Source organism: Trifolium pratense, linkage group LG5, assembly GCF_020283565.1.
Source record: "Trifolium pratense cultivar HEN17-A07 linkage group LG5, ARS_RC_1.1, whole genome shotgun sequence".
Lineage (NCBI taxonomy): Eukaryota > Viridiplantae > Streptophyta > Magnoliopsida > Fabales > Fabaceae > Trifolium > Trifolium pratense.
In genome coordinates this window covers 49,331,635-49,474,467 of record NC_060063.1, presented here as the reverse complement: position 1 = coordinate 49,474,467, position 142,833 = coordinate 49,331,635, and the positions used below count along the sequence as shown (strand labels likewise).

General features: G+C 32.9%; 16 protein-coding genes, 1 non-coding gene and 2 pseudogenes across 22 annotated transcripts; 10 read left to right on the top strand and 9 right to left on the bottom strand.

The window, feature by feature from the left end:
- Window positions 1–384: 384 nt before the first annotated feature.
- LOC123887288 (lysophospholipid acyltransferase 1-like) lies at window positions 385–4,172 on the top strand. Its single transcript, XM_045936574.1, has 8 exons — window positions 385–1,063; window positions 1,151–1,206; window positions 1,313–1,533; window positions 1,978–2,386; window positions 2,843–2,928; window positions 3,330–3,393; window positions 3,473–3,591; window positions 3,726–4,172. Exons 1-8 carry the CDS (start codon window positions 762–764, stop codon window positions 3,864–3,866), a joined length of 1,398 nt encoding a protein of 465 aa, XP_045792530.1. The 5' UTR covers window positions 385–761; the 3' UTR covers window positions 3,867–4,172.
- A 2,998-nt stretch (window positions 4,173–7,170) lies between these two features.
- Window positions 7,171–9,155, top strand: LOC123887287 (BAG family molecular chaperone regulator 1-like). Its single transcript, XM_045936573.1, has 4 exons — window positions 7,171–7,739; window positions 7,854–8,110; window positions 8,386–8,532; window positions 8,617–9,155. The coding sequence occupies exons 1-4, from the start codon at window positions 7,493–7,495 to the stop codon at window positions 8,803–8,805; spliced, it is 840 nt and encodes a 279-aa protein (XP_045792529.1). The 5' UTR covers window positions 7,171–7,492; the 3' UTR covers window positions 8,806–9,155.
- Window positions 9,156–13,212: 4,057 nt separating this feature from the next.
- On the top strand, window positions 13,213–14,277 carry LOC123887286 (ethylene-responsive transcription factor ERF026-like). Its single transcript, XM_045936572.1, has one exon. It carries the CDS (start codon window positions 13,349–13,351, stop codon window positions 13,847–13,849), a length of 501 nt encoding a protein of 166 aa, XP_045792528.1. The 5' UTR covers window positions 13,213–13,348; the 3' UTR covers window positions 13,850–14,277.
- A 2,631-nt stretch (window positions 14,278–16,908) lies between these two features.
- Window positions 16,909–17,764, top strand: LOC123887285 (dehydration-responsive element-binding protein 1D-like). Of its 2 annotated transcripts, XM_045936570.1 has the most exons (2): window positions 16,909–17,425; window positions 17,521–17,764. In XM_045936570.1, exons 1-2 carry the CDS (start codon window positions 16,999–17,001, stop codon window positions 17,565–17,567), a joined length of 474 nt encoding a protein of 157 aa, XP_045792526.1. In that variant the 5' UTR covers window positions 16,909–16,998; the 3' UTR covers window positions 17,568–17,764. The 2 variants fall into 2 exon arrangements, with proteins under 2 accessions (XP_045792526.1, XP_045792525.1); XM_045936569.1 differs by having other exon boundaries at window positions 16,909–17,764.
- A 1,696-nt stretch (window positions 17,765–19,460) lies between these two features.
- LOC123887284 lies at window positions 19,461–23,243 on the top strand. Its single transcript, XM_045936568.1, has 3 exons — window positions 19,461–20,200; window positions 22,216–22,324; window positions 22,514–23,243. Exons 1-3 carry the CDS (start codon window positions 19,520–19,522, stop codon window positions 23,050–23,052), a joined length of 1,329 nt encoding a protein of 442 aa, XP_045792524.1. The 5' UTR covers window positions 19,461–19,519; the 3' UTR covers window positions 23,053–23,243.
- A 23,463-nt stretch (window positions 23,244–46,706) lies between these two features.
- Window positions 46,707–48,870, top strand: LOC123887281 (molybdenum cofactor sulfurase-like). The gene has a single exon (XM_045936567.1). It carries the CDS (start codon window positions 46,879–46,881, stop codon window positions 48,757–48,759), a length of 1,881 nt encoding a protein of 626 aa, XP_045792523.1. The 5' UTR covers window positions 46,707–46,878; the 3' UTR covers window positions 48,760–48,870.
- A 450-nt stretch (window positions 48,871–49,320) lies between these two features.
- On the bottom strand, window positions 49,321–50,045 carry LOC123887283 (annotated as a pseudogene).
- Window positions 50,046–56,217: 6,172 nt separating this feature from the next.
- Window positions 56,218–60,196, bottom strand: LOC123887280 (F-box/LRR-repeat protein 2-like). The gene is made up of 2 exons (XM_045936566.1): window positions 58,282–60,196; window positions 56,218–56,713 (listed from the first exon to the last, which is right to left on the bottom strand). The coding sequence occupies exon 1, from the start codon at window positions 60,061–60,063 to the stop codon at window positions 58,285–58,287; it is 1,779 nt and encodes a 592-aa protein (XP_045792522.1). The 5' UTR covers window positions 60,064–60,196; the 3' UTR covers window positions 56,218–56,713; window positions 58,282–58,284.
- A 6,639-nt stretch (window positions 60,197–66,835) lies between these two features.
- Window positions 66,836–74,533, top strand: LOC123887279 (chloride channel protein CLC-f-like). The gene is made up of 9 exons (XM_045936565.1): window positions 66,836–67,573; window positions 68,630–69,035; window positions 69,859–70,053; window positions 71,367–71,689; window positions 71,971–72,075; window positions 72,360–72,569; window positions 72,928–73,143; window positions 73,604–73,836; window positions 74,030–74,533. Exons 1-9 carry the CDS (start codon window positions 67,181–67,183, stop codon window positions 74,097–74,099), a joined length of 2,151 nt encoding a protein of 716 aa, XP_045792521.1. The 5' UTR covers window positions 66,836–67,180; the 3' UTR covers window positions 74,100–74,533.
- A 1,849-nt stretch (window positions 74,534–76,382) lies between these two features.
- On the bottom strand, window positions 76,383–79,645 carry LOC123887278 (lamin-1-like). The gene is made up of 4 exons (XM_045936564.1): window positions 79,513–79,645; window positions 78,685–78,942; window positions 78,149–78,580; window positions 76,383–76,930 (listed from the first exon to the last, which is right to left on the bottom strand). Exons 2-4 carry the CDS (start codon window positions 78,938–78,940, stop codon window positions 76,500–76,502), a joined length of 1,119 nt encoding a protein of 372 aa, XP_045792520.1. The 5' UTR covers window positions 78,941–78,942; window positions 79,513–79,645; the 3' UTR covers window positions 76,383–76,499.
- Window positions 79,646–84,422: 4,777 nt separating this feature from the next.
- On the top strand, window positions 84,423–86,922 carry LOC123887277 (protein FAR1-RELATED SEQUENCE 5-like). Its single transcript, XM_045936563.1, has 2 exons — window positions 84,423–84,502; window positions 84,598–86,922. The coding sequence occupies exons 1-2, from the start codon at window positions 84,449–84,451 to the stop codon at window positions 86,854–86,856; spliced, it is 2,313 nt and encodes a 770-aa protein (XP_045792519.1). The 5' UTR covers window positions 84,423–84,448; the 3' UTR covers window positions 86,857–86,922.
- Window positions 86,923–95,805: 8,883 nt separating this feature from the next.
- Window positions 95,806–97,969, bottom strand: LOC123887276. Of its 4 annotated transcripts, none has more exons than XR_006801417.1 (4): window positions 97,596–97,969; window positions 96,924–97,508; window positions 96,494–96,844; window positions 95,806–96,391 (listed from the first exon to the last, which is right to left on the bottom strand). XR_006801417.1 is itself a non-coding variant. In XM_045936562.1 (4 exons), the coding sequence occupies exons 1-4, from the start codon at window positions 97,604–97,606 to the stop codon at window positions 96,152–96,154; spliced, it is 636 nt and encodes a 211-aa protein (XP_045792518.1). In that variant the 5' UTR covers window positions 97,607–97,965; the 3' UTR covers window positions 95,806–96,151. The 4 variants fall into 4 exon arrangements, 3 of the variants coding, with proteins under 3 accessions (XP_045792518.1, XP_045792517.1, XP_045792516.1); XM_045936562.1 differs by having other exon boundaries at window positions 96,924–96,957; window positions 97,596–97,965; XM_045936561.1 differs by having other exon boundaries at window positions 96,924–96,973; window positions 97,596–97,964.
- Window positions 97,970–99,146: 1,177 nt separating this feature from the next.
- Window positions 99,147–101,288, bottom strand: LOC123887275 (bifunctional dTDP-4-dehydrorhamnose 3,5-epimerase/dTDP-4-dehydrorhamnose reductase). Its single transcript, XM_045936559.1, has 2 exons — window positions 100,627–101,288; window positions 99,147–99,806 (listed from the first exon to the last, which is right to left on the bottom strand). The coding sequence occupies exons 1-2, from the start codon at window positions 101,284–101,286 to the stop codon at window positions 99,357–99,359; spliced, it is 1,110 nt and encodes a 369-aa protein (XP_045792515.1). The 5' UTR covers window positions 101,287–101,288; the 3' UTR covers window positions 99,147–99,356.
- A 4,848-nt stretch (window positions 101,289–106,136) lies between these two features.
- Window positions 106,137–112,477, top strand: LOC123887274 (agamous-like MADS-box protein AGL14). Of its 2 annotated transcripts, XR_006801416.1 has the most exons (9): window positions 106,157–106,373; window positions 106,499–106,715; window positions 110,626–110,707; window positions 111,213–111,274; window positions 111,411–111,510; window positions 111,604–111,645; window positions 111,761–111,802; window positions 112,039–112,225; window positions 112,262–112,477. XR_006801416.1 is itself a non-coding variant. In XM_045936558.1 (8 exons), exons 2-8 carry the CDS (start codon window positions 106,531–106,533, stop codon window positions 112,165–112,167), a joined length of 642 nt encoding a protein of 213 aa, XP_045792514.1. In that variant the 5' UTR covers window positions 106,137–106,373; window positions 106,499–106,530; the 3' UTR covers window positions 112,168–112,477. The 2 variants fall into 2 exon arrangements, 1 of the variants encoding a protein (XP_045792514.1); XM_045936558.1 differs by having other exon boundaries at window positions 106,137–106,373; window positions 112,039–112,477.
- Window positions 112,478–115,946: 3,469 nt separating this feature from the next.
- Window positions 115,947–122,103, bottom strand: LOC123887273 (protein FIZZY-RELATED 1-like). The gene is made up of 9 exons (XM_045936556.1): window positions 121,400–122,103; window positions 121,179–121,301; window positions 120,916–121,020; window positions 118,883–119,125; window positions 118,588–118,782; window positions 117,443–117,544; window positions 117,287–117,349; window positions 117,105–117,173; window positions 115,947–116,449 (listed from the first exon to the last, which is right to left on the bottom strand). Exons 1-9 carry the CDS (start codon window positions 121,871–121,873, stop codon window positions 116,396–116,398), a joined length of 1,428 nt encoding a protein of 475 aa, XP_045792512.1. The 5' UTR covers window positions 121,874–122,103; the 3' UTR covers window positions 115,947–116,395.
- A 3,763-nt stretch (window positions 122,104–125,866) lies between these two features.
- On the top strand, window positions 125,867–125,948 carry TRNAS-GCU. Its single transcript has one exon. It is a non-coding gene; the product is annotated as a tRNA-Ser (tRNA).
- Window positions 125,949–127,048: 1,100 nt separating this feature from the next.
- On the bottom strand, window positions 127,049–128,802 carry LOC123887272 (putative expansin-A30). The gene is made up of 3 exons (XM_045936555.1): window positions 128,613–128,802; window positions 128,062–128,377; window positions 127,049–127,494 (listed from the first exon to the last, which is right to left on the bottom strand). The coding sequence occupies exons 1-3, from the start codon at window positions 128,776–128,778 to the stop codon at window positions 127,182–127,184; spliced, it is 795 nt and encodes a 264-aa protein (XP_045792511.1). The 5' UTR covers window positions 128,779–128,802; the 3' UTR covers window positions 127,049–127,181.
- A 1,082-nt stretch (window positions 128,803–129,884) lies between these two features.
- LOC123887271 (PGR5-like protein 1A, chloroplastic) lies at window positions 129,885–134,137 on the bottom strand. Its single transcript, XM_045936554.1, has 11 exons — window positions 133,823–134,137; window positions 133,622–133,740; window positions 132,710–132,806; window positions 132,500–132,600; window positions 132,023–132,079; window positions 131,727–131,803; window positions 131,161–131,212; window positions 130,646–130,756; window positions 130,466–130,563; window positions 130,300–130,375; window positions 129,885–130,155 (listed from the first exon to the last, which is right to left on the bottom strand). The coding sequence occupies exons 1-10, from the start codon at window positions 133,995–133,997 to the stop codon at window positions 130,306–130,308; spliced, it is 957 nt and encodes a 318-aa protein (XP_045792510.1). The 5' UTR covers window positions 133,998–134,137; the 3' UTR covers window positions 129,885–130,155; window positions 130,300–130,305.
- A 4,612-nt stretch (window positions 134,138–138,749) lies between these two features.
- Window positions 138,750–140,348, bottom strand: LOC123886839 (annotated as a pseudogene).
- Window positions 140,349–142,833: the final 2,485 nt, after the last annotated feature.

The window sequence follows — 142,833 nt, the reverse complement described above, 5'->3', positions numbered from 1 at the left end:
GTGATTCTGCATTTTATGGGCACTTTTTTAAAGTCGGATTTTTTTCATATTTATTGTAATTTTGATTTCAATTCATGCGTTTTGTCATAAAAGTTGCGAGTTTTTGCATGAAATAAGGCGACTTTTAGTCTTTAAAAAAATATTTTTCCATTACAAAATATAAATAAAGCTCATAAAATGTTGAATTATGGTGAGTTTGTTAATAAAAGATTTTTTCTGCTAAAAAAAAAAGTATCTTATGGTATGATGAATTTGTTATTAAAATATTTTTATTGCTACTAAATAAATATTAAACTTTCAACAAAAAAAAGACACTTAACTAAACTACGTCATTTATTTATTTATTTATTTATTTTTGACTCGTAAACTATGAAATGGATGGATATCCTATTTTCTCATCTCATTTAATTCTCATCCCCCATTCATGAAACAAACAATCGACGGAGTTTCCGAAGAACAACGAAACAAACAAAAATCATGTTAAAAAAAACGTAGTACCCAAAGCATGTAAAGCAAGTGTCAGTAATTTAAGGGCTAGCTACCCTTAAAGAAAGGGTAGTTAGTTTTCAAACATAGAAAGAACATGTGATATCATAAGATAACACCATAAGGTCAAAAACGTAATTCCCCAAACACAATCCTTGAATCTCAACAACAACAATAAAAGAACCTTTCAACTTCGAACCTTCGCTTCCAAAACAACACATTCACAACAACGATTCATCATCATCATTCCAATTCCAATCTCATCAAACTTGGCCATGGAGCTTCAACTAGATTCCATGGCCGCTTCTATTGGTGTTTCCGTCGCCGTTCTCCGTTTCCTTCTCTGTTTCGTCGCCACCATTCCGTTCAGCTTTCTATGGCGTTTTGTTCCCGGTCGTCTCCCTAAACACTTCTACTCCGCCGCCGTCGGTGTTTTCCTTTCTTATCTTTCCTTCGGATTCTCTTCCAATCTTCACTTTCTTGTTCCCATGGTTCTCGGTTACGCTTCTATGATAATTTATCGTCAACGATGTGGTATCATCACTTTTTTCTTGGGATTCGGTTACCTCATTGGCTGGTACATAATCGATAATCAATCTGATTTTTCTCTTAATGTTTTTGTTTTTTTTAATGTTTATGTTTTTTTTTTTTGTGTTTTTTTTAGTCATGTGTATTACATGAGTGGTGATGCATGGAAAGAAGGTGGAATAGATGCAACTGGTAAATGTTGATTGATTTTGTTTTTAATTGTGTTTTTTTATAATTTTTGTGTGAATTTTTCAGTGTTACTTAATTATGGTGTGTGATTTTGAATTTGTGTTATTAGGGGCTTTAATGGTATTGGTACTGAAGGTTATATCATGTGCTATTAATTATAATGATGGAATATTGAAAGAGGAAGGTTTGCGTGATGCGCAGAAGAAGAATCGATTGATTAAATTGCCGTCGGTTATTGAGTATATTGGTTTTTGTTTATGTTGTGGGAGTCATTTTGCTGGTCCTGTTTTTGAGATGAAGGATTATCTTGATTGGACTGAAGGAAAAGGGGTATGTTTGTTACTGTTAAATTGAATTGTTTGTTAATCATGTTTATTACTTATTAATCAAGAATTAATTTTTAGTTCAATTCACTTTGGTTAACTGAATGCAAGTCCAGTTAAATTTATGCTGACAGTGATAAGTGATGAATAGTTTTTCACATGTTTTGCTATTTCAACCTGAGTTCATAATCAATGTTGTCAATTGCGGACAATAGTAAATATCTGTTGTTTAAATTCCGTTATGCAACAGTGCTATATCGCCACTGTAGTCTCTCTTTGACAAATTTTGTACTAAACAGTGTATCATAGAACAATAGAGATTTGTTTAAATCCTGACATGCTACGACATTGTTTCACCTCTATAACTGCTATTTAGCAACATTGAATTTTCTTAAGAAAAAATGACATTGATTTTTATTTTGATTATTGGTTTTGTTGTTGTTATTTGTAGATTTGGAGTTCTGGTGCAAAAGGATCGAAACCATCACCTTATGGGGCGACGATTCGAGCCCTACTCCAAGCTGGTTTTTGCATGGGATTGTACTTAAACCTTGTGCCTTATTTTCCTTTGTCTAAGTTTACCGATCCTTCATACCATGAATGGGGTTTCTTGAAAAAGTTGGGTTACCAGTATATGTCTGGTTTCACAGCACGTTGGAAATATTATTTCATTTGGTCGATTTCAGAAGCTTCTATTATTATCTCCGGCTTGGGTTTCAGTGGCTGGACTGATTCCTCTCCACCAAAGCCATGCTGGGACCGAGCTAAAAACGTAGATATATTAGGTGTTGAATTGGCAAAGAGTGCAGTTGTAATTCCAGCTGTGTGGAATATTCAAGTCAGCACCTGGCTTCGTCATTGTGAGTTTCGATTCTCTCCTTGAACCGGTTTGTTTTGCTAATATATATCTTTTAATCTTAGGCATCGAACTTAAATAGGGTCCTGACCTGACTTGATGATTTTCATGTTCTAGTAATAATATATGGCTACATTACTATTTTAAGTCATTACCTGTTTGCTTCTTTAACTATTTTTGTATGAAGGATTTATCGGATCATATTAAAATAATCTTCTTTAACTAGTTTAACTATTTAAGTCATCTGTTAACACATATTTTACTATCAGTAAATTGTAGCGTGATCAAGCCATCAACAGTGGTTTTCATTGTCTTTAATTGTTAATCTTTAGTTCCTAACCTTTAAACTAGGCTAGAGGCAAAATTGAAATTTGTTATAGATTACCTAATTACCTTTCATTCATAAGGTTTGACCATGAAATATGAAGTAACAATGTTGCTATTGTCTATGTTTTGGCAGATGTTTATGAAAGGCTTATCCAGAGTGGGAAGAAACCAGGTTTCCTTCAGTTGCTTGCCACACAAACCATTAGTGCTGTTTGGCATGTGAGTAAATTTTATCTGCATTTTAAGTTGATGTAAATGCTGTATTTGATATATGCATTATTATCGCTTATTCTTCATCACTATCTTTGCAAATAAATATGTAGTTTTTTAGGAATCGAATAACTAACAATGAGACAGATAGTCATTTACTCATTTCTATCATCACCTCTGTGATGGTTGATGTAAGATATACATCTGTTAACTTCTTCCACTGTATGTTATTAACAACAATAATTACCCAATTTAGCAAGCTGATGAAGAAGGTTTGCTATGAAATAACTTTGCTGTGCTGCTATTTTGTACTGTTAAATCGGATCCATGCTTTATATGTTCATTGTGTTGAGAGATGAGACCATGACACAAGAAAATTCCATATTAACATTTTGACATTGTTATTTCAGGGGCTGTATCCTGGATACATTATATTCTTTGTTCAGTCAGCATTGATGATTGCCGGTTCCAGAGGTATGAATATTGAATAATGTTCATTTGCGGTTCTTTCTTCAGTTAATTAACTTGCTTTGCTGCTTTTCTTTTGAAACAGTCATTTACAGATGGCAACAAGGCGTGCCTCCAACAAATGCCGTGGTTAAGAATGCCTTGGTGTTCTCCAATTTTGCTTACACACTTTTGGTTCTAAATTATTCCTGTGTTGGCTTCATGGTTTGTTCTCTATCTCTCTCTAACAAATGCCACACACACACACATTCACATGTGCAATTTGTATGCTCAGATTTGCAAGAATTTGGAGATTTTTTACAAGTTTTCTATCTTTTTTTTATGCTGTGTTTGAATAGGTATTAAGTCTGCATGAAACTCTTGCTTCATATGGAAGCGTGTATTTTATCGGAACTGCTCTTCCAATTGTTATCATCCTTCTCGGTAAAGTAATCAAACCTGGAAGGCCTGCCAGATCGAAAACTCAAAAGGAACAGTGAGGTAAACACTAAACAGTGCAGTTATTCTCTTTGGAGTTTTTGAAATCGAATTAGGATAGTGGGAGAGAGGCTGGATCTTCAGTTTCCGCGGGTTCAGCCCTGGTTTTCAATGTACCGTAACAGCTCCTTTAATCTTGAAAATGGTTAAGCCGTTTTATATTTTTGGCTTTAGCAATGAATTGTATTTTGTTGTTAGAAACATAATGTTGTCAGGTTGATAAAAGTGATTATTGAGAAATGTTGGGAACAGGTTGTATTTCTGTGATTTCTGTTAGCTCTTAATTCCAACCAAGTCTGTTTTTCAAATTATAGCTAGAGATAATGACTTAGGAACTCTGATGTATGATTGCAAGTTAATTTGTTCTGATCTAGTCCAAAATGATGCATGTTTTCTTAGCCAGAAAGTAGTGCTAATGTTACTATTTTTTTTTTTTTTGGATACACACTGCCCATTATATACGAGAAATGATATTTTGATACAAATTTAGATGGTTAACACAGTTCAAATATGTCATTAATGATGAATAAATAACAAGTCTTATATGCCTACTATCCAAGACTTTTGAGGTGAAGGTTAAGGTGGGAGAGTCTTCTAATTTTCCCATGATGGGAAAAGCTAAAATCAACCAATGATATATTCAATGGCTTGGATTTAAGAGTGGATACCTTTTCTACCAACTACTTTGTTAATTTATCCTTATTTGTGAATGTACCCTTGGACTATTGTTAATTTATATCAAAGAGAATTATTCGTAAATGAATAATTTTTAATATGGTTTTTTTTTTTTAGAAAAACCCGTTTTGCACATTTATTTATGATTGACACTTTTGTATATAAAAAAAATTGGGTTAATGGCCAGAAATTTCACCCTTAAAGTGGATAAGTGGGGTGTTCGAAATTCGAACCCTGATCCCTGCATATAAAATGCGATGTCCTATCGATCGAGTTAAGCTCACGGGGACGGGTTAATCCCTATTTTAGTCTTGTAATATGAGTAAAATCCATATTTATTTTTGTTTACAAAAATCCATATTTAGTCTGTGTAAAAAATAAATTTTAATTTCATCCCTATGATATTAGATTCTTTAAATTACATCTCTCATTTATCCTTGGTAATTTATTTATTTTTGGATAATTATCCTTGGTAAATTTAGCCATTGTAATTATAAAATGACATAAAAGTACATGCTTAGTTGGTAGTTATTATAATTTTTTTAAAAATAAAGAAATAATAAAGGTAAAAATGCAATAAAATGTAAAAGCTATAAGTTATAAATTCATATGCTACTTGAAATAACATATCAAAAAACGCAATAAGCTAATTAGACAAGCTTATTATCAAACACGTCAATTTTTATCAAATAAGTTTATAAATTAGTCCAATAAACTATAAGCTAGATTATTAGACTTACCAAACAAATTTTTAATTTATGTTAAACAAAAGAGAATAAATGGGTATAAAGAGGAAATAATGTGAAGAAATCGGAGGGAAGAAGATGAAAATTGGGTTTACGGTGGAGAAGATGAAGAAAACAGGTACAGAGAAAGAGGAGGAGAAGTATGAGTATTTTATTTGTTTGTGTTAATAATATAATGAAGGTAAAGATTATTGCTGGGCATTAAAAGTATATTCAATTTTATGGGGGAGAGAAGTTTCATTTGGAAAGAACCGGAAACAACAGTCCGGTCAAATATTTAGATTGTTTTCAACGCATCTAAAGTGATCTATTCTGAATTGTAAGGGTTGAGTACTCCTTGTACTCCTTATAATTCATTTTTTGCTTATAAAAAAAAAAAGTCTATTACCAGTCAAATATTTTTTCCCATCATGGGAAAATTATTTGAAAATCTCTCGCCTCCCCTCGCCTTTCTTTTCTCGGTTGAACCAAACAAACACTAAGAAAGTTATGTTTGGTTTTAACAGTAACTTTAAAACTACTATCACATAACTGACTTATGCTAAGTTATGTTTTAAACTTTTAACATATTGAACATCTTCGATTTTAACGAGTCATTCTTACCTATGAGTCTATGACATATTTACCTTTCTCATTGTTTCCAAATGTCACTCATCCACCATCATTTTAAGAAACTCTCAATGTTATTTGCATGTTTGTATTGTTTTAGAATGTCTTCAAATTCTCTTCTGTCTTAAGAGTATATTATGTAGATTACTATTGTATATTATGTTATTTGCTAGTATTATACTGCATATATAACATTAATTATCCATAATTTTTGATGTTCTTCCTTTTATTGATAAAAAAATGTTACTGTTCTTATCATTAAACAAACAGTTATTATTCTGAAATTGTTGCTGATGCAAAAAATTGAACTGACAGTGCTGGACTTATTTCTGTAAGATGATGAGTCATTCATTCATAGATATAAAACTAAACTCCAAAATCACAATATAAAGTCGACCAAACGGCAAAACCGTGGATTTACTATCACTTCCAAGTTCCAAGATCAGTTTCATTTTACATTTAAGTTTGTTTGTAGCTATTGGGAAGTTTCAAAATATACAAAACTTATCATATAACTTTGCACTTTAAATTTTGTAACCAATCAATAACAAGCTTGAGTCAATTCTAATATTAATAAAAATGTGATGATAATCACAATGCCATCCCTCTCTGGCGCCAATTTGGGGTGGGGTAATTTAGCTTCTTCAAAAAAAATCACAATGCCATCTTAATAAAAATTGAAAAATAAGAACCCTCTGCACCCATTTATCAATGGTATCTCAAGCGGAAACAAATATGCTGTAGTTACCGTGCCATGCAGTAACTGTTTTTATTTGTCTGATCATAATTAACGGTCAAGTTTGATTTTTGAATGTCTGATTTAGACCGTCCGATCTTAAATCAACAGTTATTATGCGTTACTGCGTGGAGCTGTGTCATTCCCTACAGCAGGAAATCCAGATCACAGGTTTAAGGCTGGAACATTGGTGTTATGAGGGTGCAACAGACCCTTTTAGCCCCTTAACTTCGATTAAGACTTACACAAGACTCTAAAACGGACAATACCAACTTACCGAAAACTATCCACTCCACTCCATTCCACTCCCCTTCCATTTTATGTTACTGATTATGCTATGGGTAATGTCCAATACTTACTAAAAAAACAGAAAAACAATATAGCACAATTATGAGTTCTTTACCATCACATTAATTTCTTCTTCCTTCTTATAGAAAACAATAGGACACAATAAATTTGACAAAGACTTTCTAGCAATCCAATTGAAAACAAAACCTCCCATTTTTGGTCACAAGTTATCAAATACTATTACTATGAATTTACTATCTTTTCTTCTCTTCAACTTCTGACTCTTCTACACTGTCCATTCCTTTTCACCTTTTTCACTTTTTCATATTTTCTATTAATACTGATATATATATTTCTTACCCTTATGTTTTTTCACTGTCACCAACTCAAAACTTCTAAATTATACCAATCTCACTTCTTTGGTCTTTCCTTTTCATTCTTCACACTTTGTCTAGAAGAAACAGCTTTTGATTAAGTCAAGGTTGTTCTTTCTTCTTCCCTGGTTTTCCTCCTTTCAAAGTAAGCACTTCTTTAGATACCCTTTTAGTTTTACCTCTCCAAAACAAAACTTGTCATGCAGCAGTCAAAGGTAACAAAAAGGTCAACGATCAATAACATGTTTTCAAGGAGCAAAAATAGTGACAACAATGTCAATGGTAATGTTAATTCAAATGTAGCTGAATTGGAATTAAGACCAGGAGGAATGATAGTACAAAAGCGTAATTCAGATGTGAGTAAAAATTCTTCATCCATCATCAAAATCAAAGTGAAGTATGGTTCATCCTATCACCAAATTCATATCAGTTCTCATGCAAGTTTTGGTACATTAATTCACCTTATTTTTTGCATAGACTATTTTACTTTTAATTCATTATATAAGATTATAGATTAATGATTACTATTATTATTGGATTATTATGGTTTTTGGGGTGCAGGGGAATTGAAGAAAATGTTGACAGAATCTACAGGATTGCATGTTGAGGATCAGAAGTTGATTTTCAAGAAAAAAGAGAGAGATTCAAAGTCATATCTTGATGTTGAGAGAGTCAAAGATGGATCAAAGTTGGTTTTAATTGAAGATATTGAGAGTAGAGAAAGAAGATTATTGGAGAAACTAAAGATTGCAAAGAAAGAAAAAACTTCAAAATCCTTAATTGAAATAACCTTAGAGGTTGATAAACTCACCAAAAAGGTACAAAAAAAATGTCCATTATTTTTTGTTTGTTTGTTTGTTAATCTTCCGGTTTCCAGGGGAAGGGGATTGTAGTAATCTGGAGTTCGGCCGCAAAGTAAGTACAGTCTGGCCAAGAAATTGTTTCACTCAGGAATCGAACTCTGGTTCTGCTCATTAATCATATGAGCCTAATGTCTTGGTTAAAATGTGCATTATTTGTTACACATTTATTTAATTTTTTTTTTGTACATTGTAAAAAAGTGTGGCTTTATTAATTCAGTGAAATTGGGTAGGTTTCAGATTTGGAGGGTGTTGTTTCTAAAGGTGGAGTTATAGCAGAGTTAGATGTAGAGAGTTTAACAGAAAATTTGATGAGAGTATTGATTACATTGGATGAAATTTATGGTGATAGTGAACTGAAATTGAAGAGAAAAGAACAGGTAATTAACTACTCTTCATTTTCATAACTGATTTAATTGATATTTGTAAGTTATGAAAAATAATGCTAATAATTTAATGTGAAGGTTAAGAGAGTTCAGAAGCAGATTGAGACTCTTGATATGCTAAAGATGTCAAAGCCAAAAGAAGATAACATAGCAAGAGAGAGTAAGGTTCATTGTGGTGTTCAAAAACAGCATTTGCAGGAAAAGCAAGAACTTTTGAAACAATCTGACTCAGTTGTAGTAACAACAAAATGGGAAACTTTTGATTAAGTGTTGATTAATTAAGTTAGTTTGGTTTAGAACAGTTAATTAAAATGTTTTTTATTTCCAAAGGTAGTTGACTAGTTCTTAATAATGATAGAGAGAAAGTTTCTCTGTTTGATTCTATAAAGCACGTGACATTCTTTAGATCAGACGTGTTTGTATCAGACACAATTCACGACACAACACATATGATTATATGAAATTGTGTTATTTTCTTAAATTATTATTGCAATGTGTCAGTGTCTGTATTGTGTCTGATGACTGTGCTTTATTATCCAATTTGCATTTTTAGCATTGATGCTTAGCTCATCTAAGTTGAGTACTATTGAATTGAATGGAAAAATTTATTGATTAAACCGTGTTCTATATGTGTGAGTGGTTTTGTTCTCTGTCGGTGTGATTGCTTAGCTGTGAGAATTGAATTGATTTAGTTTGGCTTTTGAGTAGGGACCATGCAATCAATATTAGAGATGTAGGGTAGAAGGTATATTAATATGGTAAATTATTTGTGATGCTAGGTTGGGACTATTCCTTCTACTGCTCACAAACTTTAACTAATTCTTTGTTTTTTCTCCCACTTCTGCCAAAGCCAAACTCATGAAAATGGTATACTGATAGTGCTATTCATAATTCAGACCTGGCATATATTATTATTCTGACATTTTTGACCTTTGGCAATTGGAGGCTGTTAATTTGAGATTAAGTGGATCTTTGAATAAGGTGACAATGTGATTTTATTTAAATAGTATAGTTTTTGTTAAAATTACAGTGATGGAATGTAATTTGGCTAAATTTATAGTTAAGCCCTTAGCATATAGTATGTGCGATTACCATAAGCATAGGGACAAATATTTGGTTCAGCATCAGCATCAGCATCAGGTACTCATACACATCATATAAACATCATCATCTATATGATCTATTCAACACTAACTTGTAAGTTGTACCCAAATAAAAAATAGGAAACATACAAAACACAGTTTCATCACAAAACTGTTTCAATAGTACAATCTAAATTAGAAAAGAAAAAAAACAAGTCATCAATGGAAAGGAAACTTAAAGCAAATCAACATTTAGACCCTTATTGGAACTCACCTTACAAGTACTTAACCATGACAAAGAAGATTTGTTCCACTTTGTCGGTTCTGTTTTATCCGTCTGCTGCTTAAGTAGCGGACACCCGCAAAAACATCCTATCTTTATAATGTCTGCTACTTATATAGAGGACGAAATTTTTCTAAAAATTCTCATCTTTATGACATCCACTATTTAAATAGCAGAAGGATAAAACGGGAAACACATAGGGCACGCGAATAATCGATAGGGTGGAAAAATGAAATCTCTTGGGACTAATGTGAGAGTTTGCTTCATTGCATAGACTTGGGCTTAAGGCCCTTTATTATGTTAATAGCTTGGGCTGGCAACAAAGGCCCGCAACTTAGTAAAACATGAAGATTGTTAAGCAAATATGCCTTTGTCCCTACATGCACAAAATGAAGATAACTAACACGTATCGTTGAAGCCAATATTTTAATATTATGTTTGCAATAAAGATTTTTTTAGATTTTCAAAAAAGAATTTATTTATTCTGTCATGTTTGTGATATAAATCATGCAAAACGGCAAGTTATTTTTGTCTAAGTCAAGAGAATAGCGGACATCAAAGAATCAATAGAAATACCAACATAGTTAACATGTTCACAGAGTCTCGTCTACCATATTTTCCTAATAATATAATAATATAAAAAAGAAAAATACAAAAGAAATAAGTAAAACAACAAAAGTGGAGGTCAGCCAAATGGTGATACATAAAGACAAATCATCACAAGTGAAATCAATCTAATCGATCCAAACAAATTATCACTAGGTGAATGTCTGCGAGCACCAACCAAGATCTAAAATTGGCGAATGAACCGTCTGCCAACACGGAAGCTTGTCCACGTACCATCCACTCCCCGCGAACAGCAAGCAATGCGACTCTTTTGAGTCTGTCAAACAGTCCGAAATCAATTCGGCAAGTAGCAATGCACTATTAAATATTAATAGAGGCAACTTATTGTACTTCATGCATCATGGTACCACACATAGATCATAAAAGAGTTTGCAAATGTCTATTCTTTTTTAGAGTAAGACTCTCTTGTAGTCTTGTGTAAGGTTATGATTCTTGTTTCTTATTTTTATTTTTTTTTATAAATCCTATTTATACATAGGAGAGGAACATTCCATGCAACATGTCATTTTTCACTTTGTATTTTAAACAATACACTAAACATGCAACATGTCACTTGTAATTTACATTTTATGAACACTTCAAGTGTCCAAATCTCACTTGCATCGGATGCAACACGCCAAGTGTATAACCATATACACAGCGGCAGAGCCACAACAGAGACAGGGGGTGGCCACAGTCCCCCCAACATTTTCAACTTTTTTTTACACTATAATGATATAGTATTAAATTAGGCACATTAGGCATATGTGAATTTTTTTATTGCTTTTCTGTATACATATTTTCTTTTTACCGATAAAAGGTCTTTGATCGCATAAAAGAATATTAGAATAGACACATTAAAATAATGAAAGAATACTTCATTTTTATCATAGATTTAATTTTTACATCGACTTAATAATCATAATTGTTGGAATATTAAAACATAAATTGTTTAGTACCCATAATATTTAGTACAATATCAATATCTCATAAACAAAATGCATTTAAAAGTAACATTTTAATATAAAATACGACATGACATTGAATTATAAGTTCTAAAATTATTTGCGTATATTGAACACTTAATTATACTTTATTTTCTCTCTATCGTGGTTTAAAAAAAAAATTGTATCATAAAAGATACTCTTACAAACAATATTTTCTTTAACATAATAATATCCTAAGAGTCATTTATAATTCATTTTTTTTACCGCAAAAGTTAGTTCACATGCATATCTTTTTTACAATAGTTAACGTTACTATTAAAATAATCTTTACAATACGTACTAAATTTTTTAAAACGAACTCATTAAATTAAAATTTGATAGGGTTATTTCTGAAATAATAGTAAATTTAAAACATAATTTTTATTTTTTGCCAAGAATGAATAAAATCTTAAACTCAACATGTGAATGATCAACCCAAATAGGCCGCAACTATATCCTAGTTGGAAACTTGTAGTACCCCTTTTCCGTTTAATATGACTTGCAGTTTTTTTTTATTTCGTTGTTGATTCAAAAAGACAAATGATTATAATTTTGAATCAGCAACAGCAACAGCAACGTATAGTCGACTGAAATCCACGAGAACACTTATTTGATCAGCTTCAAACAAAAACACATTTACACAAAAATATATACAGTATAATTCAAATATTAGAAAATGTATTTTTAGTTGTTAAGTAGGTTAGTAGTCAGAGTTTTTATCTTTTAAAATGAATAAGTGCAGAATTTGAGTTTGCGCCCCAACCTTATAAATTACGATGTCTCTACTAATTAAATTATACAAATATAAATAAAATGAGAGATGAGATGCTATTTGTTACGAAAGATTATTTGCTATGAAAGATTTAAGAAAAGAAATGCAAGAATCAACACATGACAAATCTTAAAAGATGATATCATTTTAATCTCATTCTTTTATGAAAATCACGGGGCGGGGAGTAGTTGATGTAAATAAAGATGGAGATTCATTCTTGCAATTATTCTTCTTTTACCTTCTACATTGTACTTTTAGGCTGAATCAAACCCAATGTCACATCTACGGGCCCAATGCTTCACCCATTGGCATATATATAATATATAACTTTTTTTACAACCTCATAAGGTATGCATTATTATAAGTTTATAACCTCTACCTCAACCTCAAACTTATATTGACTTGGACGTCATAGTGTTTTCTGCCCTCTTTTTCATCGTCGATCACCTTCAACACTCGAATTCCAACCTCCGACTCAGAAAATTCTTCCACATATATGTCATTGTAAGTTCTTACTCTTTCTTTAATTTTATCTCTTTAAATAAACTTGAATTCTGTTACGAATAGTTTTTTTTTTTACTAGTGTGTGTCAAAATCATTTTTATTTAAAATTGTGATCAAATAAATGTCTAGAATAAAAAATGGCCAGCGAAACCCAGATAGATTAAATTGTGTGATTTTATTTGTGTACATGAATTGCATTATCCATCACAGATATTTTACGCTTCCTTTAATGAGTTGTTTCATTGGTCGTTGAAATTAAATAATATTATACCCAAAATAATTTACCCAATTAAACACTTTAGAGCCACCATTTTTCTTGTACGAACAAAAGCACCACTCACTTACTCCGCGAACTCGCCACGGTTTCACCTTTATTGCGCGCATTCTACTACTCACACCCCTCCATATATGTATTCTCACCCTCTCTACACTCTTAATTCAAACCATCAATCTTACATACAAACACTAAACATTTTCATCATACAGCTATTTTGTGGATTTAATACCATAAATGTAGTTGACCCTTTTACTCAAACTTCAAAAATATTGCAACAAAGTTTCATTAATTCCAGCATTCATGTCTTCTTCAACTTCTTCTTCATCCAAAAGGCACCCAATATACCATGGCATTCGAACCCGATCAGGAAAATGGGTGACTGAAATCCGTGAGCCTCGGAAGACAAACCGCATATGGTTAGGCACATTCTCCACCCCTGAGATGGCAGCCGCGGCATATGATGTCGCGGCTTTGGCTCTCAAAGGCGGGGATGCTGTTCTAAACTTCCCTGCCTATGTAGGTAAGTATCCGGTGCCGGCGTCCAATTCATCGGACGACATCCGTGCCGCTGCCACTGCTGCAGCCGAATTAATGAAGGCTGAAGCCTTTAATGGTGCTGGCTTTGATATTAGTCCTTCGTATGAAACTGAGTTCCTTGATGAGGAAGCTATATTCTCCATGCCAAGATTGATGGTGGAAATGGCTGAGGGAATGCTGCTTTCTCCTCCTAGAATGAATCCACCACCGTCTGAGTACATGCCTGAATATTACACTTTGGGAGAAAGTTTGTGGAACTATTAATGATCTCTCTCTCTACATATAAATATCATATAATCATATCATATCTATAATAAGGCTCCTCTTTTTCCTAACCAATAATTAAAGGTGAGACTTAGGTTCGTCATTGAAGGATTGTGAGTAATTTACTAAACACGCAATGAAAATTAGTCACATAAGTAAATTTGTAAGTGGACTTTTACTTGCAAATTAATTTACTCATGTACAATTTTCATTTGGTGTTGGTCAAATTATCCACAAAATTTCAAAGACAATCTAGAAAAAAACCTTAATATATATAACGGAATAGGAAAAATATATGTGGGGCATATCATGCATCGATCACAATGATCATGGGATTCACGACTAGTTAGATTCATGAGTTTGATTTATGTTTTTGTTGTTTTCTTACGCTGCACTCCTTTTTACCTTTATCATGGTTTTATTCCTTATGGTTTTATTCCATTAGGTTTTCCTGATAAGATTTTTAATGAGACAGTTGTTGTTTGTTCGCTTTGACTGTTTCTTTGGTTTTATTGGATTTTGACCTAGTTCCCCCAAAATGTATTATTCTTCTTTCAATTTTAATATATTTATTGGGGTATAATGTGAATAATAGATGGAGTTATTGAGTCGCAACATAGTTAAAATGTTATTTAATTTGCACTTTATAGCTTAAAACAAAAATTCGTCGAAGAAAACAAAAAAACTCTTTTTATTTTTAAAATTGTCAAAAAATTTACACAAATTTTGAAGTAATAGTGCTCTAATATCTCTTTGAGGGAGTTTTTCTTAAATTTTTTCTATAGTACATGGATAATGGATGATGCTTAAATAATAAATAGTAATGTAGCCGACAAAAAGTGGGAGACAATAAGTAGAAGCTAAAAGTTGAAACCATGCATGCACCAAGACAAAAACCAACTTATATGCAAAGAAATACTTGTCTGTTGCGTTGCAAATGTTAGTAAAAGCGTGTTTGGTTGCTTTGCTTGGAATAACAATAACATGTACCCAAGTAGGGAATGAACGCTGACTCCTCTATACAAAGCAACATATTACGTACCAATATTTAGTAGTATATGCTCAAAGTCAAGCTTAGAAATTCATCATAAAAGTCATGTGAGCTTAGCTCAGTTGGCAAGAACATTGCATTATATATGTAGGATCCTGGTCATTTTATTTATCTACCTTAAGGGTGAAATTTCCAGCCACTAAACCCCTTAACAAAAAAAAATGTTGATTAGAAATTTCATCATTAATTAAGCCATATTCATTCATTCTAAAAACAGAGTGGTGTAAAGAAAATGTAAAAAAAATAAAAATGTATAACCATAAAATGTATTAATTGATGTAGTCTCATTTTTTTATTTTTTTTTGGGAATTACTACTTGATATGATCATTAGCTGTGCTAAACTCAAATATTTATTATATTTAAGAAAAAATACACGAGTGGTCCCTTTATAATTAGAGATCGATAAAGTAAGAGTTTGAGTCAACAATTAGAGATTGATGTTGGATTACTTGATTAAACCTTTCAACTGTTTAATTTGTTGCAATCGTGGACTGTCCTCTTTGGTTTGAACTCATGGGAATCATAGGGCCTTTATATAAATAGGCTAGTGGGATATATAGCAAGAGAGTAACGTTGCAACTTGCAACAACCGTTTTGATATTGCAACCTATAGTGAATCAGTGAATGATTAGTGATGATAATTTTTTTGTTGGTGATATTGTTATAAGTACGAAATTTTTACTACAATTACAATTAGTAATGATTAGTTTTTGTCGGAAAACTTACCTATAAAACATACAACGTAGATTTTTCTCCATATTCAACTTTTTTTTCAGAGTCAGAAATTAAACCACTAATCAGAAGCTAAAAAGGTTCAAGACCTTTATCATTTTAACCAATTTATTGTTGGTAATAGTGATGATACTTAAACCCCCCTGGTAATTTTTTCTTCATACTTTTATCAAATCTCAAGACATTAATTTCTTCAATGAATTGTATAAAAATTATATGGTGGTATCTTATTATGATTGGTGGTTAATTAGTTCTCCCTTGAAGGTATATTTTCGCCTGAAGGCTTTTTCTTGTAAACTTGGGAGTTGGGAGAGGATATGGGCACATGAATTTCCTCTAATTAAGGTTCAAACCGGGATAGGGCCACTTGGGATTTTTGTCTAAGGTATTCCGTTTAAGCGAATCAATTTAATTAGCGATATGCATAAGTACAAAGTCAAATAAAATATATTTGGGTGCACACACTTTTTTTTTTTTTACAGAGGGTGCACACACATACAAATTCAAAAATTTAGAAGAAAAATAATATAATCACATCAATCAAAATTATTGTTTTTCTTTTCTCTAATTTTTTGTTTATATGAGTGTGCTTAACATCATTTTATTTATATTTGTGCTTATAGGAGAATTTTCCAACTTGACATTGCATTTGTACTTTTTATTTAGTACTAGTAGTACTCTAAGACGATGACATCCTTAAATACTGACACACGTTTTATACTCTGATTCACTGAATCCTTGAGTACCCAATAATTTTTATTTTTTTTCCTCTGAGTATAGACCAGAGAGTACTCCCAAAAAATGTTGGCAAATTATAAATTGGAACTAGCGAAAGCCCATATTTAATCCGGTTAACATGATGGTTTCTCTCCCGACCTCCCGTGATTCTTTTATATCCTCAATATTTCAATTTTGCCCTTGCAGAAAAATTCGGTTGGCAGAAACCGAATTTTTTCTAGTTCAAATTCAGAGTAAACTTCGGTTTTTTGAAATCGAAATTTATTTTCAAGGCAAAAAAAAACTTTGGTTTCTACAAACCGAAGTTTTTTCAAGGGTAAAATTAGAAATTCAGGGATATAAAAGAAACCAGTGGAATCGGAAGAGAAAACATCAGTTAACATCAGTCTGTTAGTGCTAACCGTGGGCCGCCCGTTACACTGGCCCATAATAAAAAAAACAAAATCCAACTGTTACCGTGTTCGTGTCCACATCGTAGCCACGTGCTTCATTAATTTCCCCAAAATAAACCTTAAAAAGCACACACTACTATATATACTTCCCTTACTCTTCACTCAATTTCACCTCTTAGATTCAATTCATTAGATTCAATTCACATAAACTACTACTAAAACTACTCGTACACAAATGATGAAATCATCATCATCACTTGATGAGTCTAATTACCTTTCATACTCAACCTCATCATCAGAAGCAAGTTGCTCCGAAGAATTCTTGTTAGCTTCGGAGCAACCAAAGAAGAAAGCGGGGAGACGAAAATTTAAGGAAACAAGACATCCAGTATATAGAGGAATACGAAGAAGAAACAATAACAAATGGGTTTGTGAAGTTCGTGTTCCTAACGATAAATCCACTAGGATTTGGTTAGGAACATATCCAACACCTGAAATGGCGGCACGTGCACATGATGTTGCTGCTTTGGCACTTCGTGGTAAATCAGCTTGTCTTAACTTTGCTGACTCGGCTTGGCGGTTGACGTTGCCGGTGTCTACTGATCCGAAGGAGATTAGGAAAATGGCGGCCGAAGCTGCTTTGGCATTTGCTGTTGAAGATGGTAACACTAACACAGAACAACTTGTAATTACTGATTGTGATGTAACTGATGTTAATAGCATTGGCGTTTTGGAAGATGATGATAAAATTTTGCAGGGACTGTGTGTGGAAGTTCCGGAGCTGGAGCAGGACAAGTTGCATGATTGGATTCGGAATATGGCGGATGAGCCTTTACAATCTCCGGCGTGTTCATTTATAAGATCATATGGTAGAGATCACTGGAATAATGTTGATGTTGATGTTGAAGAAGTGTCCTTGTGGAGCTTTACCATCTAATTGTACTTCTTTGGAGTTTGTAATTCTTTTTTTACTCAAATAAAAAGATATTCATTCTTTTAAATTGATCGATTACATCAAATTCAAGTATAAATTCAATACCACTAAAAACGAAAATCATGAATCTGCGAACAAACTCACAACATTCAAGTTAATGAGATAAAACGGGTTACTCATGCCTACGAATAAATAAAGTGATCGTGAAAAACAGTTTTCAACCATGGTAATATTATTAAGTTGTTCTGTTTTGCTAAGCAGCGTACATAAATAAAGCTTGATAAACTCAAGCAGAGTGTATGACACAACAATATAATAAGTTATATGCTAACATGAAACAAGAATTTGACATATACTTGGATTTAGATTATCTACATTTATGCAGTTTCCAATTTTAACTATCAAATTGTAAATTTAACAACATTGAGTCACCTGATTAAAATTAGTTAAAACTTAAATCACATGACAACATCAAAAGTGTAAATGTGTAATTTTCTGACAGTGGAGAATCAGAATCTCTCATGACACGAGTTTAATATACCAGTAGTACAATCTATAAGAAAGACAAGTCTAGTGTTTTTCCTTCAGCATAAATTGGATACATGCATGCACCACCTATATGATGAGAGATAAAATGAAGAACAAGATTATACATAATAACTTAAGATGCTATAAGATGATAGTAATGTTAATAAATTGTTTAAGAAAACGGAATAAAGTTTCCCGTCTCGTCAAAAAACAGAATAAAAGTTTACCAATATATCATCGTTAAGAGATGTAACAAAGCGATTTTCTAAAAGAGAATTGTGAAATCATTCATTTGAGAGAATGAAAAAATTGAATGTCTCACATCTAAAATTTGACAACCAAAATGGGATTGAGTCCCAATGCATCCGATCGATTAATATTGAATTCACACATTCAAACTATCTGTAGTTATTAAATTAAGATCGAACAATTGAAATTTAAATTTGATACTAAATTATTATAAACTAAAAATTATAATATGCATTTTCATGGACCGTAATCGATGTTTCGTCATTGCCGCCGCTGATTGAATTTCATCCAAAATGTGGCTAGGGCAGTCTCATAGCATCTGGTCCAATGTAAGGAAGTCATCAAATAAACGTGTGATACTGATACAGTTACAAGGAAAGGTATTAGCAATTTCCTTAACTTAGAAGTACAAGAAAAGGTATATATCAAATCAAACAGTAGTTATTAGCAGTTGCCAACTATAAAATGTGTGAAATATTGCTTTTTAAATTGCAACCTACCTTAATTATAAGATCTAAATAGGACAGAAAACAACAAAGGAGATTGCTGTCCTACAGAAGTCAACCAGGTGAGATCTCAAACACATGCGCACGTGAGATCTCTTCCTAGCTAAAGTGTCAACAACTGGTCTAAGTAGAAGTCCAATCCAAACCAAGCACCACATCAATTAGTTTACTTTAAAAATAGGTTCAAATTGAGAGCTAAATAATAAACTAATTAATCTCTCCACCTGAGATTCAAATTTATCACTCACATACATAATCACATTATATGAATTAAGAACCATCCAAGCTATTTCTTCTTCATTGCAAGTCCCTCACTTCAATCTCTAAATTTGTCTTCTTCCTACTCAATACTTAATTAATTATCTCACACATCCTTTCGAGATTTCAGATCTTCATTTCCGAACCTTCTTCTCTCTTTCCCCTCTCCTCTTCTCTCCAACAATAATATATATAAATATCACCATATCAATGTTTTATTACATACTCATTTTTTTATGATCAGTTAGTTTGTATTCTCTTCCAAAAGAAAATTAACATACATGGCTTCAAATTTTTGTAAACCTTCTCGTCGTGATAATTCTCTAATAATAAAAACAAGCAAATATCCTTCAAAGCCGCCTACCCTTATGCTGAAGGACTATCTCAGGGACGACGACCTGAGCTCATGTTCATCGAGCGGTTTCAAATCGTTTCCACGACGTCGACAATATTGTTGCACCACCGTTGGATTCTTACCTGAAAAAGATCTCCAACTCAAACACAAGAAGAGGAAAACAAAAACAAATACAAACACGACGAAACTTCCACGACGACGACCTACTCTTGAAAGAGCTTCCGAAGCAGTTATAACTGCCATAAAATCACTGTCCTCCTCACAAAAGAAAGCTAATTCTACCACCGGTGTTCTTTCTAGAAGCTTTTCGAGGAAGTTGTTAAGCAGAAAGTTTTGGAGAAAAGCGGTGAAGGAACAGGGAAGTGAAGGTGTACTGAAATTTAGGAGACCATTCCGGGAACTACTTATGCAGGAACGAGACTATAAACCGACGTCGTTTAGTGCTGCTAAAAGCATCACCAGCGTTTCTTCTGGTTGTTGCAGTAACAGCTGGGGAGAAACTGAATTTACGTTTACATCAAACGCTACTTCTTCCGATAGCTCCTCCGAAAATGAACTAGTTGACGGCGGAAAAGACGGCGCTCCCCCTCAGCACAAGATAGAAGGAGTAAGTAACACATTACACATGGGGTAATTTAGTAATTTCCATTATTTTTGTTATTGAAAATAAAACATATGATTTAATTTTGTGGTTAAAGTGTTGGAATATTTTATATTATTCAATTATTATATTCCAATAATTATTATGTGGGCATATATATTTATATTAATTATATTAGCTATTTATCAATTAAGAGCCTAAATTGATTAAGTGGTCAAATAAAGTTAAAAGGCTATTAGATTTCTATTTAGAATTAATTAATTAATTAATTAATTAGTTAGATATGGACTCAAATGGGTGGATGTCAGGATGGCCCATTTCGGGATAATGGGAACCCTAATGGGCCATCACCCTATATAAGGCTATGGTCCCCAATACACCGTAACAAAAGCAAACACTCTCTTCTCCCCATCTGAAGAGAATCAAGGCATCAGGGTACCGGTTGAGGAAGAACCAATCTAGCCACCATCTCTTTGTGTTTCAGGATCACTGCAAAAGAACTTTTCATCATGGATCCAGATATTCCTAAAGATCATCTTGTCGATCCTATAATTTTATACATGCTTCTATGACTATTTTGTTTCCGCACTAAAGTATATGTCATAATATGTTGAGCATGTATATGTGTTTAATCCTAATTTAGTGATTTAAATGCTTACATAAAGATATTACGAATTTTGATTTTAATTCTTTAAAATAAAAATAGATGTTTTTGTTAGCTTAACATTTTTTTTTTAATCGACATATTTTAAATATAATATGAACATAATACTATAAATTTGACATAATAGATAGATATAACACGCATGTACATTACTTGAACATAATTTTTTTTACACTACTTAAACATATAAAATGAGATATTTCTTTCAATTGAATTATGTTCATGTGACAATTATATTAAGAAGTACATATGCATCATATTAATTTTTAATCATATCATATGATATATACGGTGTAAAAGTTAAACTCAAATAATTTGACTCAAGTGGTCGATGACTTTTAATGACAAACAAATTATTGAAAAGATTTTAAATTTAAATTAGACCACAACAATCTTTATATGATGTAATTTATGTATCAATTGAACTCAAACACTACACTCTTTCTAAAAAAATAGAAGATTGAGAAAGAAAAAGGAAAAATCAGTCATGGAAGTATTATATTGCTGATTTTCTATGTAATTCAATGTTCATTCAACATCTCATTTTTTCTACATCTTTTTTTTTTTTTTCCATATTACATCACCAACATATCATATTTATCAAATTACTTTTTTTTTTAAGAAGTTAAATTAGTCCATCTAAATTGGCAATAGAGAGAATCTAATCTGAAACTTTAAGGAGAAGTCCCAAACCAATACCAGATATCCAGATCACATGTTAACATGTCCCATTAAGATAACTTAGTTGGTAACTGTAACTATTAAGAACATTATTATCATATTACTTGATAACATGGTATTTATTTGGGTGTTCACAAAACATTTAGCTTAATTTATATGTACGATTTGCACGTGTGGAGTGAGTAATTCATACGGGTGATGGTAGATACAGTACATCTCGCTCATGCAATTAATTAGCGTGAGTCATCCATGGCAGTGTTGTACACTAAAGCGCCATCCGCGCCGCTGAAACTCACTGCACCTGCTGACACAGCATCACTGCATCACACTCCTGAAAAATATGCTTACCTGACTATAATTTGAATTTTACACTTCACATCGCGGGAATCCAAACATATTTAACATGGTATCAAAGTCGGGTTAAGGACTGCAATGTGGGCATCTGGCCCAGAACCACGCTATGCGTGAGGGTGAGTGTTGAATATGTTGTTTGTGTTGTCGGAGTTTGTTTGAAGTCTCACATTGCTTAGGTTTCCGCAATGTGAAGTGTATAAATATGTGAGGGCAACCTCACTCTTTGAGCTAGCTTTTGGGGACGAGATCCAAGCATATTTAACGATTAACACGTCACTTAAAAATTACATTTTCTGATCAATTACATTTTCTGATGAAACAGGATTGGTCAAATGAGAAGGAGCAATTCAGTCCTGTATCAATACTAGACTGCCCATTTGAAGATGAAGAAGAGATCAAGTCCCATTCCATCATCAATTCTTTCTTCCAAGGTCATTCCCATATTCCTCTCAATTAAAAAAATATCACAAATATTTGAATAGTTAAATTATGGTCTAAAACATATTCATCCGGTCACATCAGTTATTCAATGAACCTAAAAAAATGAAAAAAAAATTCTTATATTAATGACTAGAGAGATATAGTTTAATCTGACAAATGAAAGCAATTTGAAATTACAGGAGCAGAAAACAAGCATATGCAGAAGACGCGACATTTTGAGAATGTAGCAGCTTCACTGGAGCCATTGGTTTTAGAGAAAAGGATCCAATGCTTAGAACTAGAAGATGAACTAAACAACAAATCTACAAAACAATGTTCAGCATTACACTCAATTATTCGAAACAACGAAGACGAGGATGAGCTAAACATTCTCAAGCTTGTCAAGAGTTCAATTCCATCCAACAGTTTGATGATTAACACAGAGAAACTACTGTTTGATTACTTAGAACAAAGCATTGAGGAAAATAACAAAGATAATAATTATTCAAAGAAGTTTAATCTTTGCAATGTAGTAGAGGATTGGATACAAGGACACCCTCAAGAACCATATTTGGGTTGGGAAGTGAAAGAAGGAAGACATGTCTACATTAACGAGATGGAAAAAAGTGGAGACTGGAAAAACTCTGATCAAGAAACAGAACAACTTGTTCTAGAGCTAGAAAATGAAGTATTAACTAGTTTCGTTGACGAGATTGTTCTTGATCTCGTCATATGTTAGACCAGCTAGTCGTAGAGATGAGATGCACTTGCTTTGTTTTATGTTTTTATGAATTTTAATTTTTGTCTCGTTTTCTCTGTCTCAGAGAAACAGACAGCTAAATTTTGAAACAATTTAGGTTATGATGTTTAGATTTGGTTCTAATGGTTTTCTTCTACATATCTTTGGTGTTTTGGTTAGATTAGAGTATATGGAGATTATTAGAATATATATATATATATATATATATATATATATATATATATATATATATACATCAATTGAAGTTATTTCTTGCATGTAACAAACTAGAATATTTCTAGAGCAAAATGGGGACTAAAAGACGTCACTTTTGGACCTGCGATAATAAAAACCGGCTTACAACTAAACACACTGACGTTTTAATAGTAAGAATGAAAATGAAAATCGGCTTATAGTATCATGAACACGGTGACATTTTTGTAATTATATTAAAAATAAAATTGCGTGTTTAACTTTAGGATGATTTTGAATATAATTGGCTTTAAACATTCACATTGTAAACTGGTTTTGTGATTAAATCCGGCCTCAAATAATCATTTATATATGAATGTACTTAACTGATCTTATTTTAGAAGAATAAATTGTTTCATTAAAAGAGGAGAATATACATGGGATATACCTTGAGACCAAAATCAAAATTTTGTTGCCAACTTCTTATAGGTTATAGAGAAAGGGCAAAAGGCATCTATCTTTGACAGCCCCTCCACAAGGAGCCATCCTCATTGGAACCCTTTTCCACATTGTTCCTTAATGCATTTACAAAATATGGTTCCACATAAGAATGGAGAATGAAGAAAAAGCAAGGGAAGAATATTTAGCATTAATTGGAGTAAGAATTGGATGTCCCTTTTCAAAGAAAAAGATTGTCTTTCAGAGCATATCCTAGTATTTGCTAGAAGCATATGCTGCATTCCGCTCTCATTATAAATAAGTTCAATTCCCTTGCATAATTAGTATCAAGAAAATCGAACCTTTAGAGTGAGTGTGATGAGACGTTGTAAGTCTTGTGACTCATTCAGCGCTAAACAAACCAGCTACGGGGCTCCTCTTCTTTGGCAGACACTAGCTCAAGCATACATAAATTAGTTACATTAATGAATTGGTTTATGTATGTTCTCGAGTAAACCGCCAAAGAAGAGTTGCCCTGTGTCTGGTTCTTTGTTTAATCTATGCTCCAGCTGATCACTGAATATCTTAGCCAAGCCATTTTCTTGAGGTGATTATCATTTCTCCATCATCTTTTTGAGTACATGGATTGTACCATAATATAAATTGTGTTTATTGATATTTTCCTCCAGATGAAGCTCACAAAGTCAGTGTTGATAATTCGTCCTTTGGAAGCCTTTTCCACAAAATCGACTAGCAAGCTCGTCAAAGGTTTTTACTCGCATTTGTGGCATTAGGTTGGCTCGCACCATGATCTATCTCACATCATATTTGAAATTGATTTTTTGATTGTAGCTTCTATTATATTTCAAGGATCAACCTCAATCCATTACCTTAAACATCTACATGAAGAAGTTTCAAATCTCCTTCACCTACAAGATTAAAATGTTGGAGTCTCATTGTTTCTGAGAAGATAATTGTTATGCGGATTTCTTGATTTATCAAAGGCATCATTCAGGGTGACCCAACACTTATTCAGACTTAAATAACATCTAACGAAAGACATTTTGACAAGAAAAAAAATCAGATGTCTTGTTAATTTAACCTTTCTTATGTTTAAGATGTAAAATATTTTAATTAACTATTGAGGTACTTTTTTTCATATATTTGTGAGATCTTTTATTTATTGTATTTAATTTACTATTTACAATTGTGCATAGAGGATATTCAGTTCACATGATAAAGAAATAAAAAATAAAATATTTGAAGCTAAAATTAGTACATAGCTTCCCTAACTTAGTTTATAGTTATTCATATGCATTAGGCTCGTATGTGAACACAAATCTGCGTTTTGGTCAATTTTTTTATACCTTCATCGTTTAACAATTAATACAACGAGAATTAACTTGACATTTTTGAATACTTTAAATAACTATCTTGACATACTAAGGTAAGATTGAAATACTCATTATTCACGCGAAGACAAATAGATGTGCTAAGCCAACTATATATAAGGGAATGAATAAAGTTGTATATTGCATTACTTTTGAGAGTTTACAAGAGGTGTATATATACACAAGTATAGTAACCTAATTGGAGTAAATCAAGGAGCAAATATCTCCAACAATTAAGGTGATTGATTCTATAGACTTTATACAAATCTAAAATAGTAATGATAATAATTAAATACTAATTATGATTGATATCCTCCCGCAAGTTGGGCGACCTGGAAGAAAGATGCAACTTGGATAGTAGAAACTCGAACCGAGGGCGAAGCAGAGGCTTGGTGAGAATGTCAGCAAGCTGGTCGTTGGTAGAGACGAAGGAAACACGAAAACGGCCACGTTGAACGTTTTCACGGACAAAGTGATAGGCTAAGGCTATGTGCTTCATTCTGGAGTGGAAGACAGGATTAGCACTTAGATGTGTAGCACCAAGATTGTCACAGTAGATGACAGGACCAACTGTAGGAGTGTGACCAAGTTCAGTGAACAAAGAGAGTACCCAAAGGAGTTCACTGGCCGTGTCGGCCAAGGCTTTATACTCAGCTTCAGTGGATGATCGAGCAACCGAGCGTTGCTTGCGGGAACTCCAAGAGATGGGGGTGTCGCCAAGATAGAGCAGGTAACCAGTGGTAGAGATATAATCATCTTTGTCACCCGCCCAGTCCGCATCTGAGTACGCATGAAAGTTCAGGGGAGCAGTCGTGGAGATGAAAATGCCTTTGTCACAAGAGCCGGCCAGATAGCGAAGTAGGCGCTTGAGAGCCAACCAGTGCATGGTACTCGGGTTCTGCATGAACTGAGCAAGTTTGTTGGTCGCGAAGGCAATGTCTGGTCGAGTAAGGCTCAAGTATTGGAGACTTCCAACTAGTGCTCGGTATTCAGTCGGGGAGGGCAATGGATCACCAGAGTTTTTGAGCAGCGGAGGAGTTGCAGTTATTGGAGTGGACGCTGGTTTAGCTTCTGTCATGCCCGACTTTTGAAGGAGATCAGTGATGTATTTCCGTTGTGAAAGAAACATGCCCGCAGCGGAAGGAATGACTTCAACACCCAGGAAATAATTGAGATAGCCAAGATCTTTCAATGAGAAACGGGCAGCAAGTGTAGCAATGAGACGAGACAATTCTGTCGAGGAGCTCCCCGTAACAATGATGTCGTCGACATAGACGAGCAAGTATAGTGTCGCGCGTGGTGTTCGCTGAATGAACAAAGAGGCATCGGCGGTGGAATTGACGAAGCCAATGGAGAGCAGGAATACACGAAGTTCCATATACCAAGCGCGAGGAGCTTGCTTTAACCCGTAGAGTGCCTTCTTTAGGCGACAAACATGATCAGGGAAGCTTTTGTTAACAAAGCCAGGTGGTTGATCCATGTAGACCTCCTCGTTGAGCGTCCCTTGAAGAAAAGCATTGTTAACATCAAGCTGGCGGACGGACCATCCTTGTCGAACTGCCAAGGCGAGGACAATCCGAATTGTCACTGGTTTGACGACGGGGCTAAATGTTTCTGTGTAGTCACAACCAGGGCGTTGATGGAAACCTTTAGCGACCAATCGAGCCTTGTACCTATCAATGGACCCATCTGGATTTCTCTTGATGCGAAAAACCCACTTACAACCAACCAAATTCCGAGCAGAGGAACGACCAACGAGTTCCCAGGTGTTGTTGCGATGTAGGGCATCAAATTCAGCCAACATGGCGGAACGCCAGTCCGGATCACGAAGGGCTTGGGTAATAGTACTAGGTTCCATCGGAGATGAGGGGCGGACATGGAGGTTGAGTTTGTGGATGGGTTTGACGATGTTGTTTTTGGACCGGGTGATGATCCCACCGCCATGGGGTTCAGTGGTCGTTGTGGGGGGGGGGGGAGGTCGTTTGTGGTTGTGGGAGCAATGTTGGCTGTATGGAGGAAGGGGGGTCATTACTGGTCGTTTCATTGCTCGTTGTATTTGAGGACGAGGATTGGGATGTGGTCGGGGAGGAAATGCCAGACGGGGAGGGAGGCTCAACAAGTGAGGTATCCGGTGATGTGGGGTTGGTGCTCGCAGTAGGTGGAGTGATGGTCGGCAAGACGGGCAGTTGGAGGGGACCAGTCTGTGAGGTCGTGGACGTGGTCGGTTGGGCCACCAGTGAACGGAAGGGGAATTCAGTTTCGACGAACTTGACATGGCGAGAGGTGTAAATCCGTCCAGTTGAAGGATCGAGGCATAGATATGCGTGTTGATCAGTTGAGTAACCTACAAAAACACACATAGTAGACTTTGGAGCAAGTTTATGGTTAGCATAAGGTTTAATCCAGGGAAAACACAAACATCCAAAACATTTTAATTTATGATAATCCGGACTAATGCGGAGGAGTTTAGAGTAAGGTGATTGGTGCCCGAGGATTGGGGTAGGGAGACGGTTAATGAGGTAGGCTGCAGTGGTCATGGCGTGAGGCCAGTAGGTGAGGGGCAGGCCAGCGTGGTGAAGGAGGGAGAGACCGGTTTCGGCAATGTGCCGATTCCGCCGTTCAGAGATGCCATTGTGTTCGGGTGTATGAGGGGGAGTGGTGTGGTGACTTATGCCATGAGTACTTAGAAAGGGACGAAGACCAATGTATTCGCCACCATTGTCAGTGTATAGGACTTTTATTTTGTGTTGGTAGAAGTTTTCAACTAGTGTTTTAAATTTGGGAAAAATAGTTTGCACATCAGATTTTAGTTTCATGGGATATAGCCATATATAGCGAGTATAATGATCAACAAACAAACAATAGTAACGAAGACCATCAATAGATAAAACAGGGGAAGTCCATACATCAGAAAAAATTATTTCTAATGGATAAGTAGATGTAAGAGTAGATTCATGAAAAGGAAGTTTATGACTTTTATTAATTTGACATGAATTACAATCTGATTGCGGAAATTTATTTGAACCTAAAGAAAAATGCTGCTGAATAAATTTAAAGATGGAAGTTGAAGGGTGTCCAAGCTTATGATGCTAGGAAGCAGAGGATTCCACTTGGACGGTGTGGGCGGAAGGTGAGGTCGTGGGCAACAGATAAAGTCCATTCACACATGAGCCTTTATGGGTTGTTTGGCGTGTCTGCAAATCCATGACATAAAAAGAGTTTGGTAAGAAAACAACGGCAGAGTTAGTTTGTTTGGTGAGTTGAGAGACAGAAATGATTTGTTGTTTCATGGAGGGAACATAAAGAGCATTAGACAAGGATAAATCATTAATTAAAAGTGTTCCAGAGTGAGAGATGTTTAAACCTGAACCATTCCCCATGAAGAGGGAGTCGGGGCCAGTGTATGGATGGTGAAGTGCCAGATTTGTAAGGTCGTTGGTCACATGATGTGTTGCTCCACTGTCGAACAGAAAACCAGGCGAGGATGTGCCAGCAGTAGCGGTGTGGGCCTGGGCATGGCCAGTGGTGCTCGGAGAAGAACGAGGAGGTGCGGGGACACTGGGGTGTTGGGTCCGAAAGAGTTGGCAGTCAGCGAGGACGTGTCCTTTGGTGTTGCACCATTGACATCGACCAAGGAATGGTTTGCGATCACCTGGGCGTTGGTTGGTCGGTGCAGGTGCTTGACTTGGTCGAGGCTTGTTGTTGGTCGACCTTGCCTGAGCGTGCAGCGCAGTAACAGGAGCAGGTGATTGGCGTTGAGCAGCAGCAAGAGAGAGTTCCTGGATGAGGAGCTTTTCGAGGAGATCATCAAAGGTGATTGAAGTGTCCCTTGCGTTGACCCCATCAATGACTGCTCGGTAACCGTCATCAAGGCCGCGCAAAACATGGTCGGTCATGTCCTCGACGGAGACAGCAGATCCGAGAGAGGCGAGGAGATCAGCAGTTTGCTTCAGAGAGTGCATGTAGGTCGTGATGGATTGAGTACCTTTCGAGGCCATCCGAAGACGTTCCTTGAGTTGTTTAAGGTGACTGCGGGAGGCTTTGGCATAGGTGTTCTTGAGAAGCTCCTAGAGGTCGTGCGAGGTTCTCGTCTGGGACACCAAGGAGGCCACCTCGTCGGAAAGAGTGGTGAGGATGGCCCCATAGATGAGGCGATCCTGGCGACGCCATGTTTGAAAAGCAGGGTTTGGTGATGTTACCGGAGGCGTTGCGGTGGTGGTGATCGTTGCTGTCGGCGCAGGGAACGATCCATCAGGGTATTTGAGTAGATCAAAACCATCAAGGAAGGCTTCTACCTGGAGTTTCCAATTGAGGTAATTGGTAGGGAGAAGCTTGGTGACACCGCTGAGGGTGATACACGCAAAGGGTTTGGAGGGTTCATAGGGGTTAGCTATGGAGCGAAAGCCATCGGAAGCCATGGGAGGCAAAGGGTTACGGCAAAGGGAGAAAAACGGCGTTTTCTGGTTTAATAGGGTAGGGCTGGAACGTTACCAACTGATACCATATAAGGGAATGAATAAAGTTGTATATTGCATTACTTTTGAGAGTTTACAAGAGGTGTATATATACACAAGTATAGTAACCTAATTGGAGTAAATCAAGGAGCAAATATCTCCAACAATTAAGGTGATTGATTCTATAGACTTTATACAAATCTAAAATAATAATGATAATAATTAAATACTAATTATGATTGATACTATAAACTAGCAAGCAAATAATTACTTATCTTTGACATAAGTGTTGAATGCCCAAAAATCACAATTTAGCGTAGTTAATCAGTGTTAAGACCATAAAGATAAAGATGAGAGAACAAGTGTTAACCTCAATGAAATGGAGGTAATGAGTGTTGAGAATATAACAAGTGTGAGTTTGTGGAAATAGTGTATATTAGATAGGAATATGGTGACTTGAGCATTTATAAGTGGGAGAACCCACTCAACTATCACTTAAGGTTTTGGGTGGACAAGTGGTGTGTCTCCTACAAAAGTGTGTTGCTCAAAAGAAAAAGTCTCACAAAAGTGAATGTTCCTCGCTCGACCCTCCTCGATTGTTGCGCCAACAATGAGTGCTTAGAAATAACGAAATTTAGCACCATCTCACTATCAAACTTTGTTGAGAAACAATTAGGCTTTGATTGGTTTGAGAGAAATAGAGAAGAGAGAGATTATGTTTTCATCGTCTTTGTTCGTCTTGTGCAAAGACTTGATTATTAATATATTTGCCGTTTCAAAAAAAAAGAAAAAGAGAGAGAAACATATGAGAAGTTGGAAATGAGAGAAATTGAGAAGAGAGAAGAATATTTGGTGGATCTCATACCTTAATTGAAATGAAAAAAAAATTAAATTAATTTTGGTGAATGTGCTTTTAATTCAAGGGCATTTTTATACTTTCAAAAACAATCAACACTTTTGTCTTCTCAATTTCTCTCATATTTCTCCTATATCAATCAACACATCAAATCGACTTTAATTCTCACATCTTTCTCTCTTCTCTTACTCTTTCTCAGCTATTTCTCTCTTCACATTTTCTCTTCACAACTAAACATACCGTTAAGGTTTAGTTTTGATCTTAGATGACATGACACCACACAACATCACAATTTTTTTCTGAAAATCATTGAATGAATCATATTTCAACCTTTAGTACAAATCTAAATTAAACTTTTCACTAAAAAACTAGATCCTATGATATTTGATTGTCATTTATCTCTTCTTTTTTTTTGGGGTAATAAAATGCGGCTAAAAGCTCTATTTGATTTTTTTATGGATTTGTTTACACTGATTTTTGGTAAACAACCGCTAGTTTAAATTTATTACTTGAGAGATCAACTAGTAAATCTCGGGACAATTGTTTGTGCATTCGATTAAAAGAAGCTTAGAATTCATTGTTACAATCTTTAGTTTATTGAAGTAACGTATTGATTTTGAAATAGAACGTTCTTAGGAAACGTCTTGAATGCAACATAAACCAAATGTTTAAGAAAGTTAGGCTTCCTCGAATGAGAAAATCAACTGAAGATATAAAGCTTAATGACGATCCTTAAAAGTAAAGACTTTAAATAAATGAACTTTGCATTAAAACGTAAAAGTTACAAGAAAAAGATAGATGGTTCACTGATTCATACATGTCTCTCGGATAACTCTTTTCTCGCTTTAGCATGGGTACTTCGAGTGTTTGAGATTTTTGTAAATGAATTGTGACCCCTATTTCGACTACACAACTTACTATTTATAGAGAAACTAAGTAACTGCTACTTTAACGTTAAACTATTTGAATTTGGCCACGCGTCCTTTGCATTTAAACTGAACCAAGGCCTTGAAACCGTTGTAACCGTCGAAGTCGAATCACATTTAGATAGTAGAAAAATGCTCTAAGTCCACAATTCTTGACTACTTCGATTTGTTGGCTTCTGTCGAAACAATCCTGCAGTTTTGAACATAATGACTCCTCTTATTTTATGCATTCATATTGACTTGATACAATCGAATATCATCCTTTGACTTTCTTGTTCTTAAAGACATTACCTTTAACCTTCATTAGATGACAAGAGAGAGAATCTCTCTTGTTCTTGAAGACATTACCCTTAACCTTCATTACATAATAAAAGAGAGAAACTCTCTTATTCTTGAAGACATTAAGGATTAATGCCATTTTAAAGCTATTCATGGCAGTAATAGTCTTTGGAACACGAGATCATGACATATTTTCCCTTGAGCTAAAATATGGCATAACACCCAAGCACAATGTTTTTCTTTCTGATATACATGCTCTTGGGTCGAAGCTGTGAAAGTCCAAATTGTCTGGAAACCAAGTTTGGTTGGTACCCAACTAAGGCATACTCTGATGACAAGGTGCCAATTCGAATGGACATGATGGTAGGATCCAAATAGGCTGTCCAAGTCTCATTTACTTCTTCTTCAGCGTTTGGATTTAAAACTGGTATTTCTTCTGTGAACCAAGAAGGGCCAATGGGTCTCTTTACAAAGGGGGCATGCTCTGGTTTGAATTTGTCAATGGCTAAGAAGATTTTCATGTACTTCATGAAAAGTTGCTGGGAGCTTTGTTCGATGGGGCTAGGCTGGAGTCGGATCAGACGAGTGCCTTCGACTTTCCTTGTAGCTACTGAATCTTGGTGTTCAGTGGGAACGAACAATCCAAGTTCTTTCTCAAAAGTGGCATTCAACCATAGTTGTAATAACCACATAGGCCCAGCAGCTTGGAAGCATCCATCTGGTGCGGCTTTCTTTGATTTCGATTTGGGGGGAACTAAACCTTTCAAATTATCACAAACTTCGCCAATTGATTCATAAAGGGTTGCCAACAGAAGGCGTCCTAAGGCAAATTGGTTTCCTTCGTGTATTTGCACAGCCATGGGAATGATTTTTCTTGCGATTTGTAGGGATCGAGAGCAGAATACATAATGGGATAACCATAAGTTGAGGAAAGCAACATGTTCCTCATCAGAAACCTCTTCATTCTCAGGTCCAGAATGTTTCAAAATATAAGCAGAAAAAGCATTCTCCTTATAAGTGAGGATGATATTATCACTAGCATCATTAGGGCTGTAAGTCTTGCCAGTGGGTCGTAACCCTGTGATAGCTGACATATCGAAGAGAGTGGGCGTCATCATACCACTTTTAAAATGGAAGGTGTTGGTAGATTTTTCAAAGAAATGCATCGCAGCAATGAGCATTTCTGGTTGGTACTTAGGGCCTATCCTAGAAAACTGTACTAACTCGAATATCCCATAATCTTTCCATGAGTCACCGAAAGCTTGTTCGACTCGATCGAGCCAAGAAAGCTTGTCCCGAGATTTACTAGTTGATCTCTCAAGTAATTAATTTAAACTAGCGGTTGTTTACCAAAAATCAGTGTAAACAAATTGGCACGCCCAGTGGGACGGGTTGTTTTTGTGCAGTTTACTTTAAAAAAGAAGATTATTTTCTTTAAATCCTGTTTATAAGTACTACATAGTTAGTATTAGCGTATTGTGTTTTGATTTGTATGCATTTGAGGAGTGGTAAATCTTTGCCAAACCTAACTAGTGTTAAGTCTAGATCAAGAATGGTTAGACCACCAAATAATAATCAAAACAATAACATTGTCCTTAATCCTGAAGGACAGCCAACACAAGCGTCAATTAATAACACTACTATTATGGCACAAGGCTCTGGAACCTCTGCTTCGAGCGTTCCTGCAGTTAGTTTTGGGAATGTAGGGATAACGATGCCCTCAACAAGTTCAACTGTGTCTGGACCAAACTCCTCATTGGTGTCTCATGGTTTAGGGGGCAGTCAGCCTAGTGTTGAAGATGTTAGAAGCCCTGTTCGATCGTTTAGGTTGAACCAATCTCTGTTAAACCAGTCAGGATTAGGAATGCCAGAATCTCTAATGGCAGGTTTGCATAGCTCCAACTCGCATCCTGAAGGGAGTACTATGCCTTCCCCAGCAGCTTCTATTGTGGGAAATAGGACCAGAGATATTGGTTTACAAAATTTAACCAATGTAACCATGATGTCCTTTCGACAGCAAATGGATGAAAGTAATCATGAAATGGTTAATACTTTAACTTCACAATTAGGAACTATTCTGAATCCTTTGATTAACAATACCAATAATAATTATCAGTTGTTGGCTCACCAAATGGGGCAGATTGCAGATTTCTTTGGTACCCCTGCACTGCCTAATCAAAACCTTCAGCCTATTCGAAACCAAGCACAGGTTCAGAATCAGGGGCTTCATTTGAACAATGAAATGCAAGCCAATCAAGGGCCACAAGTGGTGCAAGAGGAACCACCAGCCCCAATAATAAACCATGTGCCAGAGCCTGAAGTAATCTTGGTAAATCGAAACCAAAATGCTGACGAAATAGTTAGAAACGTACAAAGAAATAATTTCGCCCAACAGGATAATTTGACGAATTTAGTCGAAACTATTTTGACTCAAAATGGTTTCAATGTTGGCTTGCACAGGCCTAACTTTATTTCCCCATTATCTGAGTACGTATTACAAACTGAATTGCCAAGGGGATGGAAGATCCCCAAATTCACAAAGTTTGCTGGGGATACAAATGAGTCAACAGTAGAGCATGTGGCGAGATTTTTTGCTGAAGCAGGGAACTTAGCAGATAATGAAAACTTGAGATTAAAATACTTCCCAAATTCCCTTACAAAAAATGCTTTTACTTGGTTTACAACTCTTCCTCCTCGTTCGATCCAACATTGGACCCAATTGGAAAGAGCTTTCCATGAACAATTTTACATGGGCCAATCTAAAATCAGTTTGAAAGAATTGGCCAGTGTAAGGAGGAAGATGCCAGAGTCCATAGATGATTATTTGAATCGATTTAGGTTACTCAAGGCTAGATGCTTTACGCAAGTGCCTGAACATGAGTTAGTCGAAATGGCTGCTGGAGGCTTAGACTATTCGATTCGAAAGAAAATAGATACACAACATCTAAGGGACATGGCACAATTAGCAGATAGGGTAAGACAGGTCGAACGCCTTAAAGCTGAAAAGGCTAGATCATCAAAGTTTCAGAAAAGAGAAAAGATTGCTTATGTCGAGACTATAGATGATGATGATGAGGAATACGTAGTAAATTATGAGGACATAGAGGATAGTGAGGTTAATGTTGCTGAATTAAAACCTGGTCCTCCTTATGTTTGTAAATTGTTAAAACCTTCGAATGGAAAAAATCCTGTCGAACCTAAGAATGATAAGTTTGTTGCTAAAACTTATTCATTCGATATAACTAAATGTGATGAAATATTCGATTTATTGGTTACTGATGGCCAAATTGTTGTTCCAAAGGGATTAAAAGTGCCTCCCATCGAACAACAAAAGAAAAGAGGTTTTTGCAAATTTCATAATTTTCTGGGTCATAAAACCTCACAGTGTGTTCTTTTCAGGGATCTGGTTCAAAAAGCGCTGAAAGACGGGAGATTGAAGTTTGGAGATAAAACCAAACCTCACATGAAAATTGACGAAGATCCATTACAGATATCTGATGCCTCGTACGTGGAACCGGTCGAATGTCTGATGATCGATGCCATGGACTTGTCAGGGGGCAATCAATTAGTTTCTATTCCAGAGAATGAATACTACGAGAAAATGAAAGTGGTATATCCTGGGGCTGAAGAGGAACTGATTGATTTTCTGCAGAGGTGTAAACTAAATAAGTCTGAAGTCTTGCTTTGCCCAAGATGCAGTGCAGTGTTCGACAAGAAGGCTACTGAGGGCCTTAATAAGTTTATACCTTATCGAAAGAACAAAGAAAATTGGCCAAAGTCAGGGCCAGTGAGAAAACAAAACATGGCACCGTTTAAACCAATTCACCAAAGATTGGGCAACCCAAACACTTTCGTGCCATCCAGCAAAATGCCAATAAACCAATGGGTTCATGGTCGTACACCAAACCTTATCAGGAATTCTGTTGATAAGGGAAGTTCCAGCAAAAGTTATTCGAATCATTCTGTTGATTCGAAGAGGTATGCTTACAGGAACAACTACATGGGAAAAAATCCCATGACCCGCACACAATGGCGCAGGCATCAGCGCCAACAAAAGCTCTCTATTCAAGAGGCCCAGAAAGTTAAAGACAACAAAGGAAAACAAGTTGTCGAAGCAACCAGAAGGCCTTTAAAAGAAAGATTAACTCAACCCGAAAGCGAGCAAAAGGTTGAAAATGAATTCGAAGGAGAGAATATGGAAGATGAGGATCTACTTGACTCAGATCCAGAATTTGATGTGCTGGTGAATGTGGTTTCGATCCTCCCTGCTGAGTATGACGTTTGGTCAGAAGTAACAGAAGGGGAGGATGAGTTCGATGAGTCTGAATTGGCTTTGCACAAGCCAATGTGTTACTATGTGATGAATAATGGCTGTTTAGAGGAACAAATGGCCAACTTCGAAAGGCCAACTGAAGGAATGAAAAATCATTTAAAGCCTCTTTTCATTCAAGCCAAAGTAAATAATGTGGGGGTCAACAAAGTGTTGATTGATGGAGGAGCAGCAGTGAACTTGATGCCTGAATTTATGATCAATAAAATTGGTAAGTTCTCTACTGACTTGCACCCTCACAACATCGTGCTTTCGAATTACGAAGGTGAAACTGGTTTTTCACTGGGGGCAATTCAAGTCGATGTGGCAGTTGGCAGCACTATTAGGCCAACTCTATTTTTGGTTGTGGCATCTAAGGCCAATTATAATCTGCTTCTAGGAAGGGAGTGGATACATGGCGTTGGAGCAGTGCCTTCAACTCTCCATCAGAGGGTAAGTATTTGGAGAGATGATGGTGTGGTGGAAAATATCGAAGCTGATCAAAGTTATTTTAGGGCTGAGACACACCACATAACCAAACACTCGTTCGATAAAAAATTGGCAAATATTTCGCCATGTACTGAACAGGGATATGCCTATGCTCCTGCTGATAATGTCTACCACTCTGTCAAATTAGATCCAACTCATGGATTTATTTGGGAAAGAGAGGAGATAGATGATGGTCCTTATGAGGACGAAGGCAAAATCCGCCCAACCGGGTGGGATTACGATGAATTCCACAATGACTGAGCCCGATCCTTGGGCTAAGATTTCGGCTTATATGGCCGAAAACAGAATAAACATGGCTTTAGAAGCCACAATGTTGCAAGAAAATATGGCTGTCGAAGCCAATAATTGTGAAAATGGCAACTTATTGCCAAAGACTCCAAAATTGGACTGCATCTACGATGAAGAACCATTAGGATTCGAAAAGGACCCTTCGAGTTCCAGTCAAAAGATGCAGGCTCAAGATCCTTTGGAAGAAATAGATATTGGAAATGGCTTACTAAAAAGGCCAACATACATAAGTGCCAATATCCCAAAGGATTTTCGTGAGAAACTGGTTGAACTCCTGAAAGAGTTCAAAGACTGCTTTGCTTGGGATTATAACGAAATGCCAGGTTTAGACAGAAATTTGGTCGAACACAGATTACCCATTCGACCAGACAAAAAGCCAGTCAAACAATCTCCAAGAAGATTTGCACCAGAAATCCTGTCTAAAATCAAAGAGGAAATCGAAAGGCTACTGCGAAGCAAATTCATCAGAACTGCCAGGTATGTCGAATGGTTAGCAAATATAGTTCCTGTCATTAAGAAAAATGGCTCTCTTAGAATTTGCATAGATTTTAGAGATTTAAATAATGCTACTCCTAAGGATGAATATTCTATGCCTGTGGCAGAAATGCTAATAGACTCAGCAACAGGATTCGAATATCTTAGTATGTTAGATGGGTATTCTGGATATAATCAAATTTTTATTGCTGAGGAAGATGTGGCAAAAACAGCTTTTCGATGTCCAGGGGCTTTAGGCACCTATGAATGGGTAGTAATGCCTTTTGGATTGAAAAATGCTGGAGCCACATATCAAAGGGCTATGAATTCAATTTTCCATGATTTTATAGATACATTTATGCAAGTATATATTGATGACATCATTGTAAAATCAGCATCACAAGATGATCACTTGCTTTGTTTAAGGAAATCATTCGAAAGAATGAGAAAATATGGATTGAAAATGAATCCATTGAAATGTGCTTTTTGTGTACATGCAGGAGACTTCCTGGGATTTGTGGTGCATAAAAAGGGCATTGAAATAAATCAAAACAAGACAAAGGCTATTTTGGAGACGAACCCTCCAACAAACAAAAAGCAACTTCAATCTTTGTTGGGAAAAATCAACTTTCTGAGAAGATTCATTTCGAATCTAAGTGGTAAAGCACAAGCTTTTTCGCCATTGCTTAGACTCAAGAAAGAAGATGTTTTTACTTGGGGGCAAGATCAGCAAGAGGCGTTCGAGGAACTCAAAAAATATTTGTCTAATCCTCCAACTCTGATGCCACCCATTAGAAACAAGTTTATGAAGTTGTATATTTCAGCATCTGATACCACACTGGGTAGTATGTTAGCTCAAGAGGATGAAAATGGTGAAGAGAAAGCCATTTATTATTTAAGTAGAGTCCTCAATGATGTTGAAATTAGATATAGTATTATCGAAAAGCTTTGTCTTTGTTTGTACTTTTCTTGTATGAAATTGAAGCATTATATAAAGCCTATTGATGTTTATGTGTATTCTCATTTCGACGTTGTTAAACATATGTTACTAAAACCAATTTTACATAGTCGAATTGGAAGATGGGCTCTAGCACTTTCTGAATATTCACTTTCATACAAACCTTTGAGAGCAATTAAAGGCCAAATAGTGGCTGACTTCATTGTTGATCATTCAGCTATCGAATCGCCTCAGGTTTTATGTTGCTATTGAACCATGGACTTTGTATTTTGATGGGTCTAGACATCAACATGGTACTGGCATAGGTATTTTGATAATTTCCCCACAAAAGGTTCCTACTAAGTTCAAATATAAAATTAATGGCAGTTGTTCGAACAATGAGGCTGAATATGAAGCTTTAATAACAGGTTTGGAAATATTGCTAAGCCTGGGGGCAAAAGAAGTCAAAATAAGGGGTGATTCAGAATTAGTATTGAAACAATTGACAAGAGAATACAAATGTATTAAAGAGCATTTGATTCGTTATTTTGTCATAGCAAATGCGTTATTAAAGCGTTTTGATTCGATTGATATTGAGCACGTCCCTCGAATTGAAAATCAGGAAGCAAATGACTTAGCGCAAATTGCTTCAGGTTATAAAATGTCCAAAGAAACGTTGGGGCAATTAATTGAAATCAAAGAAAAATTGATTCTCAATGAGCCAATGCAATCAAAATTGTCAATGCCAAAACTTGAGGGGGCAGAGATGCCACTAAATGACATAAATCATCCTAACAAAGAATTAGAGTATGATGAATTCCAAATTTTTGTCATTGACAATTTATTAGATGGTGATTGGAGAAAACCAATTGCAGATTACTTAGAAAATCCAATAGGAAGTACTCCTCGAAATATTAAATATAAAGCGTCAAACTATGTGATCATTGGTAATGAGTTGTTTAAAAAGACCCTCGAAGGAGTACTGTTGAAATGCCTTAGTGAGAATGAAGCATATTTAGCAATTTCTGATGTTCATAGTGGAGCTTGTGGTTCTCACCAATCAGGCCATAAGATGAAATGGCTTCTAGTTCGACAAGGCATGTATTGGCCATCTATGTTAAGAAATTGCATAGATTTTGCTAAAGGTTGCCAAGAATGCCAAAAACATGGAGGAATCCAGCATGTACCTGCAAGTGAATTACATTCGATAATAAAACCTTGGCCATTTAGGGGTTGGGCTTTAGATTTAATTGGTGAAATTAAACCTGCATCATCAAAAAATCAAAGATATATAATAGTTGGCATTGACTATTTTACCAAATGGATTGAAGCTGTACCATTGCCAAATGTTGACCAAGAGGAGGTGATAAGTTTTATCCAAAACCACATCATCTACAGGTTTGGAATTCCTGAAACTATCACAACTGACCAAGGTTCAGTTTTTACTGGTCGAAAGATGCAGGAATTTGCCCAACAAACAGGTTTTAAATTGTTAACCTCGACACCTTATTACGCACAGGCTAATGGTCAAGTAGAAGCAGCCAATAAGATCATTATTGGGTTAATTAGAAAACACATTGCTCAAAAGCCAAGAAATTGGAATAAGACTTTGAATCAAGTTTTATGGGCATGTAGAAATTCTCCCAAGGAGTCAACAAATTCTACCCCGTTTCGTCTAACATATGGTCATGATGCTGTGTTACCAGTGGAGATCTACTTACAGTCTATTAGAATTCAAAGACAAGTAGATTTACCAGTGGACCATTATTGGAATATGATGTTTGATGAATTAGTTGATTTAGACGAAGAAAGGCTAAGGGCACTTGATACCTTGAGTAGACAAAAGGAAAGGGTAGCCAAGGCTTACAATAAAAAGGTTAAGTCTAAAGCTTTCGATGTGGGAGAGTTAGTTTGGAAAGTGATTTTGCCTATGGATAAAAAAGATAGAATTCTAGGCAAATGGTCCCCAAATTGGGAAGGACCTTTTAAAATAACACAAATATTTTCTAATGGTGCATATGAGATTGAGGAATTAACTTCAGAAAAGCGAACATTGAACATCAATGGTAAATATTTGAAAAAATATAAACCAACGCTTTTAGAAGTTAAGATAAGCACAGAGTGAAATAATCGAAACGGATTTGAAATGGCATAAAGCAAAATAAAGTGCCATTAAAGGCTATTGTCGAAGTTACAAACTAAATAAAAGTACAAACCGCAGAAAAATAAATTGTTCGAGTAAGAAATGGACAAGTAAAAGTTAGGGTACACATTTAGATTTGAAGTCTATGTAATGATCCCTAATGAGACCAACTTCGACTTCCTGAATCTTTATTGCATCCTCCAAAGATTTTATTTCTTCCTTGATCACTGCAGCATAACTAAAATGGGAAATCCCTTCCTTTGCAGCTTTTCGAATAGATTCTTGAGTAGTGGCAGCAACTGTCTCTTCGATCTTGGCTTGTTTAGCTTTCTCCTCAAGAATCCTTTTCTCTCGATCAGCAATCTCTGTTCGAAAGCTTTGGATTTCTGCTTCCCATTTAGCAATGTTGTTCACGCACTCTTGAACTGGTTGCTGAATTTGAGCCTTCATTTGATCTACTTTCGACTGTGAGGCCATTGCCTTTTCAAGAAGTGCATCATAAGCAGCTTGTTGACCAGAAAGTTTTTGAGAGTTGCGCTTCAAGTTCTGCACTGTGATGGCAAACTGGTCCAAGATAGATTCGAGTTGAATCACTATTCCCAGAATTGCAAGGTCAGTGTGAGGATTATGCAGCTTATTCAAGAAAGACTTATACTTGAAAGCATTAGCAGGATGCTCTTCCACCGATGCCAGGATGTCTCCATTGATGAAGTCAGTATAGAGTTTGGAGATCAGGGAATCTTGTCGAACGGAAGAGTTGATTTCTGAGTCTGAAGCAGTTGAATTGCTTGGCCCACTCGAACTTACTGGGTCAGAAGCTTTCTTTGAAATCAGGAGCTTTAATGCTGCTTCAGGGTCATCTCTTTGAAGGATAAAGAATTCCTCTTCTGGGAGCCCAAGACTGGCTGATAGTTTTGAGGTAGAGGTTTCTGGAAGAATATCTGATCCCCCAGCCTCTGCTTCCTTCATAGCTTCAGAATTGAAGTCTTCTTCTTCCTCTTCTGAAGTTTCTCCTTCTTCTTCTTCGACTACAAGAATGGGCTTTCCCCATTCCTTGAAAGGAGAGGTTTTGCCATCAGTTTCAGCAGAGTTTGGTTGGTCAGGATGATCTAGATTCGTTGCTGGTTCGATCTTCTCAGAAATGGTAGCCTCACTATCTTTGAGGGCATCACTACCAGTCTTGTTTGATTCGTTCTCCTGAAACAAAAGCAGAGTATCTGAGAAATTTGCAGAATTTAACTAGTTTAAGAGAAAAGAAGTGCAAGGCAATAAACTTACTTCTGGAATAGTTTCTTGCTGGAGAGGGGAATTGGGTTCTTCGAGGGCAACATCAGGCATGGGAGTATCACTTGCAACTTCGATCTCAGGAGGAGTCTTTTGTTGTTCATTTGAAACTGAAGGGTTAAGACTTGCTGCAGGAGGATCACTGGAGGACTTGGATTTCTTCTTCTTCTTTTTCTCCCTGGTTTGATCCTCTGAATCCTTCTTCCCTTCTTTCTTCCTTCTTCTTCTCTTTTCTTTCCTTCTTTTCTTTCTTTTCTTCTATCTTTCTTTCCTTTTCCTCATCAGTAGGATTGTCAGTGGTTTATGGAATGCTTGTTTCGACTTGAGCAGGGGGTTGGTTTCTCTTTCTTTGGAAACTTTGTTCTTCTTCTTCTTCCTGTTAATAGAAATCGAAACAATGCATATTCGAAATAAGATGATGGTTGTTAAGAAGAGAGTTGAAAGTAATTTAGAAATGGGTTTAAGACCTGTACCTCTTCATCTTCACTTACTATGATGATATTGGGTTTTGGCTTCTTCGAGGGGCCAGCTTCAGCGGAGGTGGTGTTGGTAGATCTTTTTCGTGCCTGGGAAAAGAAAGTTTGAAAGGGTAAAATAAAAAATAACTAACAGAAAATAATATAAAGTCTTGATTCGAAATTACCTTAGATGGTTCTTCAACCATTTCTGCAGTTTTTGTCACAGGTCTTTCTTTAACTTTTTTCACTGTTTCGACATCTGATTTCTTGGTAACTAAAGAAACAGAGGCAAAGTTTAGATCGAAACAGTAAAAGAAATGTATGGCAAAAGCAAAAAATGCATATACAAAAGTAAATGACCTGTAGCTTTAACTTGCTTTTCAATCCTGTTTATCTGAGCTTGAGTGAAGCCACTTTCCAACCTCGAGATAAGTGTCGAATCTCCTAGATGCTTGTGGTTGAAATAGTCACTCCACCATTTGGCAAATTTTTGTGTACAGAAGTAAGAGAGATTGAAGTCAAATGGCTCGAAGCCATAAACGTGGTCACGACTAACCTTCATGTACTTGTCATACAAAGTGGAAGTCACAGTGGTCCCAATGTTTACACCGATTTTTGGTAACGTAAACATAATTATCCATTGTTACTTTAAGACCTGGATAAAAGTCCTTCTAACTGCAGGATCCGATAAGAATCCTTTTTTTGAAGTGTTCGTTCAAGTCTCGGGATTTATGATGTAATTCATGCGTCTTTAAGAACAAAATCATTGTTCTTTTTAGTGTTAGAATCGCATCCAACAACTTTTAATAACAAGTTGTCTCACGACAACGTAATAGAAAAAATACTCAAGTGAGTATTGAAAAGAAAGAAAAATAAAGAAAATGAAAAGGAATGCATAATTGCAAAAGAAAAGGGAAAATAAAGTAAGAACAAAGCAATATATTAAATTGCATGAAATGTAAAGGGTGGTTGGAATCCATTCCTATGCACTCCTTTAACCCGTTTGCTCCGTGGCGTGGGCATTGCAGAGTTTTTAGAAAATGAGATCCCACCCTTTGTACATAGAAGTTACAAATATTTATAGAGAATAGAAAATAACTTCCTACATCTAAGATTTTGACAAGTGTCTTATTTAATAACTTCCTATATCTAAGATTGACACATGTCCCTTTGAATAACTTCCGATAACTTCTTCGTAGGAGTTGTTTGCTTGATCGAAGAACCATGTCAATATTCGACTATTTTAATGACTTCTTCCGATGTCATTAAAACATATATCACTTCTTGTTGAAAATGAAGCCTTTGACAACAAAATAGTTTAGTCGAATTCCACTTAATATGGCTAACTTCGACAAATCATGTTCTATGCCTGATCAAAATGAGTTTTTTCTTCTATTCAAATTATAACACCAAGTCGAAACGAATATTACCAATATTATAATTTTGGTGTCAACAGAGGCCCCCAAAAATGTTGTTTCTCGAAGAAAGTGAGAGGAATAACATTTTTAATCATGTCATAAATTTAGAGAAAACACTTAATGACCTCTTTTGAAAGAAACATGGCCAAATTTTAGAGAAGATGATTCGGACTTCATCATCACATTTTTTTTATGTCGAAAGAAACATGGTAACACTTTACCAATGTTTTGGTCAAAACCTTAATAAAATGCTTGGTCGATAACATCATTCTTAGAATGAGATAAACAATATGAAAATTCGACCATATCTACAATATCTCTCGACCCTGTTTGGCCAATATTTCGATTATCTTTCCATACTTGATAAGATCAACAAAATTTGGATCACTTTACCAATTTTAAAAACAACTTTCATCTTAACATCATGCATGGCAAAGCATTACATCAAAATTTAATTTGAACATTCAAGATATCGGTTTCTCAAATATCATGGTGTAAAATAACCATTTTTACTACGGTTTCAAAAACCGTTTCTCATAGCCACAATTTGATTCACAATTTTCCCAAAAATATCAATATTTTCAAAAACATTGTTTGGCTTAGAGATTAAATTATCATTTTCAAACGCATAAAGCATTGATCAACCCTAAACTTGAAACTCCACGCTCACCGCACCAATTTGTTTACACCGATTTTTGGTAACGTAAACATAATTATTCATTGTTACTTTAAGACCTGGATAAAAGTCCTTCTAACTGCAGGATCCGATAAGAATCCTTTTTTTGAAGTGTTCGTTCAAGTCTCGGGATTTATGATGTAATTCATGCGTCTTTAAGAACAAAATCATTGTTCTTTTTAGTGTTAGAATCGCATCCAACAACTTTTAATAACAAGTTGTCTCACGACAACGTAATAGAAAAAATACTCAAGTGAGTATTGAAAAGAAAGAAAAATAAAGAAAATGAAAAGGAATGCATAATTGCAAAAGAAAAGGGAAAATAAAGTAAGAACAAAGCAATATATTAAATTGCATGAAATGTAAAGGGTGGTTGGAATCCATTCCTATGCACTCCTTTAACCCGTTTGCTCCGTGGCGTGGGCATTGCAGAGTTTTTAGAAAATGAGATCCCACCCTTTGTACATAGAAGTTACAAATATTTATAGAGAATAGAAAATAACTTCCTACATCTAAGATTTTGACAAGTGTCTTATTTAATAACTTCCTATATCTAAGATTGACACATGTCCCTTTGAATAACTTCCGATAACTTCTTCGTAGGAGTTGTTTGCTTGATCGAAGAACCATGTCAATATTCGACTATTTTAATGACTTCTTCCGATGTCATTAAAACATATATCACTTCTTGTTGAAAATGAAGCCTTCGACAACAAAATAGTTTAGTCGAATTCCACTTAATATGGCTAACTTCGACAAATCATGTTCTATGCCTGATCAAAATGAGTTTTTTCTTCTATTCAAATTATAACACCAAGTCGAAACGAATATTACCAATATTATAATTTTGGTGTCAACAGGATTAAAAAATAATAATAATTGTTTTAAGTGAAAATATTGAACAAAACTTTTGTCGGACAATTACCTAAAAAAAAAAACTTTTGTTGGAAGTTATCTTATCACTTTATTACTCGTTTCACTGTTTGATTGTATATATTTGCTTTATTTTATGACTAAGTCTAGATCGTGCATTTTCATTCCTATAATTTAAGCTAATTTTGGTTTTTGTCTCCATAATTTGAACCAATCTTGATTTTTTTCCTCCGTAACTTAAGTGAATTTTAGTTTTCATCCATGTAATTTGAGCGAATTTTGGTTATCATACATGCCAAGTTAGCATCTCCTAGACACCCAGCAGTGGTCAAATTAGCACATTCTTGCCTTGTCAGCATTTTTGTGTGACATGACCAAATTAATCACGAAAACGAAAAGAATATGAAATTACAAGGACGAATAGAAAGAATTTTTTTTTTGTTGGGATTAAGACTCAAATTCGCTAATATTACAGAAACCAAAAACACATTTTACCCGTTTTTTATTGTTATCAAACAATCGGAAATATTTCGAATGTGTGAATGTGTCCCTTTGACTACAGTGAAGCCACCGGTCTCAGTTTCATACTAGTACTCTTGAACAGACAGTAATGGTCCAACAAACAGTATGAAAACCCTGCTCATGCCCTCTAGTTCTTGTTGTTTCTCATAAAGGCATCTATCTATCTATCTATCTCTACGATACAAACTTAAAATCATCACTTTTACACCTTTCATAAACCATCCAATTTGTCTTGGATAGGAAGGAAGGGTTTTATGGTAATATCAAATCTTAACGTGTGGACCAGTCCCACCCAATGTCACACTCTAGACAGTGATCTTCACCGCTCTGTTAGATAAAGCAATTATGGTCATCATTAACGAACCTAATTCAACGGAGTACTTGCTAATTTAAATATGTCACGAATTTCCCTACTTTTTTGTGTATCAAATTATCAAAATATATATTGTCGTGACCTAATAATATAGTCAAACATTTCATGTATTTCTTAAAACTCATCTAATCTTAAAAAAATAATATAGTGAATTTGATTATCCAATGATCAAATTATTCGGACAAAATGGTAGATCATTGAAAACTTACACATAAAGTGAAGAAATTGGATTCGAATCATTCGACATTTCTACCAATGTTTTGTCTCATTGTTATGATCATAACATTGACACATTTTATGATCATTTTTGGTTTTAGTATCAACTTTTCTGTCCTTAGACATGGTTTTTTAGTCTTTAAAGGAGTAAAAGTTTATTGTTTTCTAATTTGTATGACTGGAAAATTGATGTCAATTGCCAAACATGATAATTTATGGTTAAATGAGTGTTAAATAACCGATTAATCCAAAAGCTTAAGCTGTTAGGATAGAGTCACATTAATGGTTTTATATTATTTCTAACACGTCCTCTCACGCAAGAGTCCACTTGGGCTTGAAGCGTGGATAATGCAAAGGCTCACCTATCATATGCTTAAATTCCACTTTTTAATTTGAAAGTAAGGAGAGCGGAGATTCAACTCTAGACCACTTAGTCATAGAGGCTCTGATACCATGTCAAATAACCGATTATCCCAAAAACTTAAACTGGTAGGATAGAGTCACATCGATGGTTTTATATTATTTCTAGATTTTTTTTTTATACAAATGGTAAATGACATTTGACTCATTCAAAAAGTGATTCTAAAAGGTACAAAATTAGTCTTATCAAGGTTTTGGATTGCCTGCAATTAAGGTAACACACATACAGAAACTAAGTAATTATATGAACCCTTTAATCATTTATTAGGCAACTTCCTCACAAGTCAAGACAACCTGTATAGTATATGTATGTAGGACACATATACATTGAATTAAGCGTTTACAACAAAACTTCAAGTCAATGTTAAGTTTTGAACTCTGTATCTAAAATGCAACCACCATGTTCTGGAAGAACATCATCATCACAACAACAACCATGTTTCAGTAGTTGTTTTCTATCTCCATTTCTTGTTTCTGAGAATTCTCATGATAACACTTCAAACTCAAACACTGTCAATAGAACAGATGACTTAACCTCAGCCACTTCCTCAAGTCTGTCCCCAAACACACATTTCACAAACCATGAATCTCTTCCACTTTTACATGAGTCATACAATAACTTTATCAAAGCTTTCCCTCAATTTTCCACAACATGTGAAATAGACGAAATTCGAGAACAAGAGTATCATCACTTGAATAATAGTCTCTCCAATATATGTTTCGATTATACTGGATATGGCCTTTTCTCTTATGTTCAGCAGAACCAAAACTCCGGTTCAATTGCCTCGTGTTCTTCTTCTTCGTCTACTCGTTACTTGAACTTGGAACAATCGTTCTTTGATGTATCAATTAAGTCGATGAATTTGAAGTCACAGATACTCTACGGTGGACATGAGTCCGAAATAGAGTCGAGAATTAGAGAAAGAATAATGACATTTATGAATGTCTCCGAAACCGATTATGCCTTAGTTTTCATTGCTAATGAGGTATCTGCTTTTAAACTTGTAGCTGATTCATTCCAATTTCAATCAAAAGGATCAGAGCTTCTTACTGTTTATGATCATAACAATGAGGCATTGGAAATGATGATTGATAGCTGCAAAAAACAAGGAGTACAAATTTTATCAGCAGAATTCACATGGCCTAATTTAGGAATCGAATGGCGAAAACTAAAGAAGATGATAACATGTAAAAAGGAGAAGAGGAAAGGTAGTTTATTTGTATTTCCACTTTATTCAAAGGTTACTGGTTCACCATATTCATATTTTTGGATGTCTTTGGCACAAGAAAATGGTTGGTGTGTAATGCTTGATTTATGTGCATTGAGACCTAAAGAAATGGACACTTTAGGTATGTCTATGTTTAAACCTGATTTTATGGTTTGTTCATTTTACAAAGTTTTTGGTGAAAACCCATCAGGATTTGGTTGTTTATTTGTCAAAAAATCAAATCTTTCTTCTCTTAAAGATTTAGGAAATGCTACAAGCATAGGAATTATAAGCATTGTTCCTACACTTACACAATGTAACACGTCGAATTTTTCTCGTCAAAATGACACTGAAAAGTCAAACTTCAGATTACCAGAGTTCTCTACTCCTGAAATCCAAAAGAGTAAGACTAAAAAAAAGCAGGTCGAGGTCGAGGTAACATCGTCGTCAACATCAGAAGTTGTGGAGCTACAAGGCATGAACATGAAGGATGAAAAATTGGAAATTGAGTGTAGAGGATTAGACCACGCACACAATGTGGGATTAATAGTGATTAGTACAAGAACAAGGTATTTAATTAATTGGCTTGTTAATGCATTAATGAGTCTTCAACATCCACATGATGAAAATAGATTTTCATTAATTAGAATATATGGGCCAAAGATAAATTCTCATCGTGGACCTACCATTGCATTTAATATATTTGATTGGAAAGGAGAAAAAATTGATCCAGCACTTGTTCAAAAGTTAGCTGATAGGAATAATATCTCTCTAAGTAGGTCATTTTTGAAAAATATCAAGTTCTTAGATAAGAACCAAGAAGAGAGGGAATGGGCCTTGGAAACAAAAGCAAATGAGGTTGAAAAGTTGGGCCTGTCCAAGAAGAAGAAAAGCCCAAATGGGCCTGGGATATTGGTTTTAACAGCTACTTTGGGCTTCTTGACAAACTTTGAAGATGTTTATAGGTTTTGGGGTTTTGTTTCTAGGTTCCTTGATGCTGATTTTGTGGAGAAAGAGAGATGGAGATACATTGCTCTAAATCAAAATACTATTGAAGTTTGAATTTGTTGTTACTTACTATTTTTGCTTTTCTGGTTTGTCATCAAACTCACATTGTTTATGGTCATATTATTTTGGAATAAAATTAAAACTCTTGAAGATTTAAGTTGTATATTACATTTTGCTTGATAAATTGGGTAACTTACCCTTTAATTTCTGAATAAGTACTTGAACCTTCTGTCACCATTGTTAGCAGCCAACACTCGGTGGGATTTAGTCCCACATCGGATAGATAGGACTCTTGAGAAGAGTTTATAAAGAGGAGGCAATCATCGCCTTACAAGCCGATTTTGTAAGGATGAGTTAGACCTCGATATTGATGACATGGTATCAGAGCCTATCAGGTCTATCGTTGGGCTTCCGACATCGTTCACGCTTCAGGCCCATTGGGCCGGGCTGAAGCGTGAGGGGGTGTGTTAGAAGCCGGTTTTGTAAGGATGAGTTAGGTCTCGATATTCGTGACAACTATATCCCACATAATACAAATAAGATGTAACAACACAAGCACTTAGTAGGGAGTATGCACTATACACAAAGTATCTGCAAACAATGAAGCTAGAGAAGGAACACAAAAGCCTAATTCTTTTTCTTCATTAGAGCCAGACTCGTATACAATCTTAGAATTTAGAGTTTATTCAATCCAACAAAACCAACTTGTAAAGTGAAGACCATACCTCCTATATAGATTCCGTTCCGGTCTTCATCATAAAAGAGCGCAGATATCTCCTCCAATGCCTCTACAACTGAGCTCCTTATTTGAGATGAATCAATGTGTGTGCAGCTGCAAGTATTACTGTAATTGTTCACCTTGGTGCTGCAATTTGTAGCATTAATTTCCGACATACATTTCCCCGCAAGATGTTGCTCAAATTGATGGAACGAACGTTGGCTTCCATCCATGGATCTCCGGTCTTGCGATACGATATAATCAGGTCTTGATCACCTGTTATGTATATGTTGTTTATGTTGCCATCTGGATGCCATAACAAGAGATCTTTAAATTTAAATGGTGTAACAAGTTCTCGGTGAAAGTTCCATACGGAAACTGTTCGATTTTTTAGAGTAAGGAATAACCGATTCTCGCACAGAAAGATAAATGTTGATGGAGTCATAAACTCAGTTCTGCTTATCTCTATCTTCTGCTCAAAACTTGCTAGATCAAGAATCTGAAGGATCTCATTTTCCTGCTTGATTGGAAGCTTTTCATTGAATTGCACTATGAAGTCCACCTTGATGGATATAATCTTGAGTGGAATATAACCACTTGCTCTATTGAAGATAAATAACATGATGCCAGTGTTGTTTTAGTAATTCAATCTTAGCCTAACAGAAGTTAGTTAGGTGTGTGTTGGTTAGAATAACTAACACTTAGGACAGTTACTTGTTTAGCAAGGTAACTAGTCTAGGCGGAAGATAGGCGCATATCTTTGACAGATAATAGGCGCACGATAGGTGCAGCTCTAACAGTCAGGACTGATTTTTATCTCTTGAAACATTCCTATCCAAAATCAAGCATAGCAAAGTGAGATCAAATTTTGGCACGAATATCATCATATTCCATAAATCAAGGCCATTGTAAAGACTCAGACTTATAAAAGCAAAACTATCATCCGGCTTGGCCCTCATTAAGTATTCAATCCTTGTTGATATGCATTTCTAAGAACTGAAGAATAAACAGACACCGTAATAATTGAGTCATTTTTCTTGTTGTAGAAGAGGCTGGTGATGACTTCTTCGGGGCAGACATTCATAAAGACCAATATGAGCAAGAGCAATGGCAGCAACAATCTTAGTCCTTTTCATAAAAAATGGCAAGAAAGGTGAATGAGAAATTTATCTATAGGGTCAAATGGATGAGTAAAGGCCAAGAGAGGAAGGTTGGAGGAGCTAATTCTTGAAGAATTAGAGGTAAGAGAGTAGTTATATATAGTTTGTGGGTGATTAAGAGGGGGGAGAAATCACATTTCTCTTTGCCCAAACCCTCTCACCATTTTTGCTCAAAAGTTAGTAACTTTATGAGTTTTCATGAATCAAACTGCTTCCTTTTGTAATGATTTCGTGTTATCCATGTTATGTGATACTAAAAGTACATGTTGATGGTTTCAATTTTGAGAATCAAAGTATGTTCATATGAAATTGTATGTTTTGAGTTTTGAATGAAAAATATGAATAATCTTTGATTGGTGATGTTTTTGATGTTTGTAAGAGATAAAACTTGTACTTCTATGTATGATAACATGTTTATAACTTAAAGGAAACACCTTTTTAGAACTGGAACACGATTTGATGATTCTATGATGGAATATGAACGGACACATAAACAGAGCACGCTGTTTGCGACATTTTCGCCGGGCGACTATGGGCGAGGGTCAGCGAGGTTGCTCGCTGAGACTCGCCGGACCTCGCTCGATTTGCAGAAATGTTCTGTTTTTATCGCCGGTAGCTCGCTAGGTCTCGCCGGGCGAGATTAGTCAGACTTGGAAATTATTCTTTAATTGATTTGATGTTGATGATGGCTTAATACATAAGGTGTTAGTTCTTATGAATGATTATGATGATAATGATGCTTTCATACATAGGTTATGAATTATGATGGATGAATATGATGAATGATGATGCTTTCATACACTTGTTAAATATGTATAATGATATTGATGGTGAATTATAATGGGTATGTTTAAGGTGTATATGTATGAATATGCTTATATGTGTATGAAATAATAGATGGTGAGTTGGTGATATCATGTGTTATTACATGAAGTGTTGGTGAATATATATAAATTAGTTTATATTGATGAAATGTCGTGACACGTCATTCATGCATAAGTTGTGTCAAATTGATGGTGATAATAGATGGTGAAGGGATTCTTGTATCCTATATAGATGGTGATATGGTACCACATGTAGATATGTCTAGGAACATACATTAAGGTGTCATTAGATGCATTAGGAAGGTGGGTCTTAATTGTGTTAATGTGATGGTGTGGTATTTGGATAATTGTATACTAATTGAGTGTACATATATCTTGTTGATTGTAGACGATGTAGATAAGATTATGGATATAAATGGATGATATGTACATGTCTTGTTGATGGAGATGAATTGCTATTATATGTATGTTGGATATATGAATAGGGATTGAATATATATATATATATATATGTGTGTGTGTGTGTGTGTGTTGTATATGTTGGATTGGATTAAATGTTAGTATTTTACTTTCACTTGTTGAATGCCGATTATATGTAGCTAACTCTCTATTTTTGTATTTGATGGATCGTTGGGCGATTTAGATTCTCAGGCTTGAGGATTTGTTTTGCTTTAGGAGGAGTATCCGGCATTGTTGCTAAGTATTCGGGGTGAGGAGTTTAGCTATTACTCTTAGTATAATACCCTTGTCCGTTTGCTCTGATGGTTGTAACACCATGTTGGGATTTATTTATATTGGGTTATGCCTAGTGTTGTTTGAAGCTTGTTTATTTATGATGATGTAAGGCTTTATGCCAAGTACTTATTTATCGATTTGCTTGATGATAAGACTTATGTAGGTGATTATGTGGATGTTGATTTATTATGATTGTTGAATTTAATGGATATTTAGTTGGTGACTTGTTATGATTTCCAATATTTGAATCATGATATGAATGAGCATATTTTAGTTATTTCGCTGCAATGAATGTGATCTAAGCATGAATTATATGCCGTTGCTAGATGTTTAATTTGACGTGTAACGCTCTACTTGTTCTACATGTTTATTATTATTTATTTTGGGTAGAATTAAGTAGGGTGTTACAATTGCTATAGACACGGGTTAATTATGTTGGAACAAAATGTGTTTTGATACACACCCTTAGTTTTGATGATAACAAAGTATTAAATGGACAATTGATATTACTAATGATTAAATTAAGTGTGCAGGAAAATCTTAAGGTTATATCAAGAGCACACTTGATTTATGCTCTGAAGGAACCTTATGGAAGTCTGAATCATTACACTCTGAAAGAGTTCAGAAGCTAAAACGTGGTCAGAAGCTGAAAATGGATCAGAATGTCTGCAAGATTTCAGAAGCTTAAGAGAAGTTCAGAAGCTCAGAGACATTCAGATGCCTAAAAGAGTTCAGAAGCTATTTGTTAGTCAAGAGTTATTCAGAAGATGAAGACGTTCAGAAGCTGAATTACGAAGGACTATCAGAGGCCAAATATTCAAATTATCAGAGGCCAATTATTCAAGACCAACCAGACTTCAAGACATCAAGGTTCATCAGAAGCAAAGAGAATTCCACTGGTCATCAGAAAGGCTACATCAACTATTCTTCTTAAGCCTGATGATCTCTATAAGGTCAACTAATTACAACGGTCATAAAGGATGTGATCCTACTCTCTCTAGGAGCTAGTTGTACCTTATTACTGTATTTGGACAGACAGTAAAACGTGAAGCTTAACTATGAAGAAGACGTGGCTCTGTTTAGAGTATATTCAAAAAAGCTACAGTTGTCCATCTACAACGGGATTCTACAACGTCTCAATATATTTCTTCACTCATATATATATATATATATATATATATATATATATATATATATATATATATATATATATATATATATATATATATATATCAGAAAGAAAGAAGTTGATGACTAAGGAACATAACTGATATTCATCTCTCAGAATTAAGTGAGAATTTGAAAGCTAGCTAAAGCCTCTGAAGTTATTATCTTGTAATAGTTTTAAGCTTAATAGTTAGTATTACTCCTGCTTGAGTAATTTGGAAAAGTCTCAATCTTTGTGATTTGAGCAAAAGAAGTCTCTTAGTCTTGTGTGACTTTGAGCAAAGGAAGTCTCTTATCTTGTGTGATTTGAGCAAAGAAGTCTCTTGTCTTGTGTGACTTGAGCAAGGAAGTCTCTTGTCTTGTGTGACTTGAGCAACGAAGTCTCTTGCTTGTGTGCTTGAGCACTAGAATTGTAATCTTTGTGATTATAGTGAAATCCCTTGGAAGTGCAAGGGGACTGGAGTACTCTCGTTTTGTGAGGGGAACCAGTATAAATTCTTGTGTCTATCTTTCTCTCACTCTCTCTTATTTACTCTTCCATCATTCTTTTAGATTCAAGTTGTTTGTGTAAAGAATTCCGTTGTGCTTAAAGACTCTGATAGATACTATTATCTAGAAAAGATTTTAAAATCTAAAACACAATTAAACCCCCCTTCTTGTGTTTTCTCCCACGCACCTTCAAATTATTGTCCATTGTTTCTCACTTCTTATTCTTCATTAATACACAACCTTCATTGTTCCTCCAAATCTTTACACTATGCATTTAATTGGTGGCCTGAAATCAACATTGAAATATTGGCTAGGGGTTTCTAAACTTATTGAGGTTCAAACTTAAAGGTAAATTTCGCATTCATGCATTACTAGCTGCTAGTTTTGCAGGCTTCTAGCACGCAAATCGTTCGGTTTAATGTTTACCGCATTACCGAAGTTTCCTGGACAAGAAGTTTCCTAGACAACTACTGCATTGGCTTATTAAATGTTGTATAATTAGGGGTGTTATTATCATGCATAACATTTTTTGAACAATATTGAAATATTAAATATATTCTTTAAATAAAAATGGTAAATATCATAGTGTGTGTGATAAATAAATCCCTACCCTAAACCTTAAGCCACCACACTAGATATCACCAACATGTACATAATCATAAGCTGAATACACATGAACATTAAAACATATTGTAAAAGCAACCAACATAGGAACCTCCCTTCCCCTTATAAGTTATAACGGACAATCCGGCATAAAGAAAAATAAATAGCAAACCAAAAGAAAGTCTTCACAAAATTTGAGAGAATCAAATCACAGCCTCCAGCAAAAGAAGAAATCAGGTTTCCATTTTTAGACTGCGGGAACATAACCAACCTCGCCATCTCACGTAATGTCTTGTAAAGTTGTGATACACCTGAGTTGCATTTCCGTCTTCAATCTTTGTTAGTCCCTCAAATGTCTTGCAATAGAAATAGTAGATATTGAACTAGTAGCACCACTGGTAAAATCTGCGTTGCCCCTGATAAATCGTAAATTTCAATTCAGTTCAGGAAACAGATTATGAAATACCTCCAAAATAAGTCTATCTGATAATTAAGAATCAAGCCGAGACAAAACAACTAATAAGTATGATATGATATAAACTGATAAGTTATAAGCTCATCAGAGCGTGTGAAAAATAAACTATAAACTAGTAAAATAAGTTTTAAGTTCTTTTTCAAAAATTGTTACCAAACAGAACTTTTAACTTATAAGCTATAAGGTAGTTTACTGTTAGACAGAGCCTTCCCCACGTTTAACATACTCCCTCTAGTCTTATATATATGCAAAAATTCAAAAAAAAACACCCTTTAAGAAAGTAGGTTAAGTTCATTGATTGAAAAGAAAAAATATCTTATTTTCAATTATACCCTTCTTAGAAAGTGTAGAATATTACATTTATTGGGTGATTCAATATTTAATTTAAGGGTAAAATTGGAATAATGACATAAAACATAATGATTGAAGCAGACTTTTGTTTATATTTGAAACTTTTAATTTTTTTTTATATTTAAGATCGGGGGAGTAACCAATAACCATGTGTGGTTGCTTGAATAGTAAGAAATTTAGATACTTTAAACAAATAGTCAAATGTTTGAATATCTTTTTTTTGAATGGTCAAATGTTTGAATTTCTAACTCGTGTATTGAAAAAGTTCAGCCTGGAGAAGAAAATTTACACCGTATGTCCAACTTTTTTAACAAAGATCGGAAAAACAATACTAACAATATTGGTAAAAAAATCAAGTTGAGAGTAAAAACTAGACTTTAGATTCATCATTTATCTCCTTGTGTCATGAAAAAACACTAATCACATGTTTAAAATGTTAGTTACGCATATGGAAATTTCTCTTCTTTTATATCCCAAAAATCTTAATTTGCCCTTCAAAAATTTGAAATTCAGAAACAAACAACTTCGGTTTATACGAACCGAAGTATTTGAAACTTTGGAAAATGTATTCCGCTCAGTCAATTATTCGATAAATGTATTCCGAGTGATTGCTATAGAGACACAGGGTTAATTATTGTCCATTGTTTCTCACTTCTTATTCTTCATTAATACACAACCTTCATTCTTCATTAATACACAACCTTCATTGTTCCTCCAAATCTTTACACTTTGCATTTAATTGGTGGCCTGAAATCAACATTGAAATATTGGCTAGGGGTTTTTAAACTTATTGCGGTTCAAACTTAAGGTAAATTTCGCATTCATGCATTACTAGCTGCTAGTTTTGCAGGCTTCTGAAACGCAAATCGTTTGGTTTTATGTTTACCGCATTACCGAAGTTTCCTAGACAGCTACTGCATTGGCTTATTAAATGTTGTATAAATTAGGGGTGTTATTATCATGCATGACATTATTTGAACAATATTTAAATATTAAAATATATTCTTTAAATAAAAATGGTAAATATCATAGTGTGTGATAAATAAATCCCTACCCTAAACCTTAAGCCACCACACTTGATATCACCAACATGTACATAATCATAAGCTGAATACACATGAACATTACAAACATATTGTAAAAGCAACCAACATAGGAACCTCCCTTCCCCTATAAGTTATAACGGACAATCCGGCATAAAGCACAAGGAGTGCAAAGTACAGAAAAATAAATAGCAAACCCAAAGAAAAAGTCTTCACAAAATTTGAGAGAATCAAATCACAGCTTCCAGCAGAAGAAGAAATCATGTTTCCATTTTTAGACTGCAGGAACATAACCAACCTCGCCATCTCACATAATGTCTTGTAAAGTTGTGATACACCTGAGTTGCATTTCCGTCTTCAATCTTTGTTAGTCCCTCAAATGTCTTGCAATAGAAATAGTAGATATTGAACTAGTAGCACCACTGGTAAAATCCGCGTTGCCCCTGATAAATCGTAAATTTCAATTCAGTTCAGGAAACAGATTATGAAATACCTCCAAAATGAGTCTATCTGATAATTAAGAATCAAGCCGTGACAAGATGAATCAACAAGCAACAAAAATGATTAATAAAAAAACCAATGGAAACAACATGAAGTACACCAAAATCGTCCTGTGTCATACATCCTGTGTCATAGCTTTGCAGAACATCCATTCAAACTCAAATATGGAAACTAACAAAACAACTAATCACCCCAAGAAACCACCTAATTTCCAAACTAAGGTCCACACCCAACTCAAGAATGCCTATTCGATCCTTGACTACCAACCACAGATGCTAAATCCTGCTAAAACTGGACAGAAAGTTTTAGAACTCCGAGCAGGGGAATATATCTTGTTCAAACCTGCACCTGATACAACCTAATACTGTGTACAAAACTAAAACCTTACTTGTTAGTAAAAACAAGCGCAACCTGTTGGGTCATTACACCAATCCGAAAATAGATAGGGACTGGCTCTGTGTTTTCGCCAAATCCGAACAGCGTGAACTGACCTTTGATTAGAACCAACATAGTTAAAAAATCAACTTTACCACCCATTAAATAATATCACCCTATTACGACATTCCCTTATAGACCAAATAACTGCAGGCACAATTAGGCCAGGAAAAAATTATTCCAATGTTAAGTTCCCAAGGAGGAAAAGTGCAAAACTACATATAAAACTGGAACATGCCCCCTGGCATCATCAACACCTAACTAGTTGAAGACATCAACAAATAATCTGACACAAAGCTACAATAGCAGCCACGAAGTGGAGACCCTTCACCAGCTCTGGATTAGACCCCTTGATTGATCCATAAAATTCAATATTTGCATTTTGCACATAAAATCAATTCAAAAGTTTAGCATGTAAATTCAAAAAAAAAAAAAAAAAAAAAAAAAAAAAAATCGCTCATCTAGAAATGCTTGAATTGCACAACAAACCATAGCAAAATACAAATAATTCAATTTGTAGAAAAACATCAACACCAAACTATAGCAAAATATTCACAGATTGCAAGTTGAATCAAAATAGAAATCAAGTTTGACTGCTAAATTGTTATCTTTCCGATTCCAACCAATGAAGCAGACCATATCGACAAATATCTACAAGTAACAGAATACAGTGGTCAATTAACTAGTTCAATTCGGAGAATGATGTATGCGGTTTCAAATTACATCCTTGTCCACACACACTACCTCTTACTCTCTTATATATCATAAAAAACATAAAACTCTCATGCAAATGCTGAGCATGGCACGAGAATCTTATCCAAGTAGTGTAATTCAAGGCAAAGCAATACAAGTTAAAACTTGCATTACACAATAACTTAAGCAATACAAGTTAAAACTGACAAGTAACTTGCATCATAAATTTCTCAACGAGTTAAATCTCAACAAAAAAGAATCTTAATTTCTCAATAAGTTAAATCTCAACAAAAAATTGAGCAATTATCATGCACAGCCTGATAAGGAATAAGTTAAAAAAGTAATTTCTCAGAGAAGTAAATCTTAACAAAAAAGATCTTACATTTCAGGTAAAACTTGTAAGAAGGCATCCATAACGCGAGAAGTGTTTCCTATTTTTGTCGCTCAAAGGAAAACCAGGTGGAATTACTATCTTTCTCAAGGATGGACTTGATACTACCATTGAGGCAACAACACTAGCATGCACTTTGGGACAAAACATCAAATTAATCTCTTTGAGCTGCGTGCAACCTTTTACGACGTGCATCACTCCCTTCCTTGTGATATGAAGGCAATGTGGCAGAACCAGTTGCAAAAGCCCGCGACACCTCTTTGAGATTACACAGAGTGCTTCATCATCAACTATTGTACTTGTCAAATTCAACATCTCAAGCTTGGGAACATCAAAGTGGATTCCAAGTGACTTAACGCTGGTACAGCAGGTTAGGTCTAAATGTCTAATCTTAGGACAATTCCTTAAAACCTGACCAATACCTTCTTCGGTTATGAAGGAGCAACAGCTGATATTAAGGCGCTGCAAATTAGGGAAAATGGCAGCTAACATTATGATATTTTCATTTTGTAGCCGTGGAGTGTAACCTAGAAAGAGATACTTGAGTTGAGGGTTTACAACACAATCCTCCATCAAAGAATTGTGATTATCAAAAAGTATGAATTGCATGTTGATCTCGACAAGTGAAGGACAGTTCCTAACGAGTGTGAACAAAGATGAATCTGTGAGCATGCTACAAGTACCAAGGTTTATAGACACCAACTCAGGAAGTAACAAAGACAAATTGGCAACACAAGTATTATTTAAAAAATCAGTGTCTTTAAGATCTAAATGCTGGATACGCTGACACTTGGATAACAAAAAAAAGATTCCAGAATAAGTATAGCCGGTGCAATGTAGGAGTGCAAGCCTTCTCAAAGGAAGACTTGCCATTGCAATAGAGGATAGCAACTCATCTGAGATATGCCATCGCGCAAATTGAATGGAAGTCAAATCCTTCAAACTTAGCAACGAGTGGATGAAATGTGAAGTAACGTGTTGACGATGAATACTTTCAAAGTATATAGACCTCAATATTGGTCTCTCGCTTAGAGCACAAGAAACGCCTGCTGTAAGCCGTGGACAGAAAACCGTGATAGCCTCTTGCAGACACTTACAGTTCTTAAACAATTGGAAAATCAATTCATCGTTGAGTTGGTGATGATTAGTAAGATTAATTTTGCGGAGTTTGAAAAGTGACAATGAAAGAGCCTGTATTCCAACAGAGTAATTGACTAACTCCAGGGGGTAACTAAGATCGAGTTCTTCGAGAAAAGGAAAACAATCAGCGATAAGTTTGAGATCAGTGTCATTGATAGAACGAATTTTGGAGCAAACGAGTGAAGTCAAAGTTGTAATCTTTTTTGAAAAAGCTAGCAACCCAGTTGCAGGAATAGTTTTATGGTTGGAGATATTGAGGGATCGAAGGAATTTGAGTGGAAAACAAGAGATTTGAGAGAGAATAAGGTTGAGATTGAGATGAGAACCTTTGTAGAAGTATAAGGAAGAGAGATCGATTGAGATGAGGTTAGTGAATCTTTGTAGTAACCGAGGAAGGTGAAGGAGAGTTGGATTCAAGATAGTGATAGATAATTTGTGGCGGTTGGTGATGGAGAGGAACTGTTTTGAAGCCATGGAGAGAGACTTCAAGTAGTAGTAGTTCCCATTGTCGTCGTCGTCGTCGTCGTCGCCGCCGTTGTTTTTGAGGAAACTGAAAATACGTTCCCAGCAATCATCAGGCAAATCTACAAATTGTTGTGAACATGCTTTCAGAGAGATTCTCTGCCTTTTCATTGCTGCTTCATAAATTAGGTATGGATGAATAGTTTAGGGATTTCTCTATAAATAACAAATCGAGGAAGAAGAAGATATACTTGATTTTTTTTTTTGATTTTTTTTTTTTTTTGGTAATATTTTTGATCTTTTCATAAAAAAAAATATTAACTTCAAATTAGTATATTTTTTAAACAACATCAACTTCAGTCCAAAAAAAAAAAGATAGACTAAAATTTAAAAGTTGGATTTTTTTCCTCTCTCTCTTATCAATATATATATATATATATATATATATATACATGTAGAGAGAGGAAAAATATTTAATATGATCAATTAAATAAGTCACTATTATATCTAATATGATAAACTAAATAGGTCACTTTTGATTCGAGATCAGAAGTTAGTCTCTGGTGGCAACTTTTTGGGTTGGGTTGATGTTTCTCTGGTGGTCTGTAAGCCGAGAGGTTTATTTCTAAGTATGGGAGGGATTAGAATACCTCTATTAGGTGGGGTTTGCTTTTGTCTTTTTAGGTGTTCCGCTTATATACGACACATCTGCTATGTAGTTCCACTCTCAAAGGTCTTTGTTTGTCTTGTGCAGTGACCCGGTTATTTATAATAATATGTTTGATGTTCAAAAAATAAAAATAAAAATGAGTCACTATTATAAGCCACTAGGTCTGGTATAGTGGTGGAGTATTTAGGTAGAATGCATAAAATTTTAGGTTTGATTCTCACTAACAATATTTGTAAACAAAAAAAATCACTATTGTCATTATGCACAACAAAAAAATAAATCAATATTGTTATGAATATTATTAGTGGATGTCCATATAAGTCATTGGCCCATATAATTGGCCCATTATGTGTACCTATATATAGAGACTATGTATCAGTATATTGTAACTCTAATCCTAGTGATGAATAATACAGACTCTTGTTCTTCTCTCTTTCTCTCATCTATCTCTATTATTCTCTATTCTTGTTATTGTTTAGAGATAGTTTTATAACACGTTATCAGCACGAAAATTGATTTGTATCTCATCATTTTTACATCTTCACTATGCAAAGTGAGTTCAGTTACGTAGCAATTGCATCTTTTCATTTAGACAATCATTGTGTTGTCTATAATTCTCAATAGACTTTGGTTCATGATCCTCATTAACTCTTATCACAAATAGCGCTATATTATATATAAAAATATCGTCAACGTTGACTTCCTTTCGGTTCTATCATATTCCATTCGTGATATATTCATCGAGATCTCTTTATTATCATAACTTTCAGGTACCTGATAAGTTCTTCTGGAACTGAAAAATGAAGTATGTCAAATGTTCTTTTGAAATTTTCATATCCTCACTTGGGTCATCTTTCTTTTTAGCTCCTTTCTCATTTGAGGATTTTTATCATTGGAACCGATTGGCCACGCTTCAAGGTGGTTAGACTCATTTGCAATATAAGATAGTCCAACGGGGACATCCATTTTGATTGGAACATTAGCAGCTGATAGTTAATTTCATAAACTTTGCAAATGATTTATCTTTTGAACTTTTGGTTCAAACTACTTTATATGAGGATCAAGATGAGATAATAATAATAACAATAACAATTTATTTCAAGTGATTCCTTTGAACTTCTGGTTCATATTTTCCAGCTGCTTATTCTCTCCCCTAATATTGAGAAAATTAATTCATCACTTGATAATTAGCCTATCGGGCTGTAGATAAGTCTCCAGTTTTTATCTCAAAAGGCTTTATAATAGTTGGAGATTCATATCAAATATATTTTCTCAATATTTTTTAATAATTCATCTCAGTGCAATATATTGGAGCAACTTGAACATATCAACATATCCAAAAATGCTTATATGAAAAATATTAGGTTATAAACCTAAACTTAATTGCAAATTAAGGGGAGAACTTTCATATAATAACTTATTGGCTTGATGCGAATAAAAAAAAATTCAATATAAATGATTGCATGTTCCCAAAGTATAATTTTGAAGTTAATTATGATTTCATAAGTATCAATTACACATTTAACTTTAGACGTCTAAATGATGGATCTCCAGGTCCATATTTTTACTTAGCATATGCTGCAAGATATTCAATATCAATTTTGATTTACATATGATACTTATCAAATACTTTTTGAAAATGAGCTCTCTATCAAATCAACTTCACAAACTTCTGGTTGTGAGTTGATTAACCATTTAGTTGATGCGTCAATTAAAGTCATAAAATATCTAAATGGTAATTGGTGAATTGATTTACAAATATCACCTTATATACATTCTCAAATTGTGAAAGACTCAAAATTTCAAATTTTCAACTTCCTTTGGGAACTAGTAACACAAACCATTGGATTGAACAATCTTCTTGCTCTTCAATACAAATCCAATAATATAATAAATATTTTACGCATCATAATATATCCGGGATAACCCAACCGGTCTTTCCAAATACAAACTTAATATGATTTGTAAACTTCTGGTTTACAATAATTTGTACTTCAACTGCACTAGTATATATATAAGTGTAGTACAAACTTATGATTTATAACTTTTTCATTACACTTATTTTATCTAAAATATATGTCGTAATATATAAAAATTAGTATTTCATAAGAAGTAGATAATATTGAAAACAAAATTCTTTTTATAAGCAATTATATATTTAGTCACGTGAGGTTGAAAAAGAATAAATAAATTACAACTAACCTCAAATTCTTCCTTGTAAATAGAGCCAATAAACTCCGATGACTTGACAATTATCACAAGTATTTTTACGGCGTCCTCCCAAACAGTTCATAAGCCACAAACAAACCATTATATCAAAATAAAATATCAGTTCATACATATATGTAGAGAAAGAAGTTCTTCAAGAACTATATAGAAATCTCTATGATATAATTTTGTGTAATTCTCCAAGAATGTCATTAGAATTCATAGAGAATAAAGATTGAGTTTTATATGTTCTTCAGGAACTAGACTATTGAATTCTTCTGGAATTCATAAAGAAGTAAAATTGAGTTTTTCTAAGTTCTTCAGGAACTATACAATATATTTTAACAATAAAATCAATTCTCTAATCAATCATTCGGGGATTAACTCTTTTTAAATTCTTCTGAAATTCAAATATGTTGAATTTTTCAGGAACTATTTTTTAAATTATTCAGGAATACACATAGAATTAAACTTAAAAAGCTAGGGAGTAGAGATAGAGAAATGAGAGCTTTGTAATATTCTCTGGTATGTTTATAATGTAGTATAATAACAATAATTGCATGTGTCAAAAAAATAATAATAATTACTCATAAAACTTATTGTGTCCAACTGTCCATATATTATATCAATCTTAATTGCCAATTTTAAAAAGGGAAATGTTAACATGTGCGAAACTTAAAAACGGTGAAATAGAATTAATTGGAGAAATCATTATATTAACTGTCATTATCTATAATAAAAGCAATATCTTTAAGAAAAAAAATTCAATTAAATAATAGTACTCGTATATTTATATTGATTTCCAGAAATAGCTAAAAGTAAGGCAATCAATCATAATAATGGCTAGTTTAATTGTATAATAATTGGGTAAGCAACCGATGCAGAGTATAATGGAAGAATAAAGGGCTGCACATATTGATGTATCAATATTGCCATGTATTTCTATACCAAGATGCTTCAATATTATATTTAAGTTCTTCGGGAACTATTTTAGTTCTTCAAGGAATCGTGTCCCAACACTTCAAACTAATGAATTTTATTCTTTGAGCAATCCTTCGGGGATGCTTTAATATTAAATTATTTAGAAGTTCTTCAAGAACTCTATAATTGATCTTATCAATTATTTGTACATCCTTCAGGGATATATCACTATTAAATTCTTCAGGAATTCATGGAGAACAAAATTTTGATTTTCAAGCTCTTCAAGAAATATATAAGAGATCAAATTAGAGTTACTTATCCAATCCTTCAGGGATTATAAAATATAAATTCATTTTACTTATATATGTATGAATCATCGGGATTCGTATTTTTTAAAAAAAAATTTATGATACTTTTAGAAACGTAGTCTTATGAATCTTTAGGATTCATATTTTAAAATTTAGTCACACTATGAATCTTCCGAATTCATATTTTAAAAAAATTCACTACTATACTTGTGAATCATAGGCTATGAATCTTCGGGATTCATATTACAAAATTTTCATATTTTTGCTTCTAGGTTGTGAATCAATATAAAAAAATAAATAAATAAGATTTGAAAAAAAATAGAATAAAAAATCACACTGAAAATAAAATTATCACTTCCCATGGTTGTTATACCTTTCTTGAAATCAAAGAGAGACTATCGTGTTGATAACGTGTTATGAACTATTTATAAACATGAGGAAGAATATAGAAGGGAAGAGATGAAGGAGAGAAAGAGAAGAGAGAATAGACTATTGTATTGTATTCACAAGTGTGTCATTACATTGTAATATATGTTCTATTTATATGTTCTATTTGCTGAAGTTTGTGATTCTACACATACAAGAAACTTGAAGATGATGTCAACAACTAATTCAAAGAAGAGTATATCAAAATAGATAAAACAGATGTTTCTACAAAGTTATCGCCAAGTAAAGCTTTTGATCAACTAGTATAGAGATTAAGTGGCATTCTTCATCTCATATATAATTGTCTTTATGAGGGGGAGAAATAATTGTGTGCTGCACTCTTTTTCCCTTAACCATGGTTTTATCCAATTGAGTTTTCCTGGTAAGGTTTTTAACGAGGTAGATTATCACACAAAAGGATGTTGTACTCTTTTTCCTTCACTATAATTTTTCCCACTGGTTTTTTTTCTAGTAAAGGTTTTAATGAGGCATATCCTCGATAAACATCCAAGGGGGAGTGTTATGAATATTATTAGTGGATGTCCATATAAGTCATTGGCCCATATAATTGGCCCATTATGTGTACCTATATATAGAGACTATGTATCAGTATATTGTAACTTTAATCCTAGTGATGAATAATACAGACTCTTGTTCTTCTCTCTTTCTCTCATCTATCTCTATTATTCTCTATTCTTGTTATTGTTTAGAGATGGTTTTATAACAAATATTAAATTAGTGATACAATGTCTTCTTTTTTTTTTAATTGATACAATATCTTAAATAAAATACTTGAATATTTTTTAGATGTCGGTTCTTCCACATTATGGTTGTTCCAACATGAATAATAATAATAATAATAATAATAATAGTGTACATATCATTAGTCTATAAAATTTCCTTAGATATTCTCAAGTCATCGTAGCATATGGGGTGTAAACAGCAATTCTGCAATCTACTTCCATCTGTCCAGACCATTTTAACTTGCGCTGGGCTTGTGTAAGTGAGTTGCTGACTTACTGTCTGCACCTCCCAAAACTACATCAACTTTCTATTTGCACTCCATAAGCAAATTATTATTTTTTATTTATTTACAATTTTAATAGAAAAATGTGTTTTTGTAAAAAAAAAAAACCATTTTTAATTTATTAGGAGTCCAATTTTATTATGAGATTCAAGCCTCTAATTTAGTTGGAACGACTCTGTGTCTGCATATGCACCACTATAAGATGATCTGGTATCAGAAGATGCACCACCAGCATATGCACCACCAGAATCATCACAACAAGGTGAACGAAGATGGAGACATGTGGTTGCTAGGTTTACCCAACGTCACCAAAATGGCATTATACCTATTTGCTACCAAGTAACTCATGGCAGGTATGGTGAACCATTTATCTTCTAACTGATGGCCTAAACCATCTATTTGCAGTGAATCTCTCACATGTTGTAAATTTTGTCCAAATAACTTCTCATACAAACTGTTATTAGTTGTCAAATCATTATATAACTCTTTCAACATGCTCAAAGTATGACGGGTCACGATACACATCATAACCCTTTGGTGCTTTGTCTTTATCTTTGTTCTTCACTCATCCTCTAGTTTTTATTGGTTCAGGTGGTGGACACAACGAACTTGTAGTTGAATAAGCAAGTCCAAACAATTTACTTTTCAACGCTCTTTTACCAACAATATCAAGTAACTGATATCGAGTTCTTATTGCATCAAATGCAAGATTCATGTCCAACTCATAGTCATCCTCTGTGTCATCCTCTAGTGGAGCTTTCATAGTTAGTTTCTTCCAATGACCATGAATTGAATCTAACGGTATTGGTACACCGCTTAGTGTATACCCACTCAATTCACACGCATAAGTCAGTTCATGTGTTGACCTAAGTGCACAACCACAAAGTTTCTTATTAGTTCCGAGAGTGTCTACCCTCTCAAACTCATCAGAAATTAGTTTCATAGCAACCCGGGAGACAAAACTTCTTAAATTCTGAAAAAATGGATCACTATGCATGTGCTCTGTATAGTAAAAACTTTTTTGAAAAGACGCCTTAATTTTGTCAACTTATAGAATTATATTTTTATTCATGGCATCCAAATCATTGCATAAGTCACCTTAGAACTTTAGTCTATATAAAGACTATATAAAGGTAGAAATATGGTTTGAACTTTAGTCTCTATATAATACGAGTACATAATACATGTAATATTCATAACAACATGAGACTGATTTACTCATTTTATTTTATTTTTATAATAATTTACTCATTTTATAACGGCGAATAATGTAATATTTTTATTTTATTTAGAGAAAGTGAAAATTAAACTCAATTAGAAATGATATGAGTCATATGACACATAGACCAATTTATTTATTTATTTATTTGTTTATTTTCTTTTCTGGTTTTGCATTTTACAATTAAAGACTGTTCATTATTGCGAAAACAAGAAACGAACAAGGTTCAACAAATTCGTTCTCTGGATTCAAACTCATTAGAAAAACGTAACATCTCAATTCTCAGCAACTCATTCCAAACACTGTATATTTTCATTATTTAAACAGAGATCCATTTCAATTTAAATTATCACTTTCAAACCCTTTTGTTTCATTCTTCACATTCATTCATAAATTTTGATTCTTTGCTATAAAGTTTCGATATTTGATGAATTTAAGAACTGGGTTTTGAAATTGAACCGATCTTCTTGATGGGTTTTTGAACAAATCTCAAAAAACAGAGTTTTCCAATGCCGGAAAACGATCAACACCGTCTTCTAGTTTCATCAGAAGATGCAGAACGAGATGTTGAAGCTCATGGATCCGAAATCATTCCCACCGTCAATGGCGGCGGTGGTGGTGGAAGTAGTGGTAGTGGTAAAGGGTTCAGAGATTTGTTGAAATTATCAGGTCATCATCGCCATAGTTTTAAGCGGTTAGATAGAGAAAGAGATCATGATGATGATGATGATAGTAATATTAATAGTAATCCTCGTGATTCTCACTCTGATTTTGATATTCATTCTTTTGATTCTTCTGGTGATGAGCTTGCTGATAGTGCACCTCCTGAATGGGCTTTGTTGCTTATTGGTTGTCTCCTTGGTCTTGCCACTGGTCTCCTTGTTGCTGCTTTCAATAAAGGGGTTTGTCAATTTTCAATCTTAAGCAATGTTTCGTTTCTTTGGTTTTCGACATGTTTATGTGATTTATATGTAGAACAAGTTGTATTTTGTTTGTTTGTTCTTGTGTTGAAAATTAATGTGTGTGAATGTTGATCTCAATGGATGTAGGAGCAAAACAAACTAGGATTTGGTGCTATAGGAGAAACTATTACTAGTACTAGTTAGTTATACTCTCAATGATCTAGATCCATGAAACACATACAAGGACACCTAGCATCGACACTGATACTTAGACACTTATAATAATTTGAGAATATGATGAAAGTGATTGAATGTAACCACGTGTCATTTGTGGGATACCGGGCACATATTCAATCTGAACTGTCGGTGCAACATAGATTCAAATCCTGTTTAAATTTGGTGTATCTGTGAATTTGATCAGATGACATGTATTCATGCTGCTTGTGACTTCTGAATTGGACGTCACCGATTCAAATCTAAGAAACAATGTCTCTGTTTGCTGGGTACATTTACCCTCATCAGATCCCACCTAGTGGGTGCATAAAAATTTCTATAATGTTGAAACTTAGACGTATTAATAAAAAGTGGAGAAGGTTTGGTAATTAAATAACTTGTGGATTATGTTATGATTTACTTGGCTTGGTGTTGTATTAGATTGAATGGCTTGGTGTTGTATTAGATTGAAAGCATAAGTGTCTTAATTCTTTGATCGATTTGAAATGTCATCTTGTTAAGTGTGTATCCTTTTTGCCTTTGTGACTTGTTGTTAGCTTCTTTTTTTTATTTTTATAATTACTCGTTGTTAGCTTTGATCCTCTATGACAGTTTTCTCCTCTCACGTGCTTGTTGGTGTACTTCATCGTCGTCTGGCTTTAATGTAATTTATTTGTGTACTTTGGTGTGGCCAGCCTATCTATATTGCAAACATCAAGAATGAATATGATATCCTAGATATCGGGCATGTCTTCACTGCGTGATTTATCAATAGAACTTGATTGAAACTATCACAGATTCTCTTTTACCTACTAATCTTGTATAGTAAATTTTCTCATATAGGTGCATGTAATACATGAATGGGTATGGGCTGGTACTCCGAATGAGGGTGCTGCTTGGCTTCGTTTGCAGAGATTGGCCGATACGTGGCATCGAATCCTTTTGATACCAGTCACCGGAGGAGTAATGGTTGGCATGATGTGTGGTTTACTTGAAATATTGGACCAAATAAAGCAGGCAAGTTATTCCCCTCAAAGACAAGGTTTTGACTTGCTTGCAGGAATCTATCCAACAGTAAAGGCTATTCAGGCTGCAGTCACTTTAGGTACTGGCTGTTCATTGGGTCCTGAAGGTCCCAGTGTTGATATTGGAAAGTCTTGTGCCAATGGATTCTCATTAATGATGGAAAACAACAGAGAAAGAAAAATAGCACTTGTTGCAGCTGGTGCAGCAGCTGGAATTTCTTCAGGTAGCCTGACAATCTCATTGAGGTCACTATTTAAAGCTCAATTTGATGTTTACTCGTTTCATATTCTTGCCATTTTAAAAAAAAATAAAAAATTCTTGCCAGTTAAGCCTCCTCAAGACTTTTTAATGACGAAAGTTTAAAAAATTTCATGGCCGTTATACCTGATTGATTGCCTACTCATACAAGGGCAGATTAATGATGATTCCCATTAAATTATTTTAGGTTTAGGCAATCATTTGTAAGGGTCTTTTGACTCTTTTTTTCTTTTCTAAATGGGATACTGTTTGGATTATTTATGATTTACTTTTTTGGTTACCTGATTGATGGAATGCTGTCGTAAGTTGACCTAAGAGTTGGAGAGTTTTTAGGGTATTTAATTGTTTTAGATAAAAGAATTTTAACAATAGGACCACACTTGCTTAATTTTTACTGTAGAGAGATTTCATTGGCTCAAAAGAGATCTGATAGACCAAATTTACTCTTTAGTCCAAACTAGAGAGACTAAAAATATAATTAAGACTTATTATTTTATGGAGCTTTTGAATAAATAGTTTCTCTTGCTATGTAGCAGGTTCCGTCTGATGTTGATACTATGAAATTATGTACTTTGTTTGAGTTTAAAACTGCTATATCTGTTAAAATTGAGTCGCTGGACATTTTTCTTCTATGCTCCGGCATCTAGCTTTGCTATAAAGTTATATCAAACTTGTGTTTTCTTGCTGATTGTGGTTGGGTTCGGAGTCAAGTTTATTTTGTAGTATCTTGATTACCATTTGGACTTCTAAATGTTGGCTGTTTTAGCTTTGCATTTTTTTTTCTTCAGGGTTCAATGCAGCAGTTGCTGGTTGTTTCTTCGCTATTGAAACTGTGCTGAGGCCACTCCGTGCAGAAAATTCTCCTCCATTTACAACTGCCATGATTATACTGGCTTCTGTTATTTCGTCAACTGTATCAAATGTCTTACAGGGAACCCAATCAGCTTTTACAGTGCCCGAGTACGAGTTGAAATCTGCTGCTGGTACTATTCTTTACATTGTTGTATAATTTGTGAATAGTTCCAGATTGTCATTGTATTTGTCTTTGTGAGTGTGATATGCCTCTTCTTTTTCTTTCTTGTTCTTTTTATTTTATTATCTGTACAAATCCAGGAATGGTATAGTAATCTCGTAAGTGAAGCTTGCTATAAACATCCTTTAGGAAGAAGGTTTGTTAAATGGAAATCCTATTCACACTCCTATTGGTCTTATTGTCAAATTTCTATTAGATCAGTGGAAGCCAATATCAAACTTGGAAGATCAGTGTAAAACTGGATGCACTTTCTATTTGTCCAAACTGATTTGTTAAATGGCTGTGTGGGCCCACTGGGATGCTATGATCTTATTTTAAATTATTCATACATGTTGGAAAATGTTCATATGAAGATAAATGACATACTTATATCGTTGAATATTAAAATGTAGGTATTGTATGTTGATAGATAGGAGGTAACCTATTATATTTTAAAACTAAGAAACATAATGTAATTGTAAGAGAAAGTGCCAGAACATAGCGCCATAGACATCTACCACTTGTGAACTCTTTGGTTAAAGCAAATGCTTAAGGGTATATGATTCAGGTAGATCATACAAATGACACTTGTTCAACCATGTTGCATTTTATTTTTGTCCCCAATGTTGTCCTTGAGAAGACTGAACAACATATTGAGGTTTCACATGAATAGAGGAAACATCTCCAATTCGGAGGCATCATTGCTAATTTTGTCACCTCAAATGATCAATTGGTGGATGTTTACACTAAATCTTAGAGGTCCTCATATTAGTTAGCTTTTTAACAAGCTTTCCACATATGGGATTGTTAGAAATAATTAATGTGTTTTGGTTTGATGTAAATTTCTGGGATCAATATATCATTTAAATATAGTAATTCAAAAATTGGAATAATTGTATCTACTATGTTCATCATATAAAAAATGTGCCTGCTATGCAGTTGAGAAAAGGTTTTTGGCATATACATCTCTTCACTCTCTTCTTCTCAATAAAATTGAATGCTATATCTTTTATTTTACCTTTTTCTTTTTGTATTCTAATTTTTCTATTCAGATCCCAACGTACCTGTTAACCATGTTCTATATCGAAAACTTTTTTGTCGATGCCACAAATGATCTATTTTAATATAGAAAGGCATAAGAGACCGTCAACCTTAATTTAGCTCTTTTGTTAACAAAAAGTTTGGAACCCTATTTAAAATTGATTCAATTTCTGATTTTAACTGAAAGAAGTCCTTACCATGATTCCCATGTTTTTTGATATTTCATCAGGATGTTACATGCAGAGCTACCTTTATACCTGATATTGGGAATGCTATGTGGTTGTGTAAGCGTGGCAATGACTCGTTTGGTTGCTTGGTTCACCAAATTTTTCGAGGTTATCCAGGAGAAATTTGGCCTTCCTACTGTAGTCTGCCCTGCCATAGGTGGTTTAGGAGCTGGAATCATTGCCCTTAAATATCCCGGAATATTATACTGGGGTTTTACAAATGTGGAAGAAATGATTGGTGCTGCAGTTGGTGCTGTGTTTGGAGGATTTGCTGCAGAAGTTATCAATTCAGCAATTCCTGGAAATGCCGCTGTTGCTCAACCCCAGGCTTATGCTCTGGTAAGCCGACTTTACTCCATAGGGTTTGTTCAAATTCTGCTCTGATACAGTGCTATAGCGCTGTTGTAGTTGTAGCCACTATTTGACTAGACTTTGCACTAAATCACGTATCGTGGAACAATAGCTGTCTGTAAAAATTCTACTACTATATAGCGCCGCTGTAGCCACTATTTAACAACACTGCTGTGTAGTATATCAGTTGTAGGAATGTCACTGTGGACGTCAAGACTGACTTTGTTGATGTAAATTCAGATGATTACAAGTTCATTTAACTTCTGCAGGTTGGAATGGCTGCTACACTAGCATCTGTTTGTTCTGTTCCTTTGACTTCAGTTCTACTTCTGTTTGAGCTTACAAAAGATTATAGGATACTGCTTCCTCTCATGGTAATCCAATAAATTTCTCTCTAGAAAATGCTCAGTTTGATGTTTGTGTATTTTTCCACCGTCCTGCTAGTTCATACGAATGACTTGTTAGGCACCCAGAAATCATATTGAATCGAAAGAACACTTTTATTAAGAAAATAGGAAAGAATAGGAGAGAAAATCATCTCTATGAATCTCTCTTGAATTTTGAATTTTGAATTTTCGAACGCCCCTGACTTCTGTTTTGCCCATTTTTTAATTAATGCTTTCAACTTTCCATCGTTTATATTCGCAAAATTTCTTAGGGGGCTGTTGGATTGGCAATTTGGGTTCCCTCGGTGACAAATCAGGCGAAGGAGAGTGATGCACCTGATAAAAGAAAAGTGTCAAGAGGATATTCTTCAATTTCGCATACCGAAGATAATGATGATGGCCATGGTTTGGAACTCTGTATTGTTGGAGATGGTTCCGAGCTTGAAGAAATCGATGAAGATCTGTTTCTGGACAGTCTTAAGGTTGAGATAGCTTTTTCTTTATTCCTTCTGATCATCGACATCATCCATCTTTTGTTATTAAGACTATGTTTGGATAAACAATTTAAGTAAGTGCTTATAACATAAGTGCTTATCATATAGGTACATTATATATAAGCTATTTCTATAACAAAAGATAAAGTCAAACTTGTTTTCATATAAGCTATTATCTATTGCATAAGTTGGAGAACCTATGAAAATAAGCTGAAAATAACTTATGGACATGTCCTAACCTATTTTCACAAGATCTCTCAAACATACTCACAAGCGCTAATGTCAATAGATAAATAAGTCAATTCAAAAAGCCCTAACTTTTCAATGTCATTATTCCTCTTAATAGGTTTCTCAGGCTATGTCAAAATACTATCTGAAAGTTCCATCATCTGTAACCCTAAAAGATGCAATCAAAGTCATGCATGACAGCCAGCAAAGCTGTGTGCTCGTGGTTGATGAAGATGATTTTCTGGAAGGAATATTGACATATGGTGACATTAGAAAGTGTCGATCCGAGAAGTCTAATAATGAAACTTCTATGAGCGACTCAGATGTTGTGGATGTATGTAGAAAGCGCCACTTTTCTTTATATATTGATGAATGATGTGTCTGTTTGCAAATTGTTTTAGAAACAGCTGTTTTTGAGAATTCATGAGAAAATGGAACATAGAAAGAAAACATGTGTTGATAAACATTGTTTTCTGCAGACTATAATTGTTATTAATGGAACATAAAATTATTAATCTAACCTTGGAAATGTTATTTATACTAGGAAAATGCTAATGAGTGCCCCTAAGGCACTCTTTAAGCATCCTAAATAGTAAGTTTTTGTGAACTTTTTATAGAAATGTGCGAAGTCAACACATCGAGAATCGAAATGTTTCACTTTTTGAATATACAATTTCTTTAAATAGAATGCTTAAAGAGTGCCCCGGTGGGGGCACTCGTTAGCAAGACCCTTTATACTACACTTCCTTCTTGCAATTCTCTTCTAATAATAATTTGTATTGAATATTTGACAGGTGAACACATTGCTTGTTTCCTCTGTTTGTACTCGAGGAATGAGCTATCGTGGACGAGCACGTGGACTTTTAACTTGTTATCCAAATACTACTTTGGCTATGGCTAGAGAATTAATGGAGGCCAAGGGCATTAAGCAATTACCTGTAGTTAATCGCAGTAGAGATCACAATAGAGAGAGGAAGAAGAGAATTGTTGGTCTTCTTCAATATGACGAACTGTGGCACTGTCTCAGGTTTTTCTTCAAATCCGATTCTTATCTAATGGTTAACATTATTGCTATTATACTTACGAGTCGCATCTCGATTCAAAATAGAATTCAATCAACACGAGTCTCTAGTGTGTATATATTGTGGACAAGAATCTCATCTTGAATTGCAATTCATCATTCTATGCTTATGGTTGATGATGTATATGCTTATGTGCAGGAAAGAGATTAACCACAGGAAGTTAGCTTATCAAAGTAGGACAGATAACAATTTGACAAATGGTCATTAACTCCTGGTTCAAGCTTCTTGTTGCCCTTATTACAAAAGAAGTAGTGAGTTTGTAGCAACAAAGCTTCTTTTGTTGCTTTTAAATGTGATACCATATATCGCTTTGTGTATATTTTAATGCCATAAAAGTGGTTATTTGATAAGGAAGAAAAATATTTCCAACCCTGACACGTTAAGAATCAAAGATTCTTAATCACATCCTCATATTCTTCTGCATAATTTAGGGCATTACAGATTTGTAAAGTAAACTCCATAAGAAGCAGAATACTAGTACTGACCACAATGGGAAATAGAAACAGGGTTTGCACCTAAAAATTGCAATATATTATATAAGTATTGGATGGCTTAGATGATAAGAGTGTGCCTTTTGTACAACTGGACCGAACCTTTTATGTTAATTTTCGTGTTAATAATTTGCATTTATTTAATTTGAAATTTGAATTTATTTATTAAGATTCGTGCTGACCAGTATATTTGGAGCACTGATTAAAAAAATATAAAAAATTGGGTGTTGTTAACATGTGCATATAGGGCACATGTTAAGGTATCTTAATATAGAAATTTAACATTTAATAATACAAAAATTTAATGCTTAAAAAGTTAAAATTTAATGCTTCAACATTTAATACTTTCTATTTTTGCTTCCTTAACATGTGCCATTGATGCACATGTTAACATTTCCCTAAAAAATTTATATTGAAACAACATTTTTTGTTTTCGAAATGAGATAAACCGAAGTCTAAAAGACTAGACAAAAACTGAATATTTTGTCTCTCACTAAATTAAATGAGGAAAGTCCAGTTCTTTTACACGGTATGAACTAGAACATAGTTTGAAAGTCAATCTCTCTTATTAAATGACAATTTTTTATCTCAAAATACAAGTTGTCTAAAATGATTTTTTGCTTACAAAACACCTTACAAGATAATAAGTTGTTCAATATGTAGTTCTTACTTCCTAGTGGTTCATCCCAACTTGCAGGAGGTCATGAATCTTAACTGAGTGGTGTGGATAATGTAATTGATTCTTAAATAGAGTAATTTGTGATTTTCTTTTCATTGTGTTAATAAAAATAATATTTAAAGAGATGGAGTAAATGAGTTTAAAATTTATTTTTTTAAAAAAAATATTTTTCTTAATGTTTTTGTAAAGAAAAATTATGGTTTTTTCCAAAAAATTCCAAGTGGCATTAAATATTAATCAAAAAGAAATAAAAATGCCAACTAAGTTTGCCACATCAGCAACAATAAAGATTTCAAATCCAAGTGGCTATTAAGGGGGTAAATTATAGAATCTTCACATTATAAGGTATTAAGGATGAATGAAAAAATATTTTACAAAAGGTAAATCAAAATTTGCTAACATTACATGGGAGTATACAACTATTAACTCTTCTAAAAACGATTTAATTGGCATGTACGTTCAGTGTAAAACAGTTTTACACCGACATCCTATAAAAATTCACCAATTTGCCACATCACCCCACTCTTGTATGGTTATTTTGAAATTATTTATAAGACATGGAAGAATGATGATTTTTTTATTGGATATCAGTGTAAAACTATTTTACACTAACGGTGTAGGTCTCGATTAAACTCTTCTAAAAATGAGTAAAAATTGATTTTATTTTTTTTTAATTAATCTTGAGTATGGCTACTATATACGCGACAATGCATTATTATCATTAACGATGTGCGGACAAGATAATACTCCCTCCGTCTCTAATTATAGGAACATTTTACAAAAAAAAAAAAAAAAGTTGTCGCTATATATGACCCTTTACAAATTTCTAAATGCAATTATTACTCTCTTTCCAAATATATCCCCATTGATATCACTAACTTGCATTAAAATTAAAAAAAAAAAAAGTGGTATTATTTGTACAACAAATTTAGTGACAACTTTGGACAACATTTTTTTTCAGTTTATCTTTTGGGATTAAAATAATAAAAAGAAAGAAGAGAGATGGTAAAAATATAATGAGAGTATGAGAGATAATATTGTCTCTAAAGTTGTCTAAATTTACTTGTACAAATATCATTTTTCTTAAAAAAAAACATATTGAATACATTAAATATAAAGGACAAATTAGCAAAAGTATCACATACACAAATCTCATAGATTTTTTTATTTTACTAAACAAATCTCATAGATAAAAAACCAATTGTACTAGTACTATTTATTCTTTTTATATTACCAGCTATTGAAAATCATTATTGAACAGTACAGATTTGTTTTTCCCATTTTTTCATTCATAATTTTTTTTTATTATTTTGAAAAGCTATTGAAAAGAATAGACAAAAGTATATAGCCAGAGTATATAGCCAGAAACTATTAACCAAAATCAATACAAAGAATAGACAAAACAAAAGTACTGTAAAGCCCAGTAAAGCAGATATGACTAGAAACCTAACTCAGAGCCGGATAAAATCTCCTCCTCATAGTGAAAAGCTGAAACACTTTCTTCCATTTCCCTTATATCTTTCTCCATTTGGCTTATATCTTTCTTCACTCTCTGAAGCATACACTCCCTTTCATAAGCTTGTGCTCTAAGTGTCAACAAATGTGAAACTTTGTCCACTTTTTCGATGACGGGCTTGAGAAATCCAAATAGTTGACCATCTAGTCCAGACAAAATTGAATATGATGATTGCACATAGTTTGAGATTTTCTGAACCCCGTACCACTTGGTAGTTTTTAACACCCCCATTATCATAGTAAATTGGGTGACAGCTGTAACAATTCTTTGAACATCATGCCTGTTCTCAATCAAAAACTTATAGAAATCATTTTTAAATTTTCCATTAACTGTCAAAAATTCAGCCATAATATCTTCGTCAAAAGAACAGTTCAAACGGTTCAAAAGTGAAGACAATTCTTCAATTATATGATTTACTGAAATTGAATCATTAGAAGCAGCTGAGGTAGAGGGAGAAGGTGCAATTGCAGCTTCAAGTGAAGCAGAAGCTTCAAGTGAAGGAGAAGCTTCAAGTGAAGGAGAAGCTTCAAGTGAAGTAGAAGCTTCAAGTGAAGTAGAAGCTTCAACTGAAGCAGAAGGTGCAACTGAAGCAGAAGGTGCAACTGAAGCAGAAGGTGCAACTGAAGCAGAAGGTGGTTGCTGCAACCCCATCTCAACCATCTCAATTCTTACTATACTCTTGTTGTTGACCACATAGCCATGTGTATGGCACAAAAATTTCTTAACAGGGATGAAATCCTTCAAGGTTACAGTGTCGAAAGAACCAGTAAAAGTATGAATCAATTCTGCAGAAAAGGAAAGAAAAAAAAAATAAGAGAAAAAACAAAAGATTAATAAGAATAAAATTAACAATATAATTATAACAAGAAAACATTAAGCAAATGCTTACCGGATACCACATTGTTTAGCTCATTGAATTGATCAATGAGGTAAACATGTGCTTTCACATACAGGGGTTTTTCGGTAGATATTTCTTCAAAGACACCCATTCTCAAAGAAATCTCTAAAGAACTGCTGCTTCTCCTCTTGATTATCTCCAAGAACCAAGGAACATCAACCTTCTCGTTGAAGGGAATCTTCAAGGGAAAGGATCGAAGAAGAAAGAAAGGGTTCTTTCTTGTGACATTGAATTCAAATGTATTCATCCCTGTGTTCAAACCAATTTCAATGCAATTGTCTAACAATTAGTAAAAGGGTTCAAAAGAACAGGGTGACAGCTGAATTCAAATTCACTTGAAGCTTCTCCTTCACTTGAAGCTTCTGCTTCACTTGAAGCTGCAATTGCACCTTCTCCCTCTACCTCAGCTGCTTCTAATGATTCAATTTCAGTAAATCATATAATTGAAGAATTGTCTTCACTTTTGAACCGTTTGAACTGTTCTTTTGACGAAGATATTATGGCTGAATTTTTGACAGTTAATGGAAAATTTAAAAATGATTTCTATAAGTTTTTGATTGAGAACAGGCATGATGTTCAAAGAATTGTTACAGCTGTCACCCAATTTACTATGATAATGGGGGTGTTAAAAACTACCAAGTGGTACGGGGTTCAGAAAATTCAGCCATAATATCTTCGTCAAAAGAACAGTTCAAACGGTTCAAAAGTGAAGACAATTCTTCAATTATATGATTTACTGAAATTGAATCATTAGAAGCAGCTGAGGTAGAGGGAGAAGGTGCAATTGCAGCTTCAAGTGAAGCAGAAGCTTCAAGTGAAGGAGAAGCTTCAAGTGAAGGAGAAGCTTCAAGTGAAGTAGAAGCTTCAAGTGAAGTAGAAGCTTCAACTGAAGCAGAAGGTGCAACTGAAGCAGAAGGTGCAACTGAAGCAGAAGGTGCAACTGAAGCAGAAGGTGGTTGCTGCAACCCCATCTCAACCATCTCAATTCTTACTATACTCTTGTTGTTGACCACATAGCCATGTGTATGGCACAAAAATTTCTTAACAGGGATGAAATCCTTCAAGGTTACAGTGTCGAAAGAACCAGTAAAAGTATGAATCAATTCTGCAGAAAAGGAAAGAAAAAAAAAATAAGAGAAAAAACAAAAGATTAATAAGAATAAAATTAACAATATAATTATAACAAGAAAACATTAAGCAAATGCTTACCGGATACCACATTGTTTAGCTCATTGAATTGATCAATGAGGTAAACATGTGCTTTCACATACAGGGGTTTTTCGGTAGATATTTCTTCAAAGACACCCATTCTCAAAGAAATCTCTAAAGAACTGCTGCTTCTCCTCTTGATTATCTCCAAGAACCAAGGAACATCAACCTTCTCGTTGAAGGGAATCTTCAAGGGAAAGGATCGAAGAAGAAAGAAAGGGTTCTTTCTTGTGACATTGAATTCAAATGTATTCATCCCTGTGTTCAAACCAATTTCAATGCAATTGTCTAACAATTAGTAAAAGGGTTTCTCGAACAATTCAAACCAATATCAAAAACCCCACTTCAGAATCAAATTCAAAAGACAAATATTTATGATTATGTTAATAAAAAACAAATTTTTCCTCAAAGATTACAAGAGAAAATTATAACAAAACAATTAAATTAAAAACTAATTGAAAAAAAAATAAAAAATTCCATGATTAAGTTATTAAAAATAAATCTTTCATCAAAGATTACAAGAGAAAATTAAAACAAAAGTTAAAATGAAAACCCTAATCGAACCACAAATCTGCGATGATTAAGTTATTAAAAATCAGATCTTTCCTTGAAGATTACAAGAGAAAATTAAAACAAAAGTTAAAATGAAAACCTAATTGAACAACAAATGCGATGATTAAGTTATTAACAATCAAAAATTTCATCAAAGATTACAGTAGAAAATTAAAACAAAACAGTTAATTAAATTGAAAACCCTAATTACAAACAAATCTTCGATTGCAAGAGAAAATTTCAAGAAAACGAAGATGAGAGAGAGAGAGAGAGTACTGATCAGTTGTTGAATGTGAGATTGAGAGAGAAATTGAGAGTGAGACGGTTGGATGACGAGATCAGAGAGAAGAGACTCTTGGTACTTGCTTTCTGTGGCCTTTTGAAAATGTTCAAAAGCGAAGTGTGACGTTTTAGAAAGTGAAGTGACTTATATATAAGAAGAATAAGAATGAATTTAATAACGGGTAGTAGGGTTTTGACAACATCGGGTATGGTTTAGGTGCGGGTCATCCGGTTTCTAAGGTCGGTTTGGTATTTTGAATTTTGAAATTTGAAATGCCATTTTGCCTTTTCTTTCTTTTAGGAATAGGAAGGGTTTTTTTTTTTGACAAATGGAATAGGAAGGGTTAATAAAAGGTTTAATTGCTAAAATAATTTCTTACCTTTTAGAGGAGATGTAAGATATGGTTGAGCACGGACGAGCGATTTAACTTGCAACTGATATAATCGATAACACATTAAAATATTTAATTGAATGTGGGTTGAGATCACTAGTTAACAATTATGAAAAATTGGGATGAACATTTGCATACGCGCGAGCGCGAGTCTCTGAAATTTTATCTTTTTGTAGTAGAATTTAGATACAAAATAATTTTTTTCCTTTTCTCTCTCTCTCAATCTCGTATATTCTTTGCTTTTTTTTTTATAAGCAATATTCTTTGTTTTTTATTTTATTCACCTTTGATATAAGAGATAAGTATTATATTTTACTAACTTATAAAATGTTGCCGGATGAGGTGCGAAATAAATAATTATATTTCTCTTATACTTGATCTACTAATATCTTTAGATCTACAAATACAAATTATCAAAAAAACAAAAAAAAAATCTACAAATATGAAACAAAGTAATAACATGTCATCCTCTTTGTTTTTCCATTTAGTTCTTCTATTCTTTGTTACCTTGTGTACAAGATATTATACTATTTGAAAATTAGGATTTTTGAATAATAGACTTTTAGATGTAAATAATGTTTCAATATAATCCTTAATATTCGACTCGTTCTACCCGTCACTCGAACAAACAAAAGATATAAATTGTCAAAATTGAGTCCAGATTAAATAGATGTGATTTTTATAGATTTTATAATTTTCAACTCGAATCCAACCGATAACGACCGATGCACATGCTTGGAATTTTGTTGACTATTATTAGTGATTATATTTCCATATCTCTTGTCTTAACACATAAAAAATCTCTGATATTTACATTGATAGCTAGACCAGTATAAAACACATATTATTATTATTATTATTATTATTATTAGTTACTAGTAGTACTACTTACTCAAATGGTCAGCTATCAATGAAGTGGACAGTACTTACTTACTCCCTCTGGTCTCATATATATAGTCTAAATACATTAATTCTACGATGAATTTAAAAAGTGAAAATGTTTCTTATATATGAAATTAGATGGAGTACTCCAATAGTGTTAAGGTCTAACGTAGTTTGGATATTTATAAGAGTTCGAATTTGATACTACCTCGTAAGTCGTAACTATAGTCTATATTCATGACTCATGAGTCTATTTTTCACTTTATCTACGGTATGAAATAAAATGGTGTGATTCTCTTCTTTAATCAAGGTTTAATTGAAGGTCCTAATTGAAACATTCCCTCAATTTTTTTAATTAATCAGAACAAGATTCAAACTAATAGTTACATATCTATATCTATTATTTATTATTTATATGTTTACAGGTTTCTCTTTCATGGTTATTTTTCTAGGTGGCAATCTCTCTTTAATCTAAGTAATATGTGGCACTCTTATAGTTTTACATTTTTTATGTGACAAATGCTTAAGAGTTCTTTCTTATAAATTCTTCCAAAAATCAAATTCGGATATCACATTATTTCCCATTTATCACATTATCAATTTCGGATATCATTAACTCTTTCGATCAATGTAAAAGTGAAACTTTTTATTTAATCTTCAATAAAAAAAATTATCAAATAAATAGAATTTTTACAAAAAATAGATATCTTTTTTAAGTTGGATCAATGTAAAAATATTATTTTTACCAAGTAAAATATATTCATACACTACCCACGTGAGTTTAACTCAGTTGGTAGGGACATCACTATGTGCAGGAGTCTGGGTTCGAACCCGATATACTCCACTTATTTACATTTAAGGTGAATTTTCTAGCCACTAGACAACTTGGAAAAAAAATCATACACATTTTTTTTACAATAGCAAATTCAACTAATTTAATTAATCAACATAAATTTAAAATATGATTGGCAATGTGCAAATTCATACACGTTTTTTTTATGAATATTCTTTCCATTTGCATGAATCTTCATAGTTGACCCCAAAAAAATGCTAATGTCTCTTTGACCAAAAAAAAAATGCTAATGTCATTTAACATTGTTAATCAAAGATCGTATCCCTTAAAATAAAATAAATATCCTCATTTATAGAGAGAGAAAGAGAAAAAAAATGTTATAATGTACCCCAAAAAAAAATTACAAACATGAGTAAAAATTTGTATAAAAACTAAAACCAAAATTTAAGATATTTATAAAAATAAAGAATTTATTTGTTAAATGTTACTCCATCTTTCCACCTATTATTTTATGTTTATGACTTTATGTAATGCAAATTGCAATGTAGAGTTTGTCTCCTGCTAAAGTTCACATAGCCCAGAACTAGTTGTACTGTAGTATTTGAAAGAAAGAAACTACTATGTCACAAAAAATTGATGTTGTTCCCTACTTTTTTTGTGAGGGAAGAATCACCTTGATTTTGTGAAGTGGTAGTGCCAGATGATCCGGATATGCCATGGGTACAAATTAATTAAGTATATATATACTCCTATTCCTATAGCAAACTACACCTTACCTTATGTATGTTGGAGAATGAGTTTGTGGTTTTTGAATTTGATGAAATGAGAAGCATACAAGAAGGGTTGTCAATTAAAAAAACGCTTTTTAATTTTATTGAATCTACCTAAAAAGTTTTTTTTTTTTTTTTCCTACTTATTTGGTCTTAGGGGATATTGCACCCATTGATTTGTGCATTTTTTAAGAAAACACTTGTATTATTAAGAAAGGTTGTTGATATTAATTTTGTTTGACTTGTGTGAAACTTTTATATATTGGTGGGAGTATTATATTTAATGAATTTAATGTTTTTTTTTTTATATTTCAATGCAAGTTGGTGGGACTATTAATAAGGGATAGTATATTTTGAAAAAGAATAATAATTGTATTTAGAAATTTGTACATAATCTTATATATAAGGACAAAAAAAATTTGTAAAAGGTTCTTATAATTAGAAACGGAGAAAATATAGGGTGCGTTTGATTTGCAAAACAGTAGGTACTGAACATGACATAACAGTACAGTACATGACAGAACAAGATAATACAAGATAAAACTACATTGGAGAGAGATAATATTTTTTATATTCGAAAATAAAATAGGTATTTTCGTATTTTTTATAGTTGTACCGTGGACAAAAAATTGTATTGTGGTTCAGTAGGAGACAAAAATTCTTGTTTTTGTCCTGTCCCGTACTGCCTATTTGTCCACCCTAAGATCTCTTTCACAAATTCATACCAGTAAGAATTAAGAAAAATAGTTTTTACATTAAATGTGACAATAATATATTTTCTCTTTCTAAAATTATCCTTGAATTATTAAGAAAGAGGCCTAATGATCTTTTAATTTTTCTTCTTTTTTTAATTATGGGTATGCGTATGTTTGTAAAAATTTAACTACTTCACCTTTAACTTTTAAAATATTTTTATAAAATGAGACGACAAAAGTTTACAAAAAATCTTATATATACGACATAGAGAGTATATGATACTCCTATATATACACTATAGATTATAAATTGTATATTAGTTACGTTAAAAAAAAAAATTAAAATTGTATATTATTTCCTCTTGTTCTATATATATAAGAAAAAGTTGACTTTTTAGATTCACGGTAGAATTGATGTATTTAGACAATAATATAGTTTAAGGCTCCATTTAGCCCAACTTATTTTCTACTTTTCTATTTCACTTTAAATTAATTAGATCAGTAAAAAATTATGTTTGACCTTATTTCTCCTTGCTTTTGACTTTTTTACTTTATTTCTCTATTTATTTTACGTAGAAATAGGGTCAAAAACAATTTTTTACTTCCTTAATTTTTTTAAAAAGGAGTAGAAAAGTAGAAAATAAGCCGGGCCAAACAGAGCCTAAATAGATTAATCCTACAATAAATCCAAAAAATGAAATGTTTCTTATTGTACTCCCTCTAGTCTTGAATATTAGAAACAAAAAAAAATGCACACCCTTTAAGAAAAGTGGATAAAGTGTAAAAAAAATATGTCATTTACTATTTGGAAGCCCCTATTATACACCTGCTTTACCTGGTGCACCCATACACCCCTATAATTGACCTGCTATAGCAGGTTGCCCAATTTTATTGGATGGTGGGACCCAGAAATTTCAAAATAAAGGAAAAACACATTTAATTGGTTGATTACAGTTTTGCCCCTCACAGATCTACAACACCTCCATCTTCTTCCTCGCGTGAGGGAAGAACTTCATCTTCTTCCTCACGTTCACAACAACAACATCATCTGCATCGCACGTTCGTTCACAACAACTTCATCATCTTCACAATGGACTTTGTTTTCTCTCATCTTTGGTGTGAACCCGTCTTCTTCAAAGCATAGATCTATGTCAAAACTATATTTTTCCCTCTTTGATTTAAAGCACAAAAATCGTTCTTCTTCTCTGCAAATTTGTCCGGAAATTTCCAGCTTCGTCCAATTCATCAATTCAAGGTTTGTTGTTAAAATTCTATTTATTACATTATTGCACAATTTAAAATATGAAATTGCTCAATAACGAAAATGGATATGCACTGTTGACCTTCTTTTTTGTTGATTTTATAGTTGAAACTCTTCTTTTAACAAAACAACCTGAGATGGAAACAGAATATGAAGAACAAATTTGTAGTCCAACTGATAACTCATGTGAGGTGTGTTTTTGTTGTAAATTATATGTGATTTTGTTGTGTAAACTGATCTATAATGTTATTGAAATGTTATTGACATATGTTTTACAATTGTTCAGGGTTTGGAAACTGAAAGTGGGACAATCAATATGAAATTTGATTACAAAGGACATAGAATTCCTATAAACGGGGTAGAAGATATGGGTGGATTGAATTTTAAGAAGTTTACTCCAGCTGAATTATTGCAGTATGACTTTCCTAACCGTGAGGTGGCTTTTACATTCTATAACTGGTACAGTCGAATGCATGGATTTTCTGCCCGCAAAAACAGGATAAGAAGAAACAAAGACCAAGAGGTTGTCCAACAGGAGTTTGTGTGTTATAGGCAAGGGTTTAGAGAAGATAGATTTAAGGACAACAAAATCCGTCAGCGTGAAGCAAAGGTAGTTACAAGATGCGGTTGTGAGGCAAAGTGTACTGTGCATTTTGATCACATCAATCAACGTTGGTACGTAAGATGGATAAATGATTACCACAATCACCCTTTTGTTGAAGAAAAATTTATTGGGTTTCTACCAGGTCATAGGGGAATGGATGATGATGACATACTTCAAATGAATCACCATAAGAAGTCGGGGATTAGGACATCACAAATATTTGGATCATTTGCTAATCAAGTTGGTGGATATGAGCATGTCACTTTCTCAGTTCAAGACATGTATAATGCAGTAGACAAGGAGAGGCGTTCTAAAGGTACTGACTCAAGAGCTGCATTAGCATATTTGCGTTCTTTGAAGAGTTCTGATCCAACAATGTATTGGAAGCATACAGTTGATAAACAAGGAAGGTTGGAACATTTATTCTGGTCTGATGGTAGGAGTCAAATGGATTACAACATATTTGGGGATGTTTTGGCTTTTGATGCAACATACAAAAAGAATCGATATTTGTGTCCTCTAGTTATATTTTCAGGGGTAAATCACCACAACCAAACTACAGTATTTGCCACTGCTATTGTTGCCAATGAGACTGAGGAAACATATGTTTGGTTGCTAGAATGTTTGTTGGAAGTAATGAATGGCAAGATGCCAAAATCTGTGATAACGGATGGTGACTTAGCAATGAAGAATGCAATAAGAAGGGTGTTTCCTAATGCCCACCATAGACTATGCGCTTGGCATCTTATAAGGAATGCAACCTCCAATGTGAAGAGCAACAGATTCACGCATTTGTTTAGGAAATTAATGTTGTGTGATTATGAGCTTGTTGATTTTGAAAGAAAATGGAATGACATGGTTACCGAGTGTGGAGTTGAAGATAATAATTGGGTTTTAGATATGTATGAAAAGAAGGAGATGTGGGCTACAGCACACATTCGAGGTAAGTTTTTTGGAGGTTTTAGAACTACTTCCCGTTGTGAGGGGCTTCATGCTAAAATTGGCAAATTTGTAAACTACCGCAATAATTTAACTGAGTTCTTGCAACATTTCAACCAATGCATAGAATATTTAAGGTACAAAGAGCTTGAAGCTGACTATCTATCGATGCATGGTGAACGTGTGACTCAAACTGAATTCCATTTACTTGAGAAAAATGCATCGAAAGTTTACACAAAAAATGTTTTCTTTCTATTTCGCACTATTATGCAAAAATCATCTGCTGTCAAAGTTGTTGGGTGCAAACAAACAGCTTCCTGTTTCATATATATTGTCAATAAATATTGTAGATCTGATAGTGAATGGCACGTGTCTTACTGGCCTGTTAGTATGGAAATAAAATGTTCATGTCTTAGGATGGAATCTATTGGTATCCCTTGTGATCATATAGTATGTGTAATGGTTTATTTGAATATGGTAGAAATTCCATCATCTTTGGTGTTAGACAGATGGACAAAGAATGTTAAGGACTTGAGTAATTATACAAGGCAAGGACAATCAGGTGGATGGGATTCGATGTCAGTTTGTCGCTACAAATCTTTAAATCAGAGATGTAGAGAAATCAATAGTTTGGTGTGTAAGAATCCAGAGGCTTACGCTGAAACTATAGAGTTGTTGAATGATCATTACGGACATGTTAAAAGTAAGTATGAGGTACAAGATGAGGGTAGTGATAAGATGGAAGGACACAATGAGCGTTATCTGCAAAACCCAGTCATTGCTAGAACCAAGGGACGTGGCGGAAATGTTGCGGGCAGGGCTGGTAACAAAAGGAAAAAAAGTCAATGTGGTTTTTGTGGGATTGTTGGTCATAATAAGCAAACTTGTGCTGCATTTAAAAAACAGAAAAAGACAGTTGACAAAAGTGATGTAGATGATGATGAGGAGGATGATGGTGGTGGAGATGATGATGATGATGATGACGACGACGACTACCGTTGATAATATTGATCAAGCTGATATTTGTGATGATTTGCAAGGTACTTTGTATTAATTTTTTAAAAATTTGTTTCATCAATATGTCTTGGTGCTAATAATGAATGTATGTGTACTAATAACTTGATTTTTAATATTTCAGATGAATCACTTTGTTGTTCCTGTGTTCCATGGTCATGAAATGGAGTTCAAAAGTGATGGTGAAACCTCTCATGGTCTATGAAAGCAAAATTACTAAAAAAGGAGATGTTTTTTGTTCCATCAGTACCTTAGACTTATAGTATTTTATTCTATTTTGTTTAGTTGGTTTCCTAGTATTTGAATCAAGTTCCATGGGTATGGTTTGTTTAGTGGTTTCATATTCAATTTTAAAGATTAATGATGTATTATATAGGACCCACTACTAAGTTTGGACTATCTTTGTTATATGAAGCAATGTTTAATTATGCAAGTATCAGTTTTAGTCTTGTTTTTTTGCACTATCGCGTTAGTAGTAAATAAAAATGTGAACATCATGTCCGGTGTGTTTTGCCACGTTATTAGTAAATCATAGTAAACTTATTTGGCGCGTTAAGTGTGTTTTGCCGTATTATTAGTAAATAAAAATGTAAACTTTTTTGACGCATCAGGTGTGTTTTACCGTGTTATTAGTAAATAAAAATGTGAACATCATGTCCGGTGTGTTTTGCCACGTTATTAGTAAATCATAGTAAACTTATTTGACGCGTTAAGTGTGTTTTGCCGTATTATTAGTAAATAAAAATGTAAACTTTTTTGACGCATCAGGTGTGTTTTACCGTGTTATTAGTAAAAAAAAATGTAAACTTATTTGGCGCGTCGCATCTATGTTATCGCGTTATTACAAAATTAAATTGTTAACTTATTTGCCACATTAGTAAATAAAAATGTAAACTTACTTAACGTGTTGCGTGTATTTTACAATTCCATTTTAAATTGTAGAAAGTAGTATGTGCATACTTAGTAAATAATCTAATAAAGATACTTAACACACCACATAATAATAATAATAACATTGTACTTATGATACACAAACAGGTGAGCTAATCACCATGCATAAGTTCAAGGTGATCTAATCACCAAACATAATATAAATATAAAGATAAGCTTGATAAATCAAGCTATCTAGATGTTCTAGTTACCATTACAATACCAAAGGCAGATGCCAACATAATAACAAGAGTTTGAAAAGGATGATAACATAACAAACACAACACAAAAGGATGATATCACATGATAGGGCAAGCAATACTTCAAGCAGATTTTTTAAGATCGTTTTCCACAACCTCAACCTTCAAGACTTTCGGAGGATAGTCCAGATCAAACTTCAGCTTATGAAGCTCGGGTTTCAGCTTGAGTTTTTTGATGAACTCATAGATCGGCTTTCCAAGGTGGTACTGTGGAATTGCCGTGTCAGACTTAGTCACAGTGCAAATGATATTTTGTTTTGTCTGTTCGTTGATAACAACAAGACTCTGGTTGGGAATGAATGGTTCATCAGATGAGACCAATGCAGGGAAGTGCTACAAAATAATAATTAAACGCGTGTGAGTAAAAACAAATTAGAAGTTAAATAAATGAAAGTATTGCTAATTCTAATTTGACTTTCATAATCAAAAGTAAACATTTAAATTAAATAAATGAAATTAGTAGCTAACTTACCAAGACACATTCTCCAGTTGCAAATCTTTGGCCAACAATCTTCTCCCATTTATAATGACCATCATTGACATTAGGTTGATGAGAATTTACAGCACCATCACCACCAGCTTTCTTAGCATCACCATCAGCTTTATTACCATCACCATCAGCTTTCTTAGCATCTTCTTCCATTTTCAAAAAAGCAGCACTTATTTCCAACCACTCAGTAGGGACGTAGCACCTTTCACCTTCATGCTCAGTAACAAGATGATAATATGATGGGACCACAATCAGGTTAGGATTCTGAAGCCTCATCTGATGATAGTCAATTGGATGACGTGTTCCCAAGTATCGAATGTCATCTCCATTGTTATCAACAAATCGCATGTTAAATTGGTTGCACTCGGGTTTATACGTAAATATGACATTCTGTGGTCTTTTGAAACCACATGCTGTTGCTAGTGTACGTCCATTCTGGAAGGAATTAGACTTCTTCAGGGTTGAAGTAGCAAAGTTCCAAAAATTGTGTGCAGGATCCTTAACACAAGCATCAGGATCTGCACATATCTTTTGCTTCCAATTCTGCAGAAATTCACTTGGAATTTCAATGGCATCCTGAGTTTAAAATTGTAAATACAACCACTCAGTAACATTTTAATCACAATGTAGTAATAATTAGGTTTTAATATAGATAATAATCAGCATATACAAAATAATTACCCGGTTTGGATAGATAACAGATTGAAATACAGTGGAAGGCCTCGACGAACTGCCTTCACCAGCTTTGTTACAATTTGTTGGAATTTTAACAAAAGAAATGGTCAATGATGAACATAAATAGTTAAACTACTTAATAAGATCCATAGGGCTTAGATCTAAAATTCCAATTCCAACTTTGTTAAACATAGATCTAAAATTAGAAGTTTGTTAAACTAGTTAATAAGATCTATATGGCATAAAAAGGTGCAAACTCATCAACAAGAAACAAAAAGGTCATGCATGTGTTAGATTTTCAAAGAGTGGCATTCAATAAGGTGCAAACTCATCAACAAGAGACAAAAACAATGTTTTAACGTTTTTGATATATATTGTTCCAGTACGACATGCATGATAGAATCATCTACCTTATTTAATCCAATGTGGTCCCGAAAAATTGCTAAGTACTATATAAAGACTTACCCATTTCGTCTTTGAGCCATAGTTTATCTCTCAAGCAGCGCTGACTAGCTTTTACCCAAAGAGGAAGTGTGAAATTGTGAAAAGGTGAAAAGTGAAACCGGAAACCCTATGTTGCTCTTTGCTGAAGGGTATTTATCATCTTTCAATTACCAATGGACCGGGTTATGGTTTTTTCGAATGGGCCTATGTACATTCTTACAATTGGCCCATGTTATGATTTTAAAACCCCCCATTTGTTTGTAGACACATGATATGATCCCACATACATTAATATAGAATTGTTAACTTATTTGCGGCGTCGGTTGTGTTTTACCGCTTTAGTAGTAAATAAAAATGTAAATTTATTTGGCGCATCGGGTGTATATTATCGCGTTATTAGCAAATAAAATTGTGAACTTATTTGCCGCGTCGGTTGTGTCTAGCTAAGATCATACAAACACATGATGGTAATGCATAAAGAGACTACAATTAAAATTGATTCATAAGTAGTAATTGCAGACAAAATATTGAACAAAATTCACTACTCCAAACTTGTTATAGTCACCCTATCATGTAAAACTAGTTGGCAAGGGTCCAAGACTAGAGATGAACATGCCACGACATACATAGAGGATTTACATGTAAATGTAACTTCTTCCTTGAGGACCCTAGAGGATTTTGTAACGAAAAAAAAAATACAACTCATAGAATCATTAATGCAAATTGTCTTCCATAGGTGGAAGAGTGTTCCAATATGCTTGGACTTGTTGTTCTAGATAAATTCGGCGGTCATTGTGTTGTCCGCGTAGTAGAATAATTGATGTCCACATCCTGACAACATCTTCATTAATATTTGTACTAAGATTTGTATGAAATCCATGTTCCATCTCTAACCAGTCTAATACCCATATTGATGAAGTGTCCCTGTAAAATGTGGTTAAATTGGTTAACATAAGACATTCCTTAAGCAAATAATATGACTTAATAAATTTAGATTTTTATAATTACTAACCTTTCACAATTGTTAGGCAATCCTCTTGGTTCTTTAATTTCCCAATTACCAAAATCTTTTGATCCATTTAGGAATTTTGTTGGATACTTATCAATTAAAACTAATTCGCCAATTACCTTACACTTTAAAAGTTTGAAACAAATGAGTCCCAATTATTGATATTTGGTCTAAGTAAGTTTGATTCAAAATTTGAAATTTACTTACCATTTTCGATATTGTTTCTCTTCTTGTTGATATACTCTCAGGTTGTATAAATGAATCTAGATGATATACAACTTTATCTTTAATAGAAATGACCATAAGAAACCAGTGTCCACCTTCATCCTTTAAGGGAACATAGATCTAATAATTTCAAATAACATACTTATTAGTTAGGGATTAGTTAGATATTATAAAGTAATTATTGATTAATTGAATCTAGGTACTATGTACTATAAATTAAAAAGGACTCACATATTTTAGAGTTGTAAATGGACTCATAAAATTTGTATATGTTGTTGCCAAACTTTCTAAATTATGACCATCTTTTACATTTACCTGTAAAAAATAGCGATTAGTAAACTTTAATCTTATAATAGCAAACAAACAATTATAAAGTGCATCGTACCGCAAAAGTTGGAGGCAATGACCAGACTGCTTTGTTAACTTCATTATATTGAGACCAAGTTGTTTTGATGGCCATTAAATTAAATATTTGATCTTGAATAACCTCATTAGGGCACATACAATGAAGTTCCATTCTAGAAACTTTAAAATCTCCTACTTGAATCATCACTTCCCTGCATTGTAGGCCAAAATTACAGTAATTAAAAGTAGCAGTTAATTTCTTAATGAAATAGTCATGTTTCAATTTTTAGAATATATTGTTTACTTTGGATCAAGGTCTGCATTAAATACATATGCACAAAGTTGGATATCAGGAATTTGAAGGTGCATATCTTTAGTTGGTGTAAATGTACACTTAACCTCCTGTTACAAAGTAAACATGTTAGTTCATATCAATTTTTGAGATAGTCATACAAATAAGTCAACAACTTACTTCAGGGAATTGTATGTTGGTATGTTTTGTAGTAGTTGAACTCTTGGTTGCAGATTTGTTATTTGGGGGTGGTGTACTAATTGTATTCTTTTTGTTCTTTGAATTTTCCATTGCAATTTTAATCTAATGATAGATAAAACTGGGTCAGTACAAAATCATGACAGCAAAAGGTTATTCAAACGTGAAGAATGTGTTAATACCCCCTGTCTTGTTCGACTGCTGGTGTGTTTTGGTGGTACATTTTTCATCTGTTTAACTGGTGTACATATTGTAGAAGTTGTGCATTTCAAATCTGACATATGTTGCTTCTGGGTGTAATAAAAACTATCACTTGGATGGACACTTGGAATTTTAGAAGTCGTATTGCCATAATCATCTTCATCCGAAATATTAAATATAATATTAGATGCTTCAATACCATGGTCATCTTTATTGTATCTTGGTTTCTTACTGCTTGATGCACAACTTCCCTGGTGAGATGAATTAATATTTGCTTGTGGTGAACAACTCTTTGGATGGTTTTTGTTGCCATTTAAATTTGTGCATATTGGTTTGTATTGCTTATGAATGCTGGAACGCAAGTCATCCAAAATGGTACTTAACTGGTGTACCATTTGAGTCAATTCCTATAAAACAGAAAACACCACATTGCCATGTTCATAAGTTATCAGTTTCATAGTTCATCATTAAATCAAAGAGCCACTATAGGTGCACATAGCTATCAGTATACTGACCTGAATCTTGTTTGAAGCTGATTCTACACAGCTAACTAGATCTTCCAATGAAGCATAACTGTGTCCATCTTGAGTATCCACCACCTGCCAATAAAAAATCAATGTATTATTAGCCTTTAAACCAGAAATTTTTTCATTTAAACATTGGGAGAATAACAAAAGTTTTGGATTAACAACTCACATGTTTTTCTGAATCTTTAATCCACACCCATTTTCCTGATCCTTTACTTTTGTCCATGTTCATAGAACTTGCTCTATAGTTGGATTGTTACATATGCTTATTTTAAGAAACTATAACAACATAGTAAATTAATCCGTTGATTATTCTGTGGAGTCTTTTCTTAATCGAAATCTGTCAAAAGAAAAACAAACATGACTGATATATTGGTAAGGTTGTGCTGCTCGATAATGGTTACACATTTTGGTGTTAGTATTTAATGCAAATGGTTGAATAAGCAAATCTAAAATGATGCAATACCAAATGTATATCAGACTCATGTGATTGACTGTCTATTATACCTTGTATATGCAATGGTGGGAATGTGTGATAACAAATGATGAATAAAAACTTACCATTTATGAAATACCAAAGATATATACCCATGTGAACTTCTCAGTCAACTACAAAAGGCTTTATATGCTTAATTTACTACATTTTGTCTTCATTTTTTTAAGTATGTGAGACAAATTCATGTTCTGTCAACTTGTTTGTTGACATAAACCTTCAAAAGGTATACTACTTTTAGGTAGTCATCAATGAACCAATGAATAATATGCTGTAGTGAAACCATTACATTAGTTCATATTTGATAATACTAGTTCTTAAGGAAGTTAATTAAAATTAACTTTTAATTTGAATTAATCAAAGACATAAGTGATAATATGGAATTATATTAGTCCTAATTGACATCTAATTTGACTTGCGTAGTCTAAATTAAGGATTTTAGATCGATATTCGTCGTAATAACGTATAATATGACCTTATGAATTATATTAGTCCTAATCGACATCTAATTTGACTTGCGTTTTATAAATTAAGGATTTTAGATCGATATTAGTCCTAATCGACATCTAATTTGACTTCGGTAGTCTAAATTAAGGATTTTAGATCGATATTCGTCGTAATAACGTATAATATGACCTTATGAATTATATTAGTCCTAATTGACATCTAATTTGACTTGCGTAGTCTAAATTAAGGATTTTAGATCGATATTAGTCCTAATCGACATCTAATTTGACTTCGGTAGTCTAAATTAAGGATTTTAGATCGATATTCGTCGTAATAACGTATAATATGACCTTATGAACTATATTAGTCCTAATCGACATCTAATTTGACTTCGGTAGTCTAAATTAAGGATTTTAGATCGATATTCGTCGTAATAACGTATAATATGACCTTATGAATTATATTAGTCCTAATTGACATCTAATTTGACTTGCGTAGTCTAAATTAAGGATTTTAGATCGATATTAGTCCTAATCGACATCTAATTTGACTTCGGTAGTCTAAATTAAGGATTTTAGATCGATATTCGTCGTAATAACGTATAATATGACCTTATGAATTATATTAGTCCTAATCGACATCTAATTTGACTTGCGTTTTATAAATTAAGGATTTTAGATCGATATTAGTCCTAATCGACATCTAATTTGACTTCGGTAGTCTAAATTAAGGATTTTAGATCGATATTCGTCGTAATAACGTATAATATGACCTTATGAATTATATTAGTCCTAATTGACATCTAATTTGACTTACATTACTTGATTGTTCATACAATTCCTTATTATGCCCTATAGATCTTATTATATAGCTTAACAAACTTGTAATTTTAGATTTATGTTCCATATGAAGACATTTGCGGCCGATGGTTCCTTATGATTGCTTCAATCGAAGATAAGGTCATTCATCACATTGAACCATATTTTGAAGATGCTGACGTGCATCCAAGACAACATGATATTACAAAAGTGGTAATGGTCGTTTCACTATAGTCTAGTAAATTACTCTTTGTTTTATACACTATGTAACTTTGTGCTTTGAATATAATTGAAGTGGGAGGCTATCACTCAAATGGCTCAATCTCCTACATTCCCTGCCCATTTTGTTGCTGAGACACTCAATGACAGCAGCTGGACTATTGCTGATCCAATAGGCCATTTGGGAGCTGGGTTTTGGTATGTGCTTTATCATGATAATTATATTTATACAACACAACACATGGACACATTTGATGTACTTATACTGTTAATTATTACAGCCAACATTCAGGTGTGTATGTGTTAGATTGGATGGATAAAGATTTTCCGTTCAAAAGTAGCGATTTTGGTGGGGTGAGTACTTACTAACAAATTGTTAAATTTGTAGACAAATGTAAGTAGTAATTAAAATTTAACTATAAGTTCATGTGTTACAGGTCAAAGAGGATGACTTGAGGATGAATTTGACAATGAAACTTATTCTAGGGGAGCACAATGAACTCAAATCCAGTGTTGAAGAAAATTCTGCTAAGGCTTGGAGCACTAAACGTTTTGCTTAACAAGGAAGAAGTGCTAGTTGTCTTTTGTCTACATTTTGAGATTAACTATGGCCTGTCACATTATCTATTTTGTTTAACATGAAAGAAGTGATAGATGCCTTTTGTATTTTGATAGTTGCTCATGATGTCATTTTGAACTAAACATCAATTAGGTGTGCTTTGATTATGGCAAGTTTATCATTTAGTCTTAATTAGTTATGTATTGTTTGAACCACTACTATGTTTGGACTATGTTGGTCTTATGAATCAATTTTAATTGTAGTCTCTTTATGCATTACCATCATGTGTTGTGTTTGTATGATATTAGCTAAAATTCATACTTTCCTATTTTATGAGGTAAAAAACTTTGTAGTAATCATAAGTTTACATTTTTGTTTACTACTATGTAAGTAAGCATGAAGCTATGAAGATAGTATGATTATGAGGTAATATCTGAAGTTTCAAATTATGTAAGTAAGCATGAAGCTATGAAGATAGTATGATTATGAAAGGTACAATGAACCTCGATGAACAGAAAGTAAATCATGCAAATCTTGTGAAACTAATTGGTGTCTCTTCAGGATATGATGGTGTAAATCACTTCATTGTGTATGAATATGATGAAAACGAATCTCTTTATAACGGATTGTTCTGAGTTTTTCATTCTTAGTTGGAATCAGAGGTTAAGAATGGTCTTTTTTTTCGAAACAAGACATACACAAAGAAAGCAAAACATAACAATATTTTTTTAGAAACAAGACATACACAAAGAAAGAAAAACAGGATGCAAGAAACCTGCAACCACCAAATCAAGTAACATTCTTCTTGACTCAAACTTGGAACAAGGCATAACCATTAGATTAGCACAACTTGAATATAGTACACTGTGCAATATAGTACACTAACACAATCAGTACCATCCAGCTACTACATAGCAGAAACATAAAAGATGAAAAATAGATTCTACAGCACAAACAGCTAATTAACCTAATTACTAACCAAAGGAAATTCTAAGCACCAGTAAATAACATAGCAACACCATTCAAGTTCCAACTAGCTTAATTACAAAACAAAGGAAATAATAACTCCCAAATAGAAATCCCCCACATCCTAACTATATCAGCTTCGTCTCCAACTCCAGCAGCCACCAGCAAATGTCAAAATCACATCTTCAAGGAGACACCTTCAATACAACGGTGGATTTTGCACCGTCGTTGTAGAAAAATATTTTCTTAATTCCTTTTTTGATTTGGTTCTTTAAAAAATCAACCCATCCACCAGCTATTAAAAATTGATTACCCATATGTTGCACTTCCCAAGTATAACATTCATTTGTCTCAGACACGGAAACCTCAAGCTCATAGTCTACTGAGCCGTGGTAAATGATATCTACCACATCGTCAGGTATCATCTACATCAATAAATGTATGGAATCAATAACTTCAATTAGTCACAATATAGATTAAAAATGAATAAAATAAATAGGTAGAATGTATTTGAAGTAGGTATATACCAAAAGTTTCCCTTCTGTTGACATCTCTTCAGAAATTTCCAAAACCCACATTGGATCATAACCCCAATGACCATCATATTTAGCTGGATCGTTTGTATCTATTTTTCCTAGGTAATGTCCTAATACTTTCATCTCAAACTTGGAATCATCAACTAACTTTAGAATAATTATACCAAAAAGTGTTAGCTGGTACATAAATCTAAGTTTTGTTTGGTTAAACACTAGGTGTGGTTTGTTGCCTTTCTTTACAAAAGCAATAAACTTGTTCCCTTTTTCATCTTTGATTACTACAGTTTCCCCAATATGGGGAGCATATCTTTGATACCAACAAGTAGAAAAATAGATTTTGTCCTGTCAAAAACAGTAGGAATTTAGATTAATTCTTAAATTTATAAGTAACCAACTATAAACTACTATTTTGTAGCATTACCTTCCCCTCATAAAATTCAGCTTCAAAATCCTCCCTATTTGTGAAAGATGCTACAATTAAGAACAAGGTTAAATGTGATGAATGAAGAAGCTACTGTCATATGTGCCCTTAATGAAGAAGAAACAATTAGGCATGTAAAATTCAATTTCAAATAAACCAAAAATTGATTCCTACAACATGTTCTTACAAATCAACCCCATTTGAGTCATTTTACTTGCAGCAATATAACTTAACATTGGCTTGTATGCCTTCTAAGTTTTTATGAATGAACTATGACTAAGACAAAGACAATTCATAAGGTAGTACAATATTTAGTTCTAAAGTCCATAAACATCAAGTTGAACAGACAAGAACATGCAAGTTATATTGCAAAATTAGTCATTAACATATTCAAATTACTATTCATACCTACTGTGGTGAAAACTGTAGACCACATTTAGAATTCATGAAACAAATTTTACTACAAACTACATCATGAAAGAAAACAAAATCCGATAAAAGAGTAGCTTTCAATTAAAACTTTCCAGCATGTCTTATCTTCTTCAAGGCATAGTAAAGTTCTTCTGCTTTGAATTCCATCTTTCTCTACCGTAAAATTGAATGCAATAATTGTAAATGACAAACATAACATGAAAAGGAAAGAAAATAAAAGATGCAGGTATCATAACTCACCCATTTTTCATCAATTGGTAAACGCTTAGGAGCTTGTAGTGAAACACGTGATGATGCGTTCATGTTGGATTTGCTAGGTTTTCTTTAAAATTCACCTTCCGATGAGAAATAATGAAATAAGAGAATTATCAACTCCAAAAATTAGGGTTTCTGCAACAGTGGTTTCGTCGAAGGGAAAGAAGAGAAATAGTGGTTTCTGCAAATGAAAGAAAAATCAGACATTTCAAAGGATGAGATGAATGTTATCGGCGGTGAGTTGTCGGCGACGGTGGTGAAGGAAGAAGCTCGTCGAAGGGAAAGAAGCTCGTCGAAGGGAAAGAAGAGAAAGAAGCGAAAAACATGTTTCTACAAATGAAGAAATTGAAAATCATATCAAGGGTAAAAACGTAATCACGCAATATCCATTTAAAAAATGATTTTCGTGGGTCCCACACTCCTAAAAATGATGAAACTGGTTATAGAAGGTAAAATGGAGTGGTGCACCCATACACCTTTAAAATTGGGGTGTATAATAGGTCCTCCCATATATATATATATATATATATATATATATATATATATATATATATATATATATTATTTCCATAAAATTTTTCTCACCTAGGAGGATTTTTTTCCATATTAAAAATAGTAATTTTGGTCACCGTGAGTTTAGCTCAGTTGGTGGAAATATCACATATATTTGGCAGGAGCTGGGGTTCGACCCATGACATTCCACTTATTCATTTTTAAGGTGAAATTTCAATCCACTAAACTACTGGACAGAAAAAATAATAATTTTGTGATGTAAAAATTAATGTTTAAATGTTGAGGAATCAAACACACAATTCATAGGTTGTTATGCTTTTAATATTTCGTGTTTTAGAGAAAAATTAGCTAGTGAAAAGTTTAGATGACATCTATAAAAATGTGATAATGTTGCACAGTTGCAGCATAATGGGATGAATTTTTGGAGGTAATGTATTTTTTCCCGATTATTTAAAGTCGTATTTTTTTTTTTTTGTCAAATAGTCTAATAGTTAAAAATTTTACCCTTGAGACAGATAAGTGAGATGACCAAGGTTCAAACTTCAGCCCTGCATCTATAATGTAATGTCCCTACCAACTGAACTAAACTAACAGAACAAACCATACTTATTTTAATTGGCAGGTAAAAACATCGCATAAGTTATAGGCTAATTTGAATTTAACAATTAACATTGTGGTGCTTGTAACAAAATATAAAATAAAGTATATCCAACTATGATTACAGAACGAAAACTGTTGCTATAAAAAAAACAAAAACGAAAACCATGTGTAAGGTGATGTATCGTGATTCATGTGTCCAACATTAAGGTGTGAGGACACTTCTGACTTCCCCATGTTAGTTGGTTTGTCCCTTCTCACTTTCTCAATCAGAAAACTGTCCCAGAATCACTGCTTTTACAAGAATAATAAAATTTACTAATCGTGGAGATGAAGACTTTCAAGTGTTAGTGTGTTACTAAATGTATTACTACCATTAAAAATCCACAAAAAATCGAGGCTCAAACAAAAATGCACAATTAAAAATCATACAAAAAAAAAATTCATTCTTCATGAGTAACTTGAAACTAAATTATTCAAGGAGTCAGTACAAATACAAATACAACATATGAATAAAAATACAGGCACTGACTCAATCATATGGACGGAAAAGCACATCTTTGTAGCATCCACGCAAACTGAAATAAATGAAAACAATGATGATATAATATATGATAAAATTATGAACCTTGGTACTCAAGCTTTAACCTTCTGATTAGGCTCGAAGACATTCTTAATCAGTGATTCCTTAATAGACAACAGTTCTGGAAATTCTTTCTTCAATTTATCGGCGTCAAGTTCATTGTTACTTCTTGGAGCAACAATCACCTTCGCCTGTTCCTCAAGAGTGAAGTTTTTCCAGGAAAAGTTGGAATCGATATAGTCTTTGTACATTTGTAAGATTTCGTTGTGGCTAACAACTCCAGGATTTGTGAAGTTCCATATTCCAGTGAGGTTTCTCTTTGCCATCTCTATTGAGATTGGAAGAAGTTCATCTAAAATGGTCATCGAATTTGGAATATCGACAACCTTCTCATATCGAGTGATCTTTGTGATGAAATTGCGAGGGTTGGTTAAATCAGATGAAATTGGCATCCTCACTCTCAATGTACATACATTGTCATAGTTCCTCAGCAGATCCTCTACCTATGTTACACCAAAAACGGAAACAGGGTAAATACATATCTCAAAGCCTAATTATAAAATTCCACTTTGTTTACTTTTATTAAAGAATTTCTAAAACAAAAATAAAATTATTAATACAAAAAAATACAAAATGGGTGATACTAGATCTAATCGAAGTGAATTCGAGTTGCTCTTTACTTCCGAGCTTTAGATCTAATCAATGTGAATTCAAAATCACGCGAAAGTCTTCAACATAATATCTAAAAACTCTGATCACATGCTTAAGAGACACAAACATAACATTCCACCTAGTATTAGCATATAAAAACATGCTAACCAACATCAATACATCAAACAAATCAAAATCTATGAAGGACAAATGCTGACATGTCGACACCAGTAATAATTTAAAAAAAAAATGACATAATTCAACGTAATTCATATGTGTATGTGTGTCCAACATCGGGACACGCCTAACCGATTAGTGTTTGTGCTTCATGGTATAGTGCTCCTATACTACTATACACATCTGAAATGTCTATATTATTATTAATTGTGAATAATTAATAATAAAAAAAAACTGTTTATATTTTAAAATTATTATAAGACAGATCTAAGGTAAACAAAAAGAAAATGAGAATGACATATAAACAGATCAATCTCAACAAACAATTCAACAAATCAGCATTCTCATTTTGAATAAAAAATGCTAAGCTCATTCCACATCAGGATCCTAAAAAAAAAAAACAAGTTAATTATTATGAATAAAAACATCTAATTATACAAAAAAAACAACCTTAAACATTAAAAATCTAAAGACAATAATAAAACAGTAACATACCATAGCCTTAGTCTTAGAGTAAAACGATCCAATGAAATTAGGAACATCTTGTTCCTTAAAACCAATACCAGATCCAAGAGTATGTTGAGAATCATACTCAAAAATACAACCAGTAGCAAAATTAATAACAATAATTCCACGTTGACGACAAACATCAGCAAGAGTAAGAGTTCCAACAACATTAGCACGAATAGTTTCAACTTTATGAGTCTCACACCAATCAACGTTAGGTCTACCAGTAACACCAGCAGCGTTAAAGACATGAGTAGGTTTAATTTCGGCTATGTCAGATTCCAAAGAGGATCGGTTTTCGAGTCGACCCGATCCGTATTCGAATTGGATACCTTGAGCACGACAGAGTGTTCCTAAGAGTCCGCCAATCCATCCGGTGCGACCGTATATAAGGAACTTGAGGGGTTTGTCTTCGGAGTTAGTTGGGAATCCCATGATATGTGGAGTGAGAGGAGCGAGAGGAATGGAAATGGTGTTTGCTAGATCTGTGCCTCTGCTCTCTCTCTCTCTCGATTGTTTTGGGTTTTCTGTGGGATGAGAAAAGTTTCTATATAACGTACGTACACGGAGACTTAATTGATGGATGGATGGTGCCACACATTTTTTATTGTATTTATTTTTGACAGTGATGATGATGGTGCCACACATGATATTCCTTTTTTATTTTTTTTTTATTTCTTTTATAAGTTGCTGCTTGGTTAGTGCACATTATATAGGACACATTTTATTTTTTTGATTAATATATATATATATATATATTATGGACCATTTTCTTTAAGATATTTTGTTGTTTAAAAAATGTTTGTTGGTTCAGTGATGATCGACGCTGAACTTGGTAGAGAGAATCGCAATTCAATTTCCCACAATTGTGATCGCAAAATGACTGAAACCACTTGATGTTAGAACTGACGCTTGAACCCATTTTTTTTTTTTTCAATAAATTGAAATTCAGTAATTAATCTTCGTAGTTATGCAATTATTCATCTTGTGGCCGGATTATTTTTTTGGTTACGATGCTAATCAAAAAAGTGGAAAAAAAAAAAGACAAAAAGAAACAAGGATTAAAAAGGAGATAGTCCTAGTTGATAAACTATAAAGAATAAAAATGAGAGAAAATCAACTCTTAGATTAAGAAAAACATGAGGGTAAAACAATTTCTTTGAAAAAGTGAGAAAATCAACTTCTATTTTTCTCTTCTCTTTTTTTATCAAAATATTGAACTCTGTCTTTAAAATTTACCCCAAAAAAAAAGTTAGTCTTTAAAATGGAAATTCTCGCAATCACCTTATTTACTTTCAATTTTTGAATAATAATATAGAAAGTACTAAGATAATATTGTAATACTAACAAACAACTAATATTGCTTATAAAAAAAATATAAAACATTAATTCAAACCCTAATTTCTTCGTAATATTCCCCAAATCATGTACACGCGAGTGTTGCTTATAAAAAAAAATGTACACGCGAGTGGGGCCACAATTGATAGTTCAAACTCAACCATTATGCATGTAACTCTTTTGAAGATGACCTCTTGTCTTCGACTCACCAACATTAAAAATCGATAATAATATTAAAGGCAATGGTCTTTTGTCTTATTTCCTTAGAAATCGATAATAGCACAAAAGGGGAGTGGATTCTCTCTGTTTGAATTTTTTCAATTTTTCTCAATTGTCACATATCCACCATTAATTATGAGAGAGAAAAAATCCTTGGTCAATGGCGGCAGTGGCAGTTCCGTCATGCCTCCTTGATGGCGCAGATGTGGGTTCCACCATCATTGGGGACCTGCAACGCGTCGGTTTTTGTCCCAAAATAGAGGTATTACGGATTTTTTTCAAAACAGGGGTATTACGGAAAAGAGGGAAAAAAATAGGGGTATCGGGAAAAAAAATCCTTTTGTTTTCTCTCATTGAAGCTATTTCTCCAATTGTCTTCGAATTTTGCATTCCTATCATTGAGAACTAATAACATTCCTTACAACGTCATATAACTTAAATCCTCACCCAACCTCTTCAGCTCTCTTTCTCTCATCCTCAACTCTTCTGCAATCAACAACACAAATTAATTATAAATCTAAGCAACTCTTTCAGTTTCATGGACCAAAACAAAGAGAAGTAAATAATTTAGAAACTCTTAAAACTTCGAATCTAAAAAAATACAAACCCTAATTTCTTATTGTTTTCATTAAGTTTTTATTTTTTAAGTAATAGATTTTGTATAATTTTTTGATGTGAAATTAATTACTAGAGTACTTTTGTTTAGGAGTGTCAACAGAGTGGGGGATTAAACGGGGAGTTCTTCTTCTTCCTCACTTCTTTCCCAACTATATAAACTAATTATCATTTTCATTTCTCATTTTGAGAAAAATATTTTAGAATGGATAAAAAATGATCGAAGACAAAAACTTATTTATGGCCGTACTAAAATAAATATTTATTAAAGTATTAAATTGAGAAATGTTTGACGAATACTAATTTAAGAAATTGAAACAAGAAAGCAAGTTACAAAGACATAACTCAATTTGGGGTTTATTTCTTAAAATCTACCTTACACTTGCTCTCAACGTGCTACCACATGGCATGATCTTTGTTAGCCATTTTGATTGTCGGTGATGTTTTACCAAAACGTCAACGTGTTTCAAGTTTCAACTTTCGTAGGACAATCTCCTTTTTATTCACCGTTGCAAATCTTTAGTACTCCTCCGTCTTTAGGAGTGCTAGTAACACACTCTTTAACAAACACACTCCAACACACTCTCTTTTATTGGTTGAAATTTATATGGATCCCATAAAAGTTATATGGGTCCACATTTTTTTATGGGACCCATGTGAATTTCAACCAATAAAAAATATGTGTTGGAGTGTGTTTGTTAAAGAATGTGTCGCTAGCATTATTCATACCTTTATTACTACTTTTTCAAACATAACCCTACTTTGCATTGAAATATGTAAAATTAATTACAAATATATATTTTCACAAATAACAATATAGTAATTGTAATACTCAAAAAAATACATATTTATTACACTACCCATTTTTCTTAATAAGCATGAAAAATTACAAAGAAAACTTATATAAAGAGTGAGACGGAGTAACATGTTACTTTACTATTGTCCGAAAATTATAGGCAACGGACAGGGTTGTTTACCTTTTAGCATTGCAACTTGGGCCGTACCGCAGGCCTGGTTGTGTCACGAATCATCCAGATGGAGACGGGGCACTCAAATTTTGAGTTCATACCTCAGGCATCTTCTTTTTCTAGAGGGAAACAAAAGAAGCTAAAAATATTGTGATTCTCGTGCGCACTATCAACTTTTATTACTATTTTTTTCTTAATTTGAGAATTGTTTTCATCTTTGATTACAGAGTACCCAAGAGTAGATGATGCGGATCTCTTTTATCTTAATCAAGATTCTGTATTCGATCCCGATTTGGACATTCAACAGTGTTAAAATTTTTATAGAGTGTTTGTCATTCATTTGAGTCCCACAAGGATCAATGAATTAGTATTTACAGTTGCGCACAAAGAATATCCGATTTACACCAACAGAGTAACACACAAGGAAAAGAAAAGGATCTGGTTCTCATGTGGTTACCTAACCTATAACATTTTATTTGTACCATTCGAAAGTTTTTGCTAGTGAATAAAAAATTGCTAGCTGCTAGCTAGTGTTGATTTATCATTAATTAAAATATGGGTCTTGTTAACATGTGCATATAGGGCACATGATAAGGTATTTTAATATAAAAATTTAACATTTAATGATACAAGACATTTAATGTTTGAAAAGTTAAAATGCACAAATTCTAAAGCATTATTTCTATTTTTATTACCTTAACATGTGCCATATATGCACATGTTAACATTCTCCTAAAATATATACAATAAAAATAAATTAATTTAATTTAAGTGGTAAAGATAAATGGCCACAAGTTCAATCACTAACTCTAGATTTCGTAAATAAAATGACGATAGAAATTTCGTACTTTTTTCTGGTACACATCAAGAATTTTAGGGGCCTAATTTTTAAAATTAATATACATATATTATATAATAATAATAATAATAATAATAATAATATAAATAAAATAAATTGCATAAAAAAAAAATACTTTATGTGTGAATGAGGCGGGTGGGTACTAAGGTACCTGCACCTATATCTGCTCATTTTTGCGGATAATTATTTATATTCGTGCTCGTACCCAAAATGTTGATTTTTATCTATCCATTATGAGTATTTTTTACGGGTATCCACTAGATATGAGTCAAATTATCATCCCTAAACCAGTTGAGCTATCCATCCCACCACGATATCTGTTTTTATTTTTGAATATACATGCAAAACAATCTAAAATGTGATTTGTTGTCTTCAACGATGATTTTTTTTAATTACAAATTGTTAGTTGTTAGTATATTACAATGTTATGTTAGTTTTTCTTCTTGCCGGAGCTTGAACCTTGGACCTCAAACTTTTTAACCCTTAACTCAACTAGCTTAACCAGTTGAGCTACCCATCCCACCAAAAATATCACATTGAGATCAAAAGTCACCTTTTCGGACATCAAAAGTCATCACTTTTATGGCAAAACACATGAGTTAGGACCAAAGTTACAACAAATGTGAAAATAGAGGGACCAAAAAGTTTGATTTTAAAATAGAGGGACTATTTTTGCGAGTTCTAATAAAATTGGGACCAAAAGTGCAATTAAACCGAAATGTCTTTTTTATTAGTGTGGAGAAGTGAAAAATTGCAAATTTAAACTTAAACTTGTACATATGTCATTGCATCTATCGATTCAATTGTACTTTTAAAATCTAAAAAAAGGATCCGAATTATGCGCAGTTGAGAGAGCACATAGTCACACAATCAATAATTTGTGATTGTCTCATCTTAATTAGATGGTCTAGATTTTAAACTTAGAATTTTATTTTAATTACAAATAAAAAATTCTATTAAGATTTGAACCGTTTGATCAAGATCGGACATGTTGAGATCTATTGAGTGAGTTAATAAATTTACATTGGTTGAAAAATATTGAGTAACATATAAGTGGGATGATCCATAAATCTGATATTTAACATTTTGAGTGAAAATGTGATATTAAAGTCAATTTTATATTTATTCAATGTCCAATATATCAATCAAACCAAGTGAAAGTCACCCCTCATAACACAGCAAGACACTACCAAAATATTTACTGCACACTAATTGCACTGATTTTAACTTCATCTAATCCATTCCTCTGAAAATGACAATTATTTTAAAATAGTTTTTTCTCAAAATTACACTTCTTGTTTTGTAAATAGGCAAAATGAAAATCAAGTATAAACTCTTACACAAAGATGAGAGAGTCAGAGTTTAAATCCTGATCATAATATTCAGCCTAATAATTTTGACATTTTTTTAGGAGATCTATTATTTATGGACAAATTAGTAGTACTAGTTTAAAACAAGTAGAATATATTGGTTAAAACCATATATACCTAAACATAGCTAGCTAGGTTATAATTATATAGGGGTTGGGGACCTTAATCAATCACTAGTCATTCATCCCCTCTTTCTCCCTCTCTCTCTCTTTCTATACTATCTATCTCATTTTCTTTTTCCTTTTTATCACAGCAAAACTTTTGCTAGGGTTTCTGTGATTGAACCTGTATGTATTTACTTCCTTGAGAGTTGAGATAACAAAAGATTCCTTGTTTCCTTCCAAGAATACTATTTATTTTTGTCAGGTACAATTACTTACTTTCAGTACTAACTTTCTATTTATGGAAAATAACAATAGTTTTAATCCACTTATATATTAACCTTTGGTTCATTAACTAGATCTCATCAATATTTTCTGTCTCTATTTCAGTTCATTCATTCAGATCTCATTTATTTATCAGAATGGTGAGAGGAAAAACTCAAATGAAGAGAATTGAAAATGAGTCAAATAGACAAGTAACTTTTTCGAAGAGAAGAAATGGGTTGCTTAAAAAGGCTTTTGAACTTTCAGTTCTTTGTGATGCTGAAGTAGCACTCATCGTTTTCTCTACCACAGGGAAACTCTATGAGTTTTCAAGTACTTCAAGGTATGCAATTTTTATTTTAACCGTATTTTGTACTTTTTTTTGTATGCATTATCCGTACTTAATTATTTGATGTACTATTATTAATTTAAATATTTCAAGAACCCTTTTTATGGAAAAGATTGTTGATATATACACAAACAAATCAATCATATGTCAAAATGAACATCACAGAGAAATTATTATAATTGAAAATTTAATTTGTTGAGAATGAAAGAACTGAAAAATAAAAATAAGTAACTGATCTGGTTAAATATGACATAAGGTCTGCTGCATAATCTAATTAAAAGCTAGTGATACATAAGAAAGTAGTCAAAAATTAACTGATGTGTCTCGTAGCTTAACTGATAATGTCGATATTTTTAAGTTTTATGTTAGATTTAAACTCATGATTTCGTAATGTGTGTAATTTTTAGTGGTATTTATGATTAGAAACAAAAAAGAATTAACTGAAGATAAGTTTAATGGATTGAAAGGCCTCATGATGGTGAGTGAAGTAAGCTGGAAGGAGTAGCTTAGCTAATTAAATGGACTGAGGGTATGTTCAAACACACGTGTCAGATTTTGTTTCAAACGAATTATTTGAAACATTTTCCTATTTTTGTGGATTCAAGAAGTGGAACCATACTTTAGAATAATGATACACTATTTACAAATTTTCCATGAATCCAAATTTCAGTATTTATTGGTGTGACTTATGTGCTCTTTGTAAAAAAAAACTTTGAAATTGTAATAATTAAAATGCACACTTTTTTTTTATTATTATGAGAAGAATTTGTTTGCAGTGTTTGAAATCAAAGAAATCACAAGTGACATCGTGATTTTGTTGAAGCAATATAATTCCCGTCCAAATCACAATAACATTCGTAATTCTGTCCAATTCACCGCAAATTCAAACATATGCTTATGATATTTTTGGTATCACAGTTGGTACGCTAGAAACATAGTGATCTGTCGTAATTTTATAAAAACATAGTGTAGTTTCTGTAAAAACATATGCTTAATATTCCTTCCGTCCCAAAATATAAGAGTTAGTTTAACTAATGCATGTATGTCAATGCACAATTTTGATCACTAATATCTTTAATTCTCTATTAATAAAAATTATAAAAACTTATATTTTGAAAATACTCATCAAAACAAATAAAACAAGATCTTATATGTTAATATTTAGATCTATATATTATTAAAAAATATGATCAAAGCAAAATAAATGAATAGTGTCATTTAGTCAAACTAAACGGACGGAGGGAGTATAATCAACAACCATTTGAGAATCTTTTGATGAACATCAAAATAAGAGCCACTCCTTGATTTACCTGAAGTAACTAGTACTATTAGTAGTATAATAATATGTTTCTCTTTTTTATTAGTAAAAGCATTGTTTCTCTTTCTTCAGCACGAGCATAACCTGTTGGAAAAAGTTATCCTTGTCTGTGTAATTACAGAATTTTTTTTGATTTGCAATGTCTTGTTTTTGTTTCCCTCAGTTAAAATATACTCCATATCCAATCTTGGGATTATGCATTGAAAATATATTGGGGGCTTTTCTTTTCTTTTTGTATCTGGCAATCAATTGTGGAGGTGTGAATAGTACTTACAGAAACCGATCGATGCAATTGTCTTGTGCAATCGATGACTTGAATATCTCTGAACTATTTGTAGTACTTTAAAATCCCGTTGAATGTGTTCATAGCTGTAGATTACGATTGTCTTTCTTAGGAACTTTTTGCATATTAACTTATAATCTGCGGTAGAGAAACTAATATAAGATCGAGTTACAAGCTTTGTTAATTTTTAACCATATATACCAACGATAGAGAAATATAAATCGAGAATCTTGGCCCTTCGATAGGGGCAACTTATAGAAAAATGTCGACTTGGGATTCGGTTGTGGAGGATATTGAGAAAAGATTAATTAACTTGGTTTTGGAGTCAATTATCCAATATTTTTTATGTCCTTTTTGGTGGAAGAGAATAATTCTAAATTCAAAGGAACGTTTTGTGGGGAGGGGTGGCGCACGAGTGAAGAAAATTTGTTGGGTTAAGAGGGCCAATGTGTGTAGGCCAAAGATGAGTGGAGGGTTTTGTGTGAAGGGTTTTGCTATCAAAGTGGAGATGGCGTCTTTTATAAGGAACTTCGTAATGGAAGTATAGTATTGGAATTGTTATAGATTCGGGTGGGGTTTGTTAACGATGGGGCTGTGGATTGGTTTAAGAAAGTGGTGCGGAAAAGATTGGTAGAGGTGACAATACTTTATTATGGCTAGATGCTTGGCATGGTAATATCTCGCGCCATCAATCTTTTTAGAGACTTCGCTTTGTCTTGGCAACAAGAGTGTTTGATTTTTAATATGGAGGAGTGGATTGGCAAATGCTATTAGGTCGCTTGCCAAACAAGGACAGATTTAATACAAAAAGGGTGTTTTATAGGTGTTCAAGAGCCCTGTGTCTGGTGCTCCGATGTTAGGGAGTCGGAAGATCACTTATTTGATAAATGCGTGTTTGCATGCGCAATATGGTAAAAAATTCTTAAGTGGCTCGGTGTTGTTTTGGCGGTCCAAAATTTTAGTTCGCATTCTCGGAGAGATAAGGGATCATTAGGGTTGTTGTTGATTTGGCATAGGACTTTGTAGAATTTGAAAGACTAAGAATAATTACATATATTTTCCACTAAATCACCTTAGCGGCTGAGGTGGTTTACTGAATGATTTACAAACTGGTTGGATTGTATTCTTAAGTACAATAGCTTTTTGTGGTATTGGAATGTTTATTGGGGTGGCATTGAGTTCTTTTTGTATTTTAGAGTGGACTTAGTTTTAGTTCTATTTGTACTTTATCTACTTAGTAGATTCAATATCTCTCTTATACTTTTTTCTATTAAAAAGTAAAAATCTAAAAATTTGTGAAAAATTAGCAAGTATATGAAAGATGGTGTGACCCAACCTCTTAATAATTGAGGTTATCTATCCGACAATCAATATGAATAAGCACATAAGTAGATTTGTTCGTGATACCCATAACTGACTTTTTTTTATAATCCACAACTAATTTGTAACCAACTTTTATTTCATATGCATATGACTTGTTTTAGTTGATTGTTGGATAAATGTCCCCAATCTAGGAATATTGTAGAGAAAAAACCATTTAAAAAAGGTTTATTTAATATAGTTCTTCTTGATCGATGTATGAGTGTGCTTCCATTAATTAATTTAAGCTATTTGTGAAAGAAAAAAAATAAAAGAACCACACAAACAATACTCTATGGGTGCGTTTGATTTGTAAAACAGCAAAAACTAGACAAAACAGAACAGAACAAGATAAGATATGACAAAACTGTATCGGAGAGAGATAAGACGATAATATTTTTATATTTAAAAATGAATATTTTCATATTTTTTATAGTTGTCTTGTGGTTCAGTGAGGGATAAAAATTCTTGTTTTTGTTTTGTCCCTTGCTACCTGATTTGTCTAGTCTCATAACCAGTTTCAAGTAAAAAGGGTACAACAAAAGTTGTCCAGTCCAGTCCCCTGTTTTTCAGCACATAAATTTTTAATGGAATATTGATTATTGATTGAAGATTGAAAAATATTTCAATTTTTTTTTTATAAATAAACAATATTTCAATTTTAAGTAATAGGCTAATATTTAATTGAAGTGGTATATGCACACAAGTTCTTGTTATTTATTCCAATAATTTTTTTGTGAAAGTTCTTGTTATATATATATCATGATTACTTTGTTTTTATAAGCTTGATTTTCTAAAACTTGATGGGCCGTACAATTTTTAGTTAACTTTTTTTATCAAGTAACCTAGAAAATAAATTTTATTATAACAAGGTGCTTCTCATTCTTGTGTGAACTAATAAGAAAATTTTGATGTTTGCTCTTGTCTATGAAAATGCTCCACAGTATAAACAAAACAGTGGAACGCTATCAAAGTAAAGTCAAAGACTTGGCTCTCGGCATCATAGGACTCCAAGAAAATACACAGGTTAGTCCTTCATCATATATCTTCAGTGAAATGGATCCTTCATAAATTAATTAAGTCTTGGTTGGAAAAAATATCTAAAATTTTATCCATTGAAACACGTAATTTGATTTTTTTAATGAAGTGAGATGGGTGAGACACATTTTTCCCCCATTAACTTAGCTCAGTTGATTTTGACCTTTTTGTATTCCAAAAAAATGCACAAAAAACCGCCATTTGTTGGTTGCCTTTCCTTTGTAGTTGTTAGTTAATTTTTTTTTTCCGGTGATTATTGTTATTGTTAGGCTTTCACCTTTGTTTAGGCTTTGAGTACCACTTGTATCCTGTTTTCTTATTAATATAATTTCCCATTAAAAAAATTTAGACTAAGATTAAAACATGTTAAAGTAGATGGCATGATTCTAAGGAAATATAATAGAAGTATGAATTGGTCCATCTGATTGTGTGGGAAATCATATGTGCATTTTTTTAATTAATTATTATTTTTCCTTTTCTTACATGCATGCAGCACCAAAAGGAATGTGATATCAACTCGACAAAGAAGTTGGAGAACTTGGAACTTTCAAAAAGGTTTTCCAAAACCAAATTTCTTTAATTTGGTTTGATTTTGATTGTTAATTATATATTGGTTAGAAAAAAAATGACACATGCATTAATCACTACATTTATTCTCATGTGCTATATTGGAGATTTTCATGTATTGTAGGAAGCTATTGGGAGATGAATTGGATACATGTGCTATTGATGAATTGCAAAAGATTGAAAATCAACTTGAACGCAGCTTAAGCAAAATTAGGGCAAGAAAGGTACCCAATTAGATCAAGTTTGTTGCTAAGTTTTAATCAATGAATAACCAAGACACCTAATATTGAAGAACTTTTGGTGTTGTCTATGCTCAGGATCAACTGTTCAAGGAACAACTTGAAAAGCTAAGAGAAAAGGTAATTAATAATGTTAATTAATATAATGATTGCACGTTTCTTCTTTCATTCAATTGATCTATTTATTTTAGATTGCTTAGTAGATTTGTCATAATTCTTTGCTCCCTTGATTTAGGAAAGGGACTTACTTGAAGAAAATAGACGCTTATGCGAGCAGGTTAGTCTCTTTAATTATGAAACACCGACACAGAGATATGGAACATGACACTAAAATGTGACGTTGATTATAACTATAAGAAATTAATGTAAGTAGAATAATTAAACGTAATATCAATCACGTCTTCAATCAAAAGTGTGGTGAATATTTAATTTTAGATAGTTAAAAGGATAATCATTTCGTTTTTCTCACCTTGATTAAAATCTAATTTCTAACATGATTTCATTGTTGTACAGTATGGAATTGAACAAGATGGTTGTCTAAGTAAACAGCAAGATATCGAACATGTAACGGAGAGTCTGGAAGGCGAGGAGGAGGTGGAGACGGAGTTGTTCATAGGGCGACCTGAGAAACGAATGAATTGAGAGCTGACAATAGCAACATAAGAAGATGCATATAATATGTAAGAAAGCAGAATCTAACATTGAAAGTTAATTGTTGTCAAAAAAAAAAAAAAACATTGAAAGTTAATAATGTCCGTGTATAGGACCATATAAATAGACTTTAATTCACATGTTACGTCAGTGGAAAGTATTCTTACACGAACGGTCAAATAAGAATTGGTTGTTTTTCCACATATACAATTAAAGTGGGGTGTAGTGAGATGATTTGACGGAATACATGATTGGTATTGAATGACACTGTAAAATTAGTGCATCTTCTTTTTCTCATAAATAAACATTTCATTTCATGTTAGAATTTAAGTTAAATGTATGCGTAAAATAACTCTAACCGACAGTGCATAAAAATTTAAAAATTAAACTCTTCATGTCATGTATGTCTAATAAAATGCTAATTTGGGCACAACCCCAAATCAATTTTATATATTTAGGCGCACACACATTATTGAGAAAAAGTTAAAAGATAAATAATTTTGTCACGTCATCTTATATTTATTAATTAATTCTTTTATATTTTTAATTTTTTTAAGTTATGTATGTGTGTCTAATAAAAATTAATCTAACCATGTGTCTAGGTAAGAATCACTCTAATAATTAAAGATAAGTAAGTATAGTATTGTTTTTTTTTTTGACATCAAGATAAGTAAGTAAGTAAGTATAGTAGCTCATGCTGTACGTGAAGAATTACAACGGTGATTGTGAACTGTCTAGTAGTGGTCAAACAATTTCTGTGACAGAGTTAGATGTTCTGACTCAGATTATATCAAATTTGGATTTTAGTGTATAATTCAAATAGCCAGCCAGGTAGTGGCAACGTATTATTTGGGGAACATGAACAAGTTAACTTAACGTGGGATGAAGTATGCCACCAATACTCCTCATTAATTTATGCTGCAATTTCACACTCCCTCCATTCTAAAATATTATATATATATATATATATATATATATATATATATATATATATATATTAAGAAAAAAAAAACATTTTATTTGTCTTATAATCTTTTTTAAGATTTTCTTTTTTCCCATGTAAACCGCATTTAATTTAAATTTATCTCTTATTTTTTCAATAATCAATCAAAATTGTTTGTATATATTTTCATGCAATTTATTTCATGAAAAATACAAAAAAATATATTCCAAATTATTATTTTGTTTTAATAAATGTATATTTTTTTGTTCTAGTAGTTAGAAATTTCACTTTAAAGATGATTAAATGGAGTGTCCGGGATTTAAATGGAATCTTGTCTATGGTTAGAAGCTGAAGAATTTTCAGGGTAAAATGTATATTTTTCTATAAAATTGGTGGAAAAAAAATTGAATTATAAAGTCTTAACAATTTTATTCATTTCTATTTTTTGTTTTTAAATTTAAGAATTTTTTTTTTCTTAAGTACTAAATAATTTAGGAGTTAAAATTGCATTTTACAAAATTATTAGGATATAAAATATATACAACCCTATTATTTATTAACTAATTAATAACATTTTATTTTGAGTGAAAAATACGAACAATAAATAATGTAAGTTACTAAACAAGAATACTTTTATAAAAAAAAAAATTATTATTATTAAACATAAACAAGAATACTAAAAAAAAATGTTACTCCTACATAAGAAAGGGAATTTCTCTGATCTTACCATTAAATCAACTATAAAATACAACATCTTATAGTTAGGGGTGGCAAAACGGTCGCGTCCATCGAGTAGAACTGGTTGATCCGTGGATATTTTTAAAACTTTGTTTTCCTTTTCTTTATACTTAGGGTGAAAATAGAGAAATTGGTTAATTATTTTTTAATTTACAACGGAGCAGAAGATCGAACCCAGGACCTTGTGCACAGTGACGGAGCCAGGAATTTTGTATAGAGGGGGCATCATAATCGTATAGTATAAATTTGTAGCATTTAATATATTTTACATTTTATTTTTGAAGCATAAATATACATCATAAATGTAAAATATTGAATGATTTTCTCATTTTTCAATCTCAATAAAAATACCTCTTTATAAGACAAATACAAATATCATATTTATCCGACGGAACAGACATATATATCTTACAATATTATGTCTCATGTATATCCATTTACATTCCTAGGAGTCACTTGTGTTTAGTGGGTGGAGTACAAGTTTTACACTCATAGCAACTTTAGTGTTTGGATGATAAATGGATGTGGGCTTAAGTGGTAAAAGTGTCAACACATATATACTATAAAAAAATTCTCAAAAACTTAGTGCAAGCTTGTGCCCCCATTGTCATGCATGTGCCTCCGTCCCTGCTTGTGCATACTATTCAAATCTCTCACCACTAGATCAAACCTAGTGGTTTGAAATGGTTAAACTTTTTTTTGAAAATGGTTAAACTTTAATTGTGAGTTCGATTCGTCTTTTTCTTTACTTTTTTAGACCCAAAAAATTAAAACTAAACTTCACATGTGTTGTTTTCTTTTTTAATCCAATATATATTTAGTTTTATTTTGGTGTTTGAATTTATTTTGAGTTTTATTTAATGTTGCTGGATTTTTGTTGATGCTTGATTCTATTGAGACTTGTTTAATATTGTTGGACTTTTGTTTTATTTTGAGAATTCTTTATCTGTTGAAGAATTACATTGATATCGTTCATTATAAAAAAAAAAAAACATTGATATTGTTACAGGATGTGGCTAATTGAAACCAAGCTAACTAGTAATGGTCTACAAAAATCAATTTGGTTCTTGTTGAATTTTATTTTTGAGACAAGGACTGTTGAATTATAAATTATTATTTACTATTCGATTTAGGTTTGTTAATTTTCTGTTTTATAAATCATATAATAAATCTATCAGAAAAAAAAATTGTTTGGCATTCGATCTGTTAATCCACCAACTCGTTAATAAACAATTCGAATTTCTGAGTTGATCCATCTCTCCCTGCTTTTAGACGGACTTAATCAAGGCTTACTGCTTTGTCTTTGTCAATAGTGAAGACGATGTTTATGCCAACTAGTTGGCAAAGAAATTTACCCCGTCTCATCTCCCTACTCCAAGGGGGCTTTACACAATGGGAGTACCATGTATAATTGTATGGGAAATACTAACGAAAGTTCCGGGAGCACTTTTTATAAAAATGTGTAAAGTCAGCACATTAAAAAAAATGCTTAAAGAGTGTTCTGAAGGTAATTGTTAACAAGACCTAATTGTATATATCAAGTTGGAGATTGGAAGGTGTGGAAGGACCCATGTTGGATATTGTGGGTTGTGACTTATGGATTATATTCTCTTTCTATAGACAGGGACGACTCTAGGAAAAGATCATTGCATAATTGCCTGAATATAAAAAAAGAGCGCAAACAAAGAAGTACAATCGCGTATCATCAGCAGAAGATTTTTCTTACAATAAATATATATAGCTATAAGATCCTATGAAATATCTAATAGATAAAGTTGCTTTAAATAAAATAAATTTCTCATTACTAACTACTTTGGTTTGGTCTTTGACCAAACAAAAAAAAAACTACTTTGGTTTGGTAGAGCATCCATACCATACACCATTTTAGTTTAGGTGCGAGGTAAAATGCTTGCCACCTCTCATCTGGATGAAGATAAAATTTCCTTCTCAAGTAACAACTAGCAACATCAACACACCCTTGCGTTAGGTAATAGGTCATAAGTTGAGCCATATCATCGAAATCATGATTTCGAAGAAACTTTAATGCACAATCAGAAGTAATTGCATAAGGAGGGAACAAATATTGATATAAAGAAAGCATTGACACCACTCCTAAGAATGAATAATTATATACAACGGCTATTACAAGCTCGTTAAGGATTAAGCATCTTAAAATTATAATGCAGGAGAGCACCATCAAAAAGAACCAAAAGGAAGAGAGTAATAAAAAAACTTGGCTACAGCTCTGTCAGTTAATGCATGTATTAGTCCAAAACAATAAATTACCCACTTGTTCTCATCTTTTTTCAATATAAAATTAGACTACACATGAATGCATGAATATCTATTTCCGGCAGCCATATCAAAACTTTTATAGCTCCCTGCAAAGCTCTCCAGTTGGTAAAGCATACTGTTGCGGTGGTGTTTTTTATATTCAAAGTTTTTCCACCATGGTGTTCTCTGCTCTGAAATTTAGTTCTACACAGCAACCCAAGCTTAGAAATATGCCACATGATCGGGTTGAAATGCCAGGAGCGATCATCTGATTGTAGTTCTTCCAAGAGATAATGCTCCGATTTCACTTTCAGTATTCTGCAGCAATGGTCACATCCGTGTGTCAATGATCATATAAACAATGAAATAATCCAGAAGATTTACATTACATACTATATCTTCACATACTGAATAATGTCATTTTTACACGGCATTTGCCCCACATATCTCACATGCTTAACCAAATAAGGATCAAGTCATATACCCACTTTACCAAGGTTGGTAGCGGTAGTTCTTTGAGTAACCATCCATAAAACTTATACATCCAAATGTAAAACTGATGAATTTGGTTATCTAGGTAATTGGCAATTGATAAATCTCACATGAGATATGTAAGGCAAACTTTATGAGCAACGGATAATATTTTTCTGTATAATGTCTTTCATGACATGAAAAAAGAGAGATCAAGGAATGGTATGTTGACCATCTTCATGAATGCAAAGCAACTTATAATTAAAGTCTCAAACAAAACAAAAACGACAATAAAAGAAAAGAAGAAAAATGATACTGCAGCCCTTTTAGAAACTATTTAAGTGAATTAATGTAGAGTATCTCCTAATCACCGGACTCCGGTCATAGATAATGGAATACAGGCAAAATTCCGGGAATAAAAAACTAAATTATTCAAAAATGTAAGTTGGCAGAACTAGTCAATTGGATGAGATTTTTCTCAATCATTTAGCGAAGAATTTACCTGTGATTTAGGAGAAGGGAATACATTCCAGAACCTAAGTGTTTCATCTCCAGCTCCAGTTACAATAGTCTGAAATAGTAGAACTCATAAGAATCAGGAAAATAGCATAGATGACAAATACCATTTTCTGTCATACATACTCAGTAATCTAGAATGAGGATTGGGTGAAAGAACTGAAATACCTGTCCATCTGGAGAGATGGCAAGATAAAGAACCCTATATGTATGGCCTGTAAGAGTAGCCAACTGCGTCAAAGGACAAAAAAAAATATCGTCAAACTTGTTTTAAGTTGGGTGAAAATAAAAGACATATACTTTATCACAGAAGACATTTTTTACCTTTGACATTGTGGGGTATCTCCAGACAATTATCTGGTTCTGGGAGTAGCCATGTGTGCTTACTAGTTCATTGACATTTTTGGACCAGACAAGATTGCAAACCTGCCAAATATAAGGGTTGAACATCATTTGATCAGTGTTAAGAAATAGCAGAGGAAGAAGACCCTTTTATTCTTGTCTCAATATGTAAAGGCAAATACCAAATATTCTGAAATTTATGAACTGAAAAAGAGAACTTCAAGAATCTAACGTATATGGTATATAACTTATAAGATTGTATAAAACCATTCACAAGTCTTCACGTAATGTTTTAAGCTTTTAAGAGAGTTGGGTTTTGACATAGTATGGGAGCCTTCTTTAGTAAGTGGCAAGGGGTTCATCACTGTTGGCCTAGTTCTTCTAAATAAAAGTAGAATTTCTACAAATGGTAAAAATGGGCTTGTCCATTGCACACATTTCATGGTAAGAGATCACTGGCATGTTAGAGATGTAAATAATTCATTCATAACTCACCCCTTTATATAACACTTACTCCTTTTAAGAGAATTGGCCCATCAGAAATAGTGAATGTTAAACTAGTCATAACCTATACACAGAAAATGATTGAATGTCTCGTTGTAAAATCCAGATTAATCAGCTACCGTGACTTATTACATACTACTACCCATCCCCCTCCTCTCAAAAACGGAAAGGAGAACAGTTTTTCAAGGAAGAAGTGACATTTTTCAACAAGGTTTACTCAATAAATAGAAAACAGTTCTGTAAGGAAAGATCAAATGTTATCTCTCAACAGAACTATGAAAATCACACAGACAAATAGCCTGTCAATCTTGAGGTCCAATGCTCTACCATGCCCTTTTCTAATCCTTTATTAAACCTTATTAATTTTTCAACATTGTATTATGAATTATTAAGTTCTGTTTATTCTTTTCATTTTCCATTTCGTAGTTTTTGGTTTGGCAGTTTGTTGTCCTTCCATGCATTAAATGAGTAATTGAAATTGCCTTCCAATAGGGAACATGAATTTTCTATCAACTAGTGAAAAACTATGTAAGGCCAATAATTATAACGGTGGCGAATTACGGCAAATATTGAAATGCAGTGCATTTGTATAAAAGTATAAATATGTTAAGAATTACTCGTACCTGACTTCCAGTGTCCATACAGCTTAAGTGTGAGTTTGTGGTTGTATTCCAGAAACGAATACATCGATCTGCAGTTCCTCCTCCAGATGCAAGAAGTCCATGAAGATGAGGTGACCATGCAATAGCTTTAACAGCTGCAGTGTGCTCGCAGTATTTCAGGACAGGCTGGGTCGAGTGTTGATTCCAAACAAACAACTGCAAAGATATGAATTGAGTGAGTTTCAATGCAGGAGAAGAAAAGAATAATAATGCAGTTGGATAGTTCAGATAAATGATTAAGTTAGCAATTTCATACTCTGTTGTCATTTCCTCCAGATGCTAACTCGCGGTTATCATATGACCACTTCAGTCCACAAACCTCTGATTTGTGTCCTGACAGTTTACTAACAAAATCCTCTTGTGTGCGTATATCTCGTTGATAAATATTCTTATCCCGACCACCAGAAGATAAAAGAGATGAACTCCAGGCCAAGGCCCCGACCCGTAACCGATGACCCTCCATAGATCTTATCTTCTTGCATCGTGCTGCATCCCAAATCTACATGGATATTAGTTAAAAACAAGGCTTGAGTTAATCTGTGGCATAGAAACAGAGAACACACAGGCTCATGAAAGAAATAATTATGTGAACTTAGCAAGTTCCAGGGACGCAACGAGAAAAAAAGACATCTCATTTTTTGATGCAACAAAACAGTTAAGCAGAGGTCAACTAAACACCAACTTTTCCTGGGGATGACATTCCAAAGGAAAACGTTTAAGGTGGAAGTGGTGCACTTTCTACCTACCTACCTACCTAACTTAGAATGAAAACTGGGTAATCCCATACACACTCTTGAGGGAAAATGGGTATAGATTATGGATCAGTTAATATTCAATCAAGCAAGCAAATAAGTGTTCTTTGTTCAAAGTCAAATGCATAATATCAGTATATGCATTTGACTTTGAATATCAAAGTCAAACTAGTACAACTTGCCAAAACCAGAGCCTAAGTTGCTTAGAACAACCGTTGTTAAAAAGCTGCATTTCCTAGATCTGGTAGAACCTCAGAGGTACCGAGTTCAGATGACATATTATACAAAGGCACGCATAATTTCGACATAAACAGTATAGAACCAATACATTAAGTAAATAAATCATTAAATGATTAGCTGACACAAACGGGAGTCCCGCATCAGCTGGTTTTGGTGGTGAATTGTCATGAAGTATCTCTCTCCCCTCTTATCTATTGGATTTTAAGAGACGGTTCCAGTCCACATCAATTAGTATTGAAGTATTGACTGTTAACTTTTTTAAACCAATGGAATTAACACCGAAACATGAGTGCCACACGGGACATTTGTGCCACGTGGGTTAAATGTAAAACCTATACAAAGCAACATATCCGACAAGCAAAAGTCAAAACATAATTTAAACTTGATAAATATGTGATTATAAAATTAAATGCGGATATGTTTGCAGGTATAAGATTTGCCCTTAACCCAAGTCTATAGTAACGGAACTCTGATGATCAAGAAAGTAACGAGTTTCAGATATAGACAATTAAAATAGACATAATGCACAACATGGCACATCACGACAAAGAAACAGCAACACGACAAGAGCTAATCAAGGACGTAAACGACAAGGTATCACCATATCTATTAAAAAGTATATTATATCAATATACGTAAATGCATAGTCAAACATTAAAACAACATTAAATGTATTAAAACGTAGCCTTTTATATGCCTAATGTGTGTTAAAAGATATTTAGAAGGTACGTAACTGTCCATGCCGGCTGAGTGAGTGTGTTCCCCAAGAAAGGATTTTAACTAAACCTCTTATCTCCAAAACAGGGTGAAAAAAACGATTTTAACTAAACCTCTTATCTCTAGCAATTTCTAATTAATTCCTTGCCTTTCGTTTTTCTCTCCAACCTAAACGAAAGACAGCATCATCTTCATCACACTATACCACAATGCACCCTTCTTTGTGGTGTTTTTCTTTCTTCTTCTATGCAGATGGTGTGCTTACCAAATAAATCTGGGTTTCATGATAGTAAAAACAGCTAACCTACCACATTTAGAATGCTAAAAATGACTACAGCACTTGTTTAGAATGCAAAGATATCACATCATGTTATCATTCCTATGTTCCCAAAGGGGAAAAAAATATTCCTTTCGCTTAACCGAGAAATAGAATAGCAGTATATGGAAGAAAAATAAAACAGGCAATAAAAACCCAGGAAGAAAATCAAAGCAATTGTCACAATTCACAAATACCATCAAACACACTCATTTGGAAACCCTTAAGCTACGTGTGATCAGCATTTATGACATTATTTCTTACCTGAACTTTACCATTGTTCGTTCCAACAGCAAGATGAGTACCACGTTGAGCCCAGCCAACAGAACAAACACAGTCATCAACCCCTAAATCGCATAATTTAGTTACCTGCATAAATCATATCAAAATTGAATCAATAATTAAAAATCAAAATCAAAACTTTCAGGTTGCAATCTGCATATCAAAATGTAATCAATAATTAAAAATACAAACTTTCAGATTACAATCTGCATAATTGAACACACAAATCATATGAAAAATCTAACCTTGCTGCTACAAGCATTCCAGAGATAAACACAATTTCCCAAACCAACAGCCAACACATTGTGTGAAGACCAATCCACCAGATTCAGATAAAAATCATCTTGCAATGCAGGTGCATCCAAAACCTATCAAAACAAAATCACAAATTCTCATCTCCATAACAAAAATCAAAAACCTAATTCACCAACATTAAATAAAATCAAAAATCAAAAATCAAATTTACCTTATAAGGCGATCGAGGAACCTTCCTCGGAGCCTTAACCGGACTATGATTAACACCGGGAACAACATCATCCGACATAAACGGCGAAAGCGAATGCATGGACTGACGAGTCTCCGTCTTATACCTAAAAATATTCCTGCTCGGTAATGTCATCGACGGCGAGTCCATCTTCTCCGGCGTTACAGGAGCTACAACACCGGCAACATCGGGTCCAAACAAAGCGGTACGAAGAAGAGTGGTGTAAGCGCTAGAACTATCATCTCTTCCTTCCGTCGGAGTATTGATATCAAAGAGAGCGAATTTGGACGCAGATCTACTCGGAATAAACCTATCGGAGTAGATTGTTCTAGAAGGTGATGTATAATGGTTGGAATTAAGCATACGCTTCACGTGACGGAGACTTTCCGGTGATGGCTCAGGCGGTGGTGACATGGCTGACGGTGGATTATTTCGGTTACCGGTTGATCCATCCATGACGGAGCTGTTAATTTTTTTCCCGGGAAAAAAATACGGTAAAAGATTTCACAGCTTTTCTTTTCGGTTTATATATTTGTTTTATTAATTAAAATAATAAAAATTAAAAAACGCTTTATTTCTTGATAACTGTGCAGAGAGAGAGAGAGAGAGAGAGAGAGAGAGAGAGAGAGATTCTTTGTTTTTCTCTTCTCTTCACAAACTGTACCTTTGTTTTCCACAATCCTAACTCCTTCACCCAACCTCACTCTTTTATAATCTTTTTTTTTTTCTTTTTTCAATATTTTTTTATTTATTTTTGGGTACAATCTTTTTTCAATATTTTATGACAGAGGAAAAGAACAAAATTATTATTTTGTCTTATATTTTAATTTTTTGGGTTTAAAAAACGTTTCAACCTTGACGAGAGACTACACCTAAATTTATACAAAATCTTGTAATAATTAATATGCATAATTGTTTTTTAGAATCCTTTTTGCTTTTGTTTAATGTATAGTAAATATATCCCTTTAGTTAAAAGTAAAGTTTTATTTCTATTCAATATCTTATTACTAGATTTGGCATGAGTGCGTTTTAAAGAAAGAATATTTTTTTTTTTTGGAATATCGAATAATTTTTGATTGAAAAATTTATAATTGTAACTTTATTTTATAATAATTTATTACAAGATTATCCGTTAAATTTGTTTCAATAGATTATTATCTTTATTATTCCTTTAATTAAAGTATTTTGTATTGTATAAAAAAAAATATTTTGTATTAATTTTAGATTAGTCAAATCTAAGTCTTAACATCAGTAACGTATGGTCATTTCGTCAAAAATAAAATGTTGTAATTCAATTACTTTTCTTTTTTGACCAAAAAGATATAAGAATATATGATTAAAGTTATAAATTTTAATTATAAATGATTTATTATTTTTTTTATAAAAAAGACGAAATTATTACTAATATTTTTATTACGAAAGTCTCGTGTGTGATTTGAATTTAAGCTATTTTAAATTACAAAATCAAATTCTTACCATTAAGTTGACGTTTCTTGAACCACATTAGAGTTTTGAATTATTTTAATATAGAGCATCTTAAAAAAAGTATTTCATCATTTATAATTTTTTTTACAACTCAATATTCATTTATTTGTTGATATATAAAGTGTCAAACATTACTAAAACTAATACATATAACCGTGAGCTCTCAAATTTAAATTCAGTGAAGGCTGACTATATATACACACACATTGCTACGTTAATGTCCATTTGAATGCTACTATCATTGATATTATAATCATTAATTATTTCAAATATTGTAATTAATAAAATATATAATTAATTTTTTTATAGTATTATTATATCATTAATAAATTATGATTTTTTGGTCAAACAATAATAAAACTTTTTTTTATATTTTTATTATTTCCATATCGATCCACATTATATTTTAAATGACCAATCCCTTTTTATAAAACCAAAAAATCCCTTTTTATAAAAGGCCAACTTTATTTTTGGTTATATAAGATAAATCCTAATTGCTTTAATAATGCACCCTATTAAATTTAAAAAATAAAATAAAAGATATATACATATCTATAGAGAAAAAAATAATGCAATTATGAAATTGACATAAAAGAGTGTAACACCTTTCGTCAAAAATATAAAAAAATAAATAAATTTTTAGTTGATTCAGTGATGATTCACTAAATTTGGTATGAAGAATCACAGTTCGAACTCCCGCAACTGCAATTGGCAAGAGACTATAACTACTTGATGTGAGAACTGACATCTAAACCAGATTATGCGATCAAGTGGAGCAGATACAGATGAAAACAAAAAAAATATAAAAATAAAAAAGCATAAAACCGAAAAAATACCCCCGGGAGTTTTTTCTTTATTCATTATATATCCCGCCACCCAAAATACCCTCCTCTCCATTTTTGCCTCGGGGAGTTTTTTCTTTGTTTCCATGGGATCCATCAACATAAGAGAATCATTTTTTTTTTTTATAATAAAATTTGTGGTAAAAGAATTAAACATAAAATAGATGAAAAAGCAAAGACATTTTTATGAGTCATATGACAATACTAAACACTACATATAAAACGATTCTTTTATACATAATTTTGCGAACAAAAATAAATGCAAAATATTAAAAACTTGAATATTTGTTTAAGAAAAACACTTGAATATACTGAGTGGGGTCAGTGGGGATTGATCCTCGTTCTCAAACCATAGAAATTTATTCCACCATTGTCACAATGTCCCAAATGGGATAGCCTCATAAATAACTGAATAGACTAAAAATACATAAAAATACTTATAATGTCTAATATATACAAGTGTAGATTATAATAGAATGCCTCATAAATAACTGAATAGACTAAAAATACATAATAGAGTGTTACATTTTTTTTTTGGGATATAGAAAGTGTTAAGATAAATAAGTGGATGTATTATTGTTCGAATCTCGATACTTACACAATACTTATAATGTCTCTATTGACTGAATTATGCTCACGAAAACTGATTTAATGCATTTTATTTCATCTAATATCATTCTTTATGAATGCATTTTATTTCATCTAATATCATTCTTTATAGATATGTATTCCTAAAAGAATTGAGTAAAAAAAAATATTATTCAAAGAATAAAATATGTTTGTATATAAATACTATGATCTAAATTTTCTGTAAATTTATATATAAATAATATGTTCTTCATAGTTCATAGTATCTTTTATTTTACAAAATATTGTTGATATATATAATATAGTGGTTAAACAATGTTATCTACATGAATGCTATCTATTCTAGATGCTAATATACCGATGCTGATGCACGCACGTCATGAAACTTGTCCCGTGGGCCGTGGCTTATAAAAAAATAAAATTGTCTTGCATTTTTATATAGGATTAAATATTTTTTTTTTTTTTGTTTATAACTCTTCCATAGAGAAAAGGTGCTTATATATTCTAAAGTTTTACGAAATAAATAAAGTTTGATTAATAATTATTTCATTGAAAAAATAAATTCAGATTCTCACGAATGATTTGTCGTTTATTAACTAATTGAGCTCGACTATTAAGTTGAATATATATCAATTTTTATTTTTAATCCCTTAAAAATATCCTTCAACATTTGTTTTCTCTACATTTTTGGTACAAATTTTAGTCCATTATTTTTAACAAAAGTTCACGTGACATATGTTCGAAGCAATATTTTTTTAGGACATGTTTGAAATGACTTTTTATAACATTTTATTGTTAAAACCTCAAAATATTATATGTACAAAATAAAAACTTAAAATGTTATTAGCTTAATAATTCAAATATTTAATGTAAATTAAAGATTAAATAATAACAGTGATGTAAATTTTTGTTTGTTAAAACCCGTTAATATTTTTATTTTTCACACTCAACTAACATATAATAGCTCAATTTATGTACGAGATTTGTCATGAATACTCATCAACTGCAATCCACTATAAGCCAAACTTAATTAAGTAATAATCCTATTAACTTTGTCTATACGTAACAACAGATAGTTGTAGAAACTAAGCACATGAGATTTATTAAAGGTTGCTATAAAATTGGTGAAGATGCCAGCCTTTTATTTTTGTACAATGATGCTGCCATGCCAACCTATTTAAAGATTAATACTATAAGTCTATAGAAAAGATCAATAATAACTTTCAGCCAAAAGAGTATAATTAACAAAATAATGAATGTATTGAGATATCTAAAGATGGTGAGAAAAAACAAACAACATAAAAACACATCAAAGTATAGCATTTCAATTAACGATAAGGCAAAATAGAGTAATCTTTTTGTCTTTTCCTTTCATTTTTTAGATTGAAAGTAGGTGACTATTGGATTGTTCTAACTGCTACTTTTTTTTCTAGTCAATTTTTTAATGTTTACATAAAAAGAAAACATTTTCCTTAAAAAATAACAAACGTATGTGTTCATATAAATAACATAAAATTGGAAAGAGGAACAACAAGTCGCTTTGGCCGAGTGGTTAAGGCGTGTGCCTGCTAAGTACATGGGGTTTCCCCGCGAGAGTTCGAATCTCTCAGGCGACGAAATTTGTTTTTTTTTTTCTTTCAATTTTTGCCAAAATAATGAATATGGATTGAGATATCTTTTCAACATTTTTGGTACAATCTATATGTAATGTTGTTCTTGTTGGTTAAGGAAATTTGTAATTACTGTCAAATTGAATTATTGTTATATAAGTTATAAGTTGTTTTCATAAGTTATTTTATGAAAATAAGATGAAAACAACTTATAAATCTGTCATGAGTTATTATTTGCATAATCTCAACTATATAAGCTCAAATAATCACAAATAACTTAATCCAATTGAGTCCAAAAATCACACACAATCCATTAAACACCTCTCGCCAAATTGCAGCCACCGTTATGCATCTGACTGACAGTCATCATTGCCGAGCGAGTATTCTATTTGTTCAAGGTGATCCTTATTATCTCAAATTCTAACTAGATTTCCTCTTTTTCAGCATTGCGTTTTGGGAGTAAGAGCTCTATATTATTTTCTATGTGATTTATCTATTTCAATAATTTTTGTTCTCTCATCTCATGACAATGATTTTTGGACTAATAAACAACTTCCATCATGATAGACATATTAAGTTTTATATTGTGTTGAACTTATCGTTACAAAGTAAATCCACTTGTATGGTAAAACTTCTCTACAAATGTTTAAACCTTCTTTTCAAAGTAGGATTTGAGTTTTTTTTCCCCATAGTTATTATAGTATATATATATTGTTTTCACAATGTACAAAGATGGTGCTATATAATGCACTGTACTAATTGGGTTTGGTGTAGTAAGTTATCAGTGTTAAACACAAGGAACTTATATTATTCAACAAGGAATGAGGCAAGCAACAACTGAGGAATACTTGAGACAAATCTGAGGCAAAGGGGCATGATTGTTGGAATACTGTTTTAATGAATGTGTTTGTCTTAGATCTAGAGTATTATCTAAGGTGATTAAAGGCCAATTTGCCTAATGATACAATCACATCTCACATGTACATTATAATGTAATTTAATTAGATACATGTATAAAAACCAGTATATTGTCGTGGCATAACAATTACCGAAAATGATTAATAATACTTTAGCACCTTTGTATTCCGCCAAATACAGAAGTGAAAATTTGACCTATAAAAAAAAATAGTCTCTTGACAATGACCATATGCTTCTTTTGTGGGAAATTTATCAAATAAGATAAAAATAACCATAGTGTTTAAACAAGTAAATGAACAGAAAAGGTAATTATACAAAATTTCAATGAAAATTGATATGTGTGGAATAGGTTAATCCAGCAGCCCAGTTGGAAGGAGCAACATCCCATGCTATTGCAGTTTCTTTAGTTGTGTAAGAAGTAACCTTAAAAGAAAGAGTTTGGCCACTAAGTGTTGCAAATGCTTGGTAAGAAGCACCCCAATTGTGGCTCATGCTAATCCATCCTGTTTTGCTTCCTTTCACCCACATGTTGGCAATATCTCCTCCACCTCCCACATTCATCACATACACTAATAACCAATACCCATTTCCTTGGAAAGAGAATCTAAACCCTTCACTTCTTGCACAAGGTACTCTAAGAAATTGATTAAAATTTGTCAATAAATCATATTGTGAGTGAAATTGGATTTTTTTTTTTTTGTCAACACATATTCATGCAATTGTCAACCGGAATGGTCGGATCATGATAGAACAATTCACATTTCAACTTTGTATTTTGAACTCGGCATATGCAAGTTGAAGTATGGATCGTCTAATTTTTTGATATGATAGTTTAAATTGCGTGACTATGTCAAATGCGTGATTATGTGACAGTAGACAATTTGAACTCTACATTCACACAATCACGCAGTTGTCTGGATAAAGATCAGACAACTCAGGTTTCGACTTTGTATTTCGGACTCAACTTATCAAAGTCGGAAATGAAATGTTTGAATCCAATATGATAGTCAAGATCGCATGACTAGTGTTTCAACTTTGTGTATTGAGTTTGATTTACCAACTTGGAAATGTGAAATGTCTGATTTTGTTCTAATAGTCCAAATCGCGTGATTGAATCAAATGATTGATTATGTCACATTAGAAAAATATGGATCGGATCAGCATTTTATGTTATTAAATATAAGGTTTGAAATCTAATTACCTGCGATACATAATAGGGACAATACCAGCCTTCCACTGTGCAATTTTCATGAAAGCAGGCTTAGACATATCAAAATGTGAACGTGGTGGGTTGCACCATCCACCATAATCAGAGGCCTCAGACCAATTAGGGGGGCAAAGATTTGTAGCAGTGACTGTAGTATAAGGCACGTTAGTGTTACATGCACTCGATTTGACACATTTTATTTGATAACAAGTCCCACATGCATATCCATTATTAAACAATGTTGAACTCAATGCTGCTGTGTCTGTCCCATAACCATTCACAAACAAATTTCCATACCCACATGCTCCTCCTTTAATAAGTAAATCAAATTTTAATTAGTTACCACTTACCATAACAATAAAAAAAGTGAATTTTTCGGAACACATCTTACTTTGATACATACTGGTACAAGTACAACAGTGTAGTGATTTATATCAAAATAAGATGTGAACCGAGTGTTCACCATAAAAAGAAAAACATGTCAATGACAATGTACGCAAGAGCATTTTATATAAAATAATATTAATGATCATTTTACAACGTACCCATGGTGGCAGAAGCGGTCTCGTCACCATAAAATGTGGCATGAGCAGGGGTCCACTGACTAGGTTGAAATGTGCCCATGACTAGAGCTGGCTTTCCAATGATTATGAGCATCAATGTAATTGTAATTGTATTCAACAAGCTACAAGATTGATAAATAGCAGCCATTGTTGAGATTATGGATAAATTAAAGATTGGAATTAATGGATGCTCATTGTATTTTTACATACATGAGTCCTTATATAACTTTCAATTTCAACAGCACTTCCCTAATTAATTGCCTTAGTGATTCCCACGAAGATCGATTATGTCTCTATATCTATCTTTCCAAGTCAACAATATTACTGATGTTATTTGTACTCTTATTTTCTTTTTGTTATTTTCTAGAAACAATATTGCTAGCCAATGATGTAGTTACATACACAATGATCCAGGAATATTATATCATTCCCATATTTCTTATACAAGTATATAAAAAAAATAAAAGTCGTGCCAACATGTTTCTTATTTTTTTTGATAAATCCAACATGTTTCTATAATAATTCATTCACAGCAGCAATGTTGTTAATTACTAAAAAAACATTTTCCATAGCTGAGTTGGATATTCAAAAATTATATAGAAGACCTCCAGCCCATGAAATTGAGCTTATATACCTTAAGGGTTTTTTAGCTAGTCAAGACATTTATATTAATATAATGTAATTTGCGGGGATCTAGATTTGGCGCGGACACTCATGAACGTATGCAGTAAGTGAGATCCGGGGTTTAGATTTCAAGGTAAATTTTTAAAAAATATGAACCGTTTAATTTTAATCAGAAGGCTCTGAACATGTGACTGCAGGTTAATTACACGTGAGGCGCCACACTCAATCCATTTCCAATTTGTAGGGTCACATTAGCTAAAAAGTTTAACATTCAGTTTTATAATACCATCATGCAATTGGAAATCCATGTTTTATTAACATCCAAAAATGGCACATAGTAAATGACACTGATGTGAAGAAAGTATTTGGAAACTCTGGTTCATGGAATGTTATACTAGTTCCAACCATAGATCCATTGCTGATATAAAAAATGGCCATATATTGTTATTACTTATATTACACAGCCTTGTTTAACTTCAAATCTTTCAGTTAATTGTCAATTAGCTTTAATAATTTGCACATCCTCAATATTCCTTTTTGTTAATGTTATTGATCATGTTCCTGCTGGTGTAAAGTTTCAGATCAATGTTAGACTCATTGATGGTGTAACAAAACTCCTTACACACATTATTTAAGGTTAGACTCATTGATGGTGTTAAGCACCCTCATAACTCTTCTTCCAGTAAACAATGCAGTGTATGCTATACAAAGTCCATATTACTTACAAGTATACAAAGCCCATATACTTACAAGTAGGATAGTGTGACACATTCACACACATTATGAGTGACAGTGATAACATAATACAGCACATTGCTGATTCATAAATTTGTCACTTTCATAGTAACTCCTATTAATGAGCTTCCATTGCTTGAACAATGAATATGGTTTCCAGGAATACCTGTATGCATACACAACATAAAATGAGGATGGATGTATGCACATATGTTCACACGAAACCGTTACCTTGTGTTGCAAGATATGCAAAACATATACTCTTCAATAAATTTTGACAGACGTACGAGAGAGTATGCTAGGAATGTACCTCCACTTAGGCATTACTTCCTTCTGGCAATGTAATCAATCTTGTACTTGAATCATAAACCATTTCAGTTCCACAGCTGATTCAAATGTTACAAAGAATTTAATTAGTTTAATGATAAAATATGAAACCAGAATGGTTAGATAGTCAGCAGTATATTTGTACTTACTCGGAGCATTTGACTTTGTTGTTGGAACCACCACTTGAAATTGACAGTATAGTCCCGAAGAAGGAGGTATTTTCATGTCCACAGTTTGGGCAGGGACCCTTTAAAAAATTTAAACAATCAGTGTATAATGTATATAGCAGTTCAATATGACCTATAAAATAGTGTTAAGAAAATTCATACCTTTAAAATCACAAAATCTTTGATAATGGCTCTTGTTAATGATAGAGCTAGATATACAATGAGGGGAACAGCAGCAAACCAAGTGAAAATGAAACTAAAAGGCTCCGGCAGCTGCACTCAACAATCCATAGTATTAATATCTGTTATAACTTATAGTAGCATGAAGTGTAATATCTTTTTCAATATAATTGGATGAGTTTTGCAAATCTATGTACTGTTATCATGTTACTTTAATTTGTACTTTATAATAAAATATGATTCGCTGTTTTTTCTTTCTCCATTTGCACTTTGCGTTTAATGTTTACCCTGCAGATGATCTTTCTTCCAGCTAAAAGATATACAAAATCCAATGGTGTACAGATAAACTGCTTCTTGAGATCAAGAAAGCAATCAAATGTAAGAAATGAAAGGACCTTAAAAATGCAAGTAGTCTCAGATGCTATGACATTCTGGAATCAAATTACACCAAAATGACCAGTTTGCAATTCTAGGTACAACTGAAAATGAGAACATACCTCTAGCAAGTAAGTGATCTCAAATCCAGTTATATCATCAAGGAAGAAGAACCTAAAAGATCACAAGGGGAAAATTACAAATTAAAGGCGCAAAAAGTCAAGACCTAAGGCAAAAATGTACTTTAATTCATCATTTAGGATGAAACCTTTGATGTAAGAAAGATAAATGACAAAAACGGATACTGATATCAGGTATTTGATGAATGGATATGTAAAAATCAGTATATATTTTTCACTTCTTGCATTCCTTAAGTTATAGTCATAATGAGTAAGACCTTATTCAAATCCTCGGAATCAGAAACATATATGAAAGAAAGATAAATACATTATCTATGTCATATCTGCTGCAAACTGTCATATGAGTATTACAACGTCATTTTCAAACTTTCAGTGTCGGCAAAAATTGTGTGTCTGAGACCAATTATATATTTGGCATCAGAATTTTAACTATACGATACAGTAAAATGTTTACATCAAATGGGGAACCAAAGGTTTCACCATCACGAACCAGCAAAGTCCATATTAATAGTAAAACGCAGATAAAGAGAGAAGTGAAAGCTACTTACAATCCTAATGCAACCACCGTGGCTGGGACATTCAGCAAGAACATCTTTAAATAGTCAACGGACAGGTCACTGTAAACCTATAAACAGACTGTAATAAGTATAGAATAAAGATTAAACACAGCAGATGCCATATGCTATCATCGAAGTACTCGTGATTCATAAATCCCAAATGATAGGATAAAATCCCGAAGCTGAATTCTAGATGTTGTAACTTGTGAATAAAGGAACATTAATGAATTCTATATACCTAACTACCAAAGCTGAAATAAGAGAATAGATTACATATCAACATTTACCTTTCTACTTCGAAGGCTGCACCTTGGACCCTCGACCACAATTTCACTCCCTTCCCTCTGGAAAACAACCATGAGATCAGTAAATTATGCAAGAAAGAGAGGGATTTGCAAAGCTAATAAAGCAATTACAACTAAATTCCCAAATTTCCGTGACCAATATAACTACTAGAACTGATTTTGTCTTAACCTTCCGGTTCTCAAGGGAATGGAAGGTAAGTAAAGTAAGGTCAATGATTGTTCTAGTCAGGATTCAAACTCGAGTTCTCCAGTACAATTCGTCCTTAACTGGGAGCTCATTAACCATTCGATCCCAGTCACTTAATTGATCTAAAAAAAGTTCCTAACCTTTAACTTGGTCCGAATGATATAATTTTACTTCTTTTTCCTTTCAATTATAAGCAAGACAATGACGAATTCATACCACAAAACACAAAAGCGACTTTTCATGAAGGAAATGAAAATATGCAAGTAGCAAACCTTTAGCCTCAATTTCAATGCATCATACTCTCTGTCATTCAAAATTGGATTTCCAGATACATAAGCCATAGAAGCTTCAAGAAATTTTTGCTCATCTGAACCTGCACAACAGTAATTCAACAAAGACTTAAAAAACATAAACTTACATATTAACACTAATTCATTATTATTCATATATAAGAGTAACAACATAGCGAAATTACACCATACTTAGCATAACAACACTGCTTCCTTCCCACATGAGTTCTTCCTTGAGATTATCAAATTCTTCATTCGACATAATAGCCTTTCCCTCATAATAGAATGACTGTCAAACAAAACATAAACCAATCACAAATTTTAATCCACATATCCAAAAGCTGTGTCGAACAGCATAAAATTCAGGGCTTGCTTACTTATTTGAACTTATCTACTAACATAAGCACTTATTAGACTATAAGTATGAACTTGCAAAAATAGCTTATGACATGTTCATAAGCTGTTTTTAACTTATTTCATAAGCTTTACAACATAACTTATGAAAACAGCTTATAGATTAAAGAAAACAATTGAACTTTATTTTATCTGTTGTTTTAGAAATAACATATACAATAAGTGGTTATTCTATAAACTGTAAACTAAGCTGCTTATCCAAAAGCTGTGTAGAACAGCATAAAATTCAGGGATTGCTTACTTATTTGAACTTATCTACTGACATAAACACTTATTACACTATAAGTAAGAACTTGCAAAAATAGCTTATGACACGTTCATAAGCTGTTTTCAACTTATTTTCATAAGCTCTACAACATAACTTATGAAAGCAGCTTATATATATTATACCAAAACAATTGAACTTTATTTTATCTTTAGTTTTAGAAATAACGTATAAAACAAGTGCTTATGCTATAAACTGTAAACTAAGCTGCTTATCCAAAGAGGTCCTTAATGAAAATAGCTAACATGTTCATAAGCTGTTTTCAGCTTATTTTCATAAGCTCTCCAACATAGCTTACGAAAGCATCTTATAGATCATACGGAAAAAAAAAAATTATTTTAGAAAAAACTTATACAATAAGCGCTTATGCTACAAGCTACAAATTAAGCTAATTAATCAAAAGAAAAAAAGTGGCATATATTTACTTGAAGAGCTTGAAGAAATTCTTGCTCGAGTTCACCAACGGATTTCTTGACTTTCTTTTGATCTATGCTACAATATGGTAGAACATTACTATCAACAACACCATCTCCTTCAACGTTCCCTGAAAAACAAAGAAGAATAAGTAAATAAGTAAAAAGGGGAGGTGTAGTTAGAAAATGAAAAAGTGATTAAAGTTACAAGACCTTGATCAGCGGTGGCTTTAGGGGAAAGTAAGAATAATCTCCGGCGAAGACATAAGTGGCGGGAAGTGAATTGAGGACGAGAAAATGAAGAAGAAATTGGAATGGATGGTGTTGGGGGTGCAGTACATAGACGAGGGGGTGTTAATGTGAAAGCTACTTTGGTTGCTGTGAACATGGTGATTATTGCAAGCAATAGTGGTGGTGACTCTGAGAAATTTTCAGAATTAATTTGGTATGTTAAGAAAAAAAGGGAAATTTTTTGAGACTAGTAGCTTGAAGATAAGGCAAATGAGAACGTGTGGAGGGAAACGCAACGGCTTATTTTCCTTTGGTCATTTCTTGTTATATATCTGGACACAGTCAGCATATTTTGTTGCTTACGTGGCTGTTATCAGTGATGACTTGTCCAGAAAATATCTACTCATGCAACATACACCACATGAATCATAGACAAAACCGCATACATACATATATATATATATATAGGAAGCCCCGACACCTCTATGATTAGGCGTGTTGCGGTGCCCAACACGTGTTGGTATCCGACATTCGTATGACACTCATTCGACACGTGTCAGATAGCTTATATATCGGTGTCGGAAAAAAAAATTCAATTTTTCCTTTAGTTTGACACTCATTTGATCGGTGTCCGACACCTGTAAGACACTCGTATGACACGTGTCAGATAAGTGTCCCAAAAATAATTATTTTTTCTTTGCTTATTCTCTCCTTAGGCACATATCAGACATATCTACAAGAGATAAAGATGTGTAGAAACAACAATATTGATCAATGAGAGATTGAAAACATTACATTTTGATTACGATATTTTTAGTTTTTTCAATCGTAGATGGATAAATAAAGGTAAAATACCATCATATCTTGTTTTAAAACTTTTTTTAAAAAATAACTTGCTCAAATTAGATTTACATGTATATATTTTGATTCTCAATTTATATGTTTTATAAATATGTAGCTGTGGCAGTGTCCTATATTTTTTACATTAGCGGTATATATATATATCCCTCATAAAGCACCTATTTTACTCCCTCATGTGATTATTAATATTATTATCAATTGATTAATTGGACTCAAACCTAATGCCAAATAATTTAACAACACCATAACATGAGTAAAAGAATCCATGATCCTTGTGTCATAGTCTGCCATGGCAAGTGTATCTGTGTTGTGTAGTGAGTACTAGTAGTATGTTTTAGAAACTCTGTCTCTTCACCCCAATATATTATTATCTACTTTATTTCGAGTGTGCTTTTACATTTTTGTTTGCAAAAACAATACGAAATTTAAATCATAAAGCATGATCACACCTAGTTAACTGATTTGAAACATAAAAGTATAAAACTAGCAGGACACCCGTGCGTCCGCACGGGAGTCGCGGCGTTGTCGCTCCTCACTTGGTAAGATGAAATGATATAATATTTGGTAAAAAAATAGAAAAAGAACAATGGTAAAAGCATCACAAAAAAACTTTAGGTCTCCTAATTTAGGAATATAAATATAGATAATGTAGAAATTATGAAGAAAAAAAATAGGCTACCTTATTAATATATTAGTAAAAACATAGGTGTTGAAAAATCACAAAAAAAACTTATGTCCATGTATTAATATATGAGTATAAATATAGTCCCGTAAAAATTATTAAAAAATAGGCAATCATATTAAAATGTTAGTGAAAATATAGGATAGGTCTCGCCACAGTCATCAAAATAATTATGTCATCGTATTAAATATGAGTATAACCAGAAAAATTGTAAAAAAAATAGACAACTTAATTTTTATTTTATTTTAGTTTCAAACAACTTAATTAATATATAATTAAAAGTATAAGTCCCGTAGAAACCACACAAACAAAAAAGTTTCCATATTAATATATGAGTTTAAATATAGCTCCCGCAGATGTTATAAAAGAATGGGCAAACTTATTAATATGAGTAAAACACATAGGTCCCCATGTACAAAAAAAAACACATAGGTCCCCAGAAATCACACAAAAGATTAGGATCTCGTATTAATATATAATTATAAATATAGGTCTAAAAAAATAGTAAAAAATTGAAAACTTCACTTGATAACATAAAATAGTAATTTATTGGGAAGTAGATTAAAAGATTAAAAAAATAGAAAGATATAATATTTGGTAAAAAAATAGAAAAAGAACAATGGTAAAACTATCACAAAAAAACCTTATGTCTCCGTATTAATATTTGAATATAAATGATAATGTAGAAATTATGGAAAAATAGGTTACCTTATTAATATATTAGTAAAAACACAGGCCTTGTAAAAACCACCAAAAAATTAGGTCTCTGTATTAAATATATGAGTATAAATATATCCTTTTAAAATTATTAAAAATAGGTAACCTTGTTAATATGTTAGTGAAAATATAGGTCTCACAAAAATCATCAAAATAATTAGGTCACCGTATTAAATATGAGTATAACCCGTAAAATTGTAAAACAAAATAGGCAACTTAATTAATATATAAATAAAAGTATAAGCCCCGTATAAATCACAAAAAAAAGTTTCCATATTAATATATGAGTATTTTATAGGTTCCGTATATGTTATAAAAGAACGGACAAACGTATTAATCGTATTAATATGAGTAAAAAACATAGGTCCCGCATAAACCACATAGAAGATCAGGTTATCGTATATTAATATATGAGTATAAATTTAAGTTCACAAAAAATAGTTAAAAACTGTAAATTTTATTAATAAGAGTAAAAACATAGGCCCTGCGTACGTGTATGATATAAACTGTTATTGTTTTGTTTGGCACACCTTGTGTCAATCAGAACTCATTATTAATAATAAAATTCATTTTAGTTTGTTCAAAAAAAAAACAGGCACCGCAGAAATCACACAAAAGATTATATCCTTCTGTTAATGCATGAGTATAAATATATGTCAAGAATGAGCAACCTTATTAATATATTAATAAAAAGAAAATATGGCTCGTAAAAATGAACAAAATAATTAGGTCCTTGTATTAATATTTGATCTAGTATAACCCGTAAAATTATAAAAAAATAAACAACTTTATTAATATATGATTAAAATTATAAGTTTCGTACAAATAAAAAAAAAGGTTATCTTATTAATTGATGAGTATAAATATATATAGTCCTACATAAATTATTAAAGAACATGAAATCTTATTAATAAGAGGAAAAACATATGCCACTTTTTGCTTTTTCATAGTCGCCCCACAACAACAACATAGTAAACCCTACTTTTTGCTTTTTATTCTTGTTCATCTTTCAATAAGGGGTTATTTTGGATCAATTTTGATCTAAAATCACCCCTTTTTGATTGTTTTATATTTTTTATTTATTTAAATAAGTGATTTTTCACACATTCTTATGTTTCATTTGAGTTTTCTTTTGTTGTTCTTGTCTGATGTTGTTTTAATCCCCTCTTAGTGCAGAGTTTTTTTGTCTTGAGTTCGCGTCTTGGTACGGTGTCCGGTTTAATTCCGTTGTAGTACAATGTTTGTTTTGTTCAGATTTACAGATTTGCTCCGATTCAGATTCAGTGCAGATTCACACGTACTCTACTTACTTGAATAAATGAAGATTGTTTGTTGTTAGTCTAAAAAAAAAGAAAAACATAGGTCCCGTAGAATTCACACGAAAGATTATGTCCCCATATTAATATATCACTATAACTTGTAAAATTATAAAAAAAAATAAACAACTTTACTAATATATGAGTAAAAATATAAGACCCGTAGATATATCCAAAAAAATTAGGTTCCCGTATTAATTTGAATATAACCCGTAAAATTATTTAAAAAAAAATAGTCAACATAATATTTTAGTCCTTTTTTTTCTCCAATAATTTTCTTCCGCATAGAAAAATCTCATAAGAATGAAAGTCATATCTTTCTTATTATATCTTTCTTGTGTGATTTGTTTATGGTTTTGTTTCTCTGACTCTTTGTAAACTTTTGTAGTCTACCTCGGTACGTCTTGTGTTGGGGAGGTTTTCTATGTTAATATATCTCATTTTGGTTTGTTAAAAAAAATATTAGTCCTTATATCAAAAACAAAAAATCTTTAAAAAAAAAAACTTCTAAAAAATGTCATTTATTTTTCAACTATTTTCAACTTTGTATTTAATTTTTATTGTTTTTTTTAAAACTAAATGTATCATTCACGCGCAACTGTAGAGAATAATCCTCTTGAGGTAACTGACAATTTTTATTATTTTTGTCTCACCATTTTTTTACGGGAGTTTTTCAGTTTTTCTCCCACCATATTCTTGTATTAAATTAATTAAATTTATTGAGTTGAACTACAAATTGAAAATTAACTTAATTAAATATTGGATTGAAGTCCATAAATCAAGTTGAGTGAATCTAAAATAACGAAACATAAACAATAAATGATAAAATTACACTAAAGAAAGGGTTGAACTCAAATAAAATATCATAAATAAATGGAAACAACACCATATACCTCTATATTGTAAAAAAAAAACCATACATTTGTTGTCTTATTTGGTATAATGCACTTATGACGTTGAAATAAAGAATTTCATTGAATCTCTCCTTTTATTTGTACATGAATTTTACTCTCTTATTATAAAAAAGAAAAAATAAATAAACACTTCCTCTTTCTTCTTTTAACTTAACTCATGTTGATTATATGTTGGTTCCAAAAATATAACAAATTAATTCATATGGCTTAGTGGTAAATCTAATAAGAATTGTAAGTAAAAGGTTAAGGGTTTGATTCCTACTAAGAAATTTTTAGCATTTTTCTACTAACATTTTTTCATAGGTACTTTCTTTTCTTATATAGTAGATTAAATGATTTGGAATTTTTTTTTTGACAAATAACTGATTTGGAACCTAAGTATCAAATAAATCACAAAACTAAACAAAGGCATAAATATTTCATTCAGACTGCAATGAACTACAAATGGAGATTATCATGTTTTTCAGAAAGACATCATGTATAAGATAAATAAATATAGGCTTAACTACACATTTGGTCCCTTACGTTTATTTTAGGTTTTAATTTGGTCCCTTACGTTTAAAAAGTATCAATTTGGTCCCTTACGTTTATTTTAAGTTTCAAGTTAGTCATTTCCGTTAGTTTTGTCACTAACACCGTTTGAACAGTACACGTGTCAGCGTTTCCTAGTGCCACGTGTCAGTCCACGTATGCAAATTGACTGCCACATGTGACAAAATTGACGGAAAGGACAAACTTGAAACCTAAAATAAACGTAAGGGACCAAATTGATACTTTTTAAACGTAAGGGACCAAATTGAAACCTAAAATAAACGTAAGGGACCAAATGTATAGTTAAGCCATAAATATAAGTCTTTTTGGTTACAAAGTAAATATAAGTCTAGCAATTAACACTGAAACCATATGAATTTGTAAATATAAAATTGGAAAATGATAAACAGTGCTCCCATGGCACTAGTTAAGGATACAAATATCGAAGTTTTATCTCGTAAATTGTGTATTCAATGTTTTAAATGATGTAAAAAGTTATTATCTCTCATCATTAACTTTATCATTTGTTTCCTTTTTTAGTATGTTTAACTAGTGTCATAGGGGCACTGTTTAGCATGACCCATATAAAAACTATCAAATCTATCAAAACTATCATTGATGTTTGAGGCCATGGGTGTTGTAAGTACCACCTCATTGCTGAAGTCAAATGACAACAAACATTCTTCAATATTTTTGGATACACTTTTATCCCACCAATGAAAGAATTCATCCATGTACACTCCGATACCTCGCAATTTCGAATAGTAATAATAATTATGCATATCAACATTAAGTTTCTTCCAAGAGTTACTTTTGAGAGTATATATCTCTCTCATAAGGGATCGTAAGATCTATCTTTCTGTATCAAATCTTCACCTTCATCGTCACTGTAATCGGGGAAAAAATCTATCATTTGAATTACTTTATAATCATCACTAACATGATCATAACCAAATCCATGAAGAACAAACCAAGGGTTCCGATCAGGTGGTATGTTCTCAACAAGACTGGGGGGAATGACCTTAGATTCATGAGTAGTCGGGTTCCACAATACGAGTTGACGGGTACATCTAAATCCTTGTTTGAGATAAAAAAATGTCATTGATACTAACAGAACCCACAATATAAATATTAGTATCATCATTTTTAAACGGAGGCGGCCAATCTAATTTGACCCGATTCTCAAACTTGTCACCAGAGAGCCAATAAAATTCACAATGGTTACGGTAACGATCTGTCTTAGGCAGCAATTTGTGTAAGATGAGAAATGTATCATCATAATAAGAATAATTGTTACCTATAATATTGTTGATGTACATGTTGGTGAAATAAGAGTTGTGAAACAAGAGGGACCATGATTTGCATACACATTGAAATTGCTTTAATGATTTTAAAGACAGTTTTGACAAAATGAAGAGCACCAAATCATGAGGTAAATAGTTGCAAACCTTTTCGTTAGTGATAGCAACTAACACTGATTTATCCATCTCTGACTCCAAGGACGAATTTCCTGCAACTAGTGGAAAAGATGTACTGCAATTGTGAAAATCTTCCGTGAGTGTTGTGATGATCATGGAGAATCTCGATGATTTATGTTTACCTGTTTTTCCGATATTTAAAGCATGTCTGGTTTGTCATTTATGGCCCTAAAAGTGGTTTGACATTAGGTTTGGCTTCTTACTAAGATCCAAATAGACGTAAGTAACAAAACATATCTTTCTTATTTTGCCATTGAAATTGTCATGTCACATTGAAGGTGCGGTGAAGTGTAACCAAATTTTGCTAATCTGTCTCCACCAAATATGCTCAGCACAGCCAAATGTACTCGCTTCGTATGCTTATTTGGAATGTTAAGTGTCACGTGAACAATAACATCACATAATTTAAGTGTCACATAGTCAATGGTCAATTTAACACAATGATCATTTGATAAAAATTGGTAAAATTGTGTACTAATTTGACGGTAAGTTGAAAATGTTAGAGATTATTTTCACAGCTAGTGGATAAATATAGAGACTTATTTGAGAGTAAGTGAATCAAATGTTCATTTGATAGTAAGATATATTTATGTGTATCTGCATTACTGCATAGTTTAATCTTTTGAAGCAATTGAAATTTATTTAAGGGGGTTTCTTAAGAGATTGGTTAGAGGTCGAACTCCCAATAAAAAAATATATAAGAGCATTTTCAAAATTCCCGGTAAATCCTTCATATTTGGGGGAAGCCAAAAATAAGTTTAAGAGTAAATTATTCTTCCCTTTACTCTTTTTTCTTCAAAATTGAACCATTATATTTTTTTCCCCTATTTTCCTACGGTTTAATTTCATCTTATTTCATAGCCATTAGATTAATCAAAGGGATATGAATAATGCAGCAGAAACTTTCGCAGCCGAGGATCCAAATTCCAATGCTCGGTATTATATGTTAATTATTAAAATTAATGACAAAGTAATTAACAAAAACAAAAATCAATAAGAGTCTTCTTTTTGGGACGGAGGTAGATAAATCATATACAACTTCTTCTTTTTACGGAAATAAATCATATACAACTTATTTTTCTTCATTTTCATTTATTAAATATGAGTATGACCAATCAACTACATAAATCACACCACCAATATGTTTTTATATTTTTAAAATATTTCATTCTCCATTTCTCCCTAACTCTTCATACATAAAAAAAAAAATTGTGAATAAAGTAATTTTTATTAATTAAAGTGGCACTAATGTTTATTGTATAATAATGTTCGAGGATAACCAAATCTATACATTTATCAATTATGTATTTTTTTTTTTACTAAATTTATTATATGTATTTATTATCTATCAAATAACTATTTTTTTAAAAAAATAATCTCATAAAATTTCTTAACATTTTATTATTTTTAGAACAAAATATAAACTTCAGCAATTACCACTTTGAAATAGGGGTGTTCAAAAATACAGTTAACTGGACCAAATTGTATTACAATCAGAGACGGATCCAGAAATCAATCATACGGGGGGCCAAATTTCTTTTTTTAATAATAAATAATAGAGTTAAATATATTTTTTGTCCTTATAAAATAACGAGTTTTTATGTTTAGTCCTATTAAATTTTAACTAAAAATATCATCTAAAATCTTGTAGTTTGGTAAGAATAGTCTCTATTTTCAAATATTTTTACAAAATATTGATACTTTTAGTCTTAAAAATAATTGCTATAAAATACAAATATGGACTAAAAGTAAATTTTTTAAATGACAAAACTTAAAAACTCTTAATTTTATAAAGACAAAAAATATATTTAACTCAAAATTATAAGATAAAATCACAATATTTTATTTAGAAACACCTAAAACAAGAGTGGGTAAATTAAGAGGTGTCATTAGCAACTCATATACATTAAAAATTATACATATTAAACATATATGCATGGGAGGGGGGGTTGGAGCCCCTGCTTGCCCCCCTTGGGTCTGTTCCTGATTACAATACATTTTTCTCATTGTATTAGAATTAATGACTACAATAAGATCTACAAACAAACAAAGCCTTGCACTAAAACAATAATAGTATTATAATCAATGTACAAAAAGATAAAGAAATATCAATAAAAGATAAAGAAAGATCAAGAAAAGTAAAATGACAGAACGTCGCTCTGGTCTCCAGTGAAGCTCAATATTCTCTTCACATGCTTCTTCAATATAGTGATCAATGAGTTGTGGCCACTTCTCCATTGCAAACACAGCTCTGATGAAAAGATATCGGTGCGAAAAATCAGTGCGATAAAAGTCCATTGCAACCTTTAATGCGATATCATCCCCTTCATCCCATACTTCAGCCATGCTGTTGAACAAAAGATTTAGAAATTTAAAGATTGTTTGTAACCGTTTCTTTCTTTGATGAAGAAAAAATTATATGATGGGTCTTATAATGGAACTATAATTAATAGAATTATATGTTGAGTTTATATGTTTGTAATTCATGTTACTT

Excerpts from the sequence above, each read along its gene's own strand:
- LOC123887281 (XM_045936567.1), top strand. The coding sequence starts at position 46,879 with ATGCAACCACCATGTTCTGGAAGAACATCATCATCACAACAACAACCA.
- LOC123887286 (XM_045936572.1), top strand. The coding sequence starts at position 13,349 with ATGTCTTCTTCAACTTCTTCTTCATCCAAAAGGCACCCAATATACCAT.
- LOC123887284 (XM_045936568.1), top strand. The coding sequence starts at position 19,520 with ATGGCTTCAAATTTTTGTAAACCTTCTCGTCGTGATAATTCTCTAATA. Across the intron at positions 20,201-22,215 it reads CTCAGCACAAGATAGAAGGA|GATTGGTCAAATGAGAAGGA; the intron begins GTAAGTAACACA and ends CTGATGAAACAG. Across the intron at positions 22,325-22,513 it reads CATCAATTCTTTCTTCCAAG|GAGCAGAAAACAAGCATATG; the intron begins GTCATTCCCATA and ends TTGAAATTACAG.
- LOC123887272 (XM_045936555.1), bottom strand. The coding sequence starts at position 128,778 with ATGGCTGCTATTTATCAATCTTGTAGCTTGTTGAATACAATTACAATT. Across the intron at positions 128,378-128,612 it reads GACCGCTTCTGCCACCATGG|GAGGAGCATGTGGGTATGGA; the intron begins GTACGTTGTAAA and ends TACTTATTAAAG. Across the intron at positions 127,495-128,061 it reads GTCCCTATTATGTATCGCAG|AGTACCTTGTGCAAGAAGTG; the intron begins GTAATTAGATTT and ends TCAATTTCTTAG.
- LOC123887288 (XM_045936574.1), top strand. The coding sequence starts at position 762 with ATGGAGCTTCAACTAGATTCCATGGCCGCTTCTATTGGTGTTTCCGTC. Across the intron at positions 1,064-1,150 it reads TTCGGTTACCTCATTGGCTG|TCATGTGTATTACATGAGTG; the intron begins GTACATAATCGA and ends TGTTTTTTTTAG. Across the intron at positions 3,592-3,725 it reads ATTCCTGTGTTGGCTTCATG|GTATTAAGTCTGCATGAAAC; the intron begins GTTTGTTCTCTA and ends GTGTTTGAATAG.
- LOC123887271 (XM_045936554.1), bottom strand. The coding sequence starts at position 133,997 with ATGTTCACAGCAACCAAAGTAGCTTTCACATTAACACCCCCTCGTCTA. Across the intron at positions 131,804-132,022 it reads GCAGCCTTCGAAGTAGAAAG|GTTTACAGTGACCTGTCCGT; the intron begins GTAAATGTTGAT and ends GTCTGTTTATAG. Across the intron at positions 131,213-131,726 it reads ACGGTGGTTGCATTAGGATT|GTTCTTCTTCCTTGATGATA; the intron begins GTAAGTAGCTTT and ends GTGATCTTTTAG.
- LOC123887276 (XM_045936560.1), bottom strand. The coding sequence starts at position 97,658 with ATGAACGCATCATCACGTGTTTCACTACAAGCTCCTAAGCGTTTACCA. Across the intron at positions 96,845-97,595 it reads TACCAATTGATGAAAAATGG|GACAAAATCTATTTTTCTAC; the intron begins GTGAGTTATGAT and ends TGTTTTTGACAG. Across the intron at positions 96,392-96,493 it reads CAACAGAAGGGAAACTTTTG|ATGATACCTGACGATGTGGT; the intron begins GTATATACCTAC and ends TTATTGATGTAG.
- LOC123887274 (XM_045936558.1), top strand. The coding sequence starts at position 106,531 with ATGGTGAGAGGAAAAACTCAAATGAAGAGAATTGAAAATGAGTCAAAT. Across the intron at positions 106,716-110,625 it reads GAGTTTTCAAGTACTTCAAG|TATAAACAAAACAGTGGAAC; the intron begins GTATGCAATTTT and ends AATGCTCCACAG. Across the intron at positions 111,646-111,760 it reads TTGAAAAGCTAAGAGAAAAG|GAAAGGGACTTACTTGAAGA; the intron begins GTAATTAATAAT and ends CCCTTGATTTAG.
- LOC123887278 (XM_045936564.1), bottom strand. The coding sequence starts at position 78,940 with ATGAATACATTTGAATTCAATGTCACAAGAAAGAACCCTTTCTTTCTT. Across the intron at positions 78,581-78,684 it reads GCTAAACAATGTGGTATCCG|AATTGATTCATACTTTTACT; the intron begins GTAAGCATTTGC and ends CCTTTTCTGCAG. Across the intron at positions 76,931-78,148 it reads GAACTGTTCTTTTGACGAAG|ATATTATGGCTGAATTTTTG; the intron begins ATATTATGGCTG and ends CTTTTGACGAAG.
- LOC123887279 (XM_045936565.1), top strand. The coding sequence starts at position 67,181 with ATGCCGGAAAACGATCAACACCGTCTTCTAGTTTCATCAGAAGATGCA. Across the intron at positions 69,036-69,858 it reads AGCAGCTGGAATTTCTTCAG|GGTTCAATGCAGCAGTTGCT; the intron begins GTAGCCTGACAA and ends TTTTTTCTTCAG. Across the intron at positions 72,570-72,927 it reads TGTTTCTGGACAGTCTTAAG|GTTTCTCAGGCTATGTCAAA; the intron begins GTTGAGATAGCT and ends TCCTCTTAATAG.
- LOC123887275 (XM_045936559.1), bottom strand. The coding sequence starts at position 101,286 with ATGTGTGGCACCATCATCATCACTGTCAAAAATAAATACAATAAAAAA. Across the intron at positions 99,807-100,626 it reads ACTCTAAGACTAAGGCTATG|GTAGAGGATCTGCTGAGGAA; the intron begins GTATGTTACTGT and ends GGTGTAACATAG.
- LOC123887273 (XM_045936556.1), bottom strand. The coding sequence starts at position 121,873 with ATGGATGGATCAACCGGTAACCGAAATAATCCACCGTCAGCCATGTCA. Across the intron at positions 121,302-121,399 it reads TTCCTCGATCGCCTTATAAG|GTTTTGGATGCACCTGCATT; the intron begins GTAAATTTGATT and ends TTGTTTTGATAG. Across the intron at positions 119,126-120,915 it reads CGAACAATGGTAAAGTTCAG|ATTTGGGATGCAGCACGATG; the intron begins GTAAGAAATAAT and ends ATATCCATGTAG.
- LOC123887285 (XM_045936569.1), top strand. The coding sequence starts at position 16,999 with ATGATGAAATCATCATCATCACTTGATGAGTCTAATTACCTTTCATAC.
- LOC123887287 (XM_045936573.1), top strand. The coding sequence starts at position 7,493 with ATGCAGCAGTCAAAGGTAACAAAAAGGTCAACGATCAATAACATGTTT. Across the intron at positions 8,111-8,385 it reads TTGATAAACTCACCAAAAAG|GTTTCAGATTTGGAGGGTGT; the intron begins GTACAAAAAAAA and ends GAAATTGGGTAG. Across the intron at positions 8,533-8,616 it reads AATTGAAGAGAAAAGAACAG|GTTAAGAGAGTTCAGAAGCA; the intron begins GTAATTAACTAC and ends TTTAATGTGAAG.
- LOC123887280 (XM_045936566.1), bottom strand. The coding sequence starts at position 60,063 with ATGAAAAGGCAGAGAATCTCTCTGAAAGCATGTTCACAACAATTTGTA.
- LOC123887277 (XM_045936563.1), top strand. The coding sequence starts at position 84,449 with ATGGAAACAGAATATGAAGAACAAATTTGTAGTCCAACTGATAACTCA. Across the intron at positions 84,503-84,597 it reads CAACTGATAACTCATGTGAG|GGTTTGGAAACTGAAAGTGG; the intron begins GTGTGTTTTTGT and ends ACAATTGTTCAG.